General features: G+C 38.2%; 2 protein-coding genes across 3 annotated transcripts; both read right to left on the reverse strand.

The window, feature by feature from the left end:
• Nucleotides 1-575: 575 nt before the first annotated feature.
• Nucleotides 576-7,390, reverse strand: LOC307181106 (tripartite motif-containing protein 64C-like; the record flags this gene model as incomplete). Its single annotated transcript, XM_079946595.1, has 6 exons — nt 576-1,069; nt 2,127-2,224; nt 4,033-4,055; nt 4,802-5,032; nt 5,723-5,818; nt 6,980-7,390. The coding sequence occupies 6 exons, from the start codon at nt 7,388-7,390 to the stop codon at nt 576-578; spliced, it is 1,353 nt and encodes a 450-aa protein (XP_079802721.1).
• Nucleotides 7,391-15,641: 8,251 nt separating this feature from the next.
• LOC307181104 (glutamate carboxypeptidase 2) lies at nt 15,642-79,572 on the reverse strand. 2 transcript variants are annotated; one of them, XM_079946592.1, is made up of 19 exons: nt 79,366-79,572; nt 77,066-77,171; nt 73,858-74,044; nt 69,254-69,355; nt 53,842-53,967; nt 52,868-53,054; nt 49,708-49,801; nt 38,685-38,783; nt 38,319-38,404; nt 36,582-36,701; nt 34,142-34,224; nt 32,420-32,483; nt 29,766-29,833; nt 27,365-27,456; nt 25,033-25,123; nt 21,911-22,175; nt 21,556-21,637; nt 17,567-17,659; nt 15,642-16,236 (listed from the first exon to the last, which is right to left on the reverse strand). In XM_079946592.1, the coding sequence occupies exons 1-19, from the start codon at nt 79,481-79,483 to the stop codon at nt 16,047-16,049; spliced, it is 2,253 nt and encodes a 750-aa protein (XP_079802718.1). In that variant the 5' UTR covers nt 79,484-79,572; the 3' UTR covers nt 15,642-16,046. The 2 variants fall into 2 exon arrangements, with proteins under 2 accessions (XP_079802718.1, XP_079802719.1); XM_079946593.1 differs by lacking the exons at nt 52,868-53,054; nt 69,254-69,355; nt 73,858-74,044; nt 77,066-77,171; nt 79,366-79,572 and having other exon boundaries at nt 53,842-53,873.
• Between the last annotated feature and the right edge of the window lie 63,996 nt (nt 79,573-143,568).

Here is a 143,568-nt window from a genome sequence, read left to right on the forward strand (position 1 = left end):
AATGTAGATGAATCTTGAAAGCATTAAGTGAAAGTAAACAGATATCAAAAGCCACACATTGTGTGATCCAATTTATTTGAAACCATGTAATAGAAAAATCCATGAAGAATAAAACTGGATTAGCGGGTGACTTGGGAGGGGGAGGGGGAATGGGGAGTAAATGTTAATGGTCATTGGTTTATTTTGGGGGTGATGGATATGTCCTAGAATTAGATAGTTATGGTTTCACTTTTTGAATATTACTAAAAGCCACTGAATTATATAGTTTAAATGGGGTGACCTTTATGGTATGTAACTTTTATTTTAATAAAACTATTATTTATGACAGAAGAAAAGCAACTGATTATACTCTATGAAATATTCCATAATAAATTTTTATTACAAGAAAATTTAATTAACAAATTTATACATTCAACATGGTTATGCCATTTTATAAACATATAGTCGTATGTTCCATTAAATTACAATGTGCTCAGAGATAGTCAGATATCATCCTTTGGCCTCACGTGAGGTTTAGGAAAGCAATTTGTTCAGGCAAGAATTTCATCAATTAAATGGTCATGGAACTTGACTATTCATGGAGACCTAAGGCAAAGGAAAGGCCTCAGCGGGGAGGAGAAGGAGAAAGGAAGGAAACTATATATGAGGGAACCTCTGCAAACATCATAGAAGCTCACAGTTCCATTGTCATAATCCAGAAACACTCCAATCCTACCCAAAGGCCTTTGCACATACTGAATTAAGGGTGGGGAGTTTGTGGACAAAGTATAATGATTGTTCACCTTCATAGAAAATAGCAAAAATGCTTCTTCAGAATCAATAATGATATCAGTATCACTCGTCAAGATATTTTTACAGACTCCCAGAATCCAGTTCGAGGAGTGTGTCACATCCACCTCCCAGTAATGCCTCCCAGAGGTGAAGGCCACAGCTCCCCAGGCCACAAATCTTTCCACAATCTGGGGCTGTCTGGACACGTCGTGATGGTCACCTCCAAACATCACACTTGTACCATCCTCAGAAAGGCTCACATTGTGAATGGTCATTTTCTGACTCAGAACATTATCCACTGCAGAAAGAGCAAAAATGTGGTCAGCAAATGAGATTTCCACAGCCTGAGAGGCAGAGGCTCTCTACCCAATGAGTCTTTTCATTTTCCCTCCTCCAAGGAAATACAAAGCAAAGACAGCAAAGGGAGTTCAGACTAGCTCTTCTATGAAGAGTAAGAGTCATTACTATCTCACCAGCACACAGAAAGACTTCAAATCATACAGAAAAAGAAAAAAAAAAGGGAGATATGAACTCTGTGAAGTCTGATTTAATGTCAACGTCTTGACAGTTTATTTCAGGACTCACCAAAAACATTTTCTTTTTCTTTCATTTAGAAAACTATTCTTGTGTCCTTTGTCGTTAATATGATCTAGCATGTAGATAGCACTTGCTATCATGTGGGTATTTATTGGGCTATGGTCTCTACTTACTACATTTTCAAAGGTCAAAATTTTGATAGAAATCCATCAATGAATAGTTTGGAAGCTTCTAAAAGGATGTTCTGGAAGCTTCTAAAAGGATGTTCTGGCTAACCATGTTCAAATATCCCTTGCCTTTCAGTTGTTCTGAAATTGATCTAATAGCATTACAATTATCCTGCCTAAGCTAATTTTAGTCTTTTCTGTCAATTCTTGCTGATTTTAGAAATAATAAATCTTTTTGTACAATGCATAATAAATGAGCTGGTAATACAGAACAAATTAAAAACCAGCAATGCCATATTTAACTTTATAAGAGTGAAATAAACTGAATAAACACAATATTGATGGTTACTCACAAAAGTAAATATTCTATCTCTTTATAACCACATGAGCAAGCTGGTTGCTCTCCTCTTGCTCTGCCTATGTCATATGTAACTGAATATATATCTCTAGGTTTGCATTTTCGGTAAACTATAGGTTGCCAAGTTCAGCCTTGATCTTTGTAATACGACTATACAAGCAGGAAAAATGTAACAACTTTGGGAAGTTATGTACTACCTTCATGTCAGAAAAAATAAAATAACAATAAAAGAAGGCTCCTTCCCAAGAAGTTCTAATGAAATGTAGTCCTGTTCACTGAAGGTTGACTCTTACCTCTGAAGCTGTTCAGCATGTCTAGGATTCCAGTGACAGGCCAGGAAGTGAGTTCTGGGTTCACTGGCTGAGGCTTTTGCATCTGTATCAAATCAGTCCTGTAACAAATGATGTCAGTTACATTTCAAGGTCAAAGGCTAATCACAGGACCATTACAAAAAAGCAGTTTTTAATCCAGGATATTTTGTCAGAATTCTCCTATTTTTGGTTAATTGGATATACATTATATTCTACACACTTGGGAATATAAAAAGTTACCATACTTTTTTCTAAATATAAATTACATCAAATTTCAACTCCCCCATTCTTCTCAGACTTTACTCCAGTTTTCAACTTATTGAACTTCATTCACTTCCTCTATTCCAACTCAGGTGATGCAAAGATCCTGGGCATTTTTACAGAGAGCAAAAAATTCAGGCAAAGCCTTTGGGACTGCAGTCAGCAAGTAGTCATCAAGGATACGTTCAGTGTCTAAAAGGAAGAGTTCACTGAGCCCGACGTGTTTGCTCTTATCAGCCCATTAAGGGAATCCAATTCCAGCCTGGCTGCCTTGGTCCTGAAGGTCTAACTTTCCAGTGAGCACCAGGAAGCCATTAGCTCTGAGGTCCTACCTACAAGGGGGCTTGCTGTAATGCAACAGGCTGATTCAGTGCTACTCCTAGGAACAAAATCACAGCCCCTCTTCCTATTAGGGAATTTGCCCCTTTCCTGCCATTTTCACCTTCCAACTCATTAGTGTAGGTGCTTCCTCTGTGATATCTCAGAAAAATCCCTTCCCTAAGTTTTACTGTGGTGAGTCTGGAGAGGATGGGGTGAGTGGGTGGAACAAAGCCCAGAATGTCAGAAAGTTTTCAGGTATATTTGAATTCAGCCAAATGAAAAGGAAACTTCTCAGACCAAGGATCAGAAGGCCTCTAGAATCCTTTTGAAATAAAACAGAAAATAGCCAAAAAGACGATGCTAATAGATCAAAAGATGTACTGTTCGTCATCCATGTGCGAGGATTCTGCATGTATGGATTCAACCACGGATTGAATCTGTAATTTCTGTTTTATTTTATTTATTTATTTAGTTAGTTAGTTTACACTAGGTCCTTGTTTGTTATCTATTTTTTTGTTAAATTTATTTTACTTATAGAATAATACATAGATAAATTCTTTTCAAAAAGTTTGAACATTATAGGTAAAGCTAAAGTCTCCCTTGACCACCATTTTTTTTTTTTTTTTTTTTTTTTTTTTGCGGTACGTGGGCCTCTCACTGTTGTGGCCTCTCCCGTCGCAGAGCACAGGCTCCGGACGCGCAGGCTCAGTGGCCATGGTTCACGGGCAAAGCCGCTCCGCGGCATGTGGGATCTTCCCGGACCGGGGCACGAACCCGTGTCTCCTGAATCGGCAGGCGGACTGTAAACCACTGCGCCACCAGGGAAGCCCTGACCACCATTTTTAATCCTGATCTTCTTCCCTATGGCTTGAGGTAACCACTGTGTGTTATTTATTTTAAATATAGCAGTGTGTACATGTCAATCCCAAATTCTAAATCCATCCCTCCCCTACATTCTTCCTCCCTGGTTCTAAATGGAAAATATTCAGAAAAAAAAAAATTCCTGGAAGTTCCAAAAAGTGAAACTTGAAAATGCCACATACGTGGGAACTATTTACATAGCATTTAATTTACATTTTATTAGGTGTTATAAGTAGTCTAGTAATGACTAAAGTGTATGGGAGCATGCTTATAAGTTATCTGCAAATACTATGGCATTTTCTATAAGGGATAGTGCATCCCGGGATTTAGATTTTGGGGATGGCCTGAAAACAATTCCCCGTGGCACCAAGGAATGACTATCCAACCACTTCATCAAAAAGACAACAACTTTTCCAGAAATCAAAAGTCATTAGCGTACACTCACATTTCCAATACATTTCCCGAGGCCTGCAATGAAAAAAAAAATCACGTTAATCATGAGAGTTCTGTCCTTTTGCATCTTCTTTACTATTCTTGTTTGTTCAATAAGGTATTGTTTTTCTCATTCTCCTCTAAGGAACAATCAGAGGCTATCTTAATAACAGAACTTAAACTAAAACATGATGAGCTTCCTCAGGGCACATTAAGGAAGGAAGGAAGGAAGCCAGGAAGAGTCTGTGTAATGATGCAACAACATCAGGTTTCCAATGTCAGTCATTTCTCAGTCCTATTCCCAAGGAGAGATCTCACCATTTATGATGACAATTAAAGCAAAACAAGGAACCATATAAAACGAATTATAGAGTGCATTGAAATTGACTACCAGTTCTAAAAATTTTACCTAGACAATGGGCAAAACCTCAATGTCTTCAGTAAGTGTGGGATAATAGAGTGACAACGTATTGAGAATTACTCCAAGAAAATTAACTTTCCCCTGGTCACAGAATTTTGCTGATTTTCGATAATCTGTCTGGATAGTACTCCTGATCACACTGAAAAAATTTTGTCCTATGTTAGCTAGTGAAAGGATTAAAAAAAACCTCCCAAAGATTACCAGGCTATGAGAAATAAGGGATTGGACAAGTAAGTTAATGGGAGTCAAGGAGCATCATCCCTTAGCTGAGATAAGAGTATATGCAGGTAACATTTCAATGTCATGGCAACAGTACCCAGAATAGTACTTCTGTCTCTGAGGATGAAACCTCCCTTCTCACCTGGAGCAGCTCCAAGTCGGGCTTGTGGCACATCTCAGTCAGCTCTCTGTACATTTCTTTCAGACTTTCTTTCTGTTGAGTCATTCTGAATTCACTCTCCCTGAGTTGCTGAAGAGTCTCCTTCGCTTCTTCCTCCAGCGCCTCCAGATGGAGTTGCTCCTGCTTCTGGAGAAACAGGTGGATCCTCTGATACTGAACTTTGATCATCACCTTCCTTATGGCCGCATAGTTCTGCAGAGATAGTGGATTCAAAGAATCACTCATCCTCATTCTCAACAGAAAACGTCAAACATTATTTCCTTACTGTCATCGGGAAAGCTCTTGACAAACTTTCTGCCTCACACCTCAAAGGGTCCTTCCTGTCCATCCTTTCTCTAAGTTTCTCGCCTTTTTTCCTTTTTAAATCAAGCCATCTGAGGGGGTTCCAGTTTTTCTCCCTAGGAGGATTCTTCAGGGTTCTTACTCCATCAATTATTTCCTCTCTTACCCAAATCTTGTTTTTTCTTGTTCCTTTCCCTGATTTTTCTAAATATTCTTTTATTAGGTAAACCCCATACTGTGCATCTTTAAAAATATGCACTAATTCTCCTCTAGGTACTGCTGTATTCCTCTCCTCACCTTCACAGACACACTTAGCACAATGTTGTCTTATACTCCATGTCTGAGAAGGTTTATTCAAATCTTCAAAAATGTGGCCTAGGAATACGTTTCATGCCTTGGTTTTCCCATATACTAGCACTCTTTGAACTAGTTTGTATTGGTCTGTTATAATTGTGATTACTGATGATAGGTCATTTGAAACCACTACTCTTTCCAAGGAAAAGACCACCATCTTTTACCTGGTAATTTGAATTTTGCTAAAAGTCTAAGCCAGGATTATATCTGTCTCCATGCAAACAAATAGAATATTTTAATTCTTACCTCTAACAACTGAGTTTTGTTAGCTTCTTGATTCAGACTGTTTTGCATCTCTTGTGTCATTTTCCTTAAAGAGTCCATTCTCTTCAGAAGTTTCTCCTGCAAAATAACCATGAGCTTTAGCGACACAGATGATACCATAAATTCCATCCCCTTATGTATGAGCAAAGGCAGTCATTTAGAGCAGGGGTCCCCAACCCACTGGGCCGAAGACCGCTACCAGTCCACAGCCTGTTAGGAACGGGGCCGCACAGCAGGAGGTGAGAGGGGGGCGAGCAAGTGAAGCTTCATCTGCCACTCCTATGGCTCCCCATGGCTCCCCATGGCTCGCATTACCACCGGAACCATCCCCCCAACCTCTCCCTGCCCCCATTCATGGAAAAATTGTCTTCCACGAAACTGGTCACTGGTGCCAAAAAGGATGGGGACCACTGGTTTAGAAAATAGAAATCTTGAGTTTGAATGATGTGGTCAGATTTTTCCACATTAATCTAATTTGATTCTAATATGTTGAATATCAAAGTGACAGAAACATATAATGAAGAATTGGGGTGGGGGGACTTCCCTTGTGGCGCAGTAGTTAAGAATCTGCCTGCCAGTGTAGGGGACACAGGTTTGAGCTCTGGTCCTGGAAGATCCCAAATGCTGCAGAGCAACTAAGCCTGTGTGCTCTAGTGAGCCTATGCTCTAGACCCCATGAGCCACAACTACTGAGCTCGCGTGCCACAAGTACTGAAGCCTGAGTGCCTAGAGCCCATGCTCCACAACAAGAAAAGCTACTGCAATGAGAAGCCTGTGTACCACAGCAAGGAGTAGCCCCCGCTCGCTACAACTAGAGAAAGCCCACACGCAGCACAAAGACCCAATGCAGCCAAAAATAAATCAATTAATTAAAAATTTAAAAAAGAAAGAAAGAATTGGGGAAACTTTATAGATAATGGAATCTCTCATTTCCATGAGAGAAATGAAATTTCTCATTTCCTAAGAAATTGAGACTCAGATTTTTATATAACTTGACTAAGAATGCGTCAAGCTCACATCAGAAGCCAGTGTGCCTTGTGCTACCACATGCCCCAGGATACAGCAGTTCCACATGTTTGGACAATTGGGCAACAACATTAAAATGATACACTTACATGACCTACACTGAAAAATCTCCACCTCGACCATCTCCATCCCCATCAACTTCATTATTATCCTCATCTTTCTGTCTGATTTAGGAGCCTGTAGGTTCCTAACTGCTTTAGAAGCATCACCTACCCGGTATTCCTCAGCAGCCCATTGTATTGGACTGTGGCTGTGAGCTGCATGCTCTGGGGACTCAGAGCAGGGGCCACAGAGCAGGGTCTTGTCAACCTCACAGAAGAGTCCTTTGGCTTCTTTGTGTGTCAAGCAGATCTGCGCCTCCAAGCTGTTGGTTTGTTTAGCTGCGTCCTGTCTGGCGAGGGAAGCCAGCCTCTTGAGTACAATATTGGTTTGGAAATCTGGCTTCTCTGATAGTCCCCTGCACTCAGGGCAGCTCTTTGGAGTCTGGTCTTCCTCCCAGCAGAGGTACAGGCAGGGACGGCAAAAGCTGTGCCCACAGTCTATGGTGACGGGGTCTATGAAGTAGTTCATACAGATGGAGCAGGTTAGTTCATTCTGGAAGGCTTGCAATGTGTCTGAATCCATGTTTCTGAAAATTCAAGACAGAATTAGAGAGGATAAGAGAGAAAGTCTTTCTTCTGCCCTGATAAGGGAAAGTAAAGCCTTTGGACAAAGTCCTGTCTGTCTGAACTCTATCTAATTTACCTATATGCTTACCCTCAGTACAAACCTAGAAATGGTGAATACAGACAGGTTCATGCTGATACAAATGATAAAATTACATAAGAGAGTCCCTAGCAACTTTTTTGTTTAAAATAAACCATGTTCTCAGTCATACCTAAATTACATGGATGTGCTTAAAGCTTAGACCAGCGGGTAAATGGTGACTCCAGAGTTACTTTTATTAGCTGATTGGTACAGAAGCACATATATAATCTCAATCTGTCTGTCTCTCTCTCTCTCCATGACTCCATGACTGGAACCCATACTTGCACACACTTTGTCTCTATGCTAATGTTCTCTATGTCTCCTGTCTCTGAACTGACAGATGTGCTTTTCTAAAGACAAATAAAATTGTTTAGAATAATTTAAACTTAATATAATCAATGTTGGCTTTACCCTTGGCATCTTAAAACTATAAACATTTCAGTGTTTGCTTCCAACTTAAATAGCAAAACTCCTCCTTTCAAGACAAAAAAGGAAAAAATTATGTTATTTCTAGTTCAGCAAAACAATTTTTCCTGGAGTCAGTTCAGATCATCAGAGCACTTCACATTTTGAACTAGTGAATGTTCAAGCTACAACAGTAATGAGTAAAAATTAATCAGTTGTTTTTTAAAACCAAAGAAAAAATTTGAATATACATGAGGATTTTCTCTCTACACTAGAAATTCCAAAGATGTAGTTAATGGAAGCAACATCATATTCTCTTTGTTTCTGATATTTCCCTATTTGACCAATGCCACTTCTTGGGAGTCCCTATCAGTTCATTGGATCTATCCTGAACACTTTTCAAATCTACACTGCAACCTGAAGGCTTTAAAAATACAGCGCCTTTATTCTGGCATGGACATATATACACTACCAAATGCAAAACTGATAGCTAGTGGGAAGCAGCTGCATGGCACAGGTTTATCAGCTCGGTGCTTTGTGACCACCTAGAGGGGTGGGATAGGAAGGGTGGGAGGGAGACGCAAGAGGGAGGAGATATGGGGATATGTGTATATATATATAGCTGACTCACTTTGTTATACAGCAGAAACTAACACACCATTGTAAAGCAATTATACGCCAATAAAGATGTTTAAATAAAAATATATATATATAGTGCATATGAACTTTACAAGAAGATATTCTAATTCATTCAACACATTTAACTCTTATGTTCATCTGTATAAAGGCTATGAAATGTATACATTATGTTGAACATTTTAGGTGTTCTATGTGTTTCATAAATACATATGTCTGTAGAAATCTCATTTAAGACCTAAAAACATCTAATAACATGTAAGGTAATGGAATAAAAATGATTACATATGTTAATATTACAAATATCAATATATTACAATTGCTCTAGTTACAGATATTTTAAATATTAAGGTCATTTAAAAAAACTAAGACAACTACTTGTTTGCTTGGACAAAACCCAAGCAGGCTAATAAGTAAATGGAAAGGATTTGGATGAGAGAAAATAGGCATGAAGATATTTACAATCAATTCCTTACTTACCAGAGTCTACTGTGAGTGGTCTTACTTCTGGAAGGCTGCACGTCCTGGAAATCTGTGGATATCAGGGTCAACAAGAACTGTCCAACACCTGGTAGCTGCACTTTCCCTCAGTCCCCCTGAGAGAAGCAGTCACCCCTGGACAAAGTTGCCTTTTAAAGGGTTAGACTCTCCTGAGGCCACACCTACTTCTTGAGATTGGATAATAGCTTCAAAGGGAAGTGGAAAATACTGATAAGTTTACTCAGAAAGGTGTGAAAATGGTTGATTGGGTTTTCGGTATATAGAAAACCCAATCTTAGGGGGTTGAGAGCCTAAAAGAATATAGACTTCTTTTGGGGTAAATGTAAAAAAAAAATTGGTGAAAACTTTTAAACAAAATACTTTATATATGTTATATATACATCAATGTATATGTTTATATTAATATGAATATAATATAGTAATTATTTATACCATAATTATGTGAGTAACTATATTTAATACAATGCATAAAGACGACTGTTTTTTATTGAGGTATAATTGACATATAACCTCATATAACTTTCAGGTATATAACATAATGATTTGCTATTTGCATCTATTGTGAAATGATCACCATATTAGTTAACATTCATCACAGCATGTAGTTAAAAATTATTTCTTTTGTTATGAGAACTTTTAAGATCTACTCTCCTAACCACTTTTAAATATGCATTACAGTATTATTATCTGTAGTTACTATGCTGTACATACTGTAGAATATTATTTTTAACAGAAGTGCCATACTACCTTTATTTTGCTGACACCTATCACAGTTTATCAAATTACCAATGCTTACATACATGTTATTTCACTAAATTATCTATTGTTTGTTAATTGAAGCACTACTTATAAAAAAATATGGGAGCTTCCCTGGTGGCGCAGTGGTTGAGAGTCCGCCTGCCGATGCAGGGGACACGGGTTCGTGCCCCGGTCCGGGAAGATCCCACATGCCGCAGAATGGCTGGGCCCGTGAGCCATGGCTGCTGAGCCTGCACGTCTGGAGCCTGTGCTCCACAACGGGAGAGGCCACAACAGTGAAAGGCCCGCGTACTGCAAAAAAAAAAAAATATATATATATATATATATATATATATATATATATATATATATATAAATTGACCTTGTTAGAAATTTTTAAAGTGAAAATATAAAGAAAATCAATAGTTTTTGAATTTTATTTTATTTATTTTTTTAAACAGCAGGTTCTTATTAGTCATCCATTTTATACACATCAGTGCACACATGTCAATCTCAATCTCCCAATTCATCACACCACCACCCACACCCACAGCCACTTTCCACCCTTGGTGTCCATACGTTTGTTCTCTACGTCTGCATCTCTATTTCTGCCTTGCAAACCAGTTCATCTATACCATTTTTCTAGATTCCACGTATATGCATTAATGTATGATATTTGTTTTTCTCTTTCTGACTTAATTCACTCTGTATGACAGTCTCTAGGTCCATACGTGTCTCTACAAATGACCCAATTTAGTTCCTTTTTATAGCTGAGTAATATTCCATTGTATATATGTACCCCATCTTATTTATCCATTCGTCTGTCAATGGACATTTAGGTTGCTTCCATGACCTGGCTATTGTAAATAGTGCTGCAATGAACACTGGGGTGCATGTGTCTTTTTGAATTATGCTTTTCTCTGGGTATAAGCCCAGTAGTGGGATTGCTGGGTCACATGGTAATTCTATTTTTAGTTTTTTAAGGAACCTCCATACTGCTCTCCATAGTGGCTGTATCAATTTACATTCCCACCAACAGTGCAAGAGGGCTCCCTTTTCTCCACACCCTTTCCAGCATTTGTTTGTAGATTTTCTGATGATGCCCATTCTAACTGGTGTGACGTGATACCTCACTGTAGTTTTGATTTACATTTCTCTAATAATTAGTGATGTTGAGCAGCTTTTCATTTACTTCTTGGTCACCTGTATGTCTTCTTTGGAGAAATGTCTATTTAGGTCTTCTGCCCATTTTTGGATTGGGTTGCTTGTTTCTTTAATATTGAGCTGTTTATATATTTTGGAGATTAATCCTTTGTCCATTGATTTGTTTGCAAATATTTTCTCCCGTTCTGAGGGTTGTCTTTTCATCTTGTTTATAGTTTCCTTTGCTGTGCAAAAGCTTTTAAGTTTCATTAGGTCACATTTGCTTATTTTTGTTTTTATTTCCATTACTCTAGGAGATGGATCAAAAAAGATCTTGCTGTGATTGATGTCAAAAAGTGTTCATCCTATGTTTTCCTCTAAGAGCTTTAGAGTATCCAATCTTACATTTAGATCTCTAATCCATTTTGAGTTTATTTTTGTGTGTGGTGTTAGGAAGTGTTCTAATTTCATTCTCCTACATGTAGCTGTCCAGTTTTCCCAGCACCACTTATTGAAGAGGCTGTCTTTTCTCCATTGTATATCCTTCCCTCCTTTGTCATAGATGAGTTGACCATAGGTGCGTGGGTTTATCTCTGGGCTTTCTACCCTATTCCATGGATCTATATTTCTGTTTTTGTGCCAGTACCATATTGTCTTGATTACTGTAGCTGCGTAGTACAGTCTGAAGTCAGGGAGTCTGATTCCTCCAGCTCTGTTTTTTTCCCTTAAGACCGATTTCGCTATATGGGATCTTTTGTGTCTCCATACAAATTTTAAAATTTTTTGTTCTAGTTCTGTAAAAATGCCATTGGTAATTTGATAGGGATGGCATTGAATCTAGATTGCTTTGGGTAGTATAGTCATTTTCACAATATTGATTCTTCAAATCCAAGAACATTGTATACCTCTCCATCTGTTTGTATCATCTTTGATTTCTTTCATCAGTGTCTTATAGTTTTCTGCAGACAGGTCTTTTTTCTCTCTAGGTAGGTTTATTCCTAGATATTTTATTTTTTTGTTGCAATGGTAGATGGGAGTGTTTCCTTAATTTCTCTTTCAGATTTCTCATAATTAGTGTATAGGAATGAAAGAGATTTCTGTGCATTAATTTTGTTTCCTGCTACTTTACCAAATTCATTGATTAGCTCTAGTAGTTTTCTCGTGGCATCTTTAGGATTCTCTACATATAGTATCATATCATCTGCAAACAGTGACAGTTTTACTTCTTTTCCAAGTTGTAGCTTTTTATTTCTTGTTCTTCTCTGATTGCTGTGGCTAAAACTTCCAAAACTATGTTGAATAATAGTGGCAAGAGTAGACATCTTTGTCTTGCTCCTGATCTTAGAGGAAATGCTTTCAATTTTTCATGATTGAGAATGATGTTTGCTGTGGGTTTGTCATATTTGGCCTTTATTATGTTGAGGTAGCTTCCCTTTATACCCACTTTCTGGAGAGTTTGTATCATAAATGGGTGTTGAATTTTGTTGAAAGCTTTTTCTGCATCTATTGAGATGATCATGGTTTTTATTCTTCAATTTGTTAATATGGTGTATCATGTTGATTGATTTGCATATATTGAATAATCCTTGCATCCCTGGGATAAATCCCATTTGATCATGGTGTATGATCTCTTTAATGTGCTGTTGGATTCTGCTTGCTAGTATTTTGTTGAGGATTTTTGTATCTATATTCATCAGTGATATTGGTCTGTAGTTTTCTTTTTTTGTAGTATCTTTGTCTGGTTTTGCTATCACAGTGATGGTAGCCTCATAGAATGAGTTTGGGATTGTTCCTTCCTATGCAATATTTTGGAAGAGTTTGAGAAGGATAGGTGTTTGCTCTTCTCTAAATGTTGGATTGAATTCACCTGTGAAGCCATCTGGTCCTGGACTTCTGTTTGTTGGAAGATTTTTAATCACAGTTTTAATATCATTACTTGTGATTTTTCTGCTCATATTTTCTATTTCCTCCTGTTTCAGTCTTGGAAGGTTATACCTTTCTAAAAATGTGTCCATTTCTTCCAGGTTGTCCCTTTTATTGGCATAAAGTTGCTTGTAGTAGTCTCTTAGGATGCTTTGTATTTCTGCGGTATCTGTTGTAACTTCTCCTTTTTCATTTCTAATTTTGATTTGAGTCCTCTCCCTCTTTTTCTTGATGAATCTGGCTAATGGTTTATCAATTTTGTTTATCTTCTCATTAGAGGAGGAAGATGGCAGAAGAGTAAGATGTGGAGATCACCTTCCTCCCCACAGATACATCAGAAATACTTCTACACATGGAACTGCTCCTATAGAACACCCACTGATCACTGGCAGAAGACCTCAGACCTCCCAAAAGGCAAGAAACTCCCCAAGTACCTGGGTAGGGCAAAAGAAAAAAGAAAAAACAGAGACAAAAGAATAGGGACGGGACCTGCACCAGTGGGAGGCAGCTGTGAAGGAGGAAAGGTTTCCACACACTAGGAAGCCCCTTCGCAGGCGCAGGCAGAGACAGCAGGTGACGGAGAGGGGAAGCTTCAGAGCCTCGGAGGAAAGCGCAGCAACAGGGGTGCGGAGGGCAAAGCGGAGAGATTTCCGCACAGAGGATCGGTGCCGACCAGCACTCACCAGCCAGAGAGGCTTGTCTGCTCACACGCGGGGACGGGCGGGGCTGGGAGCTGAGGCTCGGGCTTCGGTTGGAGCTCAGGGAGAGAGGGAGTCCAGGAAAAAGTCTGGACCTGCCGAAGAGGCAAGAGATTTTTTTCTTCCCTCTTTGTTTCCTGGTGCGCGAGGAGAGGGGATTAAGAGCGCTGCTTAAAGAAGCTCCAGAGATGGGCGAGAGCCGCGGCTAACAGCGGGGACCCCAGAGACGGGCATGAGACGCTAAGGCTGCTGCTGCCGCCACCAAGAAGGCTGTGTGCGAGCACAGATCACTCTCCAAGACCACAAGTTATAATGTGAATCAACTCCAGGTAACAAATTGTCTCTTATAAAATGAATAAATGCAATAATCTCTTCTAAACTGGACTAAGGTTGCCCTATTTGTGTTTCTGAGAGACCATAATATTTTTGCTCTTTTTTTTCCCCATAGTTTTTGATTTACATATAACTCTGAGTTGTCAATCACCAAGTTTAAATATTTATTTAAACTTGTTGAAATTTATTTAAAGATACGTCTATAAACTAAAGGTGTTAAAGATATATAAAGTATTGCATTTCACTACCTGTGTTCTCAATTGATTCAACACAATCATCCAGTCTATATGAAACACTTACTTTTGCCTTTCAGGTATGGTAGGTGAACCAAAACAAGATAGCTGAGGCTTCTCCCCCAGAAAACTTACTGTATAGTTAGAAAGATAAGGCAAACACAAAACAATTTTTCAAAACATTAATCACAAGATTTAATAAAATACAACTGAAATGCTTAATGCAAAAAAGATTTAAAGAATAAAATAATAATAAAATTTTTATAGAAATATAATCTGAACCATATATGTATTTTTAAACTTCTTAGTGTCCACATCATAAAAGGTAATTAAAAACATTTGAAATGAATTTCAATAATATACTTAAATATATTCAAAAATTATCATTAAAAATATAAATAATATTGAAAATATTAATGAGCTATTTTACATTCTTTTTTCTATACTAAGTTTTTGATGTCCAGCATGCATTTCATACTGACAGCACAGCTCAATTCAAACTAGTCACATTTCAAGAGCTTGATATCTACATGTGGCTACCCTATTAGGCATTATGTAATTAGACAAACCACCTATTACATGGGAGACACATTGTTTTCAAATCCTCAGGTGACAGAACAATTTCAAGCAGTCTTAGGAAAAGAGGGTGGATTGGAACCCACTATCTCCAAATTCCATAGCAATAGATGAGCATTATAAACAGTCTCATGATAATTTTAGAGGGAAAGTTGTCAAAATCAGCCAGTCTGTTTGCTTTGTAAGAGAGGACTAATTGGCATCTGTACTTGGCATCTTAATGTCCACCAGTGAAGTTCTTTATTTTCTGGATACTGTGAATTGTATTCTTTAGGCCTTTTGTAGAATTTCCAAAGACTAGACTTTTCTTAGGATATTGTACGTTAGAGAAGATTAGGTTATCTTAGGTGTAAACACAAGCTCAAATCATTTTGATTGGATTTACACAATGGCCTAATTTATTTTTAAGGAAACATCTACATGTTCCTGCAGTCCTCAATCCAAGGGACAGTGATTGCTCCATATATCTGTAATTCTTATATTCTGTTTTTTTAAAAATAATTATTTATTTATTTGGCTGTGCCAGGTCTTAGTTGAGGCACACAGGACCTTCCTTGTGACACGCGGGCTCTTAGTTGCGGCACGTGGCGTCTAGTTCCCTGACCAGGGGTCGAACCTGGGCCCCCTGCATTGGGAGTGTGGAGTCTTAGCCACTGGACCACCAGGGAAGTACCTGTAATTCTTATATTCTTTAAACTTCTTTTCACCTTTTACTAGACAATACTTCATTGCTCCAATGCTATTGTAATTAATCATTCTTTACATTAACTTTCTCTGTTTATGTTTCTGTGTGGTTTCTCTGTCTTAACTGAATGCTAATGCATAAGTGTTATATCAATGCAAGGGAATGCTCTATGTCAGTGGACTCTAATGACCTACAGCCACAATAATACATGGATGAAATGTCAAAAGTGAGTGAAAAAATCAAGTCCTAGAAAAATATACATGGTACAATTTTATTTATAAAAATTCTAAAAATACACAACAAATAACAGACTGATGTTTTCTACATGTGCAGTGACAGGAGTAGTTTTGTAAGTGCTGAATTAGACATGACTCTCTGATAATGCCACATAAGTGTATTAAAATTTTACGCTGTTCTTAATTTCAACACTTAGTCCAACTTCAGAATAACTTTCTATAATTACAGAATAAAAATCATCCATCTTTCTTATTCGATCTATATGGAGAAGAAAAAAGAATGCCAAGGTGGATATATGTATCTATCTGTATCTATATATGTATATATATGTACATAACTTTATTTTTCAGTTTATCTGTACATCCAACATGATTCTTTCTGAGTGATACATCATACTAATTCAACGTGTTCCCCAAAGAAACTTCTTAGGCTACTTCTCTCAGAGTCCCTGCTGCAGCCTGCACGGTGAAGGCTGCAATAGAAATGTGTCTCTTTACTTCTTCCCAGGCCTTGGAAGGATCCACCTTGTTTTCAATATCAAACAGAGCATCGAAGATCCCTGGGAATGACTCCCCCATATACTTGTTGTGGCTGCTTGGAGCATAGATGACATGTCTGTTGATAAAAATAGTTTGCTATCAGTTGCTCGAATTATATATACAAGGGAAAAAACAGGGACATTCTACAATTCGTGGATTGTATAATTCTAATTGCTACTTGTCAACTAAATTTACAAGTTCAATCTCCAAAGACTAGTCTATGAAATATGTGGCAATTAATTATATTTTGACTTTAGACAGATGACTTAAAGTGGCTCAGAGCAACAAAAATGATGACAATGATAGCAACAACAGCTTGTCACCTACTATGGATCACGCTTGGCATTCAATTATTTACCTATCATTTTTCTAATCCTTGAAAATAAACTCTACAGAGTTGAGATTATCATTTCAAAGAGGAGGAAATTGAGGTCTGGGCGATGAAGTGATCACTCTCAAGGCACACTGCAAGAAGTGATGACTTCAAAATACCACTCTATCCTCTGAAATGTAGCACAACTGTGATTATAGGGTTTCATTTGTGACCAGACAACCTATCATTGTGTTTTCCTCCTATTTAAAAAAGAAGTCATGTTATAATACCTAGTGTCAAGCATGAAGAATCATTCAAAACAGTTTTATAACATTCAACATGACCTAGGAAGAAGGTGATGTTTTTACTGAAGGAGCTTAGCCAGTGCATGTAACAGCCCTGGAAGAGAAGGACAAGTTCCATAGTAAAGAGGTAAAGAAGGAAAGGAACATGATTATGCCACTAAGGGGGATCCATTCACCCTGTCTGGATGATGCCCTTATGCCCAATTCCAATTCTTTCATAGATAATCCCTAAACAGAAAGATGAGGTCGTTTCTGGCTGGTCAATGATCTAATTCTTTCTGAATACTTAGTAAGATCAACCTGGGGACAGTTGGTGTTTATCAGAAATAATTATAATTGTCAAAAATTAGAAAAAAACTAAATGTCAACATTAAGAGATAGAGTAAATAAATATATATATTTATTATGCCTTATGTATACGCATAAATATACATATATTCAAAATAAAATAAGAGAGGGGCTAAAATTATGTATACCAAAGGACAAACATGATTTTATATCTGACAAGTAGAGTTGGGGAGATTTTTATTTTCTACTTCTGACTTCCTGGGTTTTCTAAATTTCCTGCAATGAACATATACTCTTTTATACATAGAAACAAAAAAGATAATAAAATAAAGATCTGTAGTAATCATATTACATTATATAAATAAATAATATATTTATCATTTACTACATATATTTTGGAATTTTTTATATGCTTGCAAGAAATCAACTATATTTTTCCCACAGGGCAAAAAATAAGAAAAAAATTATATTAAAATAAAGAGTCATATTTTTACCCTTACCTATAGAAAGGCCTGTCTGGTAATCCTAAAGGATCAATAAATGCTCGTTCCAAAAACATCAGTTGATCATTCATAATTCTTAATAATATTGGGCTGGAAAAGGAAAGGAATACAGTTGTAGCTTCATGAAAATATGTGCACTACTCAGCAAACTAAAAATTCAAAACAAAACTAAACACAGCTAATATATTTTAACTTCCTATAACATGCAAATTAAGAACAGTAGCATGCATAGTTACATTTTTTTAAATCCTACAAAATACTACTCTGCTGAGGCTTATAAAAGGACCAAAAAAGTTCAATGTGCCCATGGAAAAAATATATAGTAATTTTTATTTATATTGAAATAATTAATTGATAAACCTAGGTATTCAAATACAGGCAAGACTTTTTTCACCTTAAATCTCATAAAAATCTGTTCATAGAAGTCATTTCAATATTGAAATGGAATAGTCTATTAATGTTTAGTAGGGTACCTGGGGAATTATACATATTTACCAAATGACAGCTAATAATATTTTTATTATTATTTTTAAAGATAAACCTATCATGAACAAAAGGGGTGGTGCTTATTTCACCCTTTCAACAACATTTGAATGCCTGTTATGCATCAGACACTTCTGGCTTTCACAGAGCTCACATTCCAAAGTGTGTGGGACAGCGTTACTATAATAAAAATGACTCAATATAACTGAAAATTTACCAGCAAGCCTGGAGTAGGGCAACAACGTTATTAAATTCAACCTATTAAGTCTGTCATAATGAGAAATAACCATTACCATGAGGAATCATAAGTTACTTTATATAAAAATTTATCTTAGTTTTGTTATTTTTTAGATTTAATAATAAAACAATGTGCCCATTACTATTCTGAATGTTTATAAAATTTGTTCTTTTTAATCTTCAGAGCAGTCCTCCAAGTTATGCAGGATAATAGCCCCGTCCCACAGATGAGATACTCAGATTCAGTAGATAAATGACTTGCCCAGGTTCACAACTAGAAAGTTTTAGAGTGAGTAGTAGCTCAGTACTATTCCTTCAACTGCACTGTGTTGACAACAGGAAGACAGACTAATTAAAGGCCCCACAGATTGGATTTGAGCTATTTTCAACATTCATTTATTTAGCATCAAGAACTCAGGTTTTGCGATAGTATAAAGGTAAACTGGGCATACACTTTACCTGTGAGCAGTTCTCATAAACTAACAAAGGCGGCAACTGAACGAACCATAATTTCAATAAGACGCTACAGGTTTCCGAACCAAATTCATAAAGCATTGCTACAAACACAAAAATTCATGTGGTTACGCACACACCCCATTTGGATGTTCCTTGTACAGAGCAGGGTTCAATCTGAAATACCCCTGGGAGGTAAATGCTCACAGCACCAGATGTACGTAAACAGGATCTATTTCCACCAGAAGCAGGCTGGCCTCCCTAGGGTTGGAGGAGGTAGGTCTTGAGGTTGAATACTATGTGAGCATAAAAGTACCAGGGAGTCAACACTCTGTATCCTTTGATGGGTTAAGGGATTGATTTAAGAAAAGCAGGATTCAAGAAGTGTCTCTTCCTCACATTTCAAAGTTTTGGTTGAGAAATTCAACATCTACTTTAATTTACTTTAGCCAGCATTTACTCATATTATGTACAAGGCATGGCTCCAGGTGTTTCAGGATATGTACCTTAACTATCATTTAGAGATGGTAAGACAAATACAGAAATACTCAAGGAAGTGAAAGCTCAGTGTCCTGGATTACCATACCATGCCAACAGCAGTTCTCCACAAGGAAGAAACGTCATTTACTTAATGATAGAAAATCAGCTTAATAGACTATATGGTGCTTGGCATTTCTCTAAAATTTATTTATAATTGTTGATTTTTTACTCACATAAAAAATTTGGAAAGAATTGTAAAGTATAAGAAAAAAAAATCTTCCTATTCACCCAAGGATAACACGATTATCATACTAATTGGTTTTCTGTAAGATTTTCTCTATATTCGATAAAATATTATATATGTACAATCTTATGACCTTTTTGTTTGCTTAACATTTTATTACAAATATCTTATTATACTTCCTTTATAACCATCAGTGTTAATCTTTACAAAATGTTTAAATGGGTAGACATCTGATTGTTTAGTAATTTCTGTCCTCATAGGTATGAAGGCTGTTTTGAATTCTCTGGTATTATAATTTGTAACTTTCTCTGAGAAGCCATTTTATTCCCTCAAATTTGAGACTCTTTCCTGAAGAAAAAAATTCAAGAAATAGAAATACTATGGCAAAGTGTAAGAACCCTGTCATGGCCCTAGAAACTTTAACAATATGTATTTATGATTTTTAATAGTTTAAAGCAATTCACAATGCTATCAGAAAAACAAGAGAGCATCTGCTTCAGTGTACTGACTGTAGCAATGTGTACAAACAAGTTTTAAATTGCTACTCATTTGGTATGAAAATAGTATGACATTATTTTCATTTGTATTTTTGAATTATTAGTAAATTGACTACTACATTATTTTCATTTGTATTTTCGAATTATTAGTAAATTTGAATTTTTTTATCTGTTTCTGCACAGGTGGTATCTTCTTTTTGAATGATTTCTCTTGATGATGTCTAGTGCCAATATTTCCAACTTTGTTCTTTTGATTTTCTTATCAATTTTCAAAAAAAAGTATTTTTATTATATCTATATTACCCCCCTGTCCATATTTTCTGGAAAAGAGTTTTTCCAGTCTTTTATCTTTGATTTGCAGTATCGGTTTCCATATTATTAACCATTTTAATATTCTCAAATCTGATTGCATTGTTATATCTAAACTTGGAATCTCACTTCCAAGATATTTCAATTTTTACTAAAAATTTCTTCTATCCCTGTTGTTTATTTTTGCATAGAATGTGAAGTGAGATTTTTTTTTTTTTTTTTTTTTTTTTTTTTTTTGCTGTACTTGGGCCTCTCACTGTTGTGGCCTCTCCCGTTGCGGAGCACAAGCTCCGGACGCGCAGGCTCAGCGGCCATGGCTCACGGGCCCAGCCGCTCCGCGGCATGTGGGATCTTCCCGGACCGGGGCACGAACCCATGTCCCCTGCATCGGCAGGTGGACTCTCAACCACTGCACCACCAGGGAAGCCCCAAAGTGAGATTTTGAATTCACTTTTTTATCAATTCCTGAAAGAGCTTATACAATATTATTGTTGAATACCTTTCTTTCTCATTTGACTTTAATGTATCCTTCATTACAAATACATCCTTATATATCACTGGTCTATTTTTTGTTCTGTCTGCTCTTTGTCTTTCTATGTATTCCTGCATCAGGCTCTAAGGATTTGATATTTGTATCGTCACAATATTTTTAATATATAGTAGATATTCACTCTCAAAATTCTACCTTTAAAGAATTGTCCCTAACATTCTCTTTTTCTCCAGTCTTAAAATTTTGTTCATATTATGTTTTACTTTTGTGATTTTACAAGAATTAATCCCAAATGCTTAACATCTGAAAAAAAACTAATGGCTTTACCTTATTTGCTAGTCTGGATATAGAGAATTTTTCTAGGTGGAAGTGGAGATTAGGAGCTCTTTGTGTGGGTAATGACATTAAGAAAAGGGAGGAAGAAGGTGTGTTTTGGGAATAGGAGAGCTTGGTTTAAATATGATTTACAGATGTTGAAAGAACAGGAGATAAAACTGGAAAAAGATGGGGACACACAGTGGAGGACCTTCAATGTTAAGGTGGAAATTTTGTAACTACCACTCAGTTGGTAGTAAAGAAGTTACCAGCATTTCTCAACAGCACATATGCCACTCAGAATGTCAAAAATATCTCTTTGAGAGATATTGCAGCCCTGTATAGCCTGTTAGAATGAAGAGAAAGAAAGCAGAAAAAAACTTTCCAAAGATACTTCAACAACAAAGATGTCAGCTAGTATTTCTTTTTCATTATAGCTATTACATGCAAAACTTATATCTATATATATACAACGTACTTGTTTTTGTCCAAGTCTTGGAGTCTCTCACTGAAGTTAGAAGCAATTTCTGTAAAATTCTTCACTGCAGAAAATAGTGATTCTGAAATAGAAATGAGGACCTAATGGCATTGTTCTATAGTTTAAGCAAAGGAAACAATATAGAAGGTTGTTCTCTTTTGTATTTAACAAGGTATTTATACTTTGTTTATTGCAAGACAGGCATCAATGAAATGGAAGATACATTTATATGCATAAAATATTTGATCATATGGAATAGCAATAAGTAATAAATGGGCCTAAGGTAGATCATTACATTTTAGAGATTAATAGAAACATACAGACTGTGAATTTTGAAAAAGGAAGGGTATCATACCAAATGACACATTGTATGTTTTCATTTCTTGTGGATGTTTCATTGAAATATTGTAGATTTTATCAGCATACTTTCTTAAAACGACAGCATAATCTCGACAGTCAAAAGGGAGCACTATGGAATTGGCTAGTTCGAAGACGATTCCTCCTCGAACCTGAGCCACAGCAAGGTGATACTTAAAAGCTGGATCATAAAACTTTTCCACTAATTCATATGTTTCATAGACACTGTGATACAGTGGATAGCTGCTGAATTTGTTTGTTGCCTACAAAAAAACCCGAAAAACAAAATATATCTCTCATGAGATAACATATAAAATGCATAGTATCATAGATACTGTTAATATTAGTAAGACTGTTTCTGTCAGCAATGAATAAAGGAAAGTATTTAAGTACCTCAATAAGCCACTTACTAAAGGGTTAATATAATATTAAAACCCACCCCAGGTTTTCACCAGTTAAAAAGTATGTGTATATAACATAAACAATACTATGAAAAGTACCTTGGAAAAAACCTAACATTCTTGCCTTTAAGAAAACAAGAGATGTAATAGAAATATTTCTGAAATAAAGACAAGATAATGTTGCATTTGGGTGAAAACAATTTAAGAAGACAGAGAATCATTAGAAGCAAGGAAATAAGCATGATACAATATTATATAGGGCAATGCTGCAAATCGTTTAATGACTGAAATTCCATGAATAACTTTCTGACAAGCAGTGTGCTGAAAAGTAAAGAGTGAACAGTGAGGATTTCAGCAGTAGATCCAAAATCTCACTAAGTAAAGAAGTAATGCTCAGACGGGTATAAAAAAAACAAGAACATACACAAAAGGCAAGAGAGAACAACTTTTCAAATTCTGAGTTGCTGATTTATGCCTTTTGCCCATTGTTTAGATGCTTATTCTTTTTTTTTTTTTTTAACTGATATAACAAAACATTTTATATAGTGGTGCATTGAGAGTGGGACTCTGGAATTAGCCTGCCAGAGTTTGAATTCAGGCTTCATGGCTTATTACCAAATAACTCTGGGAGGTTATTAACCCAAAAGTTATTAACCTTTCTTTGCTGTAGTTTTCTCATAAGTAAAATGTAGATAATATTAACATCTACCCTCATCACCAGCCCCAATGGTAAGAGATTATAAAGATTTTCTGTCTGGGGAGAATAACTAGCCCAAGACAAAAGACCTATAGATTCTCTGCGTTAGTTGGCTCCCAATGGAGCAACAAGAACACGCATTCTCAATCCCTCTCTTGTGAGGCCCCCCCTACAACAAGCACCACATACAGGGCTTCAATCAGCTTTTTATGGTCTCACTCCCAAATAAGATACATTGCCAAAGAGGACCAGACAATTGAAGAAAGTCTTTAACTTGAAAGATACAGACCAAGCACACAAACTAAAATAAAATCAACCCACGGTAAGGAGGTACTACGGGAATGGAGGGAAACAATAAAAAAGAATGAATGAATGGCAGAGTTGAGAAAAATATCCCAGAATGTAGAAAAAGACACAGATAAGAACACAAAAGAACAGATAAAGACATTGGAAAATAATGCTACAGATGCTAAACAAATTAATAATGGTTTGAGAAAGAGGAAAGAGGGAATAATCAAAGAAAAAAACATTTCCTACACCTACAATACATAGGTTTCCAGAACAAAGAGTCCACTTTGTTCCCAGCTCAGCGTATTAAAAAATGGCATAATACACATGTACACCAAGGGCAACACAGTCATAAAGAGAAGATACTAAAATCTTCCTTTTAAAAAAAACCAGAGGTGGGACTTCCCTGGTGGCGCAGTGGTTAAGAATCTGTCTGCCAATGCAGGGGACACGAGTTCAATCCCTGGTCTGGGAAGATGCCACATGCCACGGATCAACTAAGCCCGTGTGCCACAACTACTGAGCCAGTGCTCTAGAGCTCCCGAGCCACAACTACTGAAGCCTGCGTGCCTAGAGCCCGTGCTCTGCAACAAGAGAAGCCACGGCAATGAGAAGCCGGCGCACCACAATGAAGAGTAGCCCCTGCTCACCGCAACTAGAGAAAGCCCGCGCACAGCAACAGAGACCCAATGCAGCCAAAAATAATAAATAAATAAATTTATTTAAAAAAACAAACAAACAGAGGCAAGAGATCAAGGAACAAGGGACTTCCCTGGTGGCACAGTGTGTAAGACTCTGCACTCCCAATGCAGGGGGCCCGGGGTTTGATCCCTGGTCAGGGAACTAGATACCACGTGCATGCTGCAACTAAGACCTGGTACAACCAAGTAAATAAATAAATTAGATAGAAAAGAAAGAGATCAAGGAACAAACAACATCTCTCAACAGGCAATGAAGCAATGAGTTCAAAATTCTAAGGGTACAGAATTTTCAAGCAAAACTTTGTGCCCAGTCAAATTATTGAAGAATTTTGTGTAGTATAACAGACATGCAAGGTGTTTAGCTGTCATTCACCCTTTTCAAGAAGTGCCTGAAGGATGTGCTCCCAAAAACGTGGAGAGTAAATAAGAAAAAGGAATAAAAATCTGGGAAACAGAAAATCCAAACTACGAGTGAAATGAAGATTCTCTCAGATTTCTTAGTGAGGGAAAATTTCACAGCCAAGAGCTGTGCCACAGGCAGAAAGAATAACCAGAGAACCCAGAGGAGCAGAAGAGCCCCAACGGGAAAAATGGAGTCTGCCAGTTCACCTGATGTGTTTGAATATACTAAGAGTTTGAGGTGAGTTAAGTAGGGATACACGGAGGAAAAAAATGTCTTCTAATCAACAAGGGTAGCACAACTATATATTGAAAAAATGCGATGAGGGAAAGTATTTGGGGGTTGGTAGAAGAAGTGATATAAGAGAACTGAATGCCTAGCTTTCCCAGTAAGAAGTAAATGGATAAATACCTAAAACTGAAAAAGAAAGAAATAGCAGCAGAAGCATATTATTTACAAACATGCAGATTGATATCAGAAGAAACCAATTAAAATACTGAAAGAATTTCAATTTGATGAACATAATCAGAGATGGAACAAGCACGGTGCTTAAGTCACTTTTTTTGATCAGAATTATTTGTTTAGCTAAAATATATTCATAACTAACCATGAAGAACTCACTGATAGACTTACCCAATCTTTAGTGTACCGTGCTCTGCCTGAAGCAATTCCAAGTCTTTGGAAGAACACTTCAAAATCATTACCAGATCCTAATTTGCTAATCCTTTTAGGGATAAAATACAGGATTATTTGAGCAACTTCTTCACTGAGTACAGATCAATATTAATTAAACTAATCTCCACTCAATACTATAAATATAATTTTTAGATATATTGCGTTGGATATATTTTAGATATAAGCAGCAAAAAAAAACCAAAAAGTGGGGGGGAATGTCAATTCTGATCACAAAATATCTACTTCCATAAGATTGTTTTAGGGAGAGGTGACCATTGTTCTTTTGGGTTTCTGGATCCAATTCCAACCTGTTTGTGTGTGTGTTGTCGGTGGGGGGGGCAGTTCCCCACACCAACAACAAGCGATTCTCCAGGCCATCAGCTGGGTATTCTACAATTCAACTCAATTCTGACATTGTCCACCCAGAGATAGGGTCAGGTCCCACACATTAAGGGCTCAGTCCCAAGAGACTGTTCCCCCCCAACACACAACCACCACCAGTGCTTCTGACCAACTGGCTGTAGATGGGAGGTTCCCATGAGCCCCTCCTTGGGTTTGCTAGAGCTGCTCGTAGAACCCAGAGAAACATATACTTACTAGATCATCAATTTATTATGAAAGGTTATAACTCAAGAGCAGCCAGATGGAAGAGATGCATAGGACGAGGTATGGGAAAGGGGTCAGAACTTCCACGCCCTCTCCGGGCTCACCGGACTCTTCCAGCACCTCCACGTGTTCACCAACCAAGAGGCTCCCCAAACCCAACCCTTTTGGGGTCTTATGAAAGCCTCATTCCATAGTCATGATCAATTAAGTCATTGGACATTGGTGACTGAGTCAACCTCCAGGCCAGCTCCCTTCCTGGGAGGTTGAGGGTCAGACTGAAAGTTTCAACCCTCAAGTCATTTGGTTGGTTCTCCTGGCAACCAGCCCCCACCTTAAGTGGGGTCATATCACCTCATTAACATAACAAAAGACACCTTTGTCCCTCTCATCACTTAGAAAATTCCAGGGGTTTAGGAGCTCTGTAAGAGATCAGGAGGACCAAATATGCACTTCTTATTATGAATCACAATATCACAATTGTATGTTGCTTTTTTAGAAAAAGATTATTGAAGTTGGAAAATATTTTCCTGCACTAACTTTTTTTATTACCTATATTTGTTGTACATGATAAAGTTAAAAGAATCAGATAACTCAGATTTAATTCCCATCCTTAAAAGTTTAAATTATTCATATTGTTATCTTTAATCTCAAACTACTGAGATATTTATTCCTCTTCCCGTGCTTGTGAAGACACAGCTAAACCTGAAACGATGCCTATATTCTTCTTATAACATTATGCAGTTAACAAAACACTTGTTAACTGTATAATGTTCAGAAAAAAGAATCTTTATACAGTGATGAGAGGACAGACTTAGGTGCCATGTGTATATATTACCTACTCAAAAGCGAACCATATTTTGATGGCCTACAGATTTAATTTCAAAACACACAGCAATATTTTGTAAGCAGATAGGGTAGGGGGTCCCTGGAGAAAGAGAACCATGCATGGCTTTCTTGACATAAGACAACTCATTTTTGGCCTAAGCCATTTTGCGGTAAAGGCCTGACCACAATTCTTATCCTTGAACTGGTCTCAGTCATTAATGATCTTAAGGCAGCAAGAGAATTTAGGAACAAATGACTTATCAGGCAAGAGAAGTAACAATAGCAAAGATAATAAATCAGTTGTAAAGACTCCCAGTTCTGTTACAATGGTAAAGATTAGCCTGAAGAACATTCTTGAGCTGTTTTGCAGAATTTGGATCCCCTTGAGCACTCAACCCCCAGATCAGCTGAAACCTAAGGAATGATGATGTTGACCCTTTCTGAACTCAATTAACTAAAGTTTGGACTCTGTCAAACTTTGCCCCAATTCTATACTGAATTCTCCTCTGCTCAACCCCCCTCATGAATATGTATGTACCCTTAACTTGAAACTTCCCCCATTTTGCTGTCCAGGGAGACACTGCTTTGGAAAAGATCCCCGGTACTCTCCTTACTTGCTGCAAGTAATACATCCTTCCATCTAGTGCTCTTTGGGTTGGTTGTGCCATTTGGCTGACACCCACCAGGAGGCAGACCCAGTTTTTGGGTAACAATTTTATTTGTAAACCTAAGCATCACTTTTTCTTTAACAGATATAAGAGAATTTTAAATTAAATTTTTATTATTTGTTGAAAGAAACTACCCTTTTATTTTCAACACAATTCCATACTGAATTTAGTAAAGAGTTTTCTTTGTTCACCTGGGCAAGCCACTGAATTCGGGTGATGGGCTTTTTTCATTCCAGCTGTCAAAAAGGGATTTACCTTCAAAACCTTCATCAGGACTTTGGAGCTACACAAGTTAAAAGGAAAAAAAAAAAAAAAAAAAGAGAGAGAGAGAGAGAATACTTATAAATCTATTAACCAGGGAATGAGTAGCCAAATTATATTCAGGAAAATAAGGAATGCAATTCATACATTAGCAGTCATTAAGAATTACAACAATGAGTTTCTCACAATATAGGAAAATGCTCATGTTATTATATATAATGCACCTATTATAAAAAAAAAATACAGGGAGTGTATGGAAAAGAAAGCTATACCAAATTATTACCAAGCCATTGTATTCAGACGAATGGTCACACTGTAAGATTTTTTTTTTTTTTGGTCTATTTTTCCAAATTAAGGGAGGCTACTCTCAAAAACACATTCATCCTCCTTTTTTAAAAAAAAATGAAAAGAAGCAAGCTGGTTAAGGGAAGGTTTGTTTTTTTTGTTTTTTGTTTTTTTTTTAAATATTGCTTTGTGCCAACAAGTTTGTCAAAGTCATTAAATAATACATAACAAAACAAATGCACTAATATCTTATTTAATTAGTTGAGTATTTATCGTATTTGTGTTAAGCACAGGGCTTTCAATACATTTTCAGATTTTACAGATGAGAATTCTAAGGGAGTACAATATGCCCTATTATTGAATGCTAAACTCAGAGCATTAAATGTTATGCCAAAACGTTTAGCACACTAAACTGTAACTAATACTCACTAAACTGTAACTGAATAATATATGGTATAAAAAGTTTTTATTTTTTATTTAATAAAAGTCCTATGCTCTATTTTTTAACAGTTTCAACTCAAAAGATTTTATAGACTACCTATTCTGTGGAAGACTTTTTGTAGATGTCAGCCATACAAAGTTTAATAATACAAATTACACACCATCTACTAGTGGGAACTATAAATAAAAATGTGGAATTCATGTGCTAGGTGCTATAATAGACGGATGTGCAAAGGTCGATGGGAACACAGATAAATTTATATAAACTTGGGGAGAGAGAAGTTATGTCAGCATCTTAAGTCGTAAAATATCAATACATAAAGCAGCAAGATAATTTTATTCAAGCTTACAAATTTACACAAAACTTTGATACAAGGGACAGTACCACTCCATTTATTTTAAGTAATATGAATTTGAAATTATGTATTTAGAAATATATTACTAAAGTCACAGTTTATCACTAAAATTTGAAATACCGTGAATCACCTTCCCCAAACAAAAACAGAATTTTAAAAATCCAAAACTGTCAAGCATCATATAATTTCAAACTTGACCTAGAAAGTAGTGTTTTTGCATTTGTCACAGGGTGCCACCAATCCACCTGGTAAACAAATATAACTGTGAAGCTTCCTTAGCATTGACCTCAAATCACATAAATGGTGGGAATTCTCTGAGACACAATGTTTCAGATATTTAATTTTGTATACACTTCATGGGAATTGTAAAACTGCAGGCACCTGACAGAGATCTTAAGTAACAATATGAATAGATTAGTGCCAAATTAAACTTTTCTATTCCTACTGGAGATGTTAATAAATTAAATTCCATGCTTGGGAAACCAAACCTTAACAATATGTTTAGGATCTATTTAAAATCCCTATCTGAGGGAAATAATTGTCTTTCATGGTAATTACATTTCAATTGGTAATTCTGTTAAATAAGCAAGTTTTTTTATCCTTTCCAGTTCAAATCAGGTAATTAGCAGTAACAGCAAAAATCTGCCATGCAAAACATTCCTTATGCCTACCTTTAGGAACGGTGGCTTTATGGGGCAGGAGAATTAAAATGAAGAGTTGCCTATTGGTCCTATAGAAATTCAGGCACCACCTCTCTGCCAGATTTAGTATGTTGTGCTGCTGTCAGAATTACAATAACTTTAACTCAGTGGACTGAAGCCCACAGCAGGAAATCAGGAATTGGGTACATGGTCTTACCCAGTCTGTGTCCCAGGAGTCAACACCTGGTTTTTCACACATTCTCTTTCTCAATCGGTTAGAAATGTCAACTCTTCCAGAGTCCTAAGTTAATTGGTATCATTATATTAAAGAGTAAAAACCAGTTTTAAAATTAAGGAGTTAAACCGCAGGACCAAGTCCTGGTTCAGCTACTTGAACAAGTTGTGTGACTCTAGTGGCTAATGCTTTTTGGGCTCAGTTTTCTCGGTTTCAAATGGAGATGGTAGACGCAATGCTCTCCATAGACTGCCTCAGATTGGTGTGGGAGAAATGGGCAAAAGTTATAAAACAACACAGATGTTTAACATAATAATGCCACCTCAAGAAAACATCATTTGTAGAACTTAAAATTCCATGTAATTATTTTTACCTCCTTTGTTAGGTTGTATACCAAGCTGTACATAAGTGGGGTACAATCAACTCTCAGAGTGTAGTTTCCTGAAAGACAAGATAGTTTGTTTTCTATTTCATTTCTTTATTTTACTCTTCCACTCAAAGACCATTCCTAACTCCTTAGCCAGAATGATCCCTTTATAACCTAAGTCTGGGGAATTCCCTGGTGGTCTAGTGGTTAGGACTATGCGCTTCCACGCAGAGGGTATGGGTTTGATCCCTGGTCAGGGAACTAAGATCCCGCAACACATGTGGCCAAAAATAAATAAATAAATAAAACCCAAGTCTGATCAAAACTCTCCAATTCATCACTCAATAAAATTCATCCTCACCATGACGCTTGGTGCCACACATGAAACAACCTCAGGTCACCTCTCCACATCTTCACCTACTCCACCCAAGCAAATGTTCTATACAAGAGAGATAATAAAATTACTCACCTCACAGGAATATTGGGTTAAATAAATGTTTATATTTAAACATTGGTTGGTACTTTGTGTGGGCTAAATTCTACATATGAATGTCAACATGATGGAAATACCTCAAACTGAGGACAGTGGTTCCTTTGAAGAGAGGGTTATTTGAGAATGGTTTCAGTAGAAATTTTCTTTGTAAATTTTGCATTTTAACATTAGAAAGCTAATAGATGACTTATTTTATTATTTGAAAAATGAACAGTTAATACAATTTTAAATATAAAACAAAGTGAGACAAGCTGTATTCCAATCACAGAGTAATGAGTGTGTTATTTGCTCCTGATCCTGAAAATGCTGGGGAGACAATGCAGCATTTTAAACCAGGGAATGATGTAAACAGAAAAATCAAAGATTAAAAAAATGCATTAAAATCAAGTCTTAAAAAAAAAAAACTAGCAATAGAGAGAACATTATTCTACTTTTGAAGAATATATGTTTGGTGTACTTATTCTGTGTGGCAAAGGTGTTTCATCTTCATATGTGTGTTTAAATAAGGATAATAAGGAATTCCCTGGTGGTCCAGTGGTTAGGACTCTGTGTTCTCACTGTGGGGGGCCCAGGGTTCAGTCCCTGGTCGGGGAACTAAGATCCCACAAGCCGTGTGGCACGGCCAGTAAATAAATAAATAAAGATAATAATAATCCAAGCTAACATTTTTGAACATTCACCCTGTGCAAGGCACAAGTCTGGGAGTTTTGCAAATATTAACTTCTTTTGCCCTTACAAGAGCCTTTGAGATATGTGCTCTTAGTAACTCTGTTGAGAGGTGAGAAAGTAACAACCTGAGGTCACATAACTATAATAGAAAGTAGCAGTGCCGGGAATAAGGCCAAGCCCTGAGCCGCTAACTAAGGAAAGTTAGAGGAAGGAAGAAAAGATAACTGAAACGCACGAACTAACTTAGGGGACAGTGCAGCTCAGATACGTGGACAAAAAAAGAAAATGTAAATGCCAATGTGCCTCCAGCTATATGCAATGCTCCAACTATTTCTGACACATGGCAGATTTACTAATAAACTAAAGAAAATATTCTATAAGTCCACCCTTCATTCATTTGTTGCAAACACCATTTATTTAATAAGACACTAAGAATCCAGGAATGAAGAAGTAGGATCCTGCCTGTTCCTGGCAGAAAAATATAGTCTAGAAAGGGAGAGGGTTTGTAAAACAAATAATTACTTAATAACAGCAGTGATGAGTGCTACAAAGATGGCTTCCCAGAAAAAAATAACACTCCTGGGGAGACTGTAAGAATAAGAATTAAACAGATGGTGTGTCGAACAGCAATCTCAGTACAGAGAACAGCAGTTGCAACGGCTGAGAAGTTGCATGTGGTCAAGGGACAGAAAGATTCGTGCGGGGCTACAGTATAGTGAGTGAAAATGGACTGTTTCAGTTTCTTGAAAATCGACTTGAGATTGTCCCTTAGTTTGAATCTCTGTTTATCAAAGCAAATCCATTCTAAAAGGCCTGTCTTCGATGCCTATCTCATTTCTCAAGCCTTTCCTGACGTTGCTATCATTATATCTTCTGAACTCCAAGATCAGTCTGATAATATCCTTCTGAGAGTACCGGCATATATTAGAATCCTAGACTGATTTATTTTATCATCCATACTGAGTCTTAAACTCTTGAGTACTAGACTCTTCTTTACTAACCCCTAATTCCTTTGAAATCCTGGAAAGTACACTGCATAGAGAGGTGCTTAGTAAATATTTGCTGAATTGAAGGAAAAAATATTTAAGAAGAAAAAATTCTTGGTGAAAGATGAAATCTGGAAAATCAGCATTTGTTTCCAAAATTTGTGTGCATGATATTATGATGACAGTAGTTAAATCATACCTTTTTGCTACCCCATTCTAAAATCATAGAAATCTTTAGTTCCATAACTGACTTATTCATTTAAGAGATATTCACTGAATTCCTACCATAGATAAGGTAATCTGCCAGATGAAACAAACAAATTATAGAGTGTTGTTTCGAGAGCCCAGATCAGCACCCTAGAGCTCACAGCTGCCATGAGCATGACAAACCAGCAGCAAATTCCCTCACCACTTGTTAATGGATTTGCATTCCTAGTTAGTGCATAACTTACGAACTAAACTGCTGTTACTACCAAGATCATATATTTTCCTTTGAAACCAATAATATTCACCTTCTATAGAAGAATCAGCATTAATATAGGCCACACCACGCACTTGAAGAAGTCTGGAATTCTCCTATAATATTAAATAAATAAATAAACAAACAAATAGGAATAACCCCTTTCTAAAAAAACGCACATCTACATTTACTGTATGGAGGTTTCTGAATTAAGTTGGCCCAAGTTCACCCCAAATTTGACATGTAAGATTTTCAAGCATATGTTTGAAAGAATTTCAATAAAGGTCACTGGTAAGAAATAACAAGCAAAACGTTTTTAAGACTAAAATTTGAGATGAGACTATCCACATTCATAATACAGTGAGTGGAAAAGGAGTTGATTTCTTTGGTTTTAGTGGGTAGTTACTATGCGAGGGCTTTCTCTAGTTGTGGCGGGCTGTTCTTCGTTGCGGTGGGCAGGCTTCAGTAACTGTGGCACATGGGCGTAGTAGTTGTGGTGTATGGGATTCGTTACTCCATGGCATGTGGGATCTTCCTGGACCAGGGATTGAACCCGTGTCCCTTCCATTGGCAGATGGCTTCTTAACTACTGTGCCACCAGGGAAGCCCGGGAGTTGATTTCTTAACCACACTGTGGTTTAATCCGTCAAATTAAGTTCTCCTGTGTTATGACACCACCTACTCGTCAAAACTTTAAAACATTTTTCTCAGCTTTAAAACACTGACAAAGTATAGCAGGATTTTGTTGATATAAGTGGATTATGAATCTCCAAAACAAGCAATTTTCTAAGTGTCCTGACTGTAAGAAATAAAGTGAAAAAACATACAGCTCTAGGTGATGAAAATAAGATGAAAGAGGCAAATCACACCCTCAAAATATTTAGGCTCTCCTTGATGCCAGCATGAATCTTTGTCTACAGGAGCACTACTTTTTTTTCTACCCCAGAGAAAATGGAAGTTTACAGGGCTTCTCATAATTCTTAGATAATAGGAACCAAGTAAATATTTATAGCATGACTAGAAGTTAATGGAATGTTTATTTTGCATATGTTTACAAGTAACACTTCTATTACACAAAGCCAACAATGCAGGCAGGTAAAATTACTTTCCAAGGAGCCTAGTAAATATTCTGTGGTGGGGCATTCCACTTCACTTTTAGCATGATTTAGAGTAGGTCATTACGATATGAGGAAGACAGTACAAGCTCAAGGAATATTTGAATGTAATTAGCTTTAGGAGTTAATTTGAAAAAGTTAAAACATTATACCTTATTATGATGTCCAGTTTCTAGTGAATTTATTTAGCTACTATCACACTCCCAGACAACGAAGATCAAATTATTTCCACAATTGACATTAAGTGGTTTTAAAAGTTCAAACAGGGCTTCCCTGGTGGCACAGTGGTTGAGAGTCCGCCTGCCGATGCAGGGGACACGGGTTCGTGCCCCGGTCCGGGAAGATCCCACATGCCGCGGAGCGGCTGGGCCCGTGAGCCTGCGCATCCGGAGCCTGTGCTCCGCAACGGGAGAGGCCACAACAGTGAGAGGCCCGCGTACCTCAAAAAAAAAAAAAAAGTTCAAACAACACTTAGTTCTCAAGTGACGAAAAAAATTTTATCGTTGATTTTTGAACAAGAATATGTTGCTTCAGACTTTCTGGAAAAAAGTTTGAATATTTTCTGGCTGGATTGACCAGTTATTCTTACATTCTTGTGAATTAAATACTAACTGCTTTATTATTATGAAAATGTATGTTATATCGAATTATCAACTAACCTCTGCCCACTCAGTGGAACCAAGAAGACCAAATTCTTCTGCATCCCAGCTTGCAAACAAAATTGTTCTTCTAGGCCTCCATCCTGAAATATATGTGCATACTTATAAAAGCTGGGAAAATGCATAATATTGCCAAGACATCACCATGCCCAGCATGCCCAGCAGAGTAACAACAGCAAAAATTCATTGGTTGTTTAGGAAGGGTGAATTATGGTGACAATCTTTACTTAATTTCCTTTTGAAAGATTTTAAAGCTAATCTGTCAATACAAAAGAGCACATCTGTATTGAAAAAGGGGGAAATGCAGACATGGTAAAAATCCTGTGAGATCATAAAATATTCTAATAGGTTTATAATGATTGCCTATGCTAGGAAGCCATCTGTGGTCTGCAGCTGCCTAGAGTGAAAGAAGAAAGTGCTGGATGTGGTCTGTGCTCTGAGACAATACAACTGAGAGAAAATCCTTTACAACTCTTCCATGCTGTGTTGGCATCACACAAACAATTGTTCAATGTCAGCTGGTTGTGTGATTTCACTCCATTCTCTGCCAGAATTAGTCAACAGAAGCTCCATTCTCAACACTAGTGTCTGCTGCCGCTGAGAAGTACACCATTCATTAGGACGGTCATATGGCTTGGAGTTATAAATACTGATCTTGAAGTTAAAGAAAGATCTTATTTCAAGCCTTGGTTCTTTCACTTACTAGCAGTATGACCAAGGGAATGTTATTCAAACTTGTTAGGCCTCTTGTTTCTTCACCTGTATACCAGGAAGAGCAGAGTTAAGATAACACTCCTTGATTGTTAGGAGGATTAAATGGAATAATATTTGTAAATATAGCACTGAACAAGTGCTCCAGGCATGTAAGTTATTGTTTGAGTACATATTTCATTTGTGCCTAAGGATATATATCCCTCTAGCTGTTGAGTCCAGTGCTTCATTTTTGTTAAGTATATTAATAGCATTATTCAAATCTCCTGTTAATTATTATTCCCCATCATTGCAGTCTTTTGGCATACTTTGTAATTGTCATAGTGATGTTTTGTATTTACCACAGAAATCTTCTGGCAAAATCATGAAACTTTTTGTGATACTATGAAACACAACCTAATTCACAAGCTATGTAAATTCAGGTCTCCGTAGTTCTATTTTCTTAAAAAATAAGATAGCTGTGTGGAAAAAAGAATAGAGCACCTTTACATTTGATTTCAAAGAGTGACATCACTGTTTTGTGGACTGGGAGACAGAAATCTGAATTTTAACCCTAGTTCTCTGATTCTGCCACACACCAGCTACAAAACGTTGGGTGAATTACTTCATTCTGGAAACCTCAGTTAACTTATTTGTAAAATGAAAAGAGAAATAGCTAAACATATCCCTCCTCCTATGAGTTCAAAATAGATAACACGTGATAACACTTTTTCTCTGAGAGAGTAAGTACCAGGCAAATGTAACATATTTTTACCACATTCATTGTTGCTAAAAAAAAAAAATATGCGGGTTCGTGCCCTGGTCCGGGAAGATCCCACATGCCGCAGAGCGGCTGGGCCCGTGAGCCATGGCCGCTGAGCCTGCGCGTCCGGAGCCTGTGCTCCGCAATGGGAGAGGCCACAGCAGTAAGAGGCCCGCATACTAAAAAAAAAAAAAAAAAAATATATGGATCACATTTACAGCCCATAGACACCTTGTTTGCAGGGTCAGTGAACAAAGTAGAGCTTCTGTTCTCAGTATGTAATGTTTACTTTAAAAACTAACCATTTGAACTCAATTTTATTTTGGGTTTCATATGAAGATTCTAAAATGACTGAGTAACTGTGCTAGTAGTATAATCTTCAAATCTGTGAGAGAAATCAAAGCTGGGGGTGTGAGAATACAGATATCGAACTTTTGACAGCATCCTATTAAGCAGGAAGACCAGCATTTTTCTGAATTAGCTTTCATGCCCTCAGTCAGTTGGTGTACTTGACCTGAGGCCTGAGGCTGGAAGATCCCAAGAAGCTCACATTTCTCAGACCAGGACGCTTTGGCTTATGACCTAAATCTGGTGTCTACTCTCCAGTAAAGAAACCCATCTCCATCTTCTTTGTTGCCAGAGAAACCACTAATAGTATAATTCCTTTATTTCAGATTATAATTTAATATATAAATATAGGTAATATGAACTTTATTATATAAATAAGTGAATTATTAAAAATGAACATATAAAAATGAATAAACAATATCATTAACCAACATAAGTAATATAGCTGCTAGTTATTGAAAGCTACTATCTACTATTAAGCACTACTAAGTACTCTATGCTACTAAGATGATATAATTTGCATGCAACCTCTCTGTCATGTTTCACACAAACCTATGAAGTGGTATTTTTATACTCACTTTACTGAGGACCAAACTGAGATTCAGAAAAAATGGTCTTTTTACATTTTGCTTACATTACCTTCTTTTTTCAGCTTTCCAAAACTCCTGACAATTTCCTGAACAACAGCTGCTCCACTCTGAGGGTCAATGCCACCAAATACCCAAGAGTCACGGTGACCTCCAAGAATGACATATCTGTCTAGAAAGCATCATTGCAAAATTACTTGCCATTACAGGTCAAGAATAGAGGAAATTGCAAATGACTCAATAGCATCTAAACACAAAGCACTCAGGACTCAAGTTAAGATAGCAAAGGTTCCTGAAGACTTTTGTAAATGTATCACTTTGCTCTGAATTTGATGTATGAAGAAAATATGAATGTGATAAGCAAATGTATACTTCAATTAATTACAGTAATTATAAGTATGTAAGTAATGATAAGTGAGCATAAAAGTATCCTTATCCACTTCTTTATATAATTCTCTGTTACTTCTCTCTTACCTATTTACACTATGTTTCCAGTATTTTCAGAGTAAGAGAACACAGTGGCCAAATAATGATTTCTCCACTTCCTAATCCTTCTACTTAGTTTTTAACGTACAGCTCAAAGATTCTACCTCTCTATGATCTGTTTCTATTTTCTGCAGGGAGAGGGAATTGCACCCCTATCCAGCTTTCTGGGCAGTCTTTTCATATTGATAAAGCATTTACCATGGGGCTTCCCTGGTGGCACAGTGGTTAAGAATCTGCCTGCCAATGCAGGGGACACAGGTTCAAGCCCTGTTCCGGGAAGACCCCACATGCCACAGGGCAACTAAGCTCGAGTGCCACAACTACTGAGCCTGTGCTCTAGAGCCCGCGAGCCACAACTGCTGAGCCCGAGTGCCTAGAGCCTGTGCTCTACAACAAGAGAAGCCACTGCAACGAGAAGCCCGCACACCACAACAGAGTAGCCCACGCTCGCCTCAACTAGAGAAAAGCCTGCATGCAAAACAAAGTAAAAGGATTTTTTAAAAAAAAGCATTTACCACACTTAACAGTAGGGATCTTCATGTCTCTGGTCTGTGTCTTTTTAAAAAATCCCTCCATCCCCAAAGCCTAGCACAGAGCTAGCACAAAATATGTACTCAGTGAGATTCAATAAATAGCCAGTGGTACATTGTTTAGTGCTCATTGGAAGCACATCAATATTCTTTATCCCTGAAAGAAAGTCCTGGCTGCTTGCACAAGAGATATTCAGTTTAATTCTGTCTGTTTGGGTAGGAAATATAACCATATAGTTCCTAAGGAAACAAACATAATAAAGTAAGATTATTTTCAAATGTATCATCGAGCAGGTTATCTGAAATCATATGGAAATCACATGTATATATATTCCACCCATTTCAGTGTAAAAAAAAAAACCATGTAAAGGACTCATTAACTTCCGGTTATCTTAATTTTCTAAGAGTGTTACTTATCGTTGTAATGAAGATATTTCTCCAGGTAAAATATGCGGTAAGGAAATCCAGAAAGCTCAGATTAAACACCTGTAAACCATCTCTCCTTGATCTTCCTCTCTCGGTCCTTTAATTGAAGCATGCATAGTTTATCAACAACCTCGGTCATCTGACCAATCTAGTCCCAACATTTACTTTCTTCACAACATGCATCACAATGTAAAATTACCTCCTATTGATCTATTTTGTGTTTATGTGAGTTCCATTAGGACAAAGAGTTGCTTTGCTTTGTTCACCTTACATTCCCAGAGCTCAGAGCAGTCCCTGGCACCGAAGAATTGCCCGATCGATATTTGCTGAGCAAATGATCAATTTACCTGGCTCCACTGCCCCTCTGAGAGTTCCAATCACATTGTAAATTCTTTTCACTTTATTGTTGGAATGGATGTGCATCTTGACTTTTCTAATGCAAAAATAAAGGACACAGACTAAAAATGCTGGTTAACAGCTTGCCACCCACAATTTTTAAATCTGACATTGTTTTGAATATTTCTAAAGGCACACAGGCAATAATTGCATTGACCAATTGTCCAATTGTGAGGATATATGTGTATTCCCCTTTTCAACCTGTTGTTATGTCTCCTGCTGGTAGTAGATTTTACTTTTCAGTCATCCTCTGTAATTGTTTTTTGAAAAAGCTTTCCTCCTCCTAAAGAGAGTTATTATAAAAATAGTCTCTTAACTTGGTAGAGAAGTTTCCAGTAAATCCAGGTCCAACATTGTAGGGCACGTGGAGGCTTCCTTTCCAGCTGTGATCTGGTGGTGCTGATGCACCCATTTTTCTGTTGAACACAAAAAATATTATTAGCTGAAGGAAACCTTTGAAGTTATAAGTTAAAATGTCCTTGAACTTGTTTTCTTGAGTGCCTGCTCATAATAGCTTCTATGAGTCATGGTAGTACAAAGTGCTTTGCATAGGGATATGCCATTTAACTCAATACACCTCTTATGAGGTGGTTCTGCTATTAATCCCCACTTCAAAGATAAGGAGGGTGAGGCTTAGAGAGATTAGGTAACATGCCCAAAGTCAAGCAGCTGATTAGTGGTACAATCGAGATTCAAACACTTGGTAAGAATTTGGACTCTGTGTTACCAGTTTCCAACAGTAAATCATGTGAAAAGTGCTCTCAAGAGCATGCCCTGAAGAAACAGCAGGTGTCAAACTCTTTGGAATTTCCCATTATGTTATTTCTCCCACTGATACATACATTCCCAAATACATGTATGGTCATCCTTTACAAAGTACTTTTGCACTCATCTATTAGGAAGGGAGGAAGGGCAAAGGAAGGGATGTCACTTCAACCAACAGCCCCTCAAAGCTTTATACACTATTTATTTTTTTAATTCAAAAGGGTGGAAAGATTCAGGTGGACCAGCCCATATATGCCACTAGCCGTGGTTATCTCTCACCAGGTGATTGAGAAAAATAATATGATAATATCTGTGGAATGGTGAGGTTCTTCCTGTTTCATATCAGCATATCTTCCTTTACTGTTTAAGAGCATGGATTGACTTATTCTTGATTTGGGCATGGAAACCAAATGTACTTTTGCTACCTAGAAGCAGATAGAAGAAGATGGCTCCAGACAAACTTAAGAGAGTGAAAAACATCAATCTGTCTTTTATGCCTCAATCTCTGATCCACACACCTGCATGCACCCTATGATTTACAGTGAAACATTTTCTGTAGTTTCCTCCTTTTTTCTGTGCCTGCACACAGGTACTTATTCCCTGCCTACTAATTTGAGGTAATGGGAACAGCTCAACTTGACCTAGAATATATTATATGTGCAAAACTACATCAATATGATTATCTTCTCATGGAAAACTAAGTATAAATAATATTTTGTTTTAAAATGCTCTATCAGAGAGTAAATATTTACTCTTTTATTTTCCTATCTCATGAGGGAGTTTGTTTAATAAAGATAATTTCATGTAATATACTATATAATTTATTTATCTATATACAATAAAATTTCACATGAAAAGCATCAAGTAAAATGAAGGGGCATTATACATTGTTAAATATCATAATGAATAGTCAAAATAGCAGAGTATTATGTATACAAAAAATGGTAGAAGCCAAGTGAAGAATATACATATACTTGATTATACATAAAATATTTTTATAGTACTATATTGCAGACTAATAATATTGATTGCCTTTGGGATGGAAATGGGTAGGAGGGAAACTTTTTATTGTATACCCCTTTGAATTTTGAACTGTGTAAATGTATTTCCTTTTCAAAATAAAAATATGGAAAACAAAACAAGGTGCAAATTCATCAGGAAGTCAATTACATATTATAAGGAAGGTAATGAAGAGTCCCTATTCCCAGAAAATAATAAAATATAAAGCCAAGATTACAGTGCCCCCACAAGGACAAGAAAATATCGCACATCTATGGAGAACAGAGGTTTTAGTCACTAAATTTCACTGGGATAATTAATCAGGGATATAATTTTCTTTAGGTCCTTCTTTCACTCTATAAATAAAAAATAAATTCTGTGAAAATTAAAAGGTTGAATATTTAAATTTCAAATCACAGAAATTTCAGAAAATATAATATTGGAAATGTCTTTGAAAGGATTTGATAGATCATAGATGCTCAATAAGTATCTATAAACAACACTGAATTTAAAAATCTATATTGTGTAGCATATTAAATTTTATTTGTCCATTTAGCAAAGATTTATTCTCTATAATGCTCAAGGTACTGTATTGTACTCACTAAGGAATACAAATATGTACACGACATGGTCATTCTACCAAGGAGTTTATAAGTCAGAAAAAGATAGATATAAAACAGAGCATGATATATGATAGATAAAGTTCTGAAGGACAAAACAGAGCTTGATTCCCCTTGTGGGATCAGAAATAATTTTCGTTCTACAGGAGGTTTCACTTATCTGGATTTTTAAAGAATGAGTAAGATGTGGGCAGGGAAGATGGAGGTAAAGAGCATTCCAGGTACAATGTATGATGTAAACAGTCACGAAGGCTGAAGAGTCAGAGCAAAAGTAAGGCATGGTGATTAATCTGGCTGGGGTATAAGATGATAAGGATACCATAACAGAGAAGCTTGAAAAGTAGTGAGAATTTGCTTCTGAGAAGATGCACTTTACCCTATTCATCCTGATGAGTACAACTAAATTCCCTGGACTATAAATACATAAAAAATAAACATAAGACTCTGAAAGGTGGAGAAAAGAAAATAAACCAGCTCAGGACCTCAGGGTGCAAGAAATGACAAAGTGGTGAGTTCCTAGGGTTTTCATATGGGTTCTCATATCTCAGACATAGAGCTGAAAAGCTGGCAAGCCAAAAAGGCCAAGTGGATCATATGAAACATGTTACCCAACAAAAGCCTTGAGTATGAATACGTACTTGAATACGTATACATATTCAACTGCACCTAGGACAATTTTCAGGATAGACCATATATTAGGCTATAAAAAAACTCAATAAATTTAAAAGGCTGAAATCATATCATCTCTTTATTAATCATACAAACCTTTTACTAACCCAACTATAGTATAAAGAATTTAGTAAGCAAGGATTCTTCAATATATGCAAATCAAGCAATATGATACACCATATTAACAAATTAAAGAATAAAAACCATATGATCATCTCAATAGATGCAGAAAAAGCTTTGGACAAAATTCAACACCCATTTATACTAAAAACTCTCCAGAAAGTAGGCATAGAGGGAACCTACCTCAACATAATAAAGGCCATATACGACAAACTCACAGCAAACATCATTCTCAATGGTAAAAAACTGAAAGCATTGCCTCTAAGATCAGGAACAAAATAAGGATGTCCACTCTCACCACTATTATTCAACATAGTTTTGGAAGTCCTAGCTATGGCAATCAGAGAAGAAAAAGAAATAAAAGGAATACAAATTGGAAAAGAAGAAGCAAAACTGTCACTGTTTGCAGATGACGTGATACTATACATAGAAAACCCTAAAGATGCCACCAGAAAACTACTAGAGCTCATCAATGAATTTGGTAAAGTTGCACAATACAAAATTAATGCACAGAAATCTCTTGCATTCCTATACACTAACAATGAAAGATCAGAAAGAGAAATTAAGGAAACAATCCCATTTACTATTGTATCAAAAATAATAAAATACTTAGGAATAAACCTAGCTAAGGAGGCAAACGACCGGTACTCAGAAAACTATAAAACACTGATGAAAGAAATCAAAGATGACACAAACAGATGAGAGATATACCATGTTCTTAGATTAGAAGAATAAATATCGTGAAAATGACTATACTACCCAAAGCAATCTACAGATTCATTGCAATCACTATCAAATTACCAATGGCATTTTTTAAAGAATTAGAACAAAAAATTTTACAGTTTGTATGAAAACACAAAAGACTCCGAATAGCCAAAGCAATCTTGAGAAAGAAAAACGGAGCTGGAGGAATCAGGTTCCCTGACTTCAGACTATACTACAAAGCTACAGTAATCAAGACAGTAAGGTACTAGCCCAAAAACAGAAATATAGATCAATGGAACAGGATAGAAAGCCCAGAGATAAACCCATGTACCTATGGTCATCTAATCTATGACAAAGGAGGCAAGAATGCACTATGGAGAAAAGACTCTCTCTTCAATAAGTGGTGCTGGGAAAACTGGACAGCCACATGTAAAAGAATGAAATTAGAACACTCCTTAACACCATACACAAAAATAAACTCAAAATGAATTAAAGACCTAAGTGTAAGACAGGACACTATAAAACTCTCAGAGGAAAACACAGGAATAACATAAATCACAGCACCCACTTCCTAGAGTAATGAAAATAAAAACAGAAATAAACAAATGGGACCGAATTGCACTTAAAAGCTTTTGCACAGCAAAGGAAATCATAAACAAGACCAAAAGACAACCCTCAGAATCAGAGAAAATATTTGCAAATGAAGCAACTGACAAAGGATTAATCTCCAAAATATACAAACAGCTCATGCAGCTCAATATCAAATAAACAAACAACCCAATCCAAAAATGCACGGAAGACCTAAGTAGACATTTCTCCAAAGAAGAGATACAGATTGCCAACAAACACATGAAAGGACTCTCAACATCACTAATCATTAGAGAAATGCAAATCAAAACTACAGTGAGATATCACCTCACACTGGTCAGAATGGCCACCATCGAAAAGTCTACAAATGATAAATGCTGAGGAGGGTGTGGAGAAAAGGGAACCCTCTTGCACTGTTGGTGGGAATGTAAATTGATACAGCCACTATGGAGAACAGTATGGATGTTCCTTTAAAAAAACTAAAATTAGAACTACCATATGACCCAGCAATCCCACTACTAGACACATACGCTGAGAAAACCATAATTCAAAAAAACACATACACTCCAATGTTTATTCTTTTTATCTTTTCTTTTTTTTTCTTTTCTTTTCTTTTCTTTTTTTTTTTGCGGTACGCGAGCCTCTCACTGCTGTGGCCTCTCCCATTGCGGAGCACAGGCTCTGGATGTGCAGGCTCAGCGGCCATGGCTCACAGGCCCAGCCACTCCACGGCATGTGGGATCTTCCCAACCAGGGCATGAACCCGTATCCCCTGCATCAGCAGGCGGACTCTTAACCACTGCACCACCAGGGAAGCACCCCAATGTTTATTGCAGCACTATTTACAACCGCCAGGACATGGAAGCAACCTAAATGTCTATCAACAGATGAATGGATAAAGAAGATGTGGTACATATATACAATGGAATATTACTCAGCTGCAAAAAGGAATGAAAATGGGTCATTTGTAGAGATGTGCATGGACCTAGCGTCTGTCATACAGAGTGAAGTAAGTCAGAAAGAGAAAGACAAATGTCATATATTAATGCATATATGTGGAATCCAGAAAAATGGTACCGATGAACCCATTTGCAGGGCAGCAATAGAGAGGGTGACATAGAGAATTGGCAGTGGACACATTGGGGGAAGGGGAGGGTGGGATGAACTGGGAGATTAGGATTGACATACATACAGTACCATGTGTAAAATAGACTGCTAGTAGGAACCTGCTGTACAGCACAGGGAGCTCAGCTCGGTGCTCTGTGATGACCTAGATGGGTGGGGATGGGGGGATGGTGGGAGGGAGGTCCAAGAGGGAAGGGATATGGGGATATACATATACATATAGCTGATTCACTTTGCTGTACAGCAGAAACTAACACAACATTGTAAAGCAATTATACTCCAATTTAAAAAAAAAGAGCGAGAAAGAAAAGAAGACAGCAGTGGTCTAAGAATAGCCGTGTATGGATGCTGACTGCCACCATCATTAATAAATGATCCTGCACTGAAGCCAAATAATTATTTGAGAGTAATTTATGATAATGTGTTGCTAGGCAATTAAAATAAACTTCTGAGGAAAAAAAATAACAGAAAAAAGTTGGGAAAATTTGCAAATATATGAAAATTAAACACTGACCCTAAATAACCAATGGCTCATAGAAAAAAATCACAAGAGTAAATAGAAAATACTTTGAGATGGGGGCTTCCCTGGTGGTGCAGTGGTTGAGAGTCCGCCTGCCGATGCAGGGGACACGGGTTCATGCCCCAGTCCGGGAAGATCCCACATGCTGTGGAGTGGCTGGACCCGTGAGCCATGGCCACTGAGCCTGCACATCCAGAGCCTGTGCTCCGCAACGGGAGAGGCCACAACAGTGAGAAGCCTGCGTACCACATACACACAAAAAAACTTTGAGATGAATAAAAATGAAGACATAAGACACCAAAAGTTATGAGATGCAGTTAAAACAGTGTTTAGAAGGAAATATATAGCTGTAAACACCTATATTAAAAAAGTAGAAAGCTATCAAATCAATAAACTAATCTTCCACCCAAAGAAACTCAACAATGAAAAGAAAGCTAAATTCATATAAGCATAAGAAAGGCAATAATAAAGACTGGAGCAAAAATAACAAAATAGAATCTAGAAAAAAAGATAAAGAAAAATGAATGAAAGCAAAAGTTGGTTCTTTGAAAAGATCAACAAAATTGACAAATCATTAGCTAGACTGACCAAGAAAAAAAGGGGAAAAGACTAAAAATCAGGAACAAAAGAGGGAATACTACTATTGACTTTACAGAAATAAAAAGGATTATAAGGGAACACTATAAACAGTTATATACCAACAAATTAACCTCAATGAAATGAATTCCTAAAAAGATATAAACTACCAAAACTGAAGAAAGAGAAAATGTAAGTAGGCTATAACAAGTAATCAAAACTTCTCAGAGGGTTTCCCTGGTGGCACAGTGGTTGAGAGTCTGCCTGCCGATGCAGGGGACACGGGTTCGTGCCCTGGTCCAGGAAGATCCCACATGCCGTGGAGCGGCTGGGCCCGTGAGCCATGGCCGCTGAGCCTGCGCGTCCGGAGCCTGTGCTCCACAACGGGAGAGGCCACAACAGTGAGAGGCCCGCCTACCGCAAAAAAACAAAACAAAACAAAAAAAACTTCTCTGAAAGAGAAGCCCATATGGCTTCACTGCTGAATGCTAGCAATCAGTAAAGAATAAACACCAATCCTTCACATGCTCTTTAGAAAAACAGAAGGAACATTTCTAAAGTTACCCTATGCGACAAACATTACCATGACACCAAAACCAGATAAAGAAATCACAGGGAAACTAAAGATAAATATGAATATTGACACAAAAATCATTAATAAAATACTAGAAAACCAAATTCAACAGCATTTTGAAAGGATTATACACCATGACCGAGTGAGATTTATTCCATGAATGCAAGACTGATACCACATACAAAAATCAAAAAGTGTAATATACCACATTAACAGGCTTAAGAAAAACCACATAATCAGAAAAATTGATGCAGAAAACAAACAACCACAGCAACAATAAAACACTGGGGAAAATTCAACATCCATTCATGATGAAAATTATCAGAAAACTAGAAATATTGAAAGAAAATACAAGACAAACCTGAAATATTTTGTGATGTCAGAATACAAGTGCTTATAAAAGGATTGGAAGAACTGTGTTTTTTTTATATTGCTGGTAGGATGTAAAAGGATACAACCACTATGGAAAAGGTTTGTCAGATTCTTACAAAAGTAAACATGCTATTATCATATGACCTGGCAATTGCACTCCAGAGAAATGAAAACTTACGTTGACACACAAATCTGTACATGATTATCTGTAGCAGCTTTATTCATAATAGCTACAAACTAGTTGTTCTTTGAATGGTGAAACAAACTGTGATACCAAATACAACGGAACACTCCTCAGTATTAAAAAGAAAAAAAACTACATATACAACAACTTGAACAAATCTCCAGAGAATTATGCTGAGTGAAGAAAAACCCCACAAGGGTATACATTTATATAACATTCTTGAGATGATGAAATTATAGAAATGGTGAACAGATTAGTAGTTGCTAGGAGTTAAGGTTAGAGGGTATGGATGGAGGGGGACAGGAAAGGAGTGGGTGTGGCTAAAAGGGCCACATGAGGGATCCTGGTGATGATGGAAATGTTTTGTGTCATGAGTATAAAAAGAAATATATCAGTATCTTGGTTGTGATATTGTACTATACTTTGCAAGATGTTACCATTGGGGAAAGCTGGATAAATGGCCTAGAGGGACTCTTTAGTACTACTTACAGTTGCATGTGAATCACAATTATCTCAAAATAATGAGTTTAATTCTTAAAAATTAGGAACAAGCTAGATGGGCAGAAAATGATGTGCTAGAATTTCGTGGTTTGTCATGTAGCCTCTATTTAGCTGTGAGCTTCTATACTATATTTTGAGGGCCCTGAGAACAAAGTCTATATATAAATCATACTCTTATCACAGTGCTTGACAAAAAGAGGCCATTCCATAAGTGTACCTAGAGTGGACAGGCTGTAGGAAGCCATTAAAAGTCTTCTGAGCAGAGACACAAGAATGAGACAGTGTCTTGACAAAGAGATGCCTCCTAAATGCCTGTGCTGTTGAATAGAGAATAAGTGATGCTCAACAAAGCTGTCTTTTACATCAGACATGAATTTGGGTCCCAGATCTATCACATACTCTCTGAACTTTGGTTTCTTTATTTGTAAAATTAGTTATCACAATACTAACACATGTAGTTGTTTTATGGGCTAATTGATAAACAGTATGTAATCATTTAGCAAAAAGTAAGGGCTAGAATATAATTAGCACTCTATGCATGTTAGATGCTATCATCATTGTCTTTATTATTATTGTCGTTGCTGTCATTATAATCCTGATAGTTACTCAGGGAGACAAAAAGAAACCATGTAACCACATTCCCTTCAGTACAGATGCAAAAAAGAATAAGAAAGAACACACACCCTGTTCCCCTTTTCTCCCACCTAGGTAAACACAATTTTCTTTTTTCTATAATTCACATTTCATCAACTTTTTATTAAAGTTGTCGGCATACCTGGGCCATTATATAACTTTATGTCTCTCCTCTTCTTCTCAAATACTTGTTAAGAAACTTTCATTTTATGATATATCCAATTTGTAAAATACTGTCTATTCTAATTAATACATAATGTTACACTGCTAACCGTTTGTGGGAATATGAGAACTGACTATAATGGATATGTAGCACACTCCCTAGATAATTATGCAGAGGGAGTAAATACGCCCAATTAAATTCATAAACAAATTACATGTTCTTAAAATGTTTTATGACTAAATTCCAGTCTAGAACATTTCACTATACCTTAGAAGGTATGGATGGTAAAACAGAAATTATCTTATTGCTTTTAGTATACACAGATCATCTTCTCCTGCCAAATACATTTTTAATACATTTCTGTACTACCAAAATTCATTTTTAATCATGGCGTTTTGAATGCAAAATATACTTCCATAGAATTTACGTTATTTAATGATGACTGCATTTACAAAATGACTTACTAAAGCTGACTTAAATACATTTGGTAATTTTTTTGATCAAGTATTAATAATTCTACTACCCAGTTAGGGCATAGCCAAATTCAACTAGTTTACCAGAGCAGTCAAATGGTAGACATGGCTAAATAAACCTCACGTCCAATTCTGTATAATCCTTCCTTCTTTCCTTCCATGCACTCTTTTTCTAACTACAAAGATAATACAGGTTCACTTTTTAAAACATATAATTTAGGGATTATATATATATATATATATATATATATATATATATATATATATTTGAAATCTACTTTTTCTATTTAATAGTATAGCATAAGCATGTACCCACATTGTTAAATACTCTTGTACAACATATATTTTAATGGCTTCATGTACTGTCATAGACAGTAATATATTTAACTACTTATCAATTATTGAAGATTTGTGTTGTTTGCAATTTTCCACTATCACAGGTAAAGCTACAATCACGTTCATCTTTTAAATATAATGAATATTTAGACTTTATATTTACACAAACACATAGTCCGTGGTGCCCTCAAAAGTTGTGCCCCATCCTGAATCTTAACCCATGTGGTAAAGCTAAGAGCTCAAAAGAAAAAAAGACCAGGGTGCTTGCTATTCCTTAATCTGCCCTTAAATTGGACAGACACCTCCAATTCTCTGATGACAGCCTCCTCACCTGTAAAAATGAGGGCACTGAACTAGGTCATAAGTAAGTTTTCTTATACATTCTAGAATAAAATGATTAAGAATGCCTTAAACTCAAAGAAGAAAAGGGACTAACTGGCCGGATGCTTTGGTCTCCAGTGATTCTACTTTCAGAGAAGTCAGTGCTCTCTCCCCTCCTCAAGGATAATGGAGAAGAAGGGACATGCAGATGAGAGAAAGCAGGACAGGAAAGAGGAAAGAGCTCCAATGTCAGGTTAAACAATAACAACTTTGGAGAAGCTTCAATAGTGAAAGCAGAGGAAGAAGTGGAATGGATAAAGATGAAAATCAATGGAAGATGCTTTCAAAGGGCATTATTCCAGGTCCACCAAGAAGTAGACAATAAGAGGTTTCAATAAGTAAGAGATTTATTAGGGGAAAGGCGTGTGAAGGAAATAGCAAGGGAGCTAAGAGAGGCTGAGAAAGCCATCAGACTGCAATGCAGGTCAGAAATGGGGTAAAAGAGAAAGAGAAGAAAGAAGAATGCTGGTGGCAGAATCCCTTGATAGCAAGGCTGTCAGGGAGTCCTGAGCCAGAGTCTCCCATCAGAGGAGTCCCATGCCTCCCAGTAATGGGCCTCATTTAGTACCCTTGCTGCATTTAGTTACTGACTGGGAGCATCTATGGGAAGCATGGCCTTGATACAAACAGGGTGATGGATTTCAAAACACAGTGGAGCACCTTATCAATGACACTCCCCACAGCTGATGATCTGAAAGACTCACTTTCATGGCTGTCACACACTGGATACCAGTATTTAAAGCAAATCCCAGGTTAGAACCACTGTTCTCTAAAATGGTGATAAAATTGTATGCTTATTTGATTTTCTGCCAACACACAAAAGAATAGACACTATCTGATTCCATTTATATCAAGTTCAAAACCAAACTAATCAATGATGATAGATATCAGAAAGTGGTTGCTTCTAGGGGGGTATGGTAAAAATTGAGCACAGAAAACTTCAGTATCAAATAATGGAGATAAAAGCATGAAAGTTGAAGATTGCCAGTAAAGAGAATTACCCAAATAGCCATCGGTTTGTTTCTTACAAACTTACTCTAGGAGCTTCTGTGCATCATAGTATCCAATTGGATGAACAGGAATACTTGGAAGACCAACAGCCTCTGCGATTTCACGTCTATAAGCATATTCTGAAAAAAAGTTGAACATACTTCTAATAAAAATGGAGTCCCTTTCAAAATGTTCTCTGTAAATCAGATTAAACACATTCTTAAATTGCATCCACTAGAACTGTTACAATTAGAAAGACAGTTTCAAATGTTAGCGAAAATGTGGAGCAACTGAAACTCTCATACATTCTTGTAAGAGTGTATAATTAGAGAGTCACTTTAAATAACTTCTTTGAAAAATAATGTTATGCCAAATTATGCCCTATGGCAGAACAATTACACTCCTAGGTATTTACCCAAGAAAGATGGAAACACATGTCCACAAAAAGACCTGCACAAAATTGCTCATAGCAGCTGAATCTAGGTAGCCCATATGGGACACAGTCCAGCTGTTTGTAAATAGGAGAATGAATAAGCAATTTGTAGAACAGTCCCATAATAGAATTCTACTCAGCAAGTAAAGGGAAGAAACTATTAACACACACAATAACATAACTAATCTCTAATCGTTGCACTCAGTGAGAGCAGCAAGGCAAATGATGAGGGAAAATCATAAATTTTTCTATGACCGGGAAATCAAACTAAGAAAGGAAAAAAATAATATGCCCACTTTGTGGTAGGCCTTTCCCAATGTTCAGTGTGCATCTGTATTGTACATTAACCAGACCTCCTCAAACAGGAGGATGTAATCACCTTTAAGAAAAATGGTTGCTTTATTCAGACAATTTTCAGGTTATTTTAGTTTCTTTTTCATCCCATACAGGGCGTTGTATTGACCAAAACATCTTTGATCAACTTTATGTAGAATGCTAACCTGTCAATACAACACAGAAATTCTTTGTCTCAGAAATGTATAAAATTGCATCTCTAACTCCTGACCAATGGAACAGTTCTCAGAGCTTCTGCAAATCTGTTCCCTGGGTTATAATCTTCAGTTTGACTCAAATAAAATTCTCTTTTCTTTCTTCTTAGCTTGACTGTTATTTGATTTTACACCAGCACACAAAAGAATAGTTACTATCTGATTCCATTTATATGAAGTTCAAAACCAAACTAATCAATGATGACAGATATCAGAAAGTGGTTGCTTCTAGGGGAATATGGTAAAAATTCACCAGAAAGGGGCACCAGAGAACTTTCTGGAGTAATAGAAATGTCCTATATCTTATTTTGAGTGATATAGATACATGCAATTTAAAAAAATTATTGAATTAACTCAAGACCTGTGCGTTTTGTTACATGTAAACTCTACCTCAAAATAAAAACACATTTTCTGTCATTTCTTCAGATTTAAGAAAAATAAGAGCAATTTTTCCATTTTTTTCTTCAAAGTTTTAAATTATAAGAGCTTTAGGGGATTGCAAAAGCTATTCTTTTTATAGTAAAATGACATAATAATATGTTGCATGGGATTTGTTTTAAAATTCTTTAGGGTAATAATGCAAAAGGAAAGACGAAGAGATAAAGTAAGATTGACAAAGTGGTGATAATTTTCTCTATTTTTTTGTATGTTAGAACTATTCCATAATAAAAACTAAAATTAAAAGGAAAAGAAAAAAATAGGGCACAAAAGGGAATTCAACAAATGCAAGCCTCACAGGGATAACATGATTTTTCTTTCTACAATGTCATCTTTTAAATTTGAGGATAATAAACAGAAATAGTCCAGTTAATCTTATTTTATGTTCACATGTTTTTTTTGTGTGTGTGGTATGCGGGCCTCTCACTGCTGTGGCCTCTCCCGTTGCGGAGCACAGGCTCCGGACGCGCAGGCTCAGCGGCCATGGCTCACGGGCCCAGCCCCTCCGCGGCAGGTGGAATCTTCCCGGACCGGGGCACGAACCCGTGTCCCCTGCATCAGCAGGAGGTACAATTTTAACTTTATATAACCAACAGAGCTTGGGAGAAGTTGCATTTTTCAAAGCTTGGGAATAAAAAGGCTAAGTAAGTAAAGTTCAGGTAGACTTAAGTGATTTTATTATAGGATAATATGTATTGCTTTACAAAAATCTATGATAATGTACTATATTCCAAGAAGATTTACGAAGCCAAAATGCATAAACTTTAAAGGAGTTTACAATTTGATAGAAAAAACAGATGAAATATAAATATGGAAATGCCATGGATACTTGGCAACCTATTTTATCCAAGGTACACACCTTAGTTAGTTTTAAACCACACAAATTAAGTGATCACAGATTTTTGTAAATGTCATCAACTAGCTGAGTACATTCAAAATAAATTAGCTCCCTTTATTAATGATCTACTGTTTTACAGCAGAGCATTTCAGCATAAGACAAACATGTGGACTCCGGAGCCAGACCATCTGAATTTGAATCCCCACTCCTCATTTAGTGGTGTGATGGTCTAGGGCAGAGTTTGCTTACTTCTAGTCTTGCTTCCCTCCTCTGTCAAGTAGAGATAATAACATAACAAAGCTTATAGGGTTGTTAAGGCATGTAAGAGCTAGCATTTAGGAAATACTCCTTGAAAGTGATCACTATTATCTTTATACAGCAATGATACAATAAGCATTTTCTAGGCTCTAAATTCTAAATGTCATTTCAGGGATTTATAGAACTTCTTTTGTTCTACTATCCCTTATCTACAACTAGAAATTTTAAAAACTGTGAAATCCATTAATTGGGGGGAATTTACTTGTCAACAAAACATGATCTGATGTAAACTAATTTGGAAGCAAGATCTGACTTGAATAGACAGACTATATTACTTACATTCCTCTGCTTAATATGATTATTCATACATTTTACTGCAAAAATATTTACATGCTTGCTTCCCATTTTATGTTCCAGCCTCCTATGTGAATGTTATGCAAGAAATGGTATATGCACCATATTACTTTTAAATATCTGAAAATGTCTGCATTTCAAAACCTATCAGACCCGAGGATTCCAAATAAGGGATAAGGGACCCGAACCAACAATTTTCTGAGTTCAAATTCCTTTATTCTTAGACACAAAGAGAACGAGAAAAAGACATACTTTATCCATGTGTCAAAGGAAATCCTTTGGTAAAATCACTTTACAATGTTAAGGTTTTTGTGATGATTAAGGCCTGGTCACTCACCATTTGCTGGGTAGCCAGGTGTGAGAGGGTCCCCTGCACCATTAAGATTTAAGATATTTCCACGCTGAACACCACCTCCAGGAAGATTCCAACCACCTGGATAGGACTCCACCCCGGGAGCAAAGTAATCAGCAGGATCTGAGTACAAAATGATCCCTTTGGCCCCAGCCAGCTGGGCATTTTTAACCTGGAATAGACAGTCTTTCATATTTTAGGTTGGTAACTCAAAATTACTCTTAAATAAGTAGCTATACTTTATCTTCAATCTTTTATCCTTAGACTTAAAACAAGGGACATCTCACAGAGAGTTGGCTTTTTCTTTTTCCTACTGCAAGCTCTAAAAATGAGTTTCCAGGGCTGAATCAGCCCTCAGAGCAGCAGATTTTAAAAATGTACATATTAGTGGTAGTATGTGCTACTTCCTTCCTCTAGTCTAGAAGCACAATAAGCAAGTAGACTCCACAGACTAGACTCCCATTTCTTCTATGGTTGAGAGGGAATATTTCTGAAATCTAGTTTCCCACAAAAGAGGAAAAAATATTAGCAAATCAAGCCAAATTAAGTGATAGTAACTTTCAAAACTGCTGTGTATAAATTGGTTTCTCTCATTACCTATAATAAGAATTAATACTAAAATTTAATTTAGTAAATATTTTCAAAGGTAACATTTAAAACAAAGATACTGAAGGTTAACAACAAATCAAATGCATGCTTCTTTGTAGACCATAGGCATAATGTGTAGGTATGGAAAAAACCTGTTCTGTTTCCCTGAACTTCTACCCTGGCCGAATTCAAATGACCCAGTTTAAAACCCCTGTATATAAGCTAGAAAATGTATCTTCCCTATTAGGTGGGCTGGTACAGAGTATGAGAAGATCACAGTCCTCCAAAAGTTTTAAGGATGTGGTTCTACCCATGTAAGATACAATATAACTTTTTATTTTTGTGGAAAAGAAAAAAAGATTATTTTTTACCTTATTTCCTCTGAAAATTTTCCCATATCTGGCAATCAGAATCTTCCCAGAGCAATTAATTTTCATGTCCCGCTCTAGTTTAAAGAAGTCTTCAGTTCGTGCGTAGTTAACATAGACTAGGTCACCCTGTTGAGATCATGGATGACTTACTACAAGTAAGATTTAATAAAAGAGGTTTTTCTGCGTGAAGACTGTTTCACATCTTTGAAAGAGGTAAGAGGCAAGAGTATGCAAGAGGGTCAGAAAAGCATGAGCCTCAGGTAAGAGATTCAACAGAGAAATGAACTTGAATTAAGAAGGCAATTACCTGGGTAGAGACTTATGAGTTAACTATTAAGTTCTGTTTATGTTGATGTCTCCTGTAAAGTGACCATAAAACTATAGAAGTGTTCGTCAGAAAAATACACATAAATATACACACTGCAATTTGGCAGGGGTCAGATACCCGAGGTGAAAAAGCCCTAGATGAGAGCTGTATTCTCTTTGAAGTATATTCACAATGGGTCTTCACACCACCAGGTAAAAAAGAAATGTCAGGTAATACTGCTTTACGGGTCTGGCTTCAGGATTAGGTGCGAGTATGCTACCATCTCGGAGTATCAACATTATCATTTGTAAAATGGCCTGTTAGATTAGATCAGTGTTCTTCACACATTTTTTCTGCTCACCTACTCCCTAGATTATTTTTGAAGAGAAATGTATCCCTCCTTTATTTTTTATAATTTGGATTTTTTAAAACATCTTTATTGGAGTATAATTGCTTTACAATGGTGTGTTAGTTTCTGCTGTATAACAAAGCGAATCAGCTATAGGTATACACATATCCCCATATCCCCTCCCTCTTGCATCTCCCTACCACCCTCCCTATCCCAACCCTCTAGGTGGTCACAAAGCACTGAGCTGATCTCCCTGTGCTATGCGGCTGCTTCCCACTAGCCATCTGTTTTACCTTTGGTAGTGTATATATGTCCATGCCACTCTCTCACGTCGTCCCAGGTTACCCTTCCCCCTCCCTGTGTCCTCAAGTCCATTCTCTACATCTTTGTCTTTATTCCTATCCTACCCCTAGGTTCTTCAAAACCACTTTTAAAAAAATTTTTAGATTCCATATATATGTGTTAGCATACAGTATTTGTTTTTCTCTTTCTGACTTCACTCTGTATGACAGATTCTAGGTCCATCCACCTCACTACAAATAACTCAATTTCATTTCTTTTTATGGCTAATATTATATTGTATATATGTGCCACATCTTCTTCACCCATTCATCTGATGATGGACACTTAGTTTGCTTCCATGTCCTGGCTATTATAAACAGTGCTGCAGTGAACATTGTGATACATGTCTATTTTTGAATTATGGTTTTCTCAGGGTATATATGCCCAGTAGTGAGATTGCTGGGTCGTATGTATGGTAGTTCTTTTAAAATTTTTTAAGGAACCTCCATAGTGGCTGTATCAATTTACATTCCCACCAACAGTGCAAGAGGGTTCCCTTTCCTCTACACCCTCTCCAGCATTTATTGTTTGTAGAATTTTTGATGATGGCCATTCTGACTGGTATGAGGTAATACCAAATTGTACTTTTGATTTGCATTTCTCTAATGATTAGTGATGTTGAGCATCCTTTCATGTCTTTGTGGGCAATCTGTATATCCTCTCTGAAGAAATGTCTGTTTAGTCTTCTACCCATTTTTGGATTGGGTTGCTTGATTTTTGATATTGAGCTGCATGAGCTTCTTGTATATTTTGGAGACTAATCCTTTGTCAGTTGCTTCATTTGCAAATATTTTCTCCCATTCTGAGGGTTGTCTTTTTGTCTTGTTTATGGTTTCCTTACTGTGCAAAATCTTTTAAGCTTCATTAGGTCCCATTTGTTTATTTTTGTTTTTATTTCCCTTTCTCTAGGAGGTGGGTCAAAAGGGATCTTGCTGTGATCTTGCTGTGATTTATGTCATAGAGTGTTCTGCCTATGTTTTCCTCTGAGAGTTTTATACTGTCTGGCCTTACATTTAGTTCTTTAATCCATTTTGAGGGTTTTTTTTGTGTATGGTGTTAGGGAGTTTTCCAATTTCATTCTTTTACATGTGGCTGTCCAGTTTTCCCAGCACCACTTATTGAAGAGGCTGTCTTTTCTCCATTGTATATTCTTGCCTCCTTTATCAAAGATAAGGTAACCATAGATACATGGGTTTATCTCTGGGCTTTCTATCCTGCTCCATTGATCTATATTTCTGTTTTTGTGCCAGTACCATACTCTCTTGATTACTGTAGCTTTGTAGTATAGTCTGAAGTCAGGGAGCCTGATTCCTCCAGCTCTCTTTTTCTTTCTCAAGATTGCTTTGGCTATTCGGGGTCTTTTGTGTTTCCATACAAATTGTGAAATCTTGTGTTCTAGTTCCATGAAAAATGCCATTGGTAGTTTGATAGGCATTGCATTGAATCTGTAGATTGCTTTGGGTAGTAGAGTCATTTTCATTCACAATGTTGATTGTTCCAATCCAAGAACATGGTATACCTCTCCATCTGTTTGTGTCATTTGTAACTTCTTTCATCTGTGTCTTATAGTTTTCTGCATACAGGTCTTTTGTCTCCTTAGGTAGATTGATTCCTAGGTATTTTATGCTTTTATTGCAATGGTAAATGGGAGTGTTTCCTTAATTTCTCTTTCAAATTTTTCATCATTAGTGTATAGGAGTGCAAGAAATTTTTGTGCATTAATTTTGTATCCTGCTACTTTACCAAATTCATTGATTAGCTCTATTGGTTATCTGGTAGCATCTTTAGGAGTCTCTATGTATAGTATCATGTCATGTGCAATCAGTGACAGTTTTACTTTTGCTTTTCTGATTTGGATTCGTTTTATTTCTTTTTCTTCTATGGTTGCTGTGGCTAAAACTTCCAAAACTATGTTGAATAATAGTGGTGAGAGAGGGCAACCTTGTCTTGTTCCTGATCTTAGTGGAAATGGTTTCAGTTTTCCACCAACATTGAGAACAATGTTGGCTGTGGATTTGTCATATATGGCCTTTATTATGTTAAGATAAGTTCTCTCTGTGCCCACTTTCTGGAGGGTTTTTATCATAAATGGGTGTTGAATTTTTTCCAAAGATTTTTCTGCATCTATCAAGATGATCATATGGTTTGTCTCCTTCAATTTGTTAATATGGTTTATCACATTGATTGATTTGCATACATTGAAGAATTCTTGCACTCCTGGGATAAACCCCACTTGATCATGGTGTATGATCCTTTAAATGTGCTGTTGGATTCTGTTTGCTAGTATTTTGTTGAGGAGGTTTGCATCTATGTTCATCAGTGATATTGGCCTGTACTTTTCTTTTTTTGTGACATCTTTGGTTTTTGTATCAGGTGGCTGTGGCCTCATAGAATGAGTTTGGGAGTGTTCCTCCCTCTGCTATATTATGTAAGAGTTTGAGAAGGATAGGTGTTAGCTCTTCTCTAAATGATAGACTTCGCCTGTGAAGCCATCTGGTCCTGGGCTTTTGTTTGTTGGAAGATTTTTAATCAGTTTCAATTTCAGTGCTTGTGATTGGTCTGTTGATATTTTGTATTTCTTCCTAGTTCAGTCTCAGAAGGTTGTGCTTTTCTAACAATTTGTCTATTTCTTCCAGGTTGTCCATTATATTGGCAGAGTTGCTTGTAGTAATCTCCCATGATCCTTTGTATTTCTGCAGTGTCAGTTCTTACTTCTCCTTTTCATTTCTAATTCTATTGATTTGACCCTTTTCCCTTTTTTTTCTGATGAGTCTGGCTAATGGTTCATCAATTTTGTTTATCTTCTCGAAGAACCAGCTTTTAGTTTTATTGCTCTTTGCTATTGTTTCCTTCATTTCTTTTTCACTTATTTCTGATCTGATCTTTATGATTTCTTTCCTTCTGATAACTCTGGGGTTTTTTTGTTCTTCTTTCTCTAATTTCTTTAGGTGTAAGTTTAGGTTGTTTATTTGAGATGTTTCTTGTTTCTTGAAGTAGCATTGTATTGCTATAAACTTCCCTCTTAGAACTGCTTTTGCTGCATCCCATAGATTTTGGATCATTGTGTTTTCATTGTCATTTGCCTCTAGGTGTTTTTTGATTTCCTCTTTGATTTCTTCAGTGATGTCTTGGTTATTTAGCAACATATTGTTTATCCTCCGAGTGTTTGTGTTTTTTACATTTCTTTCCCTGTACTTTATTTCTAATACCATAGCGTTGTGGTCAGAAAAGATGCTTGATATGATTTCAATTTTCTTAAATTTACTGAGGCTTGATTTGTGACCCAAGATGTGATCTATCCTGGAGAATGTTCCATGAGCACTTGAGAAAAAAGTGTATTTCATTGTTTTTGGATGGAATGTCCTATAAATATCAATTAAGTCCATCTTGTTTAATGTGTCATTTAAAGTTTGTGTTTCCTTATTTATTTTCATTTTGGATGATCTGTCCATTGGTGAATGTGGGGTGTTAAAGTCCCTTACTATTACTGTGTTACTGTTGATTTCCCCTTTTATGGCTGTTAGCATTTGCCTTATGTATTGAACTGCTCCTATGTTCAGTGCATAAATATTTACAATTGTAATATCTTTTTGGATTGATCCCTTGGTCATTATGTAGTGTCCTTCTTTGTCTCTTGTAACAGTCTTTATTTTAAAGTCTATTTTTTCTGATATGAGAATTGCAACTCCAGCTTTCTTTTGATTTCCTTTTGCATGGAATATCTTTTTCCAACCCCTCACTTTCAGTCTGTGTGTGTGCCTAGGTCTGAAGTGGGTCTCTTGTAGACAGCATACATATGGGTCTGGTTTTTGTATCCATTCAGCCAGTCTATGTGTTTTGGTTCGAGCATTTAGTCCATTTACATTTAAGGTAATTATCAATATGTATGTTTGTATTATCATTTTCTTAATTGTTTTGTGTTTATTACTGTAGGTCTTTTCCTTCTCTTGTATTTCTGCCTAGAGAAGTTCCTTTAGCATCTGCTGTAAAGCTGGTTTGGTGTTGCTGAATTCTCTTAGTTTTTGTTGTCTGTAAAGGTTTTAATTTCTCTGTCAAATCTGAATGAGATCATTGCTGGGTAGAGTAATCTTGGTTGTACGTTTCTCCCTTTCATCACTTTCAATATGTTCTGCCAGTCCCTTCTGGCTTTCAGAATTTCTGCTGAAAAATCAGCTGTTAACCTTATGGGGATTCCCTTGTATGATATTTGTTGCTTTTCTCTTGGTGCTTTTAATATTTTTTCTTTGTATTTAATTTTTGATAGTATGATTAATATGTGTCCTGGCATGTTTCTCCTTGGATTTATACTGTATGGGGCTCTCTGCACTTCCTGGTCTTGATTGACTATTTCCTTTCCCGTATTAGGGAAGTTTTCAACTATAATCTCTTCCAATATTTTTGCAGTCCCTTTCTTTTTCTCTTCTTCTTCTAGGACCCCTATAATTTGAATGTTCATGCGTTTAATGCTGTCCCAGAGGTCTCTGAGACTGTCCTTAATTCTTTTTATTCCTTTTATCTTTTTTTCTGCTCTGTGGTAGTTTCTTTCACTATTTTATCTTCCAGGTCACTTTTCCATTCTTCAGCCTCATTTATTCTGCTATTGTTTCCTCTGGAGAATTTTTAATTTCATTTATTGTATTGTTCATCATTGTTTGTTTGTTCTTTAGTTCTTTTAGGTCCTTGTTAAACATTTCTTGTATCTTCTCCATTCTATATCCATGGTTTTGGATCATCTTTACTATCATTACTCTGAATTCTTTTTCAGGTAGACTGTCTATTTCCTCTTCATTTTTTGGCCTGGTGGGTTTTAACCTTGCTCCTTCATCTGCTGTGTATTTTTCTGTTTTCTCATTTTGCTTAACTTACTGTGTTTAAGGTCTCCTTTTCTCAGGCTGTAGGTTCATAGTTCCCATTGTTTTGGGTGTCTGCCTCCAGTGGGTAATGTTGGTTCAGTGGGTTGTGTAGGCTTCCTGATGGAGGAAATTACGGCCTGTGTTCTGGTGGGTGAAGCTGGATCTTGTCTTTCTGGTGGGCAGGACCGCATCTGGTGGTGTGTTTTGGGGTGTCTGTGAACTTAGTATGATTTTAGGCAGCCTCTCTGTTAATGGATGGGGTTGTGTTCCTGTCTTGCTAGTTGTTTGGCATGGGGTGTCCAGCAATGGAGCTTGCTGGTCGTTGAGTGGAGCTGGGTCCTAGTGTTGAGATGGAGATCTCTGGGAGAGTTCTCGCCAATTAGTATTACAAGGGGCTGGGAGGTCTCTGGTGGGCCAATGTCCTGAATTCAGCTCTCCCACCTCAAGAGGCTCAGGCCTAACACCTAGACAGAGCACCAAGACACTGTCAGCCACACAGCTCAGAAGAAAAGGGAGGAAAGAAAAAAAGAAAAGAAAATAATAAAATAAAGTTATTAAAATAAAAAAATTAAAATTAATTATTAAAATTAAAAAGTAATTAAAAAAAAGAGCAACCAAACCAATAAACACATCCATCAATGATAACAAGTGCTAAAAACTATACTAAAGGAAAAAAAATGGACAGACAGAACACTAGGACAAATGGTAAAAGCAAACCTATACAGACAATATCACAGAAAGAAGCATACAGATACAAACTCACAAAAAGAAAAAGGAAAACAAAGAAACAAACTATATATATATATATATATATATATATATATATATATATTTAAAAAAGGAAAAGAGCAACCAAATCAATAAACAAAGCTACCTATGATAATAAGTCTAAATACTAAACTATGATAAACTTAAAACTAGAAACAAATTAGATGCAGAAAGCAAACCCCAAGTCTACAGTTGCTCCCAAAGTCCACTGCCTCAGTTTTGGGATGATTCATTGTCTATTGAGTTATTCCACAGATGCAGGGCACATCAAATTGATTGTGGAGATTTAATCCACTGCTCCCGAGGCTGCACAGAGAGATTTCCCCTTCTCTTCTTTGTTCACATAGCTCCTGGGATTCAGCTTTGGTTTTGACCCCGCATCTGCATGTAGGTCGCCCTCTGGTGTCTGTTCTTCACCCAGACAGGAGGGGGTTAAAGTAGCGGCTGATATGGGGGCTCTGGCTCACTCAGGCCAGAGGGGTACAGAACGTGAGGCGAGCCTGCAATGGCAGAGGCCAGCATGACATTGCAACAGCTTGAGGGCATCGTGTGCTCTCGCGGGGAAGTTGTCCCTGGGTCACAAGCCCCTGGCAGTGACGGGCTGCACTGGCTCCTGGGAGGGGAGGTGTGGATAGTGACCTCGCACACAGGATTCTTTTTTTTTTTTTAACATCTTTATTGGAGTATAATTGCTTTACAATGGTGTATTAGTTTCAGCTTGATAACAAAGTGAATCAGTTATACATATACATATGTTCCCATATCTCTTCCCTCTTGCATCTCCATCCCTCCCACCCTCCCTATCCCATCCCTATAGGTGGTCACAAACTACCAAGCTGATCTCCCTATGCTGTGGCTGTTTCCCACTAGCTATCTTTTTTACTCTTGGTAGTGTATATATGTCCATGCCACTCTCTCATTTTGTCACAGCTTACCCTTCTCCCTCCCCATACCCTCAAGTCCATCCTCTAGTAGGTCTGTGTCTTTATTCCCATCTTACCCCTAGGTTCTTCATGACCTTTTTATTTTCTTTGTTAGATTCCATATATATGTGTTAGCATACGGTATTTGTTTTTCTCTTTCTGACTTACTTCACTCTGTATGACAGACTCTAGGTCCATCTACCTCACTACAAATAACTGTTTCGTTTCTTATTATGGCTGAGTAATATTCCATTGTATATATGTGCCACATCTTCTTTATCCATTCAACTGTTGATGGACACTTAGGTTTCTTCCATGTCCTGGATATTGTAAATAGAGCTGCAATGAACATTTTGGTACATGACTATTTTTGAATTATGGTTTTCTCAGGGTATATGCCCAGTAGTTGGATTGCTGGGTCATATGGTAGGTCTATTTTTAGTTTTTTAAGGAATGTCCATACTGTTCTTCATAGTGGCTGTATCAATTTGCATTCCCACCAACAGTGCAAGAGGGTTCCCTTTTCTCCACACCCTCTCCAGCATTTATTGTTTCTAGATTTTTTGATGATGGCCATTCTGACCAGTGTGAGATGATATCTCATTGTAGTTTTGATTTGCATTTCTCTAATGATTAATGATGTTGAGCATTCTTTCATGTGTTTGTTGGCAATCTGTATACCTTCTTTGGAGAAATGTCTACTTAGGTCTTCTGCCCATTTTTGGATTGGGTTTTTGTTTTTTTGTTATTAAGTTGCATGAGCTGCTTGTAAATTTTGGAGATTAATCCTTTGTCAGTTGCTTCGTTTGCAAATATTTTTCCCATTCTGAGGGTTGTCTTTTGGTCTTGTTTATGGTTTCCTTTGCTGTGCAAAAGCTTTTAAGTTTCATAGGTCCCATTTGTTTATTTTTGTTTTTATTTCCATTTCTCTAGGAGGTGGGTCAAAAAGAATCTTGCTGTGATTTATGTCATAGTTTTCTGCCTATGTTTTCCTCAACATCTAAGAGTTTGATAGTGTCTGGCCTTACATTTAGGTCTTTAATCCATTTTGAGTTTATTTTTGTGTATGGTGTTAGGGAGTGTTCTAATTTCATTCTTTTAAATGTAGCTGTCCAGTTTTCCCAGCACCACTTATTGAAGAGGCTGTCTTTTCTCCACTGTATATTCTTGCCTCCTTTATCAAAGATAAGTTGTCCATATGTGTGTGGGTTTATCTCTGGGTTTTCTATCCTGTTCCATTGATCTGTATTTCTGTTTTTGACACACAGTATTCTTGGTGGCTGCAGTAGCAGCCTTAGCATTTCATGCCTGTCTCTGGTGTCCGAGGCTTGCGCCCGTCTCTGGAACTCATTTAGGCGGTGCTGTGAATCCCCTCTCCTCGCACACCCTGAGGTCTTTTGACTCTTTGGCAGTTCCAAACTTTTTCCCGGACTCCCTCCCAGCTAGCTGTGGCGCATTAGCCCCTTTCAGGCTGTGTTCAAGTAGCCAACCCCAGTCCTCTCCCTGGGGTCTGACCTCCGAAGCCCGAGCCTCAGCTCCCAGCCCCACCTGCCCTGGCACGTGAGCAGACAGGCCTCTCGGCCTGGTGAGTGCTGGTCGGCACCGATCCTCTGTTCGGGAATCTCTCCACTTTGCCCTCTGCAGCTCTGTTGCTGTGCTCTCCTCCATGGCTCCGAAGCTTCCCGCCCCCTGCCCACCCCCGTCTCCACCAGTGAAGGGGCTTCCTAGTGTGTGGAAACTTTTCCTCCTTCACAGCTCCCTCCCAGTGGTGCAGGTCCCATGCCTATTCTTTTGTCTCTGTTTTTTTCTTTTTTCTTTTGCCCTACCCAGGTACATGGGGAATTTCTTGCTTTTTGGGAAGTCAGGTCTTCTGCAAGCATTCAGTAGGTGTTCTGTAGGAGTTGTTCCATATGTAGATGTATTTTTGATATATTTGTGGGGAGAAAGGTGATCTCCACATCTTACTCCTCCACCATCTTGAAGGTCCTCTCCCCCCTTTATTTTTTTAATTTTTTTATTTTTTTTATTTTTTTATGTTTTTTTTGTGGTATGTGGGCCTCTCACTGCTGTGGCCTCTCCCATTGTGCAGCACAGGCTCCGGATGCTCAGGCTCAGCGGCCACGGCTCACGGGCCCAGCCGCTCCGCGGCATGTGGGATCTTCCCGAACCAGGGCACGAACCCGTGTCCCCTGCATTGGCAGGCGGACTCTCAACCACTGCGTCACCGGGGAAGCCCCCCACCTTTATTTTTAAGTTGACATCTGAAATTTTTTGGCATGTCTTTAAGTTGTGGTGAACAATGCAATTTCCAGCACATTATAAATATTAACATTTTCAGAAGTAGTCTTGCCTCACTTTTTATTTATATCCAAAGGAATTTAAATATTATAATGATTTTTTATTCAATATCATCCACTTTAAAACCACACTCTTCAGTCAGAATTTTATCATCGCTTTTTCTCCTTGAAGTTGTATTTGCCCGTTTCCCTAAAGCATTTTACTCTAAAGTAAAATGTGTTTGTGCTGGACACCAGTGCGTTGGTGTCGATTCCCCTTCACTGAAGATGTTCTTGCTCCTGCTGCAGGGCAGGCTCTCTGCAGGCAGCCTTCAGGAGTCAGCCCCTTGCTTACAATCAGCTACAGACAGCCACCTTGTTCAAGATCATGTCCCTTCTTAGGATGCACATGTTCAATGACTGATCGATGTGGGAATATGAATACCTGGACATCTTTGTCCAGCCCAGGCCAATCTTGAAAGGCTATTCTGACTCCAGAGCTGCCCATTGGGTCAGCTGAGGCTGTCCTTGAGCTAGCACTGAGGTGCAGCTTCTCCCTCTGCCTATTCCAGCTTCCTTCTCCTCCCTGCTACAGATATTGATCCCAAGAGAACATTCCTTAATAACCATCTAGCATGCTAAATTCCATTTCAGTTTCTGTTACCTAGAATCTGGGTATATTTGCAAGTCTTTTATTAATCACTGCCAAACTTGCCTTGATTAAGAATGTGTGTGTGTGTGTGTGTGTGTGTGTGTGTGTGTGTGTAGTGCTTAAAAATATTTATTTCCTATGACAAGCTGTACATGTTAAGAAAATTCTTCAAGAGTAATTTACTATTATAATTATTAGTAGTATCAATTGAGCCTAACAACATCATTACAAACTTTTATAAATAATACATACCTAAGCATAAAATTTTACTTGAAATACAACTTTTAGTGCTATGGGATGTTAAAACATTAGGTCATGGGTCTACGGATGAATAAATTATTTCCAGAATGAGTCAGGACTCACTCTCAGTTTTATTTACATTTCTTGTTTTTAGACAAGTTCTGAGAAACCTCAGGATGGGGATGATAAAAAATGGAATTTCCTTATATTATTTAAACTCTTTCCAAGTTACAACTCCTAAATCTCACACTGATCTTTTATCCAAGTTAATTCTAATGATACCAGCTGGAAACTCAATTAGGCTCATCTTTAATTTTGTTCAACTATAAACCATTTGACTTGCCAAATCTTTGTTACCCAGCTATTAGAATCTTTCACTATTGTCTCTTTGTTTGGAGCCCCAGAGCTTGTTTTTACTACTCAGAGATATTCTTCATCTTGTTTTAGGATGAATGAGTGATGTCTCTCATTCATAAAATAAGATAAAAATAACTGTAAATAGGGAGGTGGAGACAGAGTACTACTGGGACCTCACCACGGGCTAGGTCTCAATACCATGGAAGAGTCCACTGAGAAATTGATGATGCAACTGATTTATTTAAAACGATCCTATGCCTGCCTTTGGAAAGTCTTCACATACCCTAGAGTTTGAAGTCCCTGTCCTACACGATTTCTGATATCCTATCATTTTATTTTGGTTATTATTTTCCTCTTTAACTACATCTCATAACATGTGCACAACAAATTTATAACATATTGACATAAGGTTGTTTCCAAGCTGATTTAAGGATTCATTCCACAAACCTGTTGAGGACATATCATTCTAGGAATTAGGGATACAGCAAATCCCTGTCCTTGAAGAAACTTACATTCATGTGGAAAGCAGAGAGATAAGATAATAAACAATAAAATTAATAACTAAGTAAATTGTGTATTATATTAAAAGGTGATGAGTTCTGTAGAAAAATTCAAAAAAAAAGTTTAAATACAGTAGGCAAACAGGGAATTTGTACTGTACTCAGTTGGGTGCAATTTTCGAAAAAGAGAGAAAGTCTATTGAGAAGGTGACATCTGAATCTTTGCTTCAGTAAAAGGATTAGTTTTAGCTATTACTTTTCCTCCTAAGACCAATGCAATATTAATGCACTATTGATGATAGCACTGTATGTCTGATTTATAACTGTTAGTCTTCTCTGGAGCTCACTCTTATACTACTGTGAATACAAAGCCATTAACCAATTTGGTTTCAGTGAATTTTGTTTTAGTGTAAATGTTCTACTTGAAATTTATTCATATTTAATATCACCAACTTTGAGAAGACTTCTGTAAATGTCTGTAAATTGTGGCTATCTTTTAATAAATCTGCACTCCTCACAAAGCAAATTATGATGGAGAAGGGATTGGAGAAGATATTAGTTTGCAAATGACAGTAAACTTTGAAAATGAAAACAAGTGTGGACAGATAGGCCCTCTCGGCACTTCACAAATGCAAGTTGTCACTGCTAGTTAGAAAAAAATATTTATTTTCAGACAATGACCTTCTTGTAAAATTTACACTGTACCATTGTTCTATAACTGGGAATAAATACAATCTTGCACTGTTAGCCTACAATTTTCCATTTCTTTTAAGCTTCCATCTTCCTGCTCTTGTTAATAGAGACAGAATTGGGACGTGAGACCAGTGGTTCTCAAACCATGGATCTTGAACCAGCAGAATCAACAATATCTAGCAACTTGCTGGAAACAAACTCTCAGGCTTCACCCAAGACCTACTGAAACTCAGGTGATGGGAATCAGAATCTGTGTTTTATATGATTGTTTATAATTTCCTTTGCTGTGCAAAAGCTTTTAAGTTTCATTAGGTCTCATTTGTTTATTTTTGTCTTTATATCCATTTCTCTAGGATATGTGTGAAAAAGGATCTTGCTGTGATTTATGTCATAGAGTGTTCTGCCTATGTTAGGTGCAAGAGGGAGGGGATATGGGGATATATGTATACATATAGCTGATTCACTTTATTATACAGCAGAAACTAACACAACCTTGTAAAGCAATTATACTTCAATAAAGATGTTTAAAAAAATAATGAATGAGGAAATTAATAAAGACCCAAAGTGTGAAAACATAAAGAGAACACTGGAAAATATCACAATTAAAGAATCCTTTTCAGTAAAAAGCAACATAAATAACATGAACAAATATAGGTGAAAACTTAGGAGAAGCTGTTTGCAATATCTAAACCAATAGGAGATGAATAACTAAAATATTTAAGAAACCTCTGAAGTTAATAAGAAAAAGGCCAGAAACTCAACAGGAAAAGAAGACTATAATTAATCATTTCACAGAGCAAAAACACAGCATAGCTAATAAATATATCTGGAGATGTACAATCTTATTTGTAATAAAAAAATGTGAATCAAAATAAATTAAAACAACAACAAAACAATTAGATGAGCAAAATTTAGAAAGTTACATAACTTCAGCCATTGATGAAAATGTGAGGAGAAAGGAACACTCATACAGTATTGGAGGGAGCAGTAAACTGCTACACTCTTGACAGTGTGAAATGAAGTATTCCCTACAAACCAGCAATCCCATACCTGGTTTAGTTTACACAGAGAGCCCATACATGAGCATATTCACTCCAACACTGTTTGTGGTAATTTAAATTTAGAGGCAAACCACGTGTTTGCCACTAAGAGAATGGATAAGTTACATGTGGTGTGCATGATAACATGGGATAACATGCAACTGTGAAAAGTAACAAACTACTCTGACATAAAGCAATAGATTAAAAAAAAAGTTGATTGAAAAACAGTAAGAGACCAAGTAAGACCTAAGGTATAATATTATTTGCGTACATTTAAAATACACCAATCACAAAATTAAGGCCATGTTTTTGTAAGAATACATACATTTCTAAAAGTATAAATACATTAGAGTCAGTGGCAGGGTGTAGTGGAGTGGAGAAGAGGAATGAGATTGAAAATAGGGATGAGAGATGAAAGGAAAGAAATTAAATTAGGGATCTTACATGGACCCATTATTATTATTCCTTGAGGAATAAGTCTAGGTGACCTCAAGACACCTGAGTTTTAAAATATACTATATCTTCATTCCCAATTTTTATATAACTTATTTCTATGTCATGTCAATTATGAAATAATTATAGTGATTATAAGCATTCTATTTATGTGCAAATATTTAGGGAGAATTTTTCTAATACTGTTCCCTTAACTATGATGTTAACTACTCATTTGAAGTAAATTTCATACAACCAATAGAAAATATTCTATTCTAAGTTTGTGAGAGTTTTTAAATTATAAGTTAATCAAATATTCAAAACATTAGAAAACAATAAAAATAGTGTTTTTTAACTTTACTTATTAAAAAACATGGCATTGCCAAATATTAAATCATCCTTATATTCTTGCAATAAATTTTAACTAATTGGTGAAGATAGAACTTTAAATGTCAATTCAATTCTAAATGTAAATTTTTTACTTAGGATGTTTCTGATGATAGTCAAGCCCTTATCTCCCTATTGAGTGATATTTCAATATGCCCAATTGTCTATTAGCAACTTCTTGGAATATATCCTAGGCACCTCAAACTCAATATGTCCAAAACTGAATCTACTTAATGTTAAATATTACGGTAGGAGATATAACATTTTAAAAGACATTAATAAATTATATTCAACTGTTTCAAATTTAACTTTCTTATAAAAAAACAAACTACTATGCTAGAATCTGGGGATTTACTGTAAAATCTCAGATGATAGTTATACACACTGCTTTTTTTTTTTTTTTTTTTGGTACATGGGCCTCTCACTGTTGTGGCCTCTCCCGTTGCAGAGCACAGGCTCCGGACGCGCAGGCTCAGTGGCCATGGCTCACGGGCCCAGCCGCTCTGCGGCATGTGGGATCTTCCCGGACCGGGGCACGAACCCATGTCCCCTGCATCAGCAGGCGGACTCTCAACCACTGTGCCATCAGGGAAGCCCCCACACTGCTTTATTGAGTAAACCACGTAACATTTTCTAAAATGGACATTCATACTCTTCACTTGAAAATGGCAACAATTTCAAATTCTCATTCAAGTTCTTTGAAAATTAATCCAACTTATACAGTGGTAGTAAGATATGTAGTATTTTCATACAATGGAAATTACTTGGCAATAAAAAGGAACAATCTACTGATAAATGCAAAACATGTGAATTTCACAGACCCTATGCTTAGTGAAAGAAAATAGACACAAATGATTACATGCTATCAATTCTATCTATATGAATTTCTAGTATAGGCAAAACTAATCAAAGGTGGCAAAAAAAAATCAGAAGAATGACTGCCTTGAGAGTGTGTGGAGTTGATTGAGAAGGGGCTCAAAAGTACTTTCTGAAGTGATAGTAGTATTCTATATGTTGATGGGGTTTGCATTACACAGGTGTATGCATTTGTCAAAAGTCCATAAATGTACATTTTGGATTTCTCCATCTCAGTGTAGCAAATTTTATCTTAAAAAACACTATGAACACAAAATAGTATGTATTCCTTTTTATTACTAAGAAATTCTATTTCTTAAATATAAAAAAAGGTGAATTTGGATTACATCAAAAACCTCCTTAATACCTCTTTAATTATTGCCTGTATGTATAAGGAAGTTCTCTTTGTTATTTTTATTTTATTGCATGCATTTTTACCTCTGGCATTCCTTGTGGAGAAAAGGCACTGAAAGGTGGAACAACATCTGAAACATTTTCATATCCTGGAGGAGGTGGTTCAAATAATGATGTGTTGAAAATCTAGAGAAACAAAATATAATAATCAGAGGCAAATCAGGTAAAGTTTCATTACTATGACCAAACAAGGAAATGTGTACTATCTCTTTCTGTCAGTAGATGGTTAATGAAGCCTTTGGTATTTTAAAGATACAGATCAAAGAGCCAGCACTGTGCTAGAGGCTATGAGGATTTCATGAGATGAATAAACTTAGAGACCCTTAGAGGATGTATAAGCACTAGCTTTTGATTTAGAAGGAAAACTTTAATTCCCAAATAAAAATAACAGCGTACAATATTCTTAGTCACTTATAAAAATGCTAAGATAATTCCTTGGGAGCAAATTAATGTTAAATTCACTTTGAACCAAATATAATATAATCTTTCAAGTGTATCACTGTCATTGTTAAGTAGGTATCAATTTTTTTTTTAGGTTCCAAACCACTACCTCTAAAAGAGAGCTCCAAGCTACAGGAAGAAGAAACTGACAGAATTCCAAAGGGAAATAAAAATAATCCACCACTATAGTTAGATAATCTAACATTCCTTTCCCAGCAATTAAGAAAGATTGCAGACAAAATAAGACTACATCAAGGATAAAGGCGATTTTAGCCAAACAATTAACAAACTTGAACTAATGAACAAATATAAGATCATTAAACTCAACAGCTGAATACATTTTTTTCAAATAAACACAGAACATTTATAAAAATTGACCACATAATAGGCTATAAAGGAAGCCTCAACAATTGCCAAATGACTAGTGTCATACAAACCACATTATCTGATCACAATGTAGTTAAGTTAGAAAATCAGATGAAACCGAGAGTGGAATAACTTTTAAATTTGGAATTTTAAAAATACCCCTAAATAGCTCCAAGGTTCAAAGATGAAAACATAGAACTTAGAAAATATTAAGATATTAATGATAACTAAAACACTTCTCCAAACTTGTGAGATCTAGTTGAAGTGGCTCTTAGAAGGAAATTTATGGTTTTAAATACTCATATTAGAAAAGAAGAAAGGTTGAACATCAATAAATTAAGTATTCAACTGAAAATGTTACAAAGAACAGCAAAATAGACACCAGGAAGGTAAAAGAGGAAATTATATTAAGTAAGAACAGAATTAATGAAACATAAAACATATATACAAGAAATGATTGCCAAAGCTGAAGGTTTATTCTTTGAAAATACAGGTAAAATTGACATATCTCTGTCAATGTCAATAAGAAAAAAATATAAGGTAAGCACAAATAAATAATATTAAGGGTTGAAAAAAAATCATATCTATAGATGTCGAACAGATTCAAAAAGGTAATAAGAAAATACTAGGAAGAACTGTGCCAATAATTGAAATTTTAGATGAAATGGAAAAATGCATTTTAAAAAATTTATTAAAACTGACATAAGGATGCATTTTTTAAAACCTAAATAGTCCTATAACAATAAAAAATATTGAATCAGTACTTTAAAATCTCCCACAAAACAAAGTATCAAAACCAACTGCTTTTACTTTGAGTTTGAAAGTAAAAGATTAAGTATAACACAACGTATTTCAGAGATTAAAAACTCAGCTCATTTTATAAGGCAAGTCTAATCTAGAAATTATACCCCAATAAGCAAATTGCAGAAATACAGGCCAAACATGCTATGAATATAAACTGAATATATATAGATATATGAGTTGAAAACTCTACTACTGACTAATATTACAAATTTCAAAAATGTAAGATTAGTCTAATATTAGAATATCATTTAATATAATTATCATTGTGAAAAAGAAAAATTATACGCTCATCTCAAAAGATATCCATAAAAAAGAAAAAAAGTGTTGATAAAATTCAACATAAATCCATGACAAAAAGTCTTAGTAAACTTGGAAAGGAAGTGAATTAACGTAACCTGATATAAATATCAAAATTAAGGTGAAACATTAAAAACGTTCAAGTCAAGGACACCTGCTATCACCACTCATTTTTAATGTTAAACTATAAGTCCTGGTCTGTGCAGTAATGCAAAGGGTTGTGGGAGATGGGGAGTGACTCTGAGCTGACATTATATTGTACTGACTAGAGCACCAGTTACCTACTTCTGATGCTGATAGAACCTAAAATGACACCAAATCAACTACTACTCTTCAAAAATTCCCATATCTTCCATCTTTCCCATAATTTTTCTGTGGTCCACATAGGGTACAAATGCAGCTGAATCACTGGGAAAGATTATAAGAAAAACTATACTAAAGTGCAATGAAAATCCATCTAGAGACAAAGTCATCCCATCAGCAAGTCTTTCAGCCAAGGAAGTACTCAAGCTCGTCTCACTTGATTTGCCTTTATGGTAATCTTCAATTTTACAACACCACTGAGCAGGTGGATTTTACATCAAGTTTATGAGTTATTCTAACAACTAGGAAAAGTTTCTTAAGGTAATGGAAAAGAGTCTTTTGGGTGACTTTATCAAAGGTAGACAATACACCAGTGAGCACTGCTCACTATCCAAAATTCACTAATATAGCCTCAAATTATGTATTCTGAGTATAACTAAAACAATTTTGGTTTACAAATTTCTATTTACTTTTTTGTGACATAAAAAAGGCAATATATATACTTCAATCCATATGGCATGTTATCCTTATGTAAACAAAGATGAAATAATGCATATAGTATTAAAAATATTTCTTGCAGAATCTATAAAATGCTAATCATATTTGTTGCCTGTGGGAAGGGGAACTCCTCTATGTCGTGCAGGAAAGTAAAAGTTTGCAGTTTACCACATAGCTTGGCTATGAATAGTCACAATAATTAAACTGGGAGATGGGGACACAGTAAAAGAGCATTTGTAGTTGGGGTGAGAATAGAGCTGAACTGTCACAAGGTCAAAAGATAGTGCCTGAATTTGAAACACAAGCAATACAAGCATGTCATTTAAAGAAACAGAAGTAAATACCAAAAGAACCACTCAGTGCTGAACAGTGATTGCCTCAGGGAAGGGGGATATAGAGGGGCCCTTAGGAGAACTGTGTGATTCTTTTTGTGCAGGTAAAACTTGGGTAAAAATAAAAATGATTTAATGATATAACTTCCAAACAAGTTAATAAGCTTTTGGCAGCTAACACCATTCAGGAAAATCTCCAAAATGAAACTTCTACAAGTTAGGTTTATATTAAGTGACAGGCTTTAGAAATTTCATAAGTGCTTATAATAGCAAAAAGAAACAATGAAATGAAATAAAAGCAAAGGTACAGTCAAAATTGGAAGTGAAGAGCAAGGAAAAAAGAAGAGAATTGAAAGTTTGCTATTTTCCTCATTGCACACAATTGACAAATTTAATAGATCAAATTTGGTTTAAGTATGTGTATTTTTTAACATTACCAATATTTTATTACATCATTAAATAATCTACCTAAATATACATTTAAAGACCCCTTAATATTTAATTATATAGATATGACCCTGCTTATTTAATAAAGGTTATGGGACCATAGGAAGTATATCAGTATTCCCCATACCTACCTTAAAAATATTTTTAAAATTTTGAAATAGTTTGATAATATTTTTTAAAGTTAAACAGTATTAACTACCATAATTGAAAATAGTGAATATGGAAACTTTCAACTCATATTAGGAAATTTAGCATGGGATTACATCACTGACTTTAAAACAACATATTAATTATTAAGAAGAGGCTGATTCATTAGTCAATAAGGGGAGGTGATTAAAAATTTATATATACTTAAATCACATGACATTTTTAGTTGACTGATCAAACTGAACATATCTGAAGCTATATGCAATTTAGAAGGCCCAGCTAACCAAAGGACTGAAAGAAGCTATCCAGAGTAAAAGGGGCTACTTTAAATATGGTAGCTGTAAGGCAAATAGGGATGAATGTTGAGTTATATTTTATGAGCTTTCATATTGAATATATATCGTGATAAGAAATACCTCAATTACTTGTATTATCTTCTTTCCCAAGTGCCCTAACTAGCAAAGAAGATTGTAAATTTTTTAGTGTAGATATAATTCTATAGTATTTCTGTCCAAATTCTCCTCCTTCCAAATGCCCACACCCAAGTTCTGGGCGCAGAGCTGAACACATGATCATATGAGATTTAATCATTAAGTACAAATAAAAACCTGCTAGCTCAAACAGCACTTCTCTGAATTTTCTAGCATCTTCAAATCTATGCATCATCTTTTATAGTCCAAATCTTTCAAAAATGTATCAATTTAGTTGCTTAGAAGTTTACTGATATATCATATTTTATATTAGTGTACAATACTAAAACACAGAAAATAGCAAATGTCATCAAACATCAATTTTTCAGAATCTTTCCAACATCACATAAATTCAAACATCATAAGAAAGAGTTGGCACCAGTAATAAGATTATAAAAGGCATCATTCACAAGTGTCAATATTGATTTCTACCAGTATTTGGAGATGGTAAAGGGCATTCTTTCACATAAGGTATTTCAAAATAGTAGACCGGGGGGCTTATTTTTTCTTTCTTTCTTTTTACCTCATTTCCATCTTCATCAATTATTGAGATGTAGTTGGGATGAGTCTTATTTGGATAGGACAACAGGACATCATAATGGGCTAACTCAACAGAATCCAGGCCAAATTCTTTCCACTGAGATTGAATTTGCTTTGCAAGCTGAAAGTTTTGTTCTGTTCCAGCTAAATGTGGTATCCGTGTAAAATTGCTGTTGAAAAAAAATTGAAAGTGGTTAGAAATTTTTAGTCAGACTTTATCTTAAATCAACAACCAAGTAAGGCTGATTTACATTAAAAAAATATTTTGAGGTGTTATACTTTACAAAAGCAAAGTGGGGGCTTCTCTGAGGGCACAGTGGTTGAGAGTCCGCCTGCCGATACAGCGGACACGGGTTTGTGCCCCCGTCCGGGAGGATCCCACATGCCGCGGAGCAGCTGGGCCCTTGAGCCATGGCCGCTGAGCCTGCGCGTCCGGAGCCTGTGCTCCGCAATGGGAGAGGCCACAATGGTGGGAGTCCCACGTACCACAAAAAATAATAATAATAATAAATAAAAAATAAAGGAGAGAAGGAATTATATATGTTGCTAAAGAAAAAAAAACCCTCCCCTGAAAGCCACCTGGGATTTCTGGTCTTTTGAGCATAAGCTGTCTGTTCTCCCTATTTGACGCCCTACAGTAAATGCTGGACTCCTTCACCTCAACCTGGTGTCAGTAGACTGGCTTTGCTGCACAGCAGGCTAGCAGACCCAAGTTTGGTTAGGTAACATTATGAGTGAAATTCCTGGTACAAGTTTTGTCATTACCCACCAAGATGCAATGGTGTTCTATGATCAGGTTTAGAACCCACTCATTTGGAGCAAAGTTAATCCTGAAAATGATGAGTAGGAAAAAAGATTTGTTTCCAAGGATAAATAAATCAATTGGCCACAAAATCAGTGTATTACAGGTTTTGCCACTAACTTGTTGTGTAATCCTGGCCATGTCTTCAATTTCTCATCCATACATGGGGAGAATATTGCTACCTCACTAATTCACAAAGATTTGAGGCTCAATTAGACAACAGCTAAGAAACAGAAGTTCGTTTTTTTTTTTGTTTTAATCAACTGAGAAGTGTGTCACACTGTCTTGATTCTAGTAGAATATCCAGTTATTTTCTAATAAGAAGAATAATTTACAAACTATCCAAAATAGCCAACAACATGTATTAACAAAACAAATAGGCTCATACATCTCTGTCTGGCTAGAAAAGTTTATATATGTTCCAAGGATCATTATGTTATCTCAGTTAATAAAGGGAGCTATTGGTATTCCTGTTTTCATACATTGCATCTGGTTTACAAATGCACAGTGCTTGGAGAAGTTAGATGACCTAAAGACAGCCAGTGAAAGACGGAACTGGTATTCAAATGTAGATCAGTGAAAGCTAAGACACTCTTCTGAAATAATCTTGTCTTTCAGAACTGGGTGGAGAAGGAAATTCCCTCTAAAGACATGCAAAATAGTGAACAGATCTGAGAATTTAACTAGATGTTACAAAACAAAAGGGAAAACTAGGACAACCTTGTACCCCAAGGAAGACTGAAAAGGCAGCCCCTACTTAACGCCCCGCCCCAGCCACTACTGAGAGTCAGGTGACTTAGAAGTAGTAGAGCATTTTTAGTAGTAAAGCAAAGGATTGGAAAGGGGAACAAGACAGAGGATCTGAGGCTTTAATGACCCCTAACCTATGGGTCTAAATAGACTGAAAGCACTCTGATGGACAAATGGCAAATTGGAATTCTGGAGAGTCCAGGAGGCTTCTGGAGGTTCCGTGGTCCTTGGAGGGGTGAGTGGGGGGTTCCGTTAATCTCTTTCTTTTGTTTGTTAATGATGCAAATCCTTGAGTTCTAAACAGTTAGAGGAGCTTGGTCAAAGCCACGGAGAATTAAGCAAGAAGCTGATGGCCCAGAAAGTGAGCTAGAGGAAGGCATTCATTTTATTTCTTTGCTGGTCACTCCATCTCACAGGTTAGAAAAGGAAAAATGAAGCAGAGGCAGCACCCCTGTCTAGGAGTGAAGATTATATCTCACCAGACTTCCACTTTTATTATACCTATTATACATAATTATAGTAAAAGAAGTGCAAGAGGCAGAAGGATTTCCACAAAATTTAAGCTTCTGGGTCTCTCACTTGAAATGGCCCTTCCAAAGACTTGATAGGTGCCCTAGCAAATTTTATTCATAGTTTTAATTCTATCGTAATTAAATAGACATATGTGTTTGTATGACTATGTGTAGGTACATCTATACATATATATACTTACTTGACTGTTTTTACATAAAATTATAACTTGTATTCACTAAGGAGTCCTTTAATCGTTATCAGGACTTCAAGTATGTCACTTTGAAAAAGCTAAGCATTCCAATCAATTATTCAATAAAAGTGTTTTATTTTTAGTTGCCTTGCAAATACTTTTTAAAATTTACTCATTTACCTCTTTTTCCCTACACCAGGGATAGCTATTTCAGGAAATAGGGAGCTGGTTTCTACACTAGGTCACATATATGCTCTCTAATTTCATGCTCATCAGAACAATATCACTATCCCCATTTTATAGAGGTGAAAATGATGGCTCAGGAAGGTTAAGTATTCACTCAAACTTACTTTAATATCAGTGGGCGAAGATGGAATTTAAACTTGCGTATGTCTGACTTCGAAGTCCAAAATTTATTCTTTTGACTAAAATATACTATCTTCCTCTGAAACAGGAGTCAGCAAACTATGTTTCACTGACCAAATCCAGCTCACTTCCTTTCTTTGTACAGCCCACAAGCTAAAAATGGTTATCACATTTTAAATAGGTGAAAAAAATCAAGAGGAATAATATTTTGTGACATATCATTTATATGAAATTTAAATTTCAGTGCCTACAAATGAAGTTTTATCGAAACTGTCACACTTATTCAATTATGTATTTACTATCACTTTTTTGGTGCTACAATAGCAGAGCTGAGTAGCTGGGACACAGATCAGCTGGCATACAAAAGCTGGACCTTTACAGAAAAAGTTTAGTGACACCTGCTTTAAAAAATCTATCATGATAAAGTTCAGCTGAAGGTACAATCCTCTCCAGATGACACATGATACAAGATCTTCAGTAATAAAACCTTTTTAAAAAGTCAGTTTCTGTTTATGAAATATTGAATCAAAACTTCTAAACAGAATAGTAAACTTTTAAGTATATGCTTACTACAAGAACGTCTTGATGTTCTCTGCTTTCAATTCATCCAAAAATGCTTTCTTCACATTATGCCGTGGAATGTTAGTAGCTTCACTGGAGGATTTTGTAAACCATCCTGTAAAATACAAACAAATATAGGAATGGATTTGAGCTTATAGACAGGGCCTATTTTTTCTTATTATTGTATTTATCATATATAAAACATCAATGACCTCTGGTATTAACTGAGATTTTCCAAAGTTTCATTGCTCTTGCCTACTTCCATTGGAAAAAAAATCATGCAGACAGACTTAATTACAAATCAGTAGCAACATATTTTTAAATCCAATTTCAATAAGTATTGCTGTTATTCTAAGAAATGTTTTATGAAATTAGCGCTAAAATTGAAGATGGTTCAACTGATGGGAAAAATGAAGGCAAAGAGGAGATCCACCTTCTTTCTCTTTAAAGCTTCTATCCTCAGTGACGACGCCTCTGCTGACCCAGAATAGGCATTTAGTAAATGTTTGTAATGAATTAATTATGAGTATATTTCAAGTACATAAATTATCTCAAAGAGTTGAAGGCAATTCAGACTTGTAATTTGTTCTGGTTCTGAAACTAAAGCAAAATAAGCTTAAATATTTTGTGCTTGCAGTTGAAGTAGCTTCAAAAGTTCAACTTCAGAGAGCTACAGTGAAACTCCAATTCACCCAACATCTCTGCAAGACACACAGTGAACACAGAGACTAGAGGCAATGGGTAGCCAGATAGCGTAGAGCCATTAGCCCTGGTAGTTGGCTTCGTGACATAGTTTATTTAGATAAATGATATGATCTGTGCATAAAATGGTTACCTAAATCACCCAGCTAGCTTTCATGGAGCTTTCTAGTTATTAATCACATACACGTTACACACATGCATATATACACGCATATTGAAATAAATGGTTGGCAGCAAATGGAAATACAGTTCCACCAGTATGTAAAATAAAGAGACTTGGATTAGACTGTAGGATAAGGGCACTCGGAGGATGAAATGCTTGAATCGAGATCTAAAAAATGAGCTGGATAAAAAGGATGGAGGCCTGTGGGAGGGAGGGAGCAGAGAATCCTAGGAAAAAAATTAACAAACATTAATAAAGAACCCATAGCCACTGAGCAGTGAATATAAGGGTGGGGCTGAGGGCAATACTGGGACGAATAAAATGCTTTTAAAAGATGCAGAAGACTTTAATCCTCATGTTACCCTTGCCCACGTTGTACAGCTGAGAAAACTGAAACTCGAGTTGAAGTGTGCCCTTAACGAGCACACTTATCTAAGCCCCACAATAACCCTAATATCCACATGCTAGTTATGAGCAGAGTGTGGCTCAAAGGTTACACAACAAGCAAGAAGAGGCTGAATTTGAGCCAGCATGGTTGGTCTATGCCCTGGTCTCCTAAATCCCAGAAAGGGGACCCAGAATTCAGAGTACGGCCGAACTATCAGGCTATACCTTAACGCTAGTCCTGTGCATTAATGTCCAGTTAGAAGCATCTCCTAACCAGGAAAGAATTTTTAAAAAGTGCCAATACCCCAGTACTGTGCCAGGAGCTTTAGATGCTATTTCGTTTATGATTCCCACTAACTTACAGATAGTATTCTTACAAAGGTTGACAAACTGTGGCTCGGTAACTCGCTCAAGGACACAGAGAAGTTGCAGAGTTAAAATTAGAATTTAAAAGAGTCTCAGCGAATCTGTGCTGCCCCCTGGTAATCATGGAGAGTTGGGTTAAGTCTGCAAATCAGTACACAGGGGAAAACGCTCAAGAACTGCTATTAAGGATCTGTTCAGAGCACTGACAATGTCAGCCGGTTAGCTCCTAAATGTTCCTCTTTATTTACTCGCAAGGACGAAAGAATGAGAGAATAGGGCTCCCACGCAGCAGTGCCCTGAGTTCTACCTACTGTATACACGAAGCAGGTCCAGGCACAGGCACTAGATAAAGACCCCAAACAGGTAAGAGTCGTTTCTTGCAAAGCTCCTGGGACGACCTAGCAAATGCCCCCAGAGATCCGGCGCTCCTACTAAAACGTACCGATTGCTCGCAGGGCCCCAGCAGTTGGAACTTTCTCAAGTTCACTTTGAGTCTCTCCGTTCTACTCCTTACCCTGGGTGACTGTCTTAACAGTAGCCCGTCCAGCAACTTCCACCTAACTCGCGGGTGCTCGTCCCCACTTTCCCCCACCCCCCGGGAGACCGGGAGACCAACAGCTGGCCCGGGAATCCCGCGAACCGCCAAACAGCCGGGTAGGCTCGGGGTTGTGCGTGGCGAGGGCCCCCGTACCGAAGAGGAAGCCGAGGACGAAGAGGCAGGCGGCCAGCACCAGGGCCCCAGCGCACAGCCAGCGCGGGCGGCGCCAGGCCACAAAGGTCGAGTCGGTTTCGCGCAGGAGATTCCACATCTCAGCGTGTGGCCGTCGGGGCCTCCGGGGACCGGTGTCTCTGCGGTGGCCACCCTGCTGCCTCGCGGGCGGCGGGGCAAAGGCTTCCTCCTTCGAGGGCCGCTCTTAGCAGTTCTGCAGCCTAGAGTCCACTCCCAGCCCAGTCCACTCGCACTCCCAGGGCACTCCAGGTTTCTCCGCCCCTGAAAGTATTTCTAGTTTACTCTCAACCAATCCCGGAGAGCAAGAGGCAGTATCAGTCCCCAGAAGAAGAAAACCCGGCCCCTTCGGAGGGGTGCTTAAAAAAAAGTATAGCTTGAAAATTTCTAGCCCTTATTTTAAAATAAAGGAAAAGAAGGAAGAAAGGGAAGGAGGAAGCAAAGGACAAACTCTTCTCCTTTCTCCACTTCCAGACCACAATCCGATTCACAAAAAGAACACTAAGTACCCCGTAATTCAATAGAACGATCCTCTTTTGTCTGTCTAGGAAAATGCATGTTCCAGGCAAGTTGGTAGACTAAACTATTCCTCAAGAACTTTTTTCAGATCCGAAATCCTATTAAATACTATTATAGCCCTAAAAGGAGTAAAATCAAGTAGAAAACGGTGGTGTCCAGTTCTGGCACTGCTTTGGATATTCAGGGAGTGCATTTTGGTGTCAATGCCAGTTACCACTGTGCTCTTTTTCCTAATGAAGATCATTGATACTTATCAATTATTAGGGAATTATTCCTCCCTTTACATAGCACAACCATTTTTAAAGAAATATTATTGGAATTTGCTGAAGGCAGAGAGTACATCTCTTTATATATCAGAGCTGCCCTTGGCACTCTCTTACACTGTGGGTATGAAATCAGTCTTTGTTGAGTTAACCTGAAGAGTCAATCACACATAAATCTACCCCTGTTATAAATTCTTAAAAAATTATAACAATGATATCTAAAGGAGGACAATAACGACATGCTTTATCAACGATGTTCTTATAATCTGTAAGGGAGACTGCATGCATGGCCTCTAGCTAGGAGTGCTTTACGGAAGCATTGTATTTAAAAGAATCGTGAAGTACCAGCAGAGTTTGAACCAGGGGAGATGAGAAGAAACTTTGGGTCTGGGAGCCAGAGCGATAGTCAAGGAGTGGCAGATAGTTTGCTTTGGGAAAGGGAGCGAACAGGGAGAGAGCGAGGAGACACGGGGCTACATCATAGAGAATGTTGGGTACTCTGATAAAGAATTTCTGAGCTGAGTGAAGAGATGTGGGAAAATTAAAATGTTAACAGTGAACCAAGACAACTACTAGATGACTTAGGACAGGAAAGGAAGGAGTTTCTTCAGCCCTTTCTAACAATAGCTTATATTTATTAAATGTCTCCTAATGTTCCTATTGTTAAATCTAACCAGGAATGGTGGAAGAATAATACTTACTGAGCACTTTCTAAATGAGCCACTTTATATACATCAACTCGTTTAATCATCGGCACCCTTCGTGGTTGATACTATCACCCTTCCCGTTTTACATGTAGGAAAACTGAAATTTAATGAGATGAGATAAATCACTCAAAGTCACAAAGCTAAGACAAAATCCAAAGTGTGCCTTACTCTAAACCACTGTACTGCCTCCCTTGAGCATGGGCTGCATTTGCTAAGCTCTTTGCTTGTATTGGGAGGAACACTGGGCTTGGAGTCGGAAGACTTGGACTTAAGCTTTGGATCTGGTCCTGTCTAAGCCTTGTACCCTGGAGAGTCACATATTCGGTTTACTTGAATGTATCTTCTCATTTGTAAAATATAGGATCATCTAATAACATTATTAAGTACCATCTGTTAATAAAGATGTTCTGAAGGTCAGATGCGAGTACAATTGAGGGAAATTATATTTATTAAATATAAGAAGGGTTTTGAACAATGTTACAACTACCTAACAATTTAATTAATACCCTTATGGTGAGCTGGGCTACATTTGAAGAAATCAGAGAACAAATGAACATCTGTCAAATCTTATTGAAAGGATTCGTTCTCTCCTCATGAAGCTTACAGTTTAGTGGGGAAAACATAGCTTTAAGAGTAATTAATGACTCATTAATATTATGAGCACATTGCACATGGCAGGCACTTGCTATATGCTTTACAGAATTATTTCATTTAATTATCAGGATTTAGCCCCAAAGAATTTGAAATCTCTAACAGGTGGTTTTGCAAGCCACACTAGATTTTTCTTTTCTTTTCTTTTCTTTTTTAAGCTGCTTTCTTTCTTTTTTTTGTATTTATTATTTTTGGCTGCATTGGGTCTTCGTTGTTGCCCGAGGGCTTTCTCTAGTTGCGGCGAGGAGGGGCTACTCTTCCTTGCGGTGCGCAGGATTCTCACTGAGGCAAGCCACACTAGATTTTTCTGTTGCTACTATTTCTCTTTTACAGCTGAAGAAACTAAGCTTTAATGAAGTTGATTAACACCCACCTTCCCCCCCAAAAAACTTGGCACATGTTTGCTTTGATAAGCATTAGATCACACTGTACTTCCTTCTTCGACTATTGAGGAAAGATTGTAGATGATTCTTCATACAAGGACTTGTAGAAGAAGAATGCCAAACCCGTAAGATACGTTATTTTTCTTGATTGAAACATTTATCATACTATATTGTAACTGTGTTTCCTTGTCCATCTTCCTGGATGTTGTGAATTTTTTTTTGAGGTCAAGGACTTTATTTGATACATATTTATACCCATAATTCCTCTCACAAGATAGCTAGGAATGGCTATTTGTTTCAATTAACGAACAGGTGAATGATTGAACAGAAGAACAACTTTAATGTTCGAAAGGAAAACTATTTGCTTGATAATTCACTATGTATTATGTCACCTAATGACAAATGAAAAATCTGACATCCCTACACCTTGCCTGGGTTGCTATTTGAGATTTCAAAAGCATTGGTTTCATACAATACTCTCCCCAACCCTGCACCATTTACTTCCTTCACACATTCATTATGACTCATAAACTCCCAAGGAAAAATGAATACAACATCTGTTTAATAATGCTTTATTTTTGAAAGTGTCCAAAATTGCAAATGTACTCGTCTATGTGGACATCTTATTTCCACTTTCATATGCATAACTTCTTATATGGACGTATTATTTCCACGTTCATATGCATAATTTTTTCTCTCTTTAAAGATCCTGCTTAAAAATACCTATGTTATGAAGTCTCTTGATATTCATAGACATTTGGTACTAATATAGTGATCTCTACTTTTCCTTAATTTTGTGTCAGCCTTTTGTTACACATGTTACTCTCTTATTCCCTTTCAGATTTAAGCTTCTTGGTGCCAGGAACCATATCACGTTCCTGTCTATTTTCCAGAGTTATCACAATGCCTCGCATATAGAAACACCCTTTTGAATGAATGGATGACATGCTAAGTAAAGAAGCATTATGAGGTATAAGAGATCATTACTGTTACTGAAGAACTTTACTCAAAGGGGGAAGGCAGGACCTAAACGGAAAGATAAATAACAATACCAGAAAACAGAGATTATGACCCAAAAAGAACAGCAATAGCTTGTGCTCAGGAAAGCATTCTGGGCTCCTTGTTTGTACCTAATGACTCCTATTAACATCATTAGCTTTTGTTTGAAGAACACCTTGAAATATTTCATAGTGCCATAGGCCCATCCATACACAAAAAATGTGTGGCTTTACTTTGTAGGTAGGTAGATAAGGTAAAATGTGACCTGATCATCCTCTTCCTCTCCCAGTGCAGGAAATAAGAGATTCAGAATAGAAATATTAAACAAAGGAAACGTAATACACTTGTATCTGCTACTCGTTATCAGCTCTTACAGAATCTCTAGACTGAAAGCTCCAAAGAGGAAGGGCTGTGCCTGACAGAGCACTTGGCACATAATACGTATACGATAAATACCTTTAAATGATTGAACAGTACAGCAACTATTAGATGATGAATAGTTATTACCTAGTTACAAAACTCTTTTAAACAATAGAACAGTAGAGTACAAAATGAAACTATTTAACTTTAATTCAGTAAAGAGAGAAAGCATTTTTGTCCTTTACTAATATATACTCATTTAGATATTTTATTCAGTCTGAAAGGCATTTCTTAAAATTATCAACATGGGCCAAGTACTGGGCTGCGTCACAGAAACACCAAATAATAAGATCTTTTTTTGCTTAAGCTGCGATTTCTGACTCTCTGGACTGTAAGGTTTGGTAAAAGCAGATGCTCAATAAATAGTAGCTATTATGATTCCCTACCTATGACTGGCTAGAATTGAATATATATAAATCAGTACAAAATAGTTGTGCTGGCTAACCAGCCTTGGAGAGAATGTGTATAATCCAACCTTGTTAGGCTGAAATGATTTAAAGCAGTCTTGACCAAGAAATCTTGGAATATTGCTGTCAACTCAAGTGGCAGGAAGCTTGAGAGCTCAAACAGAACAATGTTGTCAGATTAATTTCCCAAGGTCTCTACTCTGTTTTTGATTTCCCAACTCAGAAACCTTAAGTGGAATCCAGTGCACTATATAGTGATTCTAAATTCCTTAACAAAGCAGTGCAGGCTGTCTAGATTTTGGATTCTTTTTGGCAACATCCTCCATTAACCGCCCTGTCATGTACTCTAATGTAATTTCCTTAGTCTTGCTAACCTTCAGTTTACTCATCTATAAAATAGTAATAATACAAGTTCCTGTTGCACGCGGTGGTTAAAAAGTTTAGCAGAAAAGCCTGGCACTTAGATCACTGTAAGTGAATAAGAGATGCTGTTGTTACGTATTTCAAAAAAATCATGTAAAATCATTATCTTATTTGATCAGATTATTTTAAGTAAACATCATATATGTACTTAGAAATCTCCTGTGTTTGAAACCAATACACTATCATTATGCTAACCTACACTTAAGAAAAAACTATTCTTATGAGAACAGTAAAGAAATATATTCCAAAGAGTAAAATGAGATACTCTATGCATAATACTAATATTTCTTTCATAAGTTGAAAGTGATTAGATCAGTCAATATGGCAATAAGGACAAGATAAATCTGTCTTTATACAGACATGAACTAAATCAAACAGTATTACACTCATCTCTGGAATATGTTTGAAAGAAAACAATTAAAATTTTTTTAGCTCCTTTATCCCCAGGCTCTAATACATATTTACTTTTTAAAAATACTTTAATGTTCTAAAAAGAAAAATACTTTAAAGCTCCATGACAAAGGAAACCATAAACAAAACAAAAAGGCAACACACAGAATGGGAGAAAATATTTGCAAATGAAGAGACCGACAAGGGATTAATCTCCAAAATATACAAACAGCTCACGCAGCTCAATATCAAAAAAACAAACAACCTAATTAAAAATGGGCAGAAGATCTAAATAGACATTTCTCCAAAGAAGACATACAGATGGCCAAGAGGCATATGAAAAGATGCTCTAACATCTTTACTAACTATTAGAGAAACACTAACTAGAGAAATGCAAATCGAAACTACAATGAGGTATCACCTCACACTGGTCAGAATGGCCGCCATCAAAAAATCTACAAACGATAAGTGCTGGAGAGGGTGTGGAGAAAAGGGACCCTCCTACACTTTCGGTGGGAATGTAAATTGGTACAGCCACTATGGAGAACAGTATGGAGGTTCCTTAAAAACCTAAAAATAGAACTACCATATGATCCAGCAATCCCACTCCTGGGCATATATCCAGAGAAAACCATAATTTGAAAAGAAACATGTACCCCAATGGTCATTGCAACACTATTTACAATAGCTGGGACATGGAAGCAATCTAGATGTCCAACAGAGGAATGGATAAAGAAGGTGTGGTACATATATACAGTGGGATATTACTTAGCCACAAAAAAGAACAAAATAATGCCATTTGCAGCAACATGGATGGATCTAGAGATTGTCATACTGAGTGAAGTATGTTAGACAGACAAAGACGAATATCATGATATCGTTTATATGTGGAATCTATAAAAATGGTACAAATGAACTTATTTACATACAGAAATACAGTCACAGATGTTGAAAACAAACTTATGACTACCAAGGGGGAAAGGGGGGGATAAATTGGGAGATTGGGATTGACATATACACACTGCTATATATAAAATAGATAACTAATAAGAACCTACTGTATTTCACAGTGGACTCTACTCAATTCTCTGTAATGACCTATATGGGAAAAGAATCTAAAAAAGAGTGGATATATGTATATGTATAACTGATTCACCTTGCTGTAGAGCAAAAACTAACACAACATTGTAAATCAACTATACTCCAATAAAAAAAAAACCTTTAATAAACATTCTTGAACACAAAAACAAAAACAGAAACAGAACTCTATGACTTCCACTTAATCTGTAAACACAGAATGCTTGCACTCTATATTACACTTTAAATAATGTAGCTTGGAAAGACAAGAACTCTCTTCTCCAAGTGATTTTCTATCATTTTAAAATTTTCAATCTTTTAAAGGTGGAGGGTGATTATATGAACATATACATTTGTAAAACTCTTTTCACTACACATTGAAATTCTGTGCATTTTATTGTATATAAATTATAAATCACAAAAATTGATTTAAATAAAAAGATAGGTGTATAGGTAAATAAGATTATTTCTTAATGATTCCTCTAAATTCCACTCTTTTAAACTAATTAATTCTCATTCTCCTAAACTAGGGGAATCTTTGCAGACAAGTTTCTTTCCTTTGAAGTTTTGAGAAATAGAATATTTAGCTTTTCAATCAAATGATAGAATGGGTTTGTAAAAGGACACATTTTAAGAAAAAATATAGAGGGTTTCAGTTAAATTTTAACACTAAAATGAAGCGTGTTTATCTTTTTAAGAAATGTATATAGAAGTATAGGAAATAAGAAGCTCAAAGTAATCTTTTACACCCTTCTTTCCTTTCCTATACCATATCACCCTCCAGAGGTAAGTACTGTAAACATCTTAGTATTAATCCTTCCAGACATTTTTCGATGCATATACACAATACCTTTAAAAATACAAAATGATATCATGCTATGCATTTATTTGTTTTTTTATTTTAAGAAAGTTTTCAATTGATGTGTACATACTTACAGAAAAGTACACAAATCATAATCGTACAGCTTCATGAATTTTTCCAACAATGATAATTCAGCATCAGGATCAAGAAACAGAGCTTTACCAGGAACTCCAGATGCCCTCCTCAATCCCCTTTACATCACTACTCCTCACATTGGCTAATATCCACTATTCTATCCTGAATTCTAACACCAACGTTTAGTTTTGCAGTTTCTATAAACAGAATTATACAGTATATTTACTTTTGTGTTCGGCATCTTTCACTCAGAATTACATTTGTGAGATACTTTCAGTGGTGTACTAGTAAATCAGCTCTGGCAAGGGAGGGGAAAGCCCTGATTTGTGGCATCTCTTAATTTCCATGATGCAAATACTCCCACAGTGGTAGAGTTAAAGCTAACACGTGATGTATGTGAGTTGGAAGGAGATGCCCGTAATTGCCTTTTTTGGGGTTGCATTGGGTCTTTGTTGCTGCGCATGGGCTTTTCTCTAGTTGCAGCGAGCGGGGGTTACTCTTCGTTGCGCTGCGTGGGCTTCTCATTGCAATAGCTTCTCTTGTTACAGAGCACAGGCTCTAGGCACATGGGTTTCAGTATTTTCAGGGCACGGTCTCAGTAGTTGTGGCTCGCAGGCCCTAGAGCACGCAGGCTTCAGTGGTTGTGGTGCACGGGCTTAGTTGCTCTGCGGCATGTGGGATCTTCCTGGACCAGGGTTCGAACCCATGTCCCCTGCATTGGCAGGTGGACTCTTCACTGCTGCGCCACCAGAGAAGACCCCCATAATTGCCTCTTGTAAGCTGGTAGGAGCAGGCTCCAGCATACTACTGGGCCATATTTTTTCCATGTACCAGTCATTCACTCATTCTCTGGCCTATGAACTAACCAACTGTACAAATATGCCACCATCTATTTATCCATTTTCCTCTTGATAGACATCTAGATCATCTCCAGTTCTTAGCTGTTAGAAACTGTGCTTCTACGAACATTTGGTGATTATATGTATTTATTTCTGTGGGTATATATCTAGAAGTCACTCTTAACAGCAGTGCATGTGAAATTCTAATTCCTCCATATGCTTGCCAACTAAATTGTATTTCCCTGACAGCTAATAAAATAGAACAGCTTCTCCTAAGTTTGTTGCCCCACTTGTATTCTTTGAAGTGACTGTTCAAGTGTTTTGTCCAATTTTCTGTTGGGTATTCTGACTTTTTCTTTTGGTGTTTTTGGAGGAATTTTTTTGTACTTATGCCTACAATTTTATAATACGTTTATTTTACTCAATAATGCAGACTTTCATGTTAGTACATAAAGTTTTTCCTTTATTGTTTTTAGTAGCTTTATAATATTTTAAAGAATAGATGTGAAAAATAGATTTTTTCATTCTTAAGCATACTAAAAATTTCTATGTGTATCTGATTCATATGAGAGTTTAATATATTGGATCAAAGCTGAAATCTGTCCTGGAAAGTAGCACCAGGAATTTTGTTATGAATAAACATTCAAAAGGAAGAGTGGCCCTTAAAGAACTTGAAAGATGAAAAGGTATTCTCCAGTCTGATGAAGTAGAAAGGGCCATTTTATTCCACACACAGCAGAATAATCACAGAACGCTGGTGATTCTAGTTTGGTAAGAAGCAAGGTGAGTGTGATTAGGATAGGATAAAGTAAAAATTGTTGAGATTTGTTTGGAATATAAAAGGAAGAGCTCAGCCAGAAGCTCATTAGGAATAACTATTGGCAAAGGTCACAGTTTTGAAGGTCTGTAGTGGGAATTCTGAGAAAAAATACATTATTAAGACCTAGACTAAAGAGAATTAAATTAGCAAGTGTTTAAAGAAATATCTTCCTCAGAGTTCTTGAGAAAATATGGAGAATGGTAAACTAAAGATTCAATTAAATGTAATTTTATTGGGAGAGCGGAGGAGTGTTGATTGGTGGGATGTTTCTTTGTTTAAGCTAGAAACTAAAAACTCTGTTTTTTGGGATTTTGGTTTTGTTTGTTTTCTAAATAATTGGAAGTCTTTTACTCTATTGTTGGGAGTGCAAAATGGTGCAGCCACAATGGAAAACAGCATGAAGGATCCTCAAAAATTTAAAAAGAACTACCTTGTGATCCAGTCGTCCCACTTCTGGATATTTATCCAGAAGGATTGAAAGCAGGACTCGAAGAGATATTAGTACTTCCATATTCATTGCAGCCATATTCACATAAGATAAGATGTAGAAGCAACCTAAATGTCCATCAACCAATGAAAGGAGTTTTTTTAAATAAAGTAGGTATACATAACATAGAATACTATTCAGCCTTAAAAAAAAGGGAATCCTGCAATATGTGACAACATTGATGAAGCTTGAGGACATTATGCTAAGTGAAATAGGCAGTCACAGCAGGGAAATACTGCATGCTTCAACCTATATGAAGTATCTAAAGTAGTCAAACTTGTAGAAGCATACAATAGCATGGTGGTTGCTAGGGAGTTGCTAATGAAGGGCTATAAAATTTTTGTTATGCAAGATGAATAAGTTCTAGATATATGCTGCATAACATTGTGTCTACAGATAATATTGTGCAGAATAGATGGCAGTATTGTTTGGAACACTTAAAAATCTGTTAAAAGGTCAGATATATTAAATATTCTTACCACCATTTAAAAAAAAGAACAAAAAAACTAGATGGCAATTCTAAAACTAAAGGATGCCAAAAGGCCCCAAATATAACCAAAACAATACATTAACAAAAATTTAGTTTTTAAAATGTGGTATCTTAGATTCATTGAGAGTATTCACTTTGAAAATATTAACAAAAAAATTATTGAAAAGACACAAACATTCACACATACAAATATGCCAAAGTACATATTTTCAAAGTCATGGCTTTGAAATCAGACATATTTGATTTTAAATCTACCTCAGGTGCTCACATACACAATTATAGGTAAATTGTTCAGTTTTACCCCTTTTATAGTCTCTACCAACTCCACAGAAAAGGCTCTTCGCAAAGTTACCAAGACAGTGGTCAATTCTCTTTGCTCCTCATTTTCTCTCTCTATTTCTCTCCCTCTCCCTGTCTCTGTCTGTCTGTCTGTCTGTCTGTCTCTCTCTGTCTCCCTCTCTCCCTCTCTCTCTTTTATTAGTGAGATGGACTCCACCTTGGCACTGTATAGCCATGAGTTATCTACACCCATACGGAAATCTGTTTCTACCAAATGGGAAAAACCTGACCAAAGTGTAGGTTTCCATTAAGATCAGAGTTCTTTAGACCTATGTAGGAAGAATTTGAAATAACATAAGAACCAAAAGAAAATTAAACCCAGTGATGTAACCACCTGAGTGAGGTTGCAGAGTCTTGTGAGAAGAAAAATTAAGTCAAATCTAAACCCAAGCATGTAATCTCTGTTGGTTATTAGACCTACAAGACTATTAAGTGAATTGATATAGTGACTACAAATAGGGCATCACAGGCATAGTATCTCTGGTCAGTATCTCAGGTAAATATGCCAAACATGTAAGAGAGTATCCTTGAAGACTCTTTGCGGTGGCACCAATACTTCCTTTGTGAGAAAGCATATTTTTACCTCTAGAATATTTAGATTTAAACATAGAAATGTTTAGGTAATCAAGTTAATTATTTATTATTCCATTAATTATTATTTCAAAACTGTGCTGTGTGATATTTAAGAGAATTTAGCCTATTCGATTAGACTTGATTCTAATAAAAGCTATATAATTGAGTAATTCAGTTAATCTTTTGGGTTTTAAATTGAAATTACTTACTATATTTATATGCAGTTTTACTGAAATATGTAAAAGAAGTTAATATTCCCCAGAATTATAAATTAAATTTTTTTAGACTTATAAGAATTAATTTTAAGTACTTGATAAGGTTTGTCAGGTGATTGAATTGCTTAAAAATTAACAGAATACATTAAATGTATAAATGCTGTTTAAAATGTTTGACAGTATTTAACTGTGTAAAGTAAGACTAAAATTATGAAAGGTTCCAGGGTTATTGTTAAATTTACTTGATTTATTAATTGAATAAGATATATTTACTGAAACTAAAGTTAAGAAAGAACAAGTTCTTTTTTAAATTTCAAACTTCAATCAACCAAATATAGATTATAAAAATTAAAATAAAATTCTGAATAGTTTTTTTTCTGTATAAACCTAACCTTAAGGATATTCAAAACAATATTTTAAATGTTACAATACAGATCCTCAAAGAGTTTAGTAAAGTGAAATGCTAGTTCCCCAATTAACACTTTCTCTTCCAGACCAGATGACATCACTTCTCTCCAACTGGCATTCCTTCTCAGTCTCCTTTACCAGATCCACCTTTACCAGCCCTTTAAATGTTGGACTGTCTCAAGGCTCTGCCTTTGGCCCTGTGCTCTCTTCTTTCTATAGCATCTCTTGAGGTGATTTCAAACTCTAAGTATGATCCATGCTCTGGTAGAAACTGCTCACCAAACACATTTCCTGTTTCCTAGGCATACAGCTAGGCCAGAAGTTCTCAGTCTCCCTTGAAGTTAGGTAGGTCCACATTACTGTGTAAGAGTTAATAAAATATAGGAGGAAGTGATATATACCACTGCCAAGCCTAGCCTTTCAACACTTCCTACATAATCCTCTCTCTCCGCTTCAATCATTTGGCTGAATACACAAGACCTAGGAGAGATATCAGAGGCTCTAGGGGGTGGTATTGCCTCAAGATGGAAAGAGCAACCATTTCTGAATCATTACTTGGAGGAGTAACCAGCAATCAAGAATGCTCACTGGATTTTATACATGTGAAAAATAAACTTCTTATTTTTTTTAATCCTATAGATTTGTCACAGAAGTCAGTATCACTAATATCACTGATCTTGATAGAATCCTCCATTTTTTCACGTTTTTTGCCAGCCAAAACTTCACTCCTGGGATCCAGAATTAAACATCCAATTGCTTAATTGAAATCTCCATCTGAGAGTCTATCAGGCCCACCAGTATTAGTCAGGGTTCTACAGAGAAACAGAACTGACAGGCTATATAGAGATATACAAAAGAGAAGATTATTATAGGAATTGACTCACATGGTTATGGAGGCCAAGAAGTCCCACAGTCTGCTGCCTGAAAGCTGGAGAGCTAGGAGAGCTGATGGTATAATTCAGTCCTCAACCGAAGGCCCGAGAAGTGGCGTGGTAGGGGTGTGTCTCTCGTATAAGTCTTCAAGTCTGAAGGCCCAAGAACCACTTCCTCTGATGTCTGAGTTCAGGAAAAGATGAACGACCCAGCTGAAGAAGAGAGAGAGGAAACTCATCTTTCCTTCACCTGTTTGTCCTGTTAGGACCCCAATCACGTTGGTAAGGGCGAATCTTCTTTACTCAGTTTACTGAATCAGATGCTAATCTCTTCCAGAGACACCCTCACAGATACACCCAGAAATAATGTTCTACCAGCTCTCTGGGCATCCTTTAATCCAGTCAAGTTGATACATAAAAGTCACTTCACTACCACCCCCAACACATTTACTGTCCACTCTCCAGCCTCACCCCCACCTCCACCCAGCTTCCCTATCTGCCCTATCTGAATAAATGACACCATTCTCCATTGTTGTTCAGGATAAAAGCCTAAGGCATTCTTTATCCATTTACCAAGGAAATATTTATTGAGTCTCCTATGCATCAGGAACTATGCCAGGTGCAGCAGATCTAATAGTAAACAAGGTAAACCTGGTTGCTGTTCTCTCTTTTAGTCATATCCAACCACCACTAGGGTCCTCCTAAAAAATAAATGCGATCATATCTGACTCTTGCTTGAAAATCTTTGCCTTTACTCTTTTTTACCCTTCAAAATAAAGTTGAACTGTTTTCATCAGGATATGCACATTTTCCCAGGACCTTATACTAATCTATTCTTGTAGTGGACATCTACCTTGAAACCCTCATGCCTCTGGGTACAGTTAGTTGAATGAAGAAAAGATACCTGATTCCATTTAGCAGATGGTATTCTTTGCTGAGGTATTGAATTGTAGTTTGAAGTGGCTGGAAGTGTTACATATGTGACCGGTCAGCTTCTGCCTACCACATGGATACATTCACAGAGACCTGGGATTAACTAGAAAGTATAATAAAGCACATGTCCAGAGAGGAGCAGAGATAGTATTAGAAATGGAGTACTCCCTTAATTCCTGACCTTGATCTTGATTCCAGGGTTTCTTGACACCCAGTGTCATTCCTACCCTTGGGTTCTATGAGATAGTCTCGTGTCCTTGTAATAAACCCCTACCCCTTTGTCCATTCTCCCTTTTGCTTAAACTAATTTTAGTTTATTTTACTTGCAACACTGAATCCTGAATATTTAAGCTCTCAACCTCATCTCTCCTTCAACTCTACTCTCCCATTCTCTAATCCCATCATCTATCATAAAAACTTGTTACATAAAATTTCAAATGGTTTCTGAAACATTCTTGGCTGTTTTGTGGCATTAGGCTTTTATAAAATCTGTCTCGTGCCTCAAATGCCCATTACCACTTAACTTTCTGGAAATGTTCTAGTTGTATATTAAGGTTTTTCTCAAATATCACCTCTGCAGTTCACTTTTTCTGGATTTTGCCAAGAAGACGTTTTCATCTTCTGTGTTGCCATAGTACTCCAGCTACACATCTGTTACAGCATAAAGGACATGAAATTACTATTGAGAGATTTTCTTCCACATTAGACTAACTCAGGTGTAGGAATGGTCTTTAATTCTGAAAAGCATTTGGATTAGTTTCTATATTTCTGAGAGTATACGTGATGTATAGAGATGCTTTGCCTTTAAGCCAAATAAATAGAATACTTTAAAAACTAACTTTGTCAATACCATTGGAAGTAGAAAACTATCACACACTGATACATACATAGACATACATAAACATACAGAGAGGCAAAAACAGAGAACTTATGGTTCTAAAATTTTACCAAGAAGCAGATAGGGTAGGGGTCCCTGGAGAAAGAGAACCAGACATGGGTTTCTTGACATAAGAAAAGCTATTTTTTGGCCTAAGCTATGCTGTGATCTAAGCCTGGCCGCAATGCTTGTTCTTGAACAGGTCTCGGTAATTAATGATCTTAAAAGAACAAAATAATTCAGGAACAGATGACTGTTATCAGGCAAGAGAAGTAACAATAACAAAGATAATAAATCAGTTGTAAAGACTCCCAGTTCCACAATGGTAAAGGTTAACCTGAAGAACATTTTCGAGCTGTTTCACAGAATCTGGACGCCCTTGGGCACTCAACCACCAGATCAGGCGGAACCTAAGGAATGATGACGTTGACCCTTTCTGAATTCAATCAACTAGAGCTTGGACTCTGTCGAACTTTGCCCTAATTCTATACTGAATTCTCCTCTGCTCAAACCCCCTCATGAGAATGTATGTACACTTAGCTTAAAACTTCCCCCATGTTGCTGTGCAGGGAGACACTGCTGTGGGAAAGATCCCCGGTCCACTCCTTACTTGCTGCAAGTAATACAACCTTCCTTCTCCTGATCTTTGACTTGGTTGTGCAATTTGGCTGACACCCACCAGGGGGCGAAGCCAGCTTTTTGGTAATAGTATAATAATACAAACCCACAAGTTTAGAAAAGAGTGGTTGGATCCAAATTGTGTTTCTGGCAGATGCATAAGTTAAGTTTACCAGCTCAGATGGCACAAACTTTTTATTAATATTTGTGGAGAGTGTTAAGATTTTCCATTTTTTCATTTGATTAGTTTCCAAATAGGCTTTCCCCTTTTTTTTCTTTTCTTTTCTTTTTTCTTTTTCCTCTGATAAGAATTATCTCTCGGAAGTTTCTGTTTCAAAGAGATGGCCCTCAGTTCCTAGAGAAGAACAGGTAGAACATTTACGTCTCGAAGATACAGGGAATGAATGCAAGTTTCTTCAAGAAGGACTTTTGATCCTAAATCCAGAATTTTACAATAATTACAAGTCTTTTGAGATGAATAGGGGATGTTTGACGATTGGTAAAAAGATAGGTGAGCTTTTAATTGTTTCTAGAGCTGCATTTCTGTTCTTGTAAAGACTTGATCTGTAAGAAAAATACAGTTGTTTTCAATTCCTCAAAGAATGGGTTGCAACCTAAACGACAATGAAGCTGACCTATCCATTCAACTACATTACCTTCAATTTCTTTAGGAAAATTAATAAACAGAAACCTCATTTAGAATGGAGTTGGGAGGCCAGAAGGGGGAGCTCTCATGCCCTACCACTTAATGTCAGTTGCAGACCCAACAGGAAGAAACTTACCTTTATGTCTCCAACAGGAAGAAGGTTACTACTTTACTGTCCAGCAGGAAGAAGAAAGAATTTCTCCTTGCTTGGACACAGACCAGCCAATGAGAAACTGTCACAGCTTAGCCAATGAAAACTTCCAGTTCCTATAATAGGACTCTCTGTTTATAACAACTCCTTCACTTCTCCCTTTCCTAGAAAAGAACTTTCCTCTCCTTTGTCCTTCAGACTTGCCTGTGGTTCACCACCATAAATTGTATGTCCCAAATTACATTTTTATTTTCTGTTCTCAAATAAACTCATTCTGCTGGTAAAATAACTGGCTGTTTTATTGTGTAGGTCAACATTACTTGGTGTCAGAGAGTGGGATCCAGAGAAGACCCCCCAATAACTCTGAGGCTGGTTATTGGGGGTATTCTTTGGTGCTGGTACCCACAGAGCCCACTGAGCTCACTGCTTTCTTGCAGACCCTGGAGCTGTGCTCTTTTTGCAATTTAAAACTTTCCAGGCTGCTTTTTTTTTTTTCTTTCTTTCTTTTTTTCTGCTTTTTTTTTCTTTTCTTTTTGTCCTTTCTGTTAAAGGCTCTATCTTCTTTCTGAATACTCATTTGGTACTTTGCACTGACTCTTTTGAAATTGGGCTGTTCCTACTGGAAATGTGCTGCTAAGCCTTTGGTCAGATTCCTTTGGAACCAGCCTGTACCTATTGAAATTGTGCAGTTTAGGATGTTTCTTTGCTTTTCTCTGGAGTAAAACCTCTAAGAAATGGCATCCAAGTTATCTAAAAGTTTTGAGCATGCCCTCTCTTTTCAGAAACCCCAGCTGGTTTTATAAATTAAAACCACAGTCCCCCCTCATGCACATTTCTATCTAAATGGACCTACTTAACCAAAAGTAATTTAGAACACTGATGCCCATTACGGGGAACTTTTTGAACTCCCCAAACTTACTTTTCTTAAAATTGTATTGGACAGCCATGGCTTTAAAATAGTCAAAACTGAATGGGATACTTATTTCGATTGGTATTTTGAGGCTTTCAAGTGTTATCAGAAGTCTAAAATTTCTTCTCTGAAAAATACAATTTTTAAATAACTGAGGCAAACGAACAATTAAAGAAAGACAAAATGGCTTCTGAGGCTGCTCTTTCCCTCCCCCAACATCCCAAGTCTTTTTATCCAGATGCGTGGGAGCCATCCTTGTGCTCAGGCCCCACCTCCAGCGCCATCTTTCTCCTTCTGTTCTGCACTGCCTCTACCTCCCCTACAACCTCTGCTTCTCCATTCCAATTCTCTCACCAAACTTCCCCTTTTTCCTAAAACTTTCCACACTCTCTCCTCCTCTGAACCTATCAGAACCTGCCCCTTTAAAGTTAAGTCTTCTGATGATACAAACAAACCTCAAGTTTTTTATGTTCCCTGGACTAAGGCCAAATTGTGAGCCACAGTTAAAGAGTTTCCTAAAGTAACTAAGGATCACCCCCACCCCATAGGTTTGCTGAAGAATTCAACATAGTTATCAGACTTCCCAGCCTGGTTTTTCAGATCTGTATCAGTTAGTTCACATGCTTGTTGGTGAGAGTCAGGCCAAACATTGGATGAAACTTGCCCAATGGGAATGTCCTGAAAGTGATTTAAAAAAGCAAACTCCTAACTTTTGGCAAGAGGCTAGAACACTCGCTGTAGAACTCTACCCAGCACTTACAGTAGCTTTTCTTAAGCCTATTGATTGGAACAAAATTCAGGCTAGCACACAAAAATCTGATGAACATTTTCATGGCTATTATAATCAACTTCAGATTTTTTTCAAAGAAAATTCTCATCTTCCTTCAGATGTTGAATCTACTTGGGTAGCCTTTAACTCTATGCTTGTTAACATTTTGAACTGGTGTCTTTCTTTTTCAGTTAAAAGGACCAGGGTGGAATGAGAAACTATGTCCACTCCAGATTTAGTTAATTTGGCAAATCAGCTCACTCGCACCTTAGATGAGTCATCTAAAAGAAAGACTGCTAGAATTCTTAATTTTCAACTCCAGCTAATGAAGGTTCCCAAACAAAACCAAAGCCCTCCTAATTTCTGCTATTATTGCAAAAAGCCAGGACATTGGAAGAAAGATTGTCACCAACTTAAGTGCTTCAGGTGTCTTTAGCCCTCTAATCACCTTTTTCAATGTCCTCTTCATTCCCAATGGTCTAAAGGGATGCAAAAGATACTATCCTCTCAATATCCAGAGCCACTTGCACAGATCGGCAAAGGAAAAAATGGATTAGACAATTATCCTGAGAGCTGGCAATAGTGGTAGGACCCTAACTGCAAATATGGTACAATGCACGTTTCTGTTCAGCCATATCTAGCCACTAATAGGATGTAACCCACATTTATCTCCAGTCATATTTTAGGGGTCCACAACCTGACAACTGTCAAGCCAAGTTCTCAGGACACAAAACAAAACAGACAAGAAGGTAATAGCTGTTCCTGGGAGAGAAAGCGCAGACAACCAATGAGTACCTGAAAGCAAATTCATGAGTCACAAGTCAAAGATCTAATTCTTACTTTTTTTTTCTTTGGCCTGGCAATCTGAATTTGGAAAGGAAGGAACAGCATGAAATTTACCTTCCTCTCTCTACCAAGCACCACAGATAGAGATCTGAGAGAACTGACTTTGGTAGGAATTCTCACCCTTTGCTGGCTTCTGCCATTTTGCCCAGGATCCCATTTGCAGGCTCTGGAACTAGTGGGGTGTCCCAGCAGGTCCCATCTTGGTCACCAGGAACTGTAGCAGAGGAAAAATAATTTTCCCTGTACCCTTTATGGTGAGTGCTTGGCTGAGACCTCATTTTCTCTAGGTTACCTCATATATATACAAGCTTATCGAAGTTAAAATTTCTCCACTGTGGTCACTGAATTCAAAATATTTGTTGGTAAGGTTAACTCACTTGTTCAGCCTTAGGACAAAATTTTATTTACCCGAGGCTTAAGTCAGGCCCAGTCCAAGCCCAGACCCAGTCCAGTAAGTCAAACCCAGTCTGACTCTGGCCAGTTTCCAGACCCAGTCTGGAAAAAGAAATGCACGAATAAATTCTGGAAGCTGATAATGTAAATGCTGCAGAGCTAGGATCCAAGAGGGATGTACCCACCATCTCCAGAGGCATCGAGAAAGCAGGGAATTCAAGGGCTCAGCAGGTACAACTGCTTGGTTGCTTCTTGCTCCTGGGCGTGTTGGGGGAGGTTGGAGGGAGTCTCCTTTGGTTCCACAGTCTGAAACCAGAACCATTAAAAGATAAACTCAGGTATATTAAAATTTTTAAGAGTTTATAAGAGCAAAAATCGAATGGAATTTGGCAACATCAAACCAGAAGTGGTTAGGAATGCTCCACTGACAGGAGCACAGGGAGAGGCTTTTCTAGAGAAAAATCGGGAGAAATGTAAGAAAATTATTGATTGGGTATAGTTTAAAGCCTTGTTTCCTGTTTGTGATTGGCTGTGTTTAGCATTTTGATTTCATAACATTAAGGCATTTATAGGATTAGATTTGGGTTTGGTTACATGGGCCACCGTGGCATTAGGCCCACACTATCTAATGGCTTCCTGTTTTAATTAATTTAACACTCTAATTTATAGGTTCAGGATTTTGGATTTTTTTTTTTGCGGCCCGCGGGCCTCTCACTGTTGTGGCCTCTCCCGTTGCGGAGCACAGGCTCTGGACGCGCAGGCTCAGCGGCCATGGCTCACGGGCCCAGCCACTCCACGGCATGTGGGATCTTCCCTGACCGGGGCACGAACCCGTGTCCCCTGCATCGGCAGGCGGACTCTCAACCACTGCGACACCAGGGAAGCCCATTTGCTGTTACATCTTATGAGCCATAATATGTGCGTTCTCTTGGCCAACCATGAACACACAGAGAGGGCGACTGCGAGGGGGCTAGCCCCCTGAGGCAGATGGATCGATGCAGAGTGAAAGCCAGAACCAAGGATGTGACATGAAGAGACAGGTGAGGAAGATCATGTCTCCTGAACTGCAGTATTTGGAAAGTGATAAAAGGGAGAATGTAATGCTCACATTCCCAGTGCAGTGGCAGCGAATGGTGAGAGAGGAAATCAGTTCTATGGCTTTGTGGGACAGCCACCAGCCCAGGCATTACAGGATGCAGTTTGCTTCTCTGAGACATAGTGTTCATGGCACAGGATACAGGATGGCTGGTGGGGGTGACTGGGACTGAGGCACCATGAGGAAGGGACTCCCTTCCCTAAAACAGACCCTAGCAGTGCCCTTGACTTAGATCCCATGTAACAACTGTGTGAGGGCACAGAACATATATGAATTCCACTGGTAGCAAAGTAGCAATCGCTTATGATGATTTGAGATTCTAATATATTTACATTTTCTTTAAATGGATTAAAGCTGCCAGAAAACCTCCTCCAACCACACACCATGTTAATAAAATTATATCTTGATTACCAATTAAAGATGTATTCTGATTGAAAAGCTCTGAATAATTCTCCATCGTGGCCTGATTCGTTGTGAAATTACCAGCTGTGATTTGTCTGGGTAAATATCACCTCTAGCTCCTGCATCTTCACTTCCATCTTGATAAAATCAGAACTTAATTATTTCAAATCTTGTACTTCTGTCATGGATGTCAAATTAAAAATTTCAACATTGCAAATCTGCAAGGCAACATTTAAAACTGTGGAGCGCTTTCTTCTTCCAGCTCATTGCATGCATGTATATTCCATAATGAACAGAACATATCATGTTCCTATAACAACAATAACCTTTCTGCATATTTTATTTTGTTCTTGAGCCTGTTTGTTTCGATGGAAAGTGTTTCTAATAAGTTGTGTTTGATACGAATTTTGGAAGGGATCAATCCAACGTTATCTTCTGCATTAAAGTTCTACGTACATGCTCTCCCTTCTAGTGTAGAAAGCAATGTAGGTATTTTCCTGGAGTAATCAATAAAATGAAATCTTAAAAAAAAAAGAGAAAAAAATTACGAAGATTTTTTGTTCAGCTGCTGTAAGCAGATGACTTTTCTTATATAAAGAGAACATTCCTGGAAACAGATTTCATTCATTTCAAACAGCAAATGCAACATTTTTTGAAATAAAAAAAAAAAGATAATGTTACCCACCCAAGCCAACAACACTACAGCACTAGATTATTCATAAGATAGTAAATCTAGTTATTCCAATGAGCATCACAAAATCTAATATAAGGTGTTATCGCTACTTAAGTTATAAAAGAGTGCATGCACCATCAGGCATGGGGATTGTCTGAGACTACAAGATGCATGCCCTCTGTTTCCTTTAAAAAAAATCACTTTCAATATATCTTAAGATTTCAAAAGAATAGAATGCAACAATGGCTCACATTTCAAGGTGAAAGGCCTCTGTTGACTAAAGATGCTTCCATTTTTATTGCAGTTGAGGTTCTTGCCTTTTTTTTTTTTTTTGGTAAGCTTTTTTCCATCACAAGCTGATGTACAGATATATTTATAGTTCAGTTTCATTTAACTATGTTCATTTGTACTGTTCTACGACAGATTTATATGATCATAGATCCCTGGTGTCACTGTTGTATTATTTATATTTCTATAAATTAAGGCCATTATTATCCAAGATGGCTCCTGACAATAGGATGCAGTAGTTGGAAATAGCATTTACTATTTCCTCAGTCCTGGTGAATTCTCTATGGATTGCATCCTGACACAGACTAAGAAATCATTGTCTTTGTTGGAAAAAGGGAGGTCTTGTGTAATAATAATAAGTCACAAATGAAAGACAAAAATTTCAGGAGTATTTGTAGACTCTGGTGTTTAATCTTCCTAATGATAGCCCTGATGACAAATAGATGAGAGAGATAATACGGGGCTGATAAGCTGATAACACCAGCAGACCAGGCTTCTCTCCCTCCCGCTGCATGTGATTAGCCTCTAGGACAGATTCACATCATGCATTTTATTTATTTATTTTTAATCTTTATTGGAGTATAATTGCTTTACAATGGTGTACCAGTTTCTGCTTTATAACAAAGTGAATCAGTTATACATATACATATGTTCCCATATCTCTTCTCTATGGCGTCTCCCTCCCCCCCACTCCCCATCCCACCCCTCTAGGTGGTCACAAAGCACCGAGCTGATCTCCCTGTGCTATGTGGCTGCTTCCCACTAGCCATCCATTCCATGCTTGATAGTGTATATATGTCCATGCCACCCTCCCTCCCTGTCACAGCTTTTTAATCTTCCTTTTATCTCTGTATTGGAGGATGATGTCTCCACCAAGCGATTTTTAAGCAAGGGTTTTATGACAGATGGGGGTAGATGAGGACCTTTCTCTCCCCAGCACCAATAAAACAAACTTAATTGGTGACTTCAACATAAAACAGTTTATTTCTGGCTCTAGGATACAGCAAATTAATAATCAGATATCGAGGATGGGCACAGAAAAGACGATGGGAAAACTGTTGCCTCAGATTGCTTTGAAAGATCTCTTTATAGAACCAATCTGGTTCTACAAGCTCCTTTTCTATCTGTGAAACTGAGGTGCTTATGTCACAGAACGTGAGGCTTAAATGCGATAAATTAAATGGATATAGGTTAAATAAAGATTGCTAAAATATATAAATTTGCCAGTCGTCTGTCTAGCACATAGTAACATAATGAGCATTTATTATGTGAAAGTTAGGATACGGAACTTGGAGTGTGTTTGCTCCTGGTCACTAACATGACCCTATCTTAGGAAAGGAATCTCTGTATATTATCTGTGTGTGTGCTTTTAAAATTTGCATTTCCCTAATGACTATTGAGGTTGAGCATCTTTTCATGTGCTTATTGACCATTTGTAGATCTTCTTTGAAGAAATATTTATCCAAGTTCTTTGCTCATTTTCAAATTGGGTTGTTTCTTTTTTGTGGTTGTTGAGTTGCAGGGGTTTTAAAAAATATATATTCTGGCTATTAATACCTTATCAGATGTATGATTTGCAAAATTTTTTTTTCCATTTTCTAGGTTGCCTTTTCACTCTTGTTTTAAATTGAAGTAGTTAATTTACAGTGTCGTATTACTTTCTGGTGTACAGCAAAGTGATTCAGTTACATATATATGTATGTATATATATATATATATATATGTGTGTGTGTGTGTATATACATATATATACTTTTCCTAGTCTTTTCCATTATAATTTATCACAGGATATTGAATATAGTTCCCTGCACTGTACAGTAGGACCTTGTTGTTTATCTATTATCTGTTTTGTTTTTTTCCTATTCAGGTTAAGCTACTTGAGCAACAGTTCATTAACAGTTGGCAATGCTCTCTGGATTAAATGTTGAAAACATCACAACTCCATAAATAAGGAAAAAATCCTTACTTTTATGCATTTTGTGTTTATTAAAGTACCACAAACCATTAAATGAATTTCAAACACAAGATGTGTGCACCAAATGGGTCAAACTGCTCTGAGTTGATAAAGCAAAGATTGATGACCGTGCAGGTGCTTGTGGCCGAGAGGTCAGGGAGGAGACAGGAAACATCACATCGGGAGGTGTTGGGGTCAGATATGACTGCATCTCACCCCGGTTCTGCCCTCTTGAGCCCTATGACCCTGGGGATGTTATTTAGCTTTTTCAAGCCTTGGTCTCCTTATTAATGAAATGGGAGCAGTTATAGTTGCTGGAGAGTGTTGAGTGGGAGCACAGGTTTGAGACCCCTTGTGCAGGGCCAGCCCTACAGAGCGTCCGCTCTCCAGGGATTCCCCTCCCCACCCCATGACTTGAGAGGTTTCCTGGAGTCATAGAAAATCGAGAAGGAACAATTAACTCACTGCAAGGGGAAAGATTCAAGAGGTAAGGGAGACTCCAGCATCCCCAGAGCATTGCCCTTGTCTCACCCTCACCTGGTCCCAGGTGTTGTCCCAGACTTAGGGTGTCATCTCAGGGGTACCCCAAGCTCAGAATGGAAAGACTGATATAAGGGAAGAGGCAGCCCAATTGACGTCTGTCTCTAAGGGGTTTTGATTCTCACTTGAGAATTAAAAGAGGAAGTGGAATTTATGTTGAGACATTCTTATCATCGAAATCTGGACCCATCCATTGCGACTATTTGGCACAGCAGCAGAGGACGTGGAGGGTCTCTCTGGTGGCAGCCCCTCTTCTCAGAAACTTCTGTTCTCTCTACTGCAGGAAATTGCCTGCACTCAACTGCTTTTCAACTACAAAAATGTCAATTTCATTCAGATAAACCATGTTTGAAGTACTAAAATGTCTTGGAAAATAGTCCCTATAATTATTTTTCATCTTTAAGTATAAAGTTTATTTTTCCCTTATATTCTTCAAAATCTAAGACTTTCTCCCTATTTGGTTATTAGTCACAATCTGCTAAGGTTTAACCCTCTGGGGGGGGGACACATGAGAATTTAGAGGCAGAGGTTACTAGGAAAAGTGTAAAGATGTTGGAAACTTGCACTTAAGAATTAGCTTTAGAAAAGTGGATACATCCAAAATTAGAAAGTAAATCATATATATTATTTCAATAATCCCAGTCTGCTGTAGAGGCTGATCACTGTATAGTGTTTCTGCCTAAGAATTTATCTGTAAAAGCTGATGTGGAATTTGCATTATAATTATACTCAGAGCCTCACGGATCCTTGTGGGTTAAATGGAAATGCAAAGAGCATCTAGTTAGTGAGGGGTTGGGGGCAAACCATCTGGCTTGTACCTACCTTGGTTAAAAATATGATCTTGCAAAAAATGTGCAAGATATTCTGTATCAGGCCACTGGGGAAGAAAACCTGAGATCCAGCATATGGTGCCGCATGATCTGGTGAAACCAATATGATGCTGGTCCACACTCCCTCCCTGCAGTACAACCTCGACTCTCTATTTTTGACGGCTTCCAATCTCTTCCTCCTGCATCCTGTGCACTCTTCAGAAGCAGGCTTTGGACCTCCTCCTGGGGCGTCCATGGAGTGCACGTGGCCTCTCACTCTTGTCTTGTCCTGCTCTCCCTCCCCTGACATCCTTTTTTGATTCAGGACCCTGGTCACTGCAGCTCCTGCTCTGACCATTGTAACTGTCAGCACCTCATATTTCCAGGGTTTGAAATTTAGTTTGAATAACCAGGCTTTGGCTTGCTTCACCCTGGATGAATGACCATCCTTTGCAGCCTTAGGAGTCCTCATCTCCCGATCCCCGACAGGGACCTTGCCAGCACCCAAGGGGAGCAGCCGGTGGAAAGTATACTGGGCAAGTGAAATATGAACTAAGGTAACCTCTCCCTTTACTGCAGCATCCTTTAATCAGAATGGTCGCCATCACTTTCTGAAGATGTTGGCTCTTTGGAGAACACTTTTCACAAGCTAAACTCACAGAAACTTTCCAGCTATACTCCTCCTTGTGATTTTCTTTCCTGGATTGCAGCCCACTTCCCTAAAGGAAGTTATTCAGGAAGATGTAAAACAAAATCAACTTCTATAATAATGCAGAGCGAGCCTTAATTTCTCATCTCTGTTTTTATAAATTCTTTCACAAGGATTTATTCTGCTATTTTTTGGGGGGGTGGGCTAGGTTGGGAATTACAGTTTGAGGGAAAGAAAACCTGAAAATAATTTGACTTTAAATCAATGATGCATGTAGAAACATCAATTGCACATTTTTGCACGTTTTAACTATTTCATTTTTGCTTTACTTCTTTTTATTTAATCATCACCTTTCTTAACATCGAAGAGTTAAGTAAGATATAAGAACTTGTCCCTTAGGAGAAAACTACCGCATAGGATACTGAGATGTTAAGTGTGAGAATGGCCTTAGAGCTAAGCCCGTGCTGAAGGCCCAGCTCCAGGGTAGACGCCCCATCAGAGGTGCATGGGAGCAGTGATGCTCTGATGTCACATGTTGTGTGAGTGAGGACCTCCTCCCCAACCCGCCCACACCAGGCGTCAAGTCTACAGCTTTCACTGGTATTTCAGAGCAACCTATGACCCGCAAAGTTTAAAAACCACTGATCTAAAACTTTGGACTTGCAGATGAGGGCTCTGGGACACAGAAGCATTAAGTGGAAGTAGGACTGGGGTCTGTCTCTGGGCTTGTCAATATGCCATCAACCCAAGGACATGTGCTCAAGTAGCAAACCTACAGCATATAGGGAGGTAGAAGGATCTGTGCTCTGTCTCTCCATTTTAGCTGTTTAATGTTGGGTAAATTTGCTTAAAAGCCTTAGCCCAAGTCATCTCTTTACTGTGTAAATGAAGATAATAATGATAACACCCCCTTTAAAGAGCTGTTCTGAGGATCAAGAAGATACTGTGTGTGAAAACGAACTTGGAGCTTCTAACCCTCCAGGAAAGAATCATCTTATGAATCATCTTGGTTTTCAAACCCCATTTAGATATGAGAAAACTGGGGTCAGAAGCTACATAACCAGGCCCTATGCCTTCTAAGTCCTGAACACCGGGCCCTGGCAGGCAGCTCCCAGCCTTCCCTGCTTATTTCATTTGATTCTGTTTCCTGAGGAGCTTCTCTTGTTCACGTCATTAGAGAATGGAGGAAGGATGCTGGCTCATGGCTACTCTTTAACATGTGTTTTTTGTCCTTATCTTATTGACTCAACCTGCAGATATCTCTGCCAGAAACATCCAATTGCTTCTTTGTCTAAAGAAGATTTCATATTGATCTTAATTTAATTAGCTGGTATGAACTACGGTTTGTGTCAAGATTCCTGTCTTGATCTAATGAGGTACTGTAGTTGAAGCCATGTGGATCTGAAATCATAATTGCTGGTGTGCAGAAGCCTTTCCTGTTGGGGTTGGGGCGCTGGATGGAGACATTTCTTAACATTGCACACCACTGATGGTGTAAATACATCTGCCACCTTGGCTCTAAAATCTTCTAGAAATGCCTCTGGACTGGAAGCCAGAAATGCCGTGACCTCAAACCTTGGCTCTTCACTTTCTTAGGCCAGTGAGTTAATCTATTTAAACCTCATTTTCCTTACCTGCAAAATAGACATGGTTCTGAGGATTAAGTGATGGGAGAGCATATGCTAGGCAGCTACTACAGATAGAGCCCTGGTTTAGTACCTGGCACATGGTAGCTCGAACCTTCTTCTCTTTCCTTTTCTCACTTGCCTATTCTTTTCAAGTTAGGCTGAGAAAACAGATTTCACCCCTCCCTCCCTCCCTTCCTTCCTTCTTTCAGTTTTCAATCTCACACATGATTCCCTGAAGTATATTCACCAAACATGGTCAGCAAATGCCAAACAGGGCTGGACACACAGTCGCATTTATGAGGAGGGTCAAAGTGGGTGATGTTCCAGGCTGAGAAGAGCGAAAGCAAAGCCAGAGGATTGTCTAAAGCCTGGACTTGAAGAGACAGGAGAGAACATAGGGCCAAATATAGGTGAGCTGGCGAATCTCAGCCAGTGAGGCAAGTGTGAGCAGGACCCTGAAGGGCTGCCCCGAGGCAGGTGCGGATTCTGGACATCCCACCTCCTCTGCACCTTTCCCATGGGCATAATTCTCCCTGGGGAGAATTGTAGTGACTTACAACTTTGCTGGTCAGACAACTCTTCCTTATTCGTTATTATACACAGTGAGCATTTTGCCTGAATTCGTTTTCTTCTCTCCTGCTCTGCTGTTCTGCCCTGGGCTCTAGAGCCTTAGAGTTAATTAATGGTTCATGTTGCCCTTTGAATTCAGATGAGCTTTCCAGCAGGTTGCCTCTGTAGAGATAGAAAACACTTTCTCTTTTTTTCTTTCTTCCTTCCTTGATTTTTTTTTCTATATTGCTTTATCATCAGGTCTTGAAAATAGTAGGTTGGCATTTATTTTCTAGCTTCAAAGATTGGTTTTGAACTTCGGTTTACTTTTCCACGGAACCCTGAAGGTTTTGCAGATATGAGGAGCAATGCCATGATGTTGCAGAACCCCAGTTTTGAATTCTGGCAAGTTTGTGAACAAAGCCTATAGCTATTAACTTGTCATGAAAGCTCCTGTCTTGAGAAAGTCCCCTCATCTCCTTCTGCAGGTGTAGGATGCTATTAATTATATTGACTTTTAGGAAATATGTGTTATTTCTTAAGCTCATAATTAGGGTAAACGTTAATGTCAGTGTCATTAACCACTCCCATCTTTACCCTAAGATAGATGAAATGTTTGGTGTAGTTGAATTTATGGGATGCAATCAATTGATAACAACATAATCAAGACATGTAAGTTGACATTTTAAAAAATGTTAAACATTTTGACAATTGACTTCCAAAATCTTCAGAGCTAGAAAAGTTGTAGAATTAAAATAAAAAACAAGCAGAAAAAAACAAACTAAAAGCACAGGTATTCCAACATACAGATTTGTCTTCCTTTCAGTAATCTGTGTTATTTCTATTATAACCACGTAGTGCCTATATGGCTCACGTGTCATCTTCTAAAAAGCCTAAAGTTAGCATGGAGTGAAATTTGGGGAGGGAGGCACAGCTCACTTGCCTCAAAGTAGTTCCATGCATTAGAAATCACCACCATTAACAACCTTCTTTGTATTAATGCACTGTCTCCAGGAGGTCACAGATATACCAACACATTAGAACCAAGGTCCATCAGATTCCCTAGGAGACTGGACCAAGGTGGGAGAGAATACCATGGTCAAACCTCTCCCACGCCATACCTTTTGAAACGACAAAAATGTAGTATTTTTAAAAGAACAGATTACTGCATTTACATAGAAACAAGAGGCAGAAAACCACAGTCCAAAACACCCCGCAGGTGACATGTAGCATGCCTTATTCCAATGCCGTGGATAGAAACACTTCTGGTACTGCGGTGTAAGCTCCTGGTGTAGGCTGTGTAATTATCTCCTTCCGTGTTTCCCCTCCATTTCCAAATCCCCCATCTGGTGCCTTAAGTAAGCAGTGCTCCAAACACTTCTTCACATTTTGCCCAAAGCTGCCCTGACGACTAGCCTCGGTCCTTTACCCCTGGAAACTAACTTTACAATGAGTTTTCTCCTCGGCCCATCCTTGGTCTACAAGGATCTCCTCCTGCGTCTGTATTTCCTAAGTATTCACTAACTTACCTTGTCCCTGGATTGGCTACTGGGACTTTGGGTGTGAGATGTTCTTGGGAATCCCAAAGCTAATAAAGAAGCACAATACAGAGAACCTGCCAGAGTGGGGTTAATCTCACTCTGAAACAGGTATCAATAAACTCCCCGGTTCTGCAAAGGAGGTGATACGGCCCTCCGAGTTTGGGAGCCTCGGTTAGTTTTGCAAAATGTGTCTCTGGTTGTTCATTATCTGTGGTTGTCCAGCACGTGCCGTGAGGCTGGTAATGAGCTGGCCGGAAAGAAATCAACTGTTGCCGAGCGAAGGCTGGTCTGCTCTGTAACTGCAGAGGCTACAAGTTCCTAGACGGTTCAGCATCACTGCAGCTCCGTGGGCTCTCCACTGTCTCCAAGTTCCAGTGCCCCCTGACTCACGCACGCATGCGCAGCATGAACTTCTGGCCCGTCAGCGTCGCGCTGTTCATGGCACTGCACCCAGCCCGCCCTCTGGCCATCGTCCTAGATTCTCTTCTCTGCCTCTGTCCTCTCTTCAGCCAGTCTTCAAACTACTGCTCAGGGCTTTGCTAAACCCCTTCCTCTTTTCCCATCTACCACGCCCTTGAGTCAGAGGACATCTCTTCTCACATGGTTCCAAAGCCAGTTAACTGGCTCCATGCTTTTCTTCTTTCCCCTTAAATTAATTCCCCAAACTGCATTCGGGATAATCTTCCTAAAAGGCAAATTGACTTAAAATCTTGCAGTGGCCCTCTATGGCCCTCAAAGCTGAGTGTTTGGTTTCGTCCCATCTCCTGCAGTAGTCCAGATCAAGTTTCACACTGGAGTAATACTAAGGGTGGCTTCCTGTGCATACACATACACACACACACACACACACACACACACACACACACACACACGCACACTCTTTCATGTGCCTGTATCTGGCTCACGTTGTTCTCTTTAGACCCCCTTCCCTGCCCCCCACTACCTTCCCCTGACAAAAAACAAAACAAAACAAAACAAATCACATTTATAATCTATTTCCCCCTTTGAGACTCCAATAAGTTGTTCTGTCCTCCAGAAAGTCTTCCCTGAACCCCATGGGATGAGATCCCCTTGTCTGAGTTTTCATAGCACTGTGTTTATTTATGAATGTAACACATGCTATTTTATAAGTGAATTATTTGTTGACACTTTTGTGTGCTGTGAGCTCCTCCAGGTCAAGTTGTATTTCAGATACTTTGGAATTTCCAGAACCGATCACAGTGGCTGGATGGAAGATACTCCTCTGAATATTTTGCTGAAGTGAAGCAAAAGAAATTTTTTTTTTAAACCAGTCTTCTGCATGGTCACATCTTGTTTTATAATGTTGGAGGTTACAAAATGAGTAAAATCTCTTACAGGGATTATTTCACTTGACCATCATACAATCCTGTGAAGTAGAACAACCTGAGAATCCAGGAGCAAACATGGAGCTTTTAGCACCAACCTGTGCCAGACACCAGGCTGTGTACTTGACATCTGCCATCTCTAATCTTCAGGATAAGCCAGTGAGGTCATTTCGGATTGTACAGGGAGGAAACTCAGGTGCAACCTTACCCGAAGCCACCAAACTCGTGAACGCCAAAGCCAGCTGTAACTCACAGCTCTTCCGACTTCTGCCCCTATGCCCTTTGTCTCACCAATATTGTGCATTTCACTCCATTTCTCTCTCATTCAGTGTGCTTAGGGAAAATCCTTAACCAGTTCATCCACATGACGAAAGCCAGTAAGTCTGACTGAGTTTGTGTTACTTTGTGGCTAATAAGCCAAATAAAAGATGAGTTACAATGGATAAGAAGCCAGCCAGCAAGGAGAAAATACATGTTTTGATTTCTCCCACTAAGAGTCATTTCCCAGGGTATGTGACAGCTAGCTCACAGACAGGATGCCAGCCCTTCCCATTGATGGATTCCTCCCATAGACAATAAATAATCTTTCCAGGACATCCCAATAATATCTGAAGCATGTGGCATGTCATTATGCATGTTGCCACTGGTCTCCAAATGCTGGGATGGAAAGTGATGTGTAATTCCATTAATCAGGGGTTTACTGGTATCTGTTAGCAGGGTTAGAACTGAGAAAAAGAAAAATTTTCCCATAATCAAAAAGCACTGAATTGAAGACCAAGCTGTGCATAGAACTATATCAGGAACAGAGTAGAAGAGTTGAGTGAAAGCAGGTCTATGATCACTAGCTTAGCAATTGTTCAGGATAGATATCATTAATCCAGGTGACTGTATAGAGAATTTATCAATAAATCAATAACAAAACACACATTTTGAATACTGAATGCATTAGATAGCAATCCTGGATTTACTGTATACTTGTAAGAAGCCCACATTTGAGATTGGGGAATGTCCTGTAAATGTTTAATGGAGATGCAAAGTGAAACCATGGAGCTGTACACATAGCAGTTTCCTCTGCTGGCCCGGCATGTCTTACTTGTACAGGGTACCACTACATGTATTGCCTCGCTGGATTCTCATAAGAGTCTTGAGATACGGGGAGGACATAAACTATCACCCTCTCTTTCCAAATGATAAAAATAGTGTCCTAGCAGTGGTTGAATTATTTGCCAAACCTGCAGACAGGTGAGTGATGGAGTTGTGTTGAGAGCTATGACTTGTGTCTCCTCTCAGCGTACCTTTTCAGCTTCCACAGGTTGCCTCCCACAAGGAATAAGCTGCTCTCAGGCAGTTAGGGCAGCATGACATTATGGGACATAGAAGTTTTTGGATTGTGGAAGATGCCTGGTGCATTTGTGAGGAGTGGGAGGCTTCAGAGAGGGTTTTCTCCCTGCTTCCATGTGGAACCAACACACCTCTGGCACCTCAAGGGATGGCCATGCTGGAGCATCAGGAGATGTCATCCTTGTCAGGGATGTGGGAGATGGGCACCTTTAGACTCACCTGTGGAGGGAGTGTCTCCTTCTGGGAGCCCAAGAAGCCCCAGACACCAATTTCAGGGAATTAGAGGTCAAAGAAGCAACATGGCAGCCAGATCACAACACATCACAACAGGGCAGTGATGCAGAGAAAGACCTCAGTCCCTAGACTTAGATTACAACTATGAGTATTTTCTCAAAAGTTTGATGCAGGAAAAATGTGTGAAAAGTGCCACCAGCCAGAGCTTGGTGATCCTAAGGCTCCTTTCTAAACCCATTGATCCTCTTTTATACACGAGGATTGCACCAGAGCTCCCCACCCACCTCTTCCAGGAATCGCTTTATGATTCAGATGGAAAGAACTGAACAAGCTTCACGTAGGCAATTTGAAGGGAAAAATGGATGATACAAATATAAAAAATAGATTAAAATACATTTGAAAACAAGGAAACTCACAATATTCAGAAAACCTAAGGGAAATATGGCCTTAAAGGGTCACTTTTGTTCAAGAACTAAGCTATTATTATATTTTTCTTTTTTTTTTGGTAAGCTTCATTTTTACCTTTTAAAATATGTGGCATGATAAAAAGAAACAAAATTGAGTTTTTTGTAGTGAGCGGGATGGACATACGGTCTGTCATACAGAGTGAAGTAAGTCAGAAACAGAAAAACAAATACCAGTATGCTAACACATATATATGGAATCTAAAAAAAAAAAAAAAAAGGTTCTGAAGAACCCAGGGGCAGGACAGGAATAAAGATGCAGATGTAGAGAAAGGACTTGAGGACACGGGTGGGGGTGAAGGGGAAGCTGAGACGAAGTGAGAGAAGCATCAACATACATACACTACCAAAGGTAAAATAGATAGCCAGTGTGAAGCAGCCACATAGCACAGGGAGATAAGCTCGGTGCTTTGTGACCACCTAGAGGGGTGGGATAGGGAGGGTGGGAGGGAGATGCAAGAGGGAGGGGATATGGGGATATATGTATACATAGCTTGTTCACTTCGTGATACAACAGAAACTAACACAACATTGTAAAGCAATTATACTCCAATAAAGATGCAAAAATAAATAAATAACAAGAAAAAAAATATGTGGCATGAAAGTATATTGATTCTGAAATTTTGATTTTCCATTAGTAACTATTGGCAACAGATATTTTTGGATTTTTGCTGTTTTGATTTGTTTTGTTTTATACACCTCTATCTGACTCCAGAAAATCTGAGAGTCCTTAGAGAAGACTGCACAAGCAGTTACCCTATGAGTGCCTGCAGGGCAGCAACATAAACTTTGGTTAATCATTGTTACTATGATTTTATTTGTGCTGATATTATAGTAAGGTTTTGGATAAAAACCATATGACCCAGCAATCCCACTACTGGGCATATACCCAGAGAAAACCATAATTCAAAAAGAGCCATGTACCAAAATGTTCATTGCAGCTCTATTTACAATAGCCAGGAGATGGAAACAACCTAAGTGTCCATCATTGGATGAATGAATAAAGAAGATGTGGCACATATATACAATGGAATATTACTCAGCCATAAAAAGAAACGAAATTGAGCTATTTGTAATGAGGTGGATGAACCTAGAGTCTGTCATACAGAGTGAAGTAAGTCAGAAAGAGAAAGACAAATACCGTATGCTAACACATATATATGGAATCTAAGGGAAAAAAATGTCATAAAGAACCTAGGGGTAAGACAGGAATAAAGACACAGACCTACTAGAGAATGGATTTGAGGATATGGGGAGGGGGAAGGGTAAGCTGTGACAAAGTGAGAGAGTGGCATGGACATATATACAGTACCAAACGTAAAATAGATAGCTAATGGGAAGCAGCCACATAGCACAGGGAGATCAGCTCGGTGCTTTGTGACCACCTAGAGGGGTGGGATAGGGACGGTGGGAGGGAGACTCAAGAGGAAGGGGATATGGGGATATATGTATATGTATAACTGATTCACTTTGTTATAAAGCAGAAACTAACACACCATGGTAAAGCAATTATACTCCAATAAAGATGTAAAAAAAAATATACATATATGTGTGTGTGTATGTATGCAAATAAATATATACATATGTGTGTGTATATACATGCATATAATATATAGTTTTATGTATAGTTGTATATACGCACATACACACAGACATGTATAAACACACATATATATACCTATATATGATGTGTGTGTATAAATATAGGTATGTGCTTACTTTAGAAGTATTTGTGTTATGTTTTCTTTAAACTAATATTTTCAATAAGTACTTTCCCAACATCATCAAAAAATTCCAAAACATTTGAATATATGCCATAACCAATTTACGTGTTTTTAATCTTGTCACCTTATTTCATGGTGATTTTTATGCATTCTTATTATTTCTCCTTTTTTATATTTTGCTTTATAAACTATGTATTGATTGTTTTATTTTACCTTATAATTGGGAAGACTCAAGTATCATCTGAATTACTACTAGGAGTTATATTTAAATTTCCCTGAAATTTCTGAAGGTATATTTCTGTTATAAGTAAAATTCAAAATGAAATTTTATTTCAAATTCCCTAATGAATTTGGGAATTAGATAATGAATTGGGTATTCTTAGTGTCCTTCTTCCACTTATACATTCTACTAATAGGGTTTGGTATTTTGAACTCATGTTAATATTATTAATTATTATTTCCATATATTTTATAAGAATAAATTCTGGGCACCTACAGTTATGTTTGTAACCAGATAAAAAACTCTTAGATTTATATTTAACTATTTTCAATGCTTATAGAAATTCTTATCATTTTACTTTTCCATTCTTAAGTCCTTAATTTGTATATTTATTTTGTGATTAAAATGTCTTTAAGTAATTTTAAAGAACAGTATAGTGTTGTTTGTTTGAGCTCTGGAATAGCGTAACAAGTTTTCCTGTTACTTGGGTATGTGATTTTCATTGTTTATAATTAACCTGGATCTTGAAAGATGAGAAGTTTGAACAGATAGAACATGGAGGCAGAGGGAAGAATGTCTACAAAGGAAAGAGCTGGGAAGGAAGCATGGTCTTGTGGACAATGGCAAGAGGCTGGTGTGAGCTAATCATTTCAGGGCACTCAGAAAGGAAGGCTGTCATCTGAGGACAGAGTTTTTTGTGGTGTTTTTTACACAGGGTGAAAGGATTTGGACTTCAGCTTTTACATTTATTTTCCTTTAATTTCTCTGCTTTTTTTTTTTTGTAGTTTTATAGTATATATTATATGTATACAGTAGTAAATGTCTAATTTTTAAAAAAATAATTTATTTACTTTTGGCTGCATTGGGTCTTCATTGCTGCTTACGGTCTTTCTCTAGTTGTGGCGAGCGGGGGCTACTCTTCGTTGTGGTACTCAGGCTTCTCATTGTGGTGGCTTCTCTTGTTGCGATGCACGGGCTCTAGTTGCGTGGGCTCTAGCAGTTGTGGCCCTCGGGCTTAGTTGCTCCGCGGCATGTGGGATCTTCTCGGACCAGGGATTGAAACTGTGTCCCCTGCATTGGCAAGCAGATTTCTAACCACTGCACCACCAGGGAAGCCCTAAATGTCTAATTTATAAAAAGATATAAATGCACATATTATGCATGCTCAAAAAATATGTTTAACAACAGTGACACCAAATTTTAAAAACACTGTTTTAAAAGATGAAACTCAGGATCAGGAATGACATGACAGCCCTGTGGGAGGAGCACACCCTCCAGCAGCTCTTTGGAGGATGAAACAGTCAGGGAGGAAGACCAGAGGCTAGGAGATGTACTGGGAGGTCTTTGGAGGAGAGTTACGGGTTCACATGATTTCCCTAGCAGAAGCTGACTTGTAGCTGGGTCAGCCCTGTTGCAGCATTTCAAAGAGATAGTTAAGTCTGTAACAATTAAAAATAAAACCTGGGGTAGCCTTAAGGGGCTACATGACACCTTCAGAAGCCTGTTCCTCCCAGTGGCTGTCACATAAGCCAGAGTGCATCTTCCTTCCACTTTGCGGGGCGACCTTGTGGAGGGCGCCCTCAAAGGAGTTTCTGGAAGCCTGGTCCTGAGCATGGTAATGAAAGTGAGCTGCAGCCATGAATTATGTGAAGTTTGAGGGAAGCCATATAAAAGCCTATATCAGGCCACAAATCAGCTTGGATGGCTAAGGGTGATTAGTTCTGCTCCGGCCGCCCCTGCCGCTTTCTGGCAAGGCCCTCTGTGGGGCATGCCACCAGCCATTCTGCCCAGGCCATTCTTTCCATGGCCCCTGAAGCTGTACACCTGCAAAGACTTCTGCCTAGCACCTGCAGAAGTCTCCTTGCAAGGCGCTTATCCAGCTGGTGCTGGAATGTGGCTGCATCGTACCCTGCCTACCGTCCTGGTGACAGTTCCTGCTTTGGGGTGACTATAGCACAGGCCCTCTTCCTTAGAACTGAGTGCTATTTGCCTGTGCTGCTGGTGGAGGCATAGAGTGGTCTAAATAAAGATTTTGAAAAGATAGAAGCAGCTGATTGCTTTTCTATGGCTGCTGTAACAAAGAAGATTGGGTGGCTTAAACAATAAAAATGTATTTCTTCACACTTTTGGAGTCCAGAAGTCCAAAATCAGGGTGTTGATGGGAGCAGTTTCTCCTGAGACCTCTCTCCTTGGCTTGCAGATGGCTGCCTTCTTGCTGTGATCTCACAGGGTCTTCCTTCTGTGTGTGTCTGTTTGTCCTGATCTCTTCTTCTTATCAGGACACAGGTCAGATAAGATTAGAACCCACCCTAATGACCTCATTTTAATTAATTACCTTTTTAAAGACCAATAAGGTTACATTGGGGGTTAGGACTTTCAGACCATATGAGGACACCATCCAGCCCCTAAAAGTAGCTAGTTAAAGCTTAAAGATAGTCATACTTCCTGCCACTCAGGCCCTGACTCTTCATGTTCCCAGAGTCCCAAACCACTATCATCCACAAGCAAGTGAGGCTGCTCCTGGTTTCCCTGGCTCTGCCTATGCTCTTTCTAGTCCATGAGGTAATAGCACCCTTTCAAACCCAGATCAGATAGAATACCCTCCTGGAAGCTTTCATAGCCTACCAGAGAGAATGAATGTTCTTTTTTTGTAGCATGTAGCACATAGTATGGCGATTTCTTGGCTGGTGTATCTGTCTGCCTTGTGACAGAATCTTCCTAAAGAGTGGGGCAGGGAATCTTGACCTTGCAAGGAGGCTGGCCTATATGAGCTTTGCAGGAGAGTTTAAGGAATACATTAATACAACCAAAGAATATTTGATCCTGGGCCTGCCATTTATTGGCACTGTGAGTTTGGAAATCTTCACAACATTTCTGAAATCTACTCTCTTCCTTCATAAAACAGAGATAACAGCAATACCTACATGTACGGTTATTTTGAATATTAAGTTAATTGTTTTCTTTTAAGAATACTTTCTAAATTATGTTTATAATCATGCAGTAACATTTTCCATGTTTTTTTTGTTTGTTTGTTTGTTTGTTTTTTGCGGTACGTGGGCCTCTCACCGCTGTGGCCTCTCCTGTTGTGGAGCACAGGCTCCGGATGCGCAGGCTCAGCGGCCATGGCTCACAGGCCCAGCCGCTCCGCGGCATGTGGGATCTTCCCAGACCGGGGCACGAACCCGTGTCCCCTGCATCGGCAGGCGGACTCTCAACCACTGCGCCACCAGGGAAGCCCTTTTCCATGTTTTTTTCTCAGTTGGGGTTGATAATTATAAAGAGGCTGACAGAACCTAACGATTTTCATTTTAAATGAATTTCTAGGCAATGTATGTAAGAACATGTAGATACGGCCGAAGGTCATCTTATACCCTTGGACATATTAATAATATACTCCTCAAGAAGAAGCATTTTCTTACATAAAGTGGTAAGTGGTGCTTGAAAGCAGAAAGATCAAGAAAATTTTGGAACCAGGCAGCAATCATGGCGTCTCTGCCCTCATGTCAGTAGATGAATCTTGAAGTCTGCCGATCTTCTAAAAGCCAGTAGTTCTGTTCCTGCATCTAAAAACCTGAGCTCTTCGAAAACAATAAATGTAGGAAAACAAGCAAAGCTGTCAAAAAGGGTACTGGAAACAGCCAGACTGGCCTGTAAAAGCAAATAATTCTTTTGCTACCACACTCTGGGCCAACAGGGTAAGTAGTTTAGAACCTCTAACCTCTCTGAAAGGTCTCATGACAAAGTGATCTTCCTATTTGTATAGAAGTCACAATTCAAACAGTTTGGGCCATTTGTGTGCCTTACAATAATATAAGTAATCGTGTCACAAAGAGGAATCTGAAATATGTACCTGAGCTAAATTCAGTGAGAGAGGTCTCAAGTGTGAGAGGTACGTTTTATTTGCTGAATGTTGAAAATATAGCCTCAAACTAGATAACAAAGGGGTTTTATTTAGAACAGTGCAGAGCTGATATCACACATTTATCAAGGGGAATATGCTTGAAGGTTATCCCTATGTTTACCTCAAACTATTAGATTAAAAAATAGTCATTACTAAAAGCTCTCAGATACATAGAATTTTCTAATATAAAATTTCCCAATATAAAAATGTATCTATTAGATTTGTAATTACCACCTCAGAGCATTATTCAAACAATGTAAAAAGTCAATCTCTGCCCCACAGAGATTCCAGCAATCGAGTCTTTGGATGTTGGAAGGGGAAGAGAATTCCAGTATGAAAAATGAAGCATGGAAAATATACTGTCCCTTGAGCCTCAGAGCTAGGGTCTATGATCACCTATGAGTCTCAGATGTACATTGCCATGACAACCTTGTTTCTTATGCACTACCTTGACGTAACCAGGATTCAAACTTAATGGGATTTACAGGTTGAAACCATCACCTCATATTAACCCAGAAATAAATTGCTAGGTAGTGTGGAAAGAGCTTGGCTGTTCAATAGTGAATGCTGTGGTGTCTAAGGCCCTCAACACAATCTCGGTGTGCCAGGCATTGCCCTCCGGAAGCCTGTGTTTCAAGCGTAAGTGTGTCTCAAAATAAACTCTCAGTGTTTGCCTCCGTGAATTGCTGTCACCTACAGCTGGCATGGGACTTGCATGCCTCTGCATATACCCAAAGTGCTTACCATTTGCTAACCCTGTCCAAGCATTTGACAGGTGTTCTCTCTGCCTCTCACAGAAGCCCTGCAGGAACTTAGCAGCTGAGGAAATTGAGCCCCCGAATGTAAGCACCTTACCCAAGGCCACAGGGCTCAAAGCCAGCTTCTCAAAGGACATTGCATTGCCTTGTCTTCATGGTAAGACTTCCACCTCTGGGGATGTACAAAGAGGTCCCAGGTCTGCTGGATCCCCAGGACCTCTGGGATGTATTCATGTTCAGTGAAACACTTGAGTTTGGTAATGGGGCCCCTCCTGCTGATTTTCTGAAAACTACCAGTTATTTTTTTTATTTTTTTGCCTCGCTGCATGACTTATGGAATCTTAGTTCCCAGACCAGGGGTCGAACCCGAGCCCACTGCAGTGAAAGTGCCGAATCCTAACCACTGGATCGCCAGGGAATTCCCCTACTGGGTTTTGAATCTGTAGGTTTCACCTTCCACTGGTCACATTTTGTTCTGTGCATGAGCTCCTTGCTTCAATCCTGTTTGCTTACCTCTGATCACCGCCTGCACCTGGGTCACCTGCCACCTTCTCCAGGGGCCTCAGGGATGCCTGGTGGGAAGGAAAGATGCTCTTTCCTGTGACCTCATCACAAGTGTGGATGCAGACCTATCTTCTCATTCTGCTCAGCAATGCGGAGGAGCTACAAAGGTTAACGAAACTGTACTTAGTAGCTGGCTTTAAAAATTAAAAAACAGGGCTTCCCTGGTGGCACAGTGGTTGAGAGTCCGCCTGCCGATGCAGGGGACATGGGTTCGTGCCCCAGTCGGGGAAGATCCCACATGCTGAGGAGCGGCTGGGCCCGTGAGCCATGGCCGCTGAGCCTGCGCATCCGGAGCCTGTGCTCCGCAACAGGAGAGGCCACAACAGTGAGAGGCCCACGTATCGCAAAAAAAAAAAAAAAAAAAAAAAAAAAATTAATTAAAAAACAAAAACCAAAAAACCTAAATCTGTTGACCATGTTCTTTCCACAGGGTTCCCCAACGGCTGACATTCCCCTTGGCCATCCGCCTCTTGCTTGGATTCCTGGCTCAGAACAGAGATCCCACTCCTGGCCTTGCTCTTTCCCTAGTTCCAGGCCCCTCATACACCTTCTCTTAGATCTACCAAGAAGAAAGGAAAATCCTTAAAGACCAAAATAGAATCTCTACAGTGATGTGTCTCCCTGCTCCTACCCCTCAGGAAAGAGTGATCTGTAAAATAATTGCTCAGGGTAGTCTCTCTCTTTTTTCTTCAATTTCCTTCTACACTTGTCTCAGTTACTTAAGATCTTTACATAACCAAAGGCCCTTAAAGTATTTTCGCAAATGAAGGATCAGTCCTCCCACTAAAGTAAATTATATTGTCACCCCTTAAATGCAGACAGTGACATTTAAAAAATAGCTGCTCTTAATATAATATTCCTATAGTTCTGTAACATATGTATCTAGCTCTGAAATTTATATTAACATCTTACAGCATAAACTCAAGGAACCCACCATAGGTTTTAGGGAAGATTTTGAAAATGATGCATCTATGTTCACGATATTTAAGAAATGCCATGTAGCGCTAGTTCGGCTATTCCTTCTACACCATAAGTGGTCTGTGGAAGCGAGCATTATAATCCCAATTTATACATGAGACATCTGAGACCCAACGACATTAAATCTATCCCCATGCCTAATAATGTGGTAAATCCAGGTTCTAGAACCAGGTTCTTCTGACTCCTAGTCCACTGGCCTTTCCGCTTTATGAAGTTGTAGCCTGGAACAATCAATGGCCAAGGAAATCTAGACATCAAAAAAGATGGACAGGCACAGTAATTTTGAGGGTCTTCTCTTTCGCCAAGAATTAGTCGGTAGGTGGCTTCCTATTGAACCTAAGCAATGACCCTAGGTGTTATAGGTATTTGGAGGTAACTGAATTAGTACCTCAGAGATCTTCAAAGCCCACCTTCAACATTCACTGTGATGTAGGAGCAGCTTGGATAAGTGTCTAGTTCCTGGTGGAGGATCAGGTGTCCAGGTCATGCTGAATGCAAGCAGCTCCAAAGGGGAACAGACTGCAGGAGGAAAGAACGGGTGAGCTGGTTTTCACTCTAGGAAACTTAGTGAATGTGGAACAGCTGGGGGACCATGAGAACTGTGACTGAGGAAAAACAAGGTCATGACCAGAATGCTGCAAGAATGAGACAAACTCAGAATTTCTCAGGTAATGTAGACAACTGTGTTGTACCGATACGGGAAAACAGAGAAGACGTAGCTGGCTACCTATCTGGGACATACCCTTGAGGAAATTCAGGATCCATGCTGTTCTGTCATCCACAGGCAAAACGGAGACGAAGCTTTCCCAGGGCCCTAATTCTGATGCCTGTGATACTGACCCACTTCATGGGGCTCCTGCTTAAATCTTCTCCGTGGGAATCTTTTAGTTTCTGCCCTGGTTATGAACTGCTCATTTTTTGGTGTGGTTCTTATTCAAACTCCGTGAGCGTGGATGCCATTGATGCTTTGAGCAGCTGTCAGCATTACTGGACTATAGGCAGTTGGCTGTTCTAAGGATTGACCATTTCTGGGTCAGGTACCTTGCTTCTTCCCATGGCTGCAGCTCTGCTGGCAGCATCACATGATGGAGAGCACTGTGTGTCCGAAGCCCCTTTGAAGGGGGCTGTGCTCACGGTCGGTCTGGGGAGGTTTCCCAGAAGAATGTAACAAGAAAGTGCCTGCCTTACTTGGTCAGGCTCGTGCAACCAGCAAGGTGAGCTCAAAGGCAAGAAAATGAACACATGGCCATTTGCTGGGCAGGTTCAGATCAGAACAGACAGAAACTCAAGGGATGTGTCAGGAGGGTCATTCAGAGCTAAGTTTCATTACACTGTATAGGGTGGGGATTCACCATCTCAGGATGGCCCAAACATGAAACCACACTGGGCCCTGAACATCGAGGGTTTTTATCACTCAGTGCATCGTAGATTATTGGATGAACAAAAGCCAGATATTAACCTGCCTTGGTTATTATTTATGAGAGAAATGAACTTGTGTTCTGGGGGTGCCCTTACCCTGCTGGCATCCTTGAGCTCTGCCAGCTGGCTTCACTATGGTGCCCAATCTAGGGTCTAGAGTGATACAGTGATAGGTGTGGGAGGGAAGGGGGCTGCTACCAATATGTGTACACATGAAACTCGTTATCCTGGAGTAAGCTTTCACTGAGCTGGGTGCTCTGGAAACAATAATCTGCTAAAGGAAATGTCACAAAAATCCCTCTTGTGCTTCCCTTGCATTCTGAAACATTTCCAGACAGTGGGGTTGATGATCAAGGACCAGAGGAAGACCTGTTCACCACTTGAATCAAGTTTCTAATACTTTTGAAATGTGACCATTCAACCAAGTGAACTGAGTGCCATAGTCCTGCCAATAAACATGGATTAATGTCCCACCTGTGTTGGCAAGTGTAGGCTGTCATACTTACAAGGCGCTTTTGAACAGCTTTTGGTATTTGACCTGTAGGAATTTTTGAAATATCTACCCCTGGTCCTTCACACAAACAGTACCAACACAATTCCTATAAAATATATGCTACATTTTCCATATTTATTCAAATATAATGGAATATTATTCAGCCATGAAAAAGAAAGGAAATCCTGCCATTTGAGACAGCACAGATGAACCTGAAGGATATTGTACTAAGTGAAATAAAGACAAATACTCTATGGGTATCATTTATATGTGGACTTTTTTTAAAAAGTTGAGCTCATAGAAACAGACAGTAGACAGGTGGCTGCCAGGGGTTGGGGGGTGGGGGAGATGGGGAGAGGTTGGTCAAAGGAAACAAACTTTTTTATAAGATTGATAAGTTCTGAGTATCTGGTGTACAGCATGGTGACTACAGCTAACAACACTTTATTATATATTTGAAATTTGCTAAGAAAGTAAATCTTAAGAGTTCTCACCCTGCAAAGAAGGTAACTGTGTGAGGTGATGAGTGTGTTAATTAACTTGATTGTGGTAATCATTTCACAGTGTAGACAAATCTCAAAGCATCACATTGAATACTTTAAATATATGCAAAGTTATTTGTCAATTATACCTCAATAAAGCTGAGGGGGACAGAAAAGAGAATAACGTAAGAGTTAAATCCTATTTAGCTTGAATGCATTGAAAAATTCCTCCATATACTACCGTGAATTTTTAATTTTCTGTTTTACAGTGAAGGAGAGGAGCTAATATTTTTGATCTATTGATGTCTTGCTGTGAATCTTGACCTTCATATAAGTCTTCTCTTTTACTCCACTTAAGATCTATTTTACAGATGGGGACAGTGAGGGTGAGATCGCACAATTAGTGAACAGTGAAAAATAAAAAAGACCTATTTTGCTTCAGAGCCTGTAACTGTTCTACTCTAAAGCAACATTTCCTTTCAAAGAGGGTAGAGTGTTACTGAAGCAGCTATTTTGAAGGTGAAAATAGCAAATTGGTTTTTGTGTGACTGAAAAAAGCACACTTATTTGATACATACCCTAAGAAATTCTGCAAAGTGAGAGGATTGATGGATTGATTCTTTTTTTTTTTTGGAGTTGGGGCTCAAAGCATGGTGTTTTTTGTTTTTTTCTTTTTTTTTGTCACACACACACACACACACACACACACACACACACTGTATTTTATTTTTACAAGAGATAAATAGACTGACACCAAGCATTGTAAATGGATGACGACAACAAAAGCAACAATGATTGCAATTACCAAACACAAAACACACTCACACTGTGTCATAATATTGACATTCAGTCCAGTGAGAGGATTGATTGTTCTTTGCGTATATATGTATGCAACCCTGACATAGTCTGACTTATAGTCTAACTGTGGTGATGCAACTCATGTGACCCTTCATCCTCCAAATGCATGAAAATGGCCAACTCTGAGTGCTTTCCCTCTTCTCCACAACCCATGCCTCTACCCAGTAACCCCCAGGATGAGGCCTACAGATGCTCTGATGCAGCAACTCAGATGCCCAGCCCTATGGAGCAGGACCAAAGGTGATTTTCTTTTTTTAAAAGGCTAAAAACCCTTTAAGGGATTCTTCTGGCGTTTAAACAGTAGTTTATTCTGGCTTGCCATTTGTCAGCTGGTGCCAAACACGGTAAGAACTACCGATTAGCTGAAACAAAACAGATAATCATGACACACTGTGTGATGCTCTCTGAAATTTTGGAACAGACCGGTTTTCTGTTTTTTTGGGGGGAAAATATTAACGATCATAGAAGCAATTATATTTAAGAAAATTAATTTTAAAATCTGTGCTTATACAATCCCCTTATAACCAGAGTCCTTGACTCAGGAATCATTTTGGGGCCCAATTCCTATTAGATCACTTAGGACAGAGTTGAACAGCTAGTCACAAAAGTAACAAACTAGGGAAATTTACTATTGTAATAATAAAAAATTGTCAGGAAAAAGATCCAGTTTCTCTTTAACTCTTCTTCTCTGATGTTCAGGACAGGAGAGCAGTAAACTTGCTCAGGAAGGAGCAGCAACAGACCTGATCCTTAATGGCCTGATTGGTGATGCCTCCTCTCTTGATATTTGCAACCCTGTTATGCAGGGGTTACCCAGGCAACCCTCTCTAAATGGATGGGAAGGGGAAGCCTGACACCCTCCCTGGGAGAATTTTCTGCTAGAAAATTTGAAAGTTCCCTCCTTCAGCTCTAAAGGGGGAAATAAACACCTGACACTTTCAGCCACAATCTAGTCAGGAAAATGGAAATGAAGCCAGTTATTTTAGCAGAGAGAATTTTAATATAAGGAATTGGTCATACAGGTCGTGGAAGACTAAAAGGCAAAGGGGAACAGTGAGGTCTCACAGAGATATTGAGGGAGAATTCCAGAAGCCCCTCGGAGGAAGCTTGGATAGAAGAAGGGTGTCTGGGACCCGGGCCTTCTCGGGGGCAACTGGATGGTGTTGGGAAAAGTGAAAGGTGAAACCAACCATTGCTGCCCAGATGAAGAACCCTTGTCCACTGTCGGGTGACGCGGACATAAAAGGAAGCAGAGTAGGGTGGGTGAGTCCCTCCTCTTCTTCCTGCCTTCCTCTTGTACCCCCCATGGCCGAACCTCCGGGGAGCAGCTGGCAAAGGGACAGTGACCTTTCATAGGCCAGACCCAGCATCAAGGTGTGGGCTGGGTTTGGACCCCAGAGACAATAGCTCGATAAACAACATGGGCTCTTTTGAGGTTCCGTGGCACTTTCTAGGCAGTTGTCAGTATTTGACTGTGTTCTATGTCATATGAATTATGAATGAATAAGGAATTTAAGGGAAAGTTACCAATAAGTAATAACATTGTGGTTTATGGCAGTGGTGCCACCAGCTCTGTATCCCAGGTTTAATCATGTCCCAAAGCATAAACTTATTTTGTACCTACTGTGCAGTAGTCATTTACTAGATATTAGAAAGATGCACACCATATGGGATACGATCTTTTTCTTAAGAAGTTTTTATTCCAGTGAAGAGAGAGATAGAAGGGAAGAATGATAAGTCCAGTATTAGCCGTTATGATTTCATGTAACTACAGAACAAAGGCAGGCATCTTTTTGCTCTTTCTGTCATTTAACAGTTGTATGATCAGTAAACGTTGCTTAACTTTTCTAACTTGGTTTTTCCTGTGTCAAATGCGAATGTTAATATTGCCTCCTTCCATGGGTTATCATTTGGACGAAATAAGATAATCCATGGAAAGGAGTTGGTATAACGTCTGATCCCAGCGAGCAATCAATAAATGTAAATTGTTTTCATTACCTTCATTCTCCTCTGTTCTTACGTCAGCTAATGCTGTTACTTACACCGAAGCCTATCAGACTTCCTAGATGGCCCTCTCTCCATTTCCCCAAAGTCCAATTAGTCATCAAGTATGGTACTTTTCAGAAATCTCCGACTCCTTCATTCCATTAGCACGTTGCCGTCACATCCTACCGTTTGTGTGGTTAAGGACTGCTCACCTCTGAACACTGCTCTTCCCCAATCCATGCTTTTCTCTGCTGCCAGCCTGATCTTTACAACTGGATCTTTACAACTGGATCATTTCCTTCTTGTGCTTTGAAAAATTACACAGCTCTCCATCTTGATAGATTAATTTCCACACTTTATCATTTGGTAAACGTGTACTCAATCCAGTTGCTGCCTACTTTTCTGGCTAGAGACCCTGTCACTTTTGTCCACACATTCAGGGAGTACATGGCATCCCTTGAACTTGATGCACACCAGGTCTTACTTGACAACTCAGCATGCAAAGCCTTCTCTGGACTCTCACAAAGCAGTTAGTGACTTCTTTTTCTATGATTTCATAACTCTTGTATATTTTCCTGCCTGGGTACAATGTAGAAAAAATATTCTTTGTATCTTTCACCATTCAGATTGTGAATATTTTGAGAGTGGGGAAAATATTTATTTGTCTGTGATTCTTCAGTGTCTAACTCATGCTTGGCACCCATTAGATGCTCAACGCGTGCTGAATTGAATGGAAAATGAGTAAATGAATTCTACATCAAATGTCATAATTAAAACCCTAGATCATCAGCACTTCAACACACTTAGCTAAATAGTCCAATTTCACACAGAGACACACATTGACCACTGTTTCTGATTCATGATTTTCTTGGTGATAAAACCATCTTCGGGGCTCCCCCGGTGGCGCAGTGGTTGAGAGTCCGCCTGCCGATGCAGGCGACGAGGGTTCGTGCCCCGGTCCGGGAGGATCCCACGTGCCGCGGAGTGGCTGGGCCGGTGAGCCATGGCCGCTGGGCCTGCGTGTCCGGAGCCTGTGCTCCGTAACGGGAGAGGCCACAACAGTGAGAAGCCCGTGTACCGCAAAAAAAAAAAAAAAAAAAAAAAAAAAAAAAAAAACCATCTTCAAGTTGTCTTCCCTTTCATAAGGTATCATAAATATGTAAGCTCTTCAACCTGATACTGAATTTGTTTTCTCTGAAATCTTGACCATTGGCAATATTTACACACGTGCTTGATAACACAGCTTCTAGGATTTCCAGCCCCCATAGTATGATGTCCCCTGTTTTAGGCATCATACTATAAAGCATACATGCTTTTTGACACACCCTTTTTAAGAACTTCCCTGCCTGAATCAAAATCACTAATTCAGAATCTATTCTATCTTTGACCTCTTTTAAGATTCTGGTCTCACGTCTTTGAAGAGCTGAAGAGAAAAACGGGCAGAGTGTTCTAGGAGATGACAAATAGCCTTAAAATGTCATTACCAGAAAAAAAATGTCCAAACTGTTACCCACTCCTTCTGGAGGACAGGGAGGTGGCCAGGCAGCGTGGGAAAGGTATAATTTTGAGAGCCAACAACAAGAACAGCAAAAATTATCAGGTTTTCTAACAATCATTTCACAAATTATCACCTCCTCTCTAAAAATGTTAAAAAGACAAATATTTCTCGGTTAAGCCTCGACAGCCTAAAGTTCATTTTCAACGACCTGGCAGGGAAAATGCAGCCTAATTTCAAGAACGTCCCAGGGATTCGTGCCTACAGAGCAACGTGTCTCTGTTCCCACAGCACCTTCCTGCAGGGACCAGGCCTGGGCTGTTCCATTCCTGTGATTGATGTGTCTAGCATGCTTTCCGGAACTCACTGGGTCCTCTGTAATACTTTTAATTTGATAAGATGTTTTTAATCGAATCCCTTACTAACGTGGCAACAAGCTCCTCAGTTCAATGTTTGTCTTCTTGTCATCTTAGTTATGTCCACAGATGCCCAGACTCTGGTGACTTTTCATTATAACTCACAAAAATCACCTGTTACAGCCCAGCCATTTTTAGCTTGGATCCAACACTGAGTCAATTCTCCTTCTGAGCAAAGAGCTTCCTATTTTAGTTAAAGTGTCAGGACCACTGAAAGCTCAGGGGTCTTTTTGGAGTTCACTGTTTGTATCATCCATCATTCTCAGAAAGATGATTGTCACTGACAGATGCATCAGAGGAATGAGAATTGTACCCCTTCAGTGTCACTTGTGTAGGCCACTCATCAGATGTAGGTACTTGTTTTGAAGGATAATTACGATAGAGCATTTAGCTTGTATAGACAAGTAAATGGAGCTGCTGCACAGCGATTATCCACTTTGGGGTACATTAATAGTAAAAGACAAATACAGCAAATCCTCTTTTATCTGGGGGTCACTCACCTGGCCGTCTTAACTGTCTAGAACACTGGGAAGATCCGTGAAACAAGGCAAATTACCTGGTGAGTATATAAGCTACCTGAATCCATGCACTAAATGCTTATGAAACTTACCTATAAAAGGACCCATCAGGCTGATACTCTTTACCTATTTGCTCTTACATTAACACCAGATGCTGACTAAGTTGTTCGTTAGCTTTCTCAGTTTAGCCATCATAAGAAGACATGGATGCAGGTAGGAATTTTGTAGAAGCAAATGCACTAAGGAAATGAGAATAGATATCCTATAAGGTGATGTTAACAGAGAAGATACAAACTCTCCAAAACAAATGACAAAAGGATACAAAGATGCATCTCCATTTAAGGGGAAACTAGTTGTACACATCTTAGCTGGCTTTGGAGCAATACTGTATTTTGTATAGTTCAATGTACATATGTACCTTCATTAATCAAGAAATTAAAATATTAACCATGAGATTCTAACTTACAGAAGGAACATATATAATACATGTTACAAATATTTCTGCAGAAAATGTTTTAATTTAAAAAATAAGTTTGGGCAGGGCTTCCCTGGTGGCACAGTGGTTGAGAGTCCGCCTGCCGATGCAGGGGACACAGGTTCGGGCCCCTGTCTGGGAAGATCCCACGTGGCGTGGAGCAGCTGGGCCCGTGGGCCATGGCTGCTGAGCCTGCGCGTCCGGAGCCTGTGCTCCACAACCGGAGAGGCCACAGGGTGAGAGGCCCGCGTACCGCAAAAAAAAGAAAAAAAAAAAATGTTTGGGCATATAAGAATACATTTTCTGTTATTTATAAAATTATATTATGAGAGTATTTCTGTATTTGACTGAATAAACGAGGCAGTCTACTGGAAAAGTAAATAAATTGTCTGGACCTATGCAGCTGAAACATCAATTCTGCTCCATTGGTGATATAACTAATGCAATTCTGATTTTTTGATCAGAACAGGAATACAGGAACAGAGGTAACTGGATCTGGGTCCAACATTTGAAATACTATTAAGAATTGATACTGCAATATACTTAGAAGTCTTGCACTTATGGAAAAATCACATAGGACATTTTCACATTGTTCTAGAGTTGCAGCATCTCCCATATAACTTCTGATGAAATAGAAGACGAAGATGTCAAGAAGAGGTCCAAGAGGAGAGAGCACAACCACAGTTGAGCACTTCATAGGTTCAAGGAACTGGGGCCGGGGATCAAGAGTGTGGGTCTCAGGCTCAGGCTGTCTCTCTTTGAGCCCGGCTCTCTCACTCACGAGGTATAACCTGGGCAACTTCCTATGTTCCCTACACCTGAGCTTCCACATCTATAAACTGGGGTGGTAATAACAGTCCCTAATCCCTTGGGTTAGTGTGAGGTTAAATGAGTTAGTGCATGTATAACGCATAGTATGGGGCCTGAAACATAGTAAGCGCTCGATAAGCATTAGTTCTTGAGTTCTTAAAATAACCCTGTCTGGTGGGCATTATTTCTCTACTTGATGAATGAAGAAATTGAGACTCAAAGAGATTCAAGAACTTTCCTGGGGTCATGATATAAGTAGATGGTCTGATAGAGTATCTGTATTATGCACATCTGGAGAAAAGCTACCCAGTCTCTGCCAACATTTATTTTAAAGATTTGTCTTACTCCAAGAGAAGAAGGAGGCCTAAAATCAAAGAACACGTTTGGAAAAACCAATGGTGTGTTTTCACAAATGTTCTTCAGAAGTCCACTTCTTATACTCTGTCTGATAACCAAACTTCATATCTTGGCCATTATATGTTGAGAGACTCAGAGAAACTACCTGATACTTGTTTTGTAGAACTACATTATATTTGCTTAAATGTTTTAAAAGCTCCACAATAATGAAATCTTTTTCCAATGTAAGCTGTTAGCAGACAGATGTTATGTCAAATCTTTTCTTGGCTCTGATTGTTTTCTGAATCTGGAGTTACAAACTCAAATGACTTCCGGGTCAGAGCCAGCAACCTAAAGGGGTGTGGTAGCAAGGCATAATAGAGGCGGGTGGGGCTTGTGACTTACTTCATAATCTGCTGTGTATGATCACACCGTACTCCTCCAGGCAGACTCACCTTCACATGGTCAGACTGCAGCCACTGGTCTAAAGGAATGGCCCACAACTCTCCTTTTCTGGCTATTATCGAGCTCCTCACCTGCTCCCAGTCCTGAGAACGAGAAAAGAAAAGTGAACTTTGCTTCTCCCTTATTCTGTTCAGCAAGAGAGTCAGATTCAGCAAGCATTTATTTAGCACTTGTGAGGCGCAAGGCCCTGGATTTGGTCTAAAGAGGATCGCAAAGATGAATCCGACAACACTGACAGAAAAATACAAACAGTTCTTCACTCATACAGTTTATTTCTGCATTCAGGTATGCTCACAGAAAACTGGATATGGTGCAGTAAGTACTGTCATACCAGTAAATGGTGGTGAGGGAATTTATGCCAAATATAAGTGTACTCTGAACCAAGAGCCCTCAGAATTAATGTCTGCACTTAGCTGACTTCAGGCTACGTTAGCTGGAGAGGCTCTTAGAGCTCAGAGAAGAATTACATCGTGGGAGTTGAAACTTCTGTTGCATGACAAATCGCAGCAGGCTTCCCAATCCTCCTCTTCTCCTGGTCACCTGGGTATTATCAGGTCCTTTTCATCCACAGTGGCCAGCTCAGTCCTCACTCTTAACTTAAACTCCGCTTACCCCAGACAGTAGCTTTTCCAGTTGGAGAGGAAACTGATGTTTTAAGCAAATCCTTCCTGTTCCTGGGGAGTGTGGTGAGGCCAGGGAGAGACTGTGACCTCTCAGGACTCATCCAGGTGGAAGTTGGAACTTCCTCTCCTAGCTCAAAGTTCTTTTTCCGTTATTCCAACATTTCACATTCTAAACGTTTCATTATCTGTATTACTCACTGTGTCACTATACATGTTGCTTTTTGCTATTTCAAATGTTTAATTGAAAAATGCTTTTTTCCTCATCAAGTAAACTATAAGCCCCTTGAGTACTGAAGCCATATTATACTTCAGGTGTGCTTTGTTTCACCACCTGGCCTCACCACCCTCTTACTAGGTGCTCCTAAGTCAGTTTGGAACTTGAGGGTAACTTTGAATCTTCAATGATGTGAAGCAGTAATTCAAAGAAATGTAACCTCCAAGTCAATATGTGCATATGAAATATTAAAATTATTTGTGTCATTATCTGTAAATCAAACTGAAATAATGACCCAGAGGATAGTAAAAGCATTAAATATGGTGATATATGTAAATGTACTTTATAAATTCTAGCTCAATGGATGATTGTAAGTAGGTATGATGAGATTAAGATATTTTAAAATGAATGGCCATTTTGATTATCTCTTGGGTTCTTGGTTATCTAATGTGAGGAGGGGAAGGATAAGACCAGCAGGTAATACTATGAAAGATCTTTAAAAACAAAAGGAGGGCCTCTTCTCTGAATTAGTAAATTTTAGTAAGAGAAAACTACAAAGATCAACATCTTACAGTGATTCTGTGATGTCCACTGATCCATGCCACTTAAACTGTACACTCTTAACCTCACCGGCATTTGTGAAATTTGAGTTGATTCATTGAACATTTTGCTTTATAGGGCTGATCACATCATCTAACCTTGAATTCAATAAGACTCAAGGCAATTAAATTCTATTGCAGTTAATTTTTATTTTTAAATCATACTCATAATGCTAGGAAAAATTTAGTCGTAAATGCAATATTTACTTCTTTCTTTCTTGTCCCTTCAAATTAAAAAAAAAAAACTCATTATTGGCCTAAGATTAGAGACCTGATGATATGTGTTACCTTAATTCTTCAATCTGTAAAAGAAATTGTGAAAACAGTTTTCATCACTTGATGAAATGAAAGAGACTCTGAATTAGTTGATACAGTGAAAGGCACTGACCACAGAATGAGTGCTTGGGCTCTTCAGAGGTAATTTGTCATACTTTCATCATTAGCAAAGCTTCAGTCTGATCTCATGGGTACCAGAGGAAATGAAGGAGCTGGATTGTGTACACACAGGGTGTCAGAGCCCTAAGGCTGTCCCCAGCCAGTGAATGGGGCTAATGTGATGCTGGTCTCCAAGTGTGGGTACTGTAACAGGGCGGCACTCCTAGCGCCATTGTTACCTTCATGGAAGGAGGTACTCGTAGGCTTGCCAATACTGAGTGGGAGAAAAGCCTTGTCTCTTTCATATAAATAGTATTGTGACAAGGCAGAATTGGGCATTGGTTTCAAAACACCAATGCTCAGTTCACTGCAGCACTATTTACAATAGCCAGAACATGGAAGCAACCTAAATGTCCATCAACAGAGGAATGGATAAAGATGTGGTACATATATACAATGGAATATTACTCAGCCTTAAAAAAGAATGAAATAACACCATTTGCAGCAACATGGATGGACCTAGAGATTGTCATACTGAGTGAACTAAGTCAGAAAGGTAAAGACAAATATCATAGGATATCACTTATATGTGGAATCTTTAAAAAAAGGGTACAAATGAACTTACTTACAAAACAGAAATAGACTCACAGATGTAGAAAAGAAACTTATAGTTACCAGGGGGTAAGGGGGGGGAGGGATAAATTGGGAGATTAGGATTGACATATACACACTACTCTATATAAAATAGATAACTAATAAGGACCTACTGTATAGCACAGGGAACTCTACTCAATACTCTGTAATGACCTATATGGGAAAGGAATCTAAAAAAGAGTGGACATATGTATATGTATAACTGATTCATTTTGCTGTACAGCAGAAACTGACACAGCATTGTAAGTCAGCTATACTCCAATAAAAATTAAACAAACAAAACAAAACAAAACAGAACAACAACAACAAAAAAACCCCAAAATGCCCAGGCTCCACCCCTAGAACCTGGTATCATTTCTCTGGGGTAGGAACCTGGAATTGTCATGTTAAAGATTGTCTCAGTTGCTTCTAACAGGCAGTCAATGTGAAGAACCTAAGACTTCTTAAAATTTCCTGGTGGGAATAACCTGGTAATTTGTTACTATACAGATTCTTATTTGTCTCACTAGATACATCTGCACTTTAACAAGCTCCCAGCAGATGCCAGAGCTGCTGGTCTGAGGTCCACTCTGGGAGAAGCAAGGATCTATGCTATGCTCTCCAGGATCTGGACTTCTGCTGTTCAGGTTTACCTAGGGTGGTTCATGCCTCACACACCCCATTTTGCCTTAGCACATATACACTTCAGAGTAACATATAACCAGTTTCATCCTTTATTTATTGATTATGAAAGCATTAATTATCCTTAAAGTAATTATTGTGAACACACTTAAATATGTGTGCTTCCATGGTTAGGGTACTCTAATTCGGTATTTCCAATGTTTCACTGATCATCAAAGTCATCTGGGAGCCTTAAAAATCTAATGGGAATCCTCCCCAACAGTGGAGGGTGGCAGGAGGGAAAGAGAAAATTTTTAACGAAACCCTGCAGGTGATGGTGATTCAGACATCTTCACTCTGGAAGTTTATAAGCATTTACAAAAGGTAATGAATGAAAGAAAATCATCATCTCTTTCACCTTCAGTATATGTTAAAATAATACAACTTGCAACTCACCTGCTACAACCTGTGGGTATGCTATTTTGTCATACGTTATAAAGGAAATACAATTAAAATACACAAACTACGAATATATCTGTGGCAGTGTCAAAATCCCAGAGTTAAAAAGATGCCAAAACCCTCTTGATGTATAGCCTGAAAAGGGGAAGTGAGAGTTGGGTGCAGGAAAATCATCCCACCCAATACTCCTCTCTCTGTGGGTGTCCAAATGTCTCTGCCCCAGTGAAGGGACCATTCTGGCTTCCAGAGGGCAGATCAATCTTGCCGCCATCTTGCTGAGGGAGGAGCTAATCTCCTCAGCAAATTAATTAATCAACCAATCCACTAAATGGGCATAGTTTGCAAAGAACCTCATGTAATTCTCAATTAGGAGAACATTCAGAACAATGAAAGCACATGGCATTAGTTATTTGTTATCTGGAAAGCCTCCTACTTTAATTCTCCCTCCTCTCTCTCTTTCTCTCTCTCTCCCTGCAGCACAGAATAAGGAGAAGACACGGCTTTAAGTTCCAGCCTATTACCTATGAAACATGGGCACTAGTCCAGTGAGATGTTTCGTTCCTTTATAGTCTCAGCGTCTTCGTAGTTGGTTCTGTTGTGAGAATCAAATGAGTTGCTGGGATTTGAAAGCTGAGAATCCAGAGGTTATCATTTCTTCCTGCCTGGGTCTCCTTGCACCTGGCTCTTCCCTCCATGCTTCAATTTCCACACACAGGCCAGTGGCTTCCCCCTTTATACACTGCTCACCACCTTCCATCTGCACGCACAGGAGAATTAAAACTGATTTTTGAGGATAGTTTCCGAAGGCTGACTCTGGCTATTTTCAGTTATTCCCTGATCATACCACCCCCATCCCTCCCAGTCCTGCCCCAATGAATTTCTCTCTGCTCCTTTTTCCAGCAAACACTGCCTATATTTTGTCTATTTCATCATGTCTTATTTTTATGTATATTATACCTCACCCACAAATTTATGAGCAACTTGATTTTGGGAATGAAGTTTTCATTACCTTTCTACTCTCACAGTCCCTGGTACAAGGTAGATGCTCTATGCAGGCACATCTATTTGAATTAAGCTTCAAACTCTGTCAAAAGAGCCTGTGAATTTAGGGTGTGGAGAAGCAGAAAGAGGGCTGCTTTATATTAGAGCATGAGTGTTTTAGTCAAATGGTGCAAATCATCCTAAACTCATTTGTAGGAAGATGTGTAAAATTCAAAGTGACAAAAAATAAAAATAAATTAAACTTATAATGCTACTTTTCAAACCTCAAACCTTATTTAGTTTAGAATCGTTATTCTCCATTTTAAATTGATCTCGAGTATGAATGTAAACTCTTTAAGAAAACTAATAACTGAATTCAACATTGTTTGGGGGCGCTTACTGCCATCTTACCTTCACTATCTTTTACTTCAGTCTCTTAAGAATAAAATTTCACGCCCAGGGAGAGATCATCTTAAAGTATTCTTTTGAAGCACAATGCACTATTCTTTGGGCTAATTTTTCAAAGAGTAAACTTTAAGCTTTGAGAATGTGTTAATACAGTGAAAGGATCTCAGAGGGGAATTTTGCAGATCTGTTTATGTTTAAAATGCAGACTTCAGAAAAACACTTTCATTTAGTCCTCTATTTAGCAAGCAGGATTTTCACAGCATTCTTTTTGTGTGTGTGTCTCTCTTTATTTTTGTTCTGTTAGCATTCCCTTGAAGCCTTGGTACTGTTTTTGTGGAGTGTTTCTAATGTGAGTATAGTATGAAGTATGCTAAGGAAGGAAGAAGTCTGTGAATTCACATCCTGTAAGGGAGGCAGCTCAGATGGATAAAACTATTTGATTCAGAATCTGAATTAAGGTAATAACACAGGAGCCATACAATCCAGGCGTATGCCTCAAATTGTGGGAATAGTGGAATCTCTAAATCGGACATTTAGGAACACAAACAAAAAATTAGCTAAGAAAGGCTAAACTCACCTTCCAGAATGGTAAGCTTCATGTAGCTGCCATATAATCCAGTTCATTGGTTTGGTGTATAAACTCAGGGAACTCTCTTAACCTCCAGATTATGACCAGTCTGCCATCTGCAAATGGAGAGACTATTGTTTTTCTTTTTTCCAGAGTTCTCTTCTTACTGTGAAAAGGACAAGTTCTGACTCAATCCAGCAATTCAGGGGTAGGTACCAACAGCTCAAAGAGAAAAATATAAACCCAAAGGACTGCTGAGGATTCTGAAATCCGATCATCCTGCAGGAGGGTCCAGGCTGTTCTCTAGGGTGTGGCTGCTACACTCAGTTGAGCTGAGCACTTGGGTGGTCCTTGCGGAAGGACTGCAGAAGCTCAGGCAGACACCACCTTGAATCAGGTGAGCAGGAAGCCTCAAGGTTCTGTGCCCGCGGCAGGATGGGTTACGGTGTCTGATGTGCATCACTCTTGTGGTATTTCCTTGGGGGAGGAGAATGTTCCTTTTACCAAAGTCAGTCTGAGCCACTGTTAGGCTGCTCTTTGAACATACCTGAGATATCCATGCTCCCCAAGCCACGTGTCCTCAGCTTCAGGACCCCGGGTAGTGGTGGGAGGAGGGCTGCATGTGGTTCTGCCACCGTTCCTGTGCTGCGTCCGCAATGGGCTGCCCCACCCTTGGTGGTGACTCTAGGAAGCCTGCAGAGACTCACCAGTGGCTTAGCCCCTGGTGTCCCTCATGGACTGCTCAATTTATTTGAAGCTACTTCAGTCCATCAGAAATATTCTAACAATCTCTAACCTTACAGAAAAGGGTTAGGATCTCAAGCCTCTTTGTTTTAGAAAGTTCTTTGCCTCCTGTGCAATTTTTGAACTCCATCTCCAGAAACTCTCTAGCATTTTATAACAAGAGAGTATTGGTAGATCTGTTGGACTATTGTACTTTCCTGTGGAGTCAGAATGCTAGAATTTAGAGGAAGAGGGAATCGGTCTACTTGCCTTAAGGTTGAGGGAGGGCACACATGGTTGTCCCACTTCAAAAAAGTTCTGCTTCATGATGGATGTCTTTTGTTTCTGCTGGTATAAGGGAAAACCAAAACAAAACAGCAAAATGGTGGGAAGCAATTACCTGAAAGTTTATTTTATCTTAAAATTAAAAAAAAGAGACAACACAAAAAACTGCCTCAAGTTTGCCCTTACCAGGTGCCTTTAGTTAAAATAATTACGTAGGAATGTGTTTCAACATAACATTGATATCCAACAACCTCCACATTTTATATAAGTGACATTTCTTACAAAATGCCAGCCTGTAGGTATTTATTATCCTAAGATTAGCTTCTTTATCTTCCTGCAGCTTCATAACTGCTAAGTCTACTTCCACAAGAATTCTTGTCCCTCATCTGTGATTTGGGTCTCTTCTCACCTTTAGGAAGGTTAAATTTCATGCTTTCAGGTTGGGCTTTGAAAAGTTACCTCCTGATTGAGGAATGAACTAAAAATTACATTTCTAGGTTAGCAGGAAAGCTGGTACTTTCTTCTTAATGCAGCTAAAGGGTCTCCTTGAATATGCATTCATGGCATTTCTGTTAACCACTTGATACCCAATAAATTGGGGTACATGTTATGCTAAATTGAAGCTGAAGCCACATTTAAATGTGAATGCATAGTGGCCTTTAGCAGAAAATAGGGCAAAATACAGAAAAATAAGAAATACTATGGTTTTAAAATAAACTACATATACGTACATATATGTATAGCTGCGTGTGTGTGTGTTTATTTAAAAGTACTTGTGAGAAAGTGACCTCATCTCCCAAGAAAAGCTTGGATACAAATGTCTCTCAAATTCCTCACACCCTGACAATTCTATGAAAAGAAAATCCCCAAATCTTGCTTTAGTGTCTCAGTAGGATTTTTTTTTTTAATTGACCATAAGAGTGCCTCTTTTGATGATCATTCGTTTTCATTTTTCTTGTCTAAATTTAAGCCTTTATTGTTTCCAGGTTCTCCTGGGTATAAACTGACATGACTTTCATTTCACCTCCCGAGATCACTTGGTGAGGAGGGAGAGAGAGCTGCTGACAGAAACGAAGACGGCTTTGAACTTTTCCTCCATCTCCAGGTCAGGCTCCCCTCTCCAACCCACTGCACACAACCTCCAGACTTAAAAGCCAATAGCTTAAAATAACTGGCCAGCTGGACAAACTTCACATCCTATAGAAGCAAACAAACCTGCACCAGGAGTTCTGGTTCTAACATATTCTGCTGCCAGTCAATGTACAGACTGGGTCTTGCCCTGTGTCTCATTTGACTTCTTTCAACATTGGTTTTCTTACCTTCATGTGAGGTAGTAGGATTTTTCCAGTTCTAAAACACTGCAGTATTTAACCATCTGAACAATCTGCCCATGTGCCAAATAGCTGAGAAATCCTTTCTTTATGCCATACAGATTAAGTCATATTCAGTCAAAAATCCAGTAATTTTGCTTGGATAAGTGGTCTCCCTGGCCAAGGGTAGGGCTGTTACTTGAGGGACCAATGTGTGTAACTTTCCTAGGCACTCGCCCTGCTTTTGCTAAATGTAGAGAAAACTCTCCTTAGCGGAGTAACGCCCAGGCACGAAGGTGTGCAAGACAAGGAACCCCGAGCAGGGCCACCACTTTCCCAGTCCTGTGCATGGAGGCCCTGCCTCCTGCCCTTCTGCTCGGGAAGCAGCTGAAAACACCAGGCTGTGCTCATATGTCTCAGCCCAACCGACCCGGGTGATGGGCAGATTGTGGTCTGTACCCCAGGAGGACTGTGCTTGCTGGTGGGCTGGTCCAAGGCTCTCTCTTGGCCGATAGAAACATGAGACAGAGTTGGGGTTTGGAAGCAGGAAAAAAAGCAAGGGGAAATGCACAGAGGAGGATTAAATAGTCATAATCCTGCAGCTCCCAGTTAGGGGTCCACGTGGCTTGGCGATAGGGTGGAATTAAAGCATGGACTTCATTCTGAGCAGCCTTCCCAGGGCAGGCTTGGATTCCTGTAAACATAGGAGACTATATTCAGTATTGTATAATAACTTATAATGGAAAATAATCGGAAAATGTGTGTGTGTGTATGTGTGTGTGTGTGTGTATATATATATATATATATATATATATATATATATATATGAATAAATCTCTTTGCTGTACACCAGAAACTAACACTAACTGTAAATCAACTATACTTCATTAGAAAAAATAACCAGATGATGCCCAAGGTCCTTTCCATTAAAAAAAATATTCCGTAGTAATTCTACTACGGAATTACTAGTTTTTTGTTTTTGGTCTCTCAGTCTCTCACTGATGTGACGTAATCACCCTTTCATTGTAACACTGATGTTAAACATATCCATCCCAGCTGTTAGATTTTTAAAATACTGTGTTCAGTGATATAGCCAAACACATTTTCTTATGTCTAAGAGGTATTTGTTATACTCAGGATGTTGGCATTATATGGTAAATATTTAAACGTAATCCTTTTTTTAAGTTGTTCTGTCATATGTTAGCCATTATCATAATTCATTGAGCTCCATGGAGGGGCTAGATGTGCCAGTAGCAAGACAATAGTTGGGATTTACAATCTGTTGGAATAGTAGATTAGAGGCAGATCAGGAATGGAAATGAAGATGTGGGTCACACAAATATGGCATCTAGAGGATGACTGAGAACTGAGCAGAGAGGCTTATCAGAGGCTGGCAGCACCGTTGTCCTACAAAGGCTGTAGAGACAATACCAAGCTTTTTAAGGAAATGGTTCAGTAATCATGAAGAAGCCAGAAATGGTATTCTAAGCAAAGGTTTGCTATGAGATTGGCAAGTTGAAAAGAGCAAGGGATTTAAAAATGGATAAAATGAATAGCATCCTTAATCACAATAAGATGTATAGCTTGGGGAGGTAATGTAACACACTGAGGCCTGATGCCCTCAAATGCAAATGGGCATGATATATTATCAAGTAATTATGTAGATGAAGGTGATTAATAAGGAATACCTACCAAAGATAAATTTATTATTATTTTAATACCTCTGGTGAATCTATGTTTCAGAGTTTAGAATAATCTTCCTTTCCAATCCTCTATAATCCTCCTAACCTAATTCACACTTGTCAAACAGTAAATCTCAATTTTCTGTTGGAACAATACGGCATACGTAATAGCTTAGTGAGTGTTGGACATTGAGTGAATAAAATGGATGAAGCACAACTTCAGGATAAAAGCAGTAATAATGGCTTTCAAAAATCAAATAATGTTAAATTCAGGACGCAGCTTTCGGGCACAAGTTTAAAAATATCTAATATGTGTATTTATTATAAGGAAGAAGGTAAAGAGTGACAAATAGGTGTCTCTAACATGATAAATTGTTTCACACACACACACACACACACACACACACACACACACACACATATGCACATACTCTGTATTCATACAAAAAGAAAGAAAGTAGATTAAACAAGAAGTACAGAGTCACAGCATGCATGTGACAGTGTCTAGAACATCCCAAGGTCCTGTGAATATCTGAGGATTACAGGCTTTCTCTCTGCTCCTAGATCTTCTATAGTTAAAGATAATTTCGGTGTCAACTGAATGATCCGACTGCATGGCTTCTAAGGGACAGTATAAATCATGCTTTCCTGTTCTTTGCATGCCTCATTTTTTTTTAATATTAAAAAGTGGACATCTTAGATAATATATTTTAACAACATGAATATTGATTCCCACCCCCCCACCCCCTCAGGGCTTGTTGTCATTTGCTTATGTATTTGTCTTGTGACCTGAATAGACTATTTCCGTGAAGTCTATTTCCTGCTCAGTGTGAAGTGTCTGTACTCACTCACTGTGGGCTCAGCCTTGGACATGTGGACAGGACCCAGAGATGATGGAGATTTTGGAGGGCTCCCTGTATCTGTCTCTTTCCCTGGTCTCTCTGCTAAGCTGTCTGCCACTTTTGGTATCACACTCAGCTCTTAGGCCCCCGCTAATCCTGACTGCTTACTGCTTTCAACAATCCTAGGGCATAAATTGCTCTGCAGACTAATATGATTAAACCTGGGCCCCTTTACAGGGCTTTTTTTTTTTTTTTTTTTTGCGGTACGTGGGCCTCTCACTGCTGCGGCCTCTCCCGCCGCGAAGCACAGGCTCCGGACGCGCAGGGTCAGCGGCCATGGCCCATGGGCCCAGCCGCTCCGCGGCACGTGGGATCCTCCCGGACCGGGGCATGAACCCGCGCCCCCTGCATCGGCAGGCGGAATCCCAACCACTGCGCCACCAGGGAAGCCCTCCAGGGCTGTTTTTGAGGCCAGTCCCTGGGGCTTGTTCTGACATATCTTCCCGGCTCTTTCCTTGGCTGGTTCTTTCTGGTAAACTAGCTGGACTACTGTTTAGCTCCTTGCTGTCATGGGGTGACTGGCTTCTTAATTGCTTACCACCAGAATCTCCTCTGTTTCTGAGAAAGTCTTTAGGCTTGAATCTCACTACATTCTGTCCTGAATAACAGCAATTTCTTTGGGGAGAACTTCTGATCTTCCTGTTATGTTGGCCTGTCTCTCTCTCCCCTTCAGCAAAGTGTCTGAGCCACTTCTTCAGAGCTAGGGGCTGGGACAGTGGCCTGCTTCTCCCGGGATGACATCCCAGCTCTCTGAGCTGGTCTCTGTGTGGAGGCGATCATCTGTGATCTTCTTGACTCACCTCTCCTGCTGTGGGACCTCTACCCTAAAAGGAACTGGAACAATGGCTATTGGAGCTGCAGCTTTTTGCACATGTGGTAGAGTCTCTGTCCTGTGGGGCAGTGGGTGGAGGAAAAGAGTCCCCAACCTCTTTCCAACCTCCACAGGTTAGCAGGAATGGAACAAGAAATGGTACTATTTTTGTCTTTCAATACTATAAGCCGTTTCCCTTCATCTCTTCTAAAAATTGAAACATTTTCTGCATAAGACAATTAGTTCTTGCTAACTATCTGTCAAGCGGGTGAACAAAAACGTCAGCCATAATTATGTTCACAGCTCCAGCTTTGGCATTTAAGTTAATCTGGAAAACACTCACTTTCCTAGGAGATATTATGTAGCCGGGACTAAGATTCAACCATGGCTCACTGTCAGGTTTTGTTCTGCTTAAGTTTTAGCTAAGAGTGTTACTTGACAACTGTGAATGTGTTGCTTTGCCCTGTGTCTACGAGAGGGAAGCTTTACAGAGCCTAACATTTGTCGGGTGAAGCTGTTATCAGAGGAATCTATTTTTAGGTCCTGTTCATAACTCCATAGTTAAGTTTTCAGGTGTTGTCATTAATATTCTGTCTCCTGTTTCCACAGAGAAGAGTTTAAGGATTGTCTCCTTAAATTGAGAAAATCAATGTGTCCCATAAATACAAGCAATATGGGGAAAATCAGCAATTTGTTCAGTTATTTACAAATGATTTATTGAATCTTTACTACATGATAGTCCATGTGCTAGGAACTGGGGATCCAGTCGTGAGTAAAATCCAGATCTGACCAGTATTCTTGATAGAGCTTATAGGCTAGTGGGCAACACAGACATTAGTAAAAAATATAACACAAAAAATAAATCTTTTTCTGGAAATATAGGAACTATGAGAGTTAACTGGTTTACATCTTCACACAAGATTTTTAAGTCCCATCTGTATCTTCCATAATAGTGTAAGATAATTTCAAATTACCCCTCTTGGTTGCTAAATTAAATTTCATATGGTAATATATGTGATGTACATACAAAATGCCTGGCATTTAGTAGGTGAGCCACAAATGTCAGTTTTCTTCCAACTCCTGGTTCCTTTGCCACAAAGGAAAGGAAAATTCTGATGTTCTATCTGAGATACTGCTTAGTTCTGGCTATTTCTAAAATTCTTCATGATGTCCAGCTTTTCAACTGAAACTCTTTCAGCTTTGTCATGAAGAGGCTAGTGTGTAACTTATATTACCCTCTGTGTTGGAAATGCCTGATGGCTTCATTTTAATGTTACTGAGACAGAGATCTTCTTTTCTCATGCTTAAAATGAGTCCTTGTAATAGTGTTACTTAAACTGGAATTTACCCTGGAGAGTCAGTAGACATATTTTGTGGGGAGTCAGGAAGTCTTTACAATAGTTAAAATTCTATATTGAAATTGTATCTATCTGTATCTATATCTATCTTTCTACCATCATCAACATCATCATAATCTATCATCTATTAATATGTATATGTGTGTGTATCTATATCCATCTTCCTGTACGTCTTTATGTCCTAGATCATTCAGGTAACCTGAATTTGTGTTCATGATCACACTGATGCCAAAGGATCACCTAAATTTCTCAGCTTTAACTTTTAATGTATTTTCTCACCCAGGATCTATGGCTCTGTGGGTCTTTTCTATCTCTTTCTCCTTGCACTTAACTTCCTTTTATCCTGTGTTTTGTTAACTTTTGCTATGTGAGAATATTATTGCTTGGGGGGAAGATTGTGTTTGAGTGTGTGTATGTACCCTCCTGTGCACACATTTCATGTGTGGATGTTATATAAGGAACACATATTTGTTTACTGGATGGATGTGGATGTCCTTTACTTCATACTATGCTGGAGAAACATGACCGGTGGACCACACTATGGAATCTGTTAAGACTGAATAGCCTAGTCTTTGGGACATAAACTATTAAGATGGTCTGATTTAGCATGTAGAGCAAATACCATGCAGGTTCATTTTCTCTTGAACAGAATGGATGATCTTTCCTCTTCTGTCTGATCAAGGGTGGATGTTAATCTTGAAGCTACTCTTGCACAGAGGAGAGGATGAGAGCAGGAGAGGGGATGTGGGATGAGTGGAGAAATGTCCTCTGTCTTTTGGGCTGCTGGATAGTTAGGCAGGACTCTAAGCCACAGCGACACATGAGGGCATTCCTAAGAGCAGGGGGTCATTTTTGTCCAGTTGTTGGATAGAACCAAGAAGCAGTGCAAAAGGGACCTCATGGGCTCTAGGAAGAGCCATAACTACTACCACACTCAGCAATCCCATCACCCAAAAGTTATGTTATTCCCTTTGCAGTCAAGCTCCTCCCTACCTTGACTCTGGCAATCACTGATATGCTTTTTGTCTATACATTAGTTCTGGTTTTCTTAGAATTTCACATAAGTGAAGTCATACAGAATGAACTACTTTATATTTTTTTTCTCTCACTCAGTATAATATTTTTTTTTTTAATTTTTTTAAATTTTTTTTTTTTTTTGCGGTACGCGGGCCTCTCACTGTTGTGGCCTCTCCCGTTGTGGAGCACAGGCTCTGGACGTGCAGGCTCAGCGGCCATGGCTCACAGGCCCAGCCTCTCTGCGGCATGTGGGATCTTCCCGGACCGGGGCACGAACCCGTGTCCCCTGCATCGGCAGGCGGACTCTCAACCATCTGCGCCACCAGGGAAGCCCCCTCAGTATAATATTTTTGATATTTATCCATGTTGTTGTGGGCATAAGTAATTTACTTCTTTCTATGGCTGAGTAGTATTCTATTGTATGATTATACAGCAATTCAACAGTTGATGAATGTTTGGGTTGTTTCCAATTGTTTGTGATTATGAATAAAGCTGGTATGATTATTCCTATACAAGTCCTATGTGTACATGTTTTTATTCTGGGGGATTGTTAAGTCATATGGTAAATATCTATGAAATGTTATATGAAACTGTCAAACTATTTTCCAAAGTCGTTTTACTATTTTGAAATTCCACTAGCAGTGTATGAGAATTCAAGTTGCTCTATATCTTTGCAAATACTTGGTGTTGTTGGCATTTTACATTTTTTTCTTTTTAAACTTATTAATTATTAATTTTATTTAGTCATTCTAGTGAATATGCAGGGATATTTTGCATTTCCCTGCAAATTGTCACCAGTTGACCAGGCCAGTTGAGACTCAAGT

The sequence above is a fragment of the Stenella coeruleoalba genome, assembly GCF_951394435.1.
Source record: "Stenella coeruleoalba genome assembly, contig: scaffold_330, whole genome shotgun sequence".
Classification (NCBI taxonomy): Eukaryota; Metazoa; Chordata; class Mammalia; order Artiodactyla; family Delphinidae; genus Stenella; species Stenella coeruleoalba.

What these genes read in the sequence shown, in the direction of transcription:
- LOC307181104 (XM_079946592.1), bottom strand. Translation starts at nt 79,483, where the DNA reads ATGTGGAATCTCCTGCGCGAAACCGACTCGACCTTTGTGGCCTGGCGC. An exon ending in GTTCCACTGAGTGGGCAGAG is followed by an intron (nt 32,484 to 34,141) that starts GTTAGTTGATAA and finishes TTAATATTATAG; the next exon opens with GAGAATTCCAGACTTCTTCA. An exon ending in AACATACAATGTGTCATTTG is followed by an intron (nt 21,638 to 21,910) that starts GTATGATACCCT and finishes TTTCTATTTCAG; the next exon opens with AATCACTATTTTCTGCAGTG.